The 128140-nt window shown below is 49.7% G+C and overlaps 9 protein-coding genes, 1 long non-coding RNA gene and 1 pseudogene across 39 annotated transcripts; 3 read left to right on the plus strand and 8 right to left on the minus strand.

Annotated features, from left to right (window-relative positions):
• Window positions 1-14927: 14927 nt before the first annotated feature.
• Window positions 14928-16456, minus strand: Rpp25l (ribonuclease P/MRP subunit p25 like). 3 transcript variants are annotated; one of them, XM_087547917.1, is made up of 2 exons: window positions 16187-16270; window positions 14928-15803 (listed from the first exon to the last, which is right to left on the minus strand). In XM_087547917.1, exon 2 carries the CDS (start codon window positions 15764-15766, stop codon window positions 15275-15277), a length of 492 nt encoding a protein of 163 aa, XP_087404043.1. In that variant the 5' UTR covers window positions 15767-15803; window positions 16187-16270; the 3' UTR covers window positions 14928-15274.
• A 1128-nt stretch (window positions 16457-17584) lies between these two features.
• On the minus strand, window positions 17585-25528 carry Dctn3 (dynactin subunit 3). Its single transcript, NM_001108659.1, has 7 exons — window positions 25410-25528; window positions 23779-23863; window positions 22832-22918; window positions 20300-20383; window positions 19343-19401; window positions 18197-18256; window positions 17585-18046 (listed from the first exon to the last, which is right to left on the minus strand). The coding sequence occupies exons 1-7, from the start codon at window positions 25503-25505 to the stop codon at window positions 17957-17959; spliced, it is 561 nt and encodes a 186-aa protein (NP_001102129.1). The 5' UTR covers window positions 25506-25528; the 3' UTR covers window positions 17585-17956.
• A 607-nt stretch (window positions 25529-26135) lies between these two features.
• Window positions 26136-33484, minus strand: Arid3c (AT-rich interaction domain 3C). Of its 2 annotated transcripts, NM_001173981.2 has the most exon segments (8): window positions 26136-26629; window positions 27011-27100; window positions 27312-27494; window positions 28023-28312; window positions 28427-28610; window positions 30314-30386; window positions 32061-32444; window positions 33318-33453. In NM_001173981.2, coding segments are annotated over 7 exon segments (1233 nt in total). In that variant the 5' UTR covers window positions 32373-32444; window positions 33318-33453; the 3' UTR covers window positions 26136-26528.
• A 7185-nt stretch (window positions 33485-40669) lies between these two features.
• Sigmar1 (sigma non-opioid intracellular receptor 1) lies at window positions 40670-43448 on the minus strand. Its single transcript, NM_030996.2, has 4 exons — window positions 43264-43448; window positions 42927-43127; window positions 42701-42793; window positions 40670-41745 (listed from the first exon to the last, which is right to left on the minus strand). The coding sequence occupies exons 1-4, from the start codon at window positions 43412-43414 to the stop codon at window positions 41519-41521; spliced, it is 672 nt and encodes a 223-aa protein (NP_112258.2). The 5' UTR covers window positions 43415-43448; the 3' UTR covers window positions 40670-41518.
• Window positions 43449-58309: 14861 nt separating this feature from the next.
• Galt (galactose-1-phosphate uridylyltransferase) lies at window positions 58310-61546 on the plus strand. 2 transcript variants are annotated; one of them, XM_087547920.1, is made up of 11 exons: window positions 58310-58479; window positions 58792-58961; window positions 59176-59254; window positions 59345-59393; window positions 59513-59642; window positions 59767-59823; window positions 59972-60094; window positions 60318-60450; window positions 60552-60635; window positions 60943-61097; window positions 61367-61546. In XM_087547920.1, the coding sequence occupies exons 5-11, from the start codon at window positions 59520-59522 to the stop codon at window positions 61445-61447; spliced, it is 756 nt and encodes a 251-aa protein (XP_087404046.1). In that variant the 5' UTR covers window positions 58310-58479; window positions 58792-58961; window positions 59176-59254; window positions 59345-59393; window positions 59513-59519; the 3' UTR covers window positions 61448-61546.
• A 1833-nt stretch (window positions 61547-63379) lies between these two features.
• Il11ra1 (interleukin 11 receptor subunit alpha 1) lies at window positions 63380-72677 on the plus strand. 2 transcript variants are annotated; one of them, NM_001434558.1, is made up of 13 exons: window positions 63380-63434; window positions 66798-66897; window positions 67033-67093; window positions 67917-68086; window positions 68177-68291; window positions 68454-68486; window positions 68566-68732; window positions 69272-69435; window positions 70630-70771; window positions 71109-71231; window positions 71342-71438; window positions 71663-71745; window positions 72278-72677. In NM_001434558.1, exons 2-13 carry the CDS (start codon window positions 66798-66800, stop codon window positions 72316-72318), a joined length of 1296 nt encoding a protein of 431 aa, NP_001421487.1. In that variant the 5' UTR covers window positions 63380-63434; the 3' UTR covers window positions 72319-72677. The 2 variants fall into 2 exon arrangements, with proteins under 2 accessions (NP_001421487.1, NP_620816.1); NM_139116.1 differs by lacking the exon at window positions 63380-63434 and adding an exon at window positions 65597-65652.
• Window positions 72673-79782, minus strand: Ccl27 (C-C motif chemokine ligand 27). Of its 20 annotated transcripts, none has more exons than XR_015619802.1 (8): window positions 79699-79782; window positions 78806-78929; window positions 78571-78609; window positions 76829-76896; window positions 76559-76618; window positions 74271-76444; window positions 73033-73165; window positions 72680-72857 (listed from the first exon to the last, which is right to left on the minus strand). XR_015619802.1 is itself a non-coding variant. In XM_087549671.1 (8 exons), exons 2-8 carry the CDS (start codon window positions 78806-78808, stop codon window positions 72701-72703), a joined length of 558 nt encoding a protein of 185 aa, XP_087405797.1. In that variant the 5' UTR covers window positions 78809-78929; window positions 79699-79765; the 3' UTR covers window positions 72680-72700.
• Window positions 76823-91145, plus strand: LOC102547621 (uncharacterized). Of its 5 annotated transcripts, none has more exons than XR_015620836.1 (4): window positions 76823-76979; window positions 81707-81819; window positions 90156-90250; window positions 90783-91145. It is a non-coding gene; the product is annotated as an uncharacterized LOC102547621 (long non-coding RNA). The 5 variants fall into 5 exon arrangements; XR_015620837.1 differs by lacking the exon at window positions 76823-76979 and adding an exon at window positions 77287-77350; XR_015620835.1 differs by lacking the exon at window positions 81707-81819.
• Window positions 91146-94693: 3548 nt separating this feature from the next.
• Ccl19 (C-C motif chemokine ligand 19) lies at window positions 94694-96640 on the minus strand. Its single transcript, NM_001108661.1, has 4 exons — window positions 96398-96640; window positions 95335-95467; window positions 95025-95118; window positions 94694-94938 (listed from the first exon to the last, which is right to left on the minus strand). Exons 1-4 carry the CDS (start codon window positions 96456-96458, stop codon window positions 94900-94902), a joined length of 327 nt encoding a protein of 108 aa, NP_001102131.1. The 5' UTR covers window positions 96459-96640; the 3' UTR covers window positions 94694-94899.
• Window positions 96641-98503: 1863 nt separating this feature from the next.
• On the minus strand, window positions 98504-98981 carry LOC689481 (similar to ribosomal protein S12; annotated as a pseudogene). Its single transcript, XR_015620840.1, has one exon. The product of XR_015620840.1 is annotated as a similar to ribosomal protein S12 (transcript).
• A 12865-nt stretch (window positions 98982-111846) lies between these two features.
• Ccl21 (C-C motif chemokine ligand 21) lies at window positions 111847-112951 on the minus strand. The gene is made up of 4 exons (NM_001008513.1): window positions 112837-112951; window positions 112628-112748; window positions 112355-112531; window positions 111847-112271 (listed from the first exon to the last, which is right to left on the minus strand). The coding sequence occupies exons 1-4, from the start codon at window positions 112901-112903 to the stop codon at window positions 112235-112237; spliced, it is 402 nt and encodes a 133-aa protein (NP_001008513.1). The 5' UTR covers window positions 112904-112951; the 3' UTR covers window positions 111847-112234.
• Window positions 112952-128140: the final 15189 nt, after the last annotated feature.

Genomic DNA, 128140 nt, shown 5'->3' on the forward strand with positions numbered 1-128140 from the left:
CCACTCAAACTGTGTCTCAGTCGAACCTGTTTTCACCATGTGCTTCACCTGTGACAATATGGAAGTCAATACCCCCCAGACTGGAAACCCCACAATAATAGAGATCCCAGTATTAGTAAATCTGAGAGACCTTGGGGCACTGGAGACGTTTTCCTGGACTTCAGGTGTCTTTGCTCATTTGCATTTGCGATGGTCGATATGGAACCCACTCGGGAAGTTCCAGGCAAGCGCTCTACCACTGAGCAAAGACGTATCACTAACTGTCCTGGGGTTTTATGGAGCACTGTAGCCAGGATTTCACTGTCCTGGCAGGGTGAACTAAACTGACACGCACCCACCCACCCCCAGAGTTAACTGTGCCATTCCGTGCCTGTAGGCTGCAATGACTCTTTCCCAGTTGTACTGATCTGTCCCCAGGAAGGAAGGCTACCTGTGTGGTCTCACCTTTCCAAATGCTCCTACAGAAAAGTCCCATTTCTAAGCAGAAGGTTCCAGGGCGAGGCAACCTCCTAGCTAATAGTTACACTCTCCCGCAGGCTGCCTTAGCAGCACCAAACACGGGGTCACATAAAGTCACACACCCTGTCTCACTGAATAAAGTGCTTATGTTCAGCCTCACTATGGTACATGAGGAGTCACGGGACCCTTGCTTAAGCCAGAAGCCTGCGCTCCGGGAAGAACGGAACCGAAGCTCTGATTCGCACATCTCTAGCACACACACAAGGCACGGCCATAGTGCAACGTGTGTCACACAGGCGCGCACACACACACAGTCACACACGCTCTCAATCACACTGGGGTTGGCGGGTCGGGGCGGGCTCTGGAAGGCAGTTACGTAAACGCCCTCGCAGCCCCCCCTCATCCCCCCCTTACCCCCCCTGCTTCCTCGCACAGTGCCAGCGCCCGGGGCGGCTTGGCCGGGGCCCGGGAACAGCTCGGCCTCGCGGAGGCTCCAGGCGCCGAGAAACCCGATCCCGACACAGCCCGGGGCCGAGCCAGGGAGGGGGGCCCAGAGCCCCCCCCAAGTCAGGGACCAGCCCAGCCACCCCCATAGGCGACTTACCCCCCCACACACACACACACCCTGAAACAGCTCCAGCACCATCTCGGGACAGCACCTGGGGCACATTCACAACAACCCCCTCCTTCTGGAATTCTATGGTGGAGACCACTGCCTCTGTGCCCTGACCCTCCCAATCCCTAGTACCAGAAAAGGGCAGGCATTCTCTGAAGGTGGAGGATTAGGGAGAGGTACAGTCTCACTAGGGGGCTAAGCATTCAAACTGAAATCCACCAGATTCACGCCCCACTGGGGCCCTTAAGTCCTCACTGATGAAGGGGCTTCCACTACCGCCCCAGGCTCACAACAGATTTTTTTTTTTCCTACCAGATTACCAATTCCAACATATCCTATCAAAATTCCAAGGTATTCAACAGGCCAAGGCCTCCTCCCCTCCCATCAGGAAGTTCTAACTCTAGTCTAATCGCAATCCCTCCTGCTTTGTTAAGAAGGAATTCTGAGGGCAGGTGAAAGTCTTGGGAATCAAATCCCTGGAAGGAGGAAGGATGAAGGCCCCTGAACCCCCTGAAAGTCAGAAATCCGAATGGAGGGCACAGACGTCTCCTCATTAGAACCCTTACCCGGCAGCCTGAGGCCCTATTTTTCACAACAGCTCTTGAGTGTCCAATTGGGTTGCCCAGACCCAAGAAGAAAGGGAATTTCCCCCTATGTTCTCTGCTAATGAACAAAACATTTCGTGTTGAAATTCTTCCTCTACCCCCAATCCAGAGTCTCTGCTTTTTCCCCACTAAATATGTCTGAGCTGGGGGACCACGCCAGGAGGGGTATCCGAATGAAGAAAGCTCCTGGAAAAGGCATAACTTACACTGGGGGCATCTTTGAAAATAAGGAATCAAAATGACTCCCCCTTTCTGCTTTTGGCTAAAATTACCACTCCTGTGGCTGCGTCCCAGAAAGGGTGGCCGGAGCTGTCCCGAGGCCCGGGACACGGCCCCCCTCCCCTGGGCAAGGAGCCTTCCTGAAGTTGTTTTCCTGGTCTCTTCCTCTTGGATGTTTTTTTGATTATTAATCACATTTTCCATTCACAGACTCGGTCCAGACCCCTTCCCCCCCGCCCGGGGTCAGGGCTGGACAGGGAGGAGAAGCGGGCTCCAGCAAGACAAGTTGGGGACAAGATAGTCAGTGACCCTGGCCTTGGCTGACCCGAGAGAGGCTGTAAGTGGAATGTCACAGGTCGCACCCTCTGCGTGCTGGCACATAGTAGGTGCCATCCTTAAGCAATACAAGGGAGATAAGTGAGTGAACAGGTGGCTAGTCCTCATAGCCTCCAGCTGGCACTGGGCGGCAGGGCCCACTACAGAGAGGGACTGATCCTGAAGACAGGCAGACTTTGCCAGGATCACTCAGCAAGTCGACGCTGCAGCCAGAGCAGCACACAGCAATGGGGATAGCCCCTCTCGTTCTTAAGAGTGTGCGTGTGTCCTACTGCATGCCAGGCGTCGTCCATCTTTAAGTGCAGCGGTGAGCCGGCAGACACTTCCTTCTGAAGGATATAGAAGGCCTAGATTCCATGCACGGTTCGCACACGAACAGCTCGGTACTACAGCTTAGAAAACAGCAGGGTCTACTAAGATGAACACACATAGATCCTAGGACCTGACACATAACGTGCACTGAAGAGCAGATCAGAAGTGCTTTGTTAATTATATCCTGAATTATATTCCTTTGCCTTATATGGTTAGTGTGATGTCTGATTTAATGGCTAATGTGATATCTAACAGATAAATAACCCAAACAGATAAGTAGTGACGTGGTCAAAGCAATGTAAAAGAGCCAACCCCAGCCGGGCATAACAGCATGGATAAACCTCAGACAAAATGCTGAGGGTGGAGGGGAGAGGGGAGGGGGAAGGAAGGGGAGGGGGGAGGGAGAGGGAGGGGAGGGGGAGGGGAGGGAAAGGGAGGAGGGGAGATGAGAAAAGGCTCAGAGGACACACCGATTTATTTCATGTCTAGGAAACTTTGGAACAAGTGAGACTGAAGTTGAACCTGTAATTTGAACTATATGCCCTTAAATTTTCCACACTTACTGTTTACTATTTGCCTCAAACTTGTTTTAAGTTCCCGCCCTCATGGGCTCGCATTCTAATCAAGAAAGATGGATATTTTAAAAAGAAAATGAAGATAATTGTACAGTTAGCCCGTGTAAAAGGCCCATATCTGACTGTGCAGTCTCCTCAGCCAAGAAGTGACATTGAAATGTCTCCTAAGAGAGGCTCAGACCAAGCCCCTTTCTTTCCTCTCGTGGTACCATATTCCTTTGCCTAATAGGGTTAGTGTGATGTCTAATTTAATGGCTAACATGACATCTATTGAATTGCCTAGCTAGTTGTGTGATGCCTCTAAGCTCTGTGAGGGTTTTCCTCTGGCCTCCACCACGAGGGGTCAGGTATAAAACAAGTGATTCTAACAGTTGAAATAGATTCTGTGTTTGTGTGTTATGCTGGAGGAGACGTTTACCACTCAGTTATACATCTCCCCCCTTTAGATAGGATTTCTCTGGCTGTCCTGGAAATTGTGGACCAGTCTAGCCTTGAACTCAGAGATCCCCTTGCCTCTGCGTCCTGGATGCTGGGATTAACAGTGTGTGGCACTTTGCCTGGCTTCTTTTTAATTTTCTATTTTGAGACAGGAGCTCACCAAATTGCCCAGGCTAGCTTTGAACTCACTCTTTAGTCCAGGCAAGCCTTGAACTTGAGACCTTCCTGTTCCTGATTTCCTAGTATCCAGGATCACCAACTGGACCCAGTTTAAACTAGATTTATCAATATTTACATATAGATCCTTTAAAATAGACCAAACCATGTACGTGGTGTGTGGTAAGTGGGACAAACCATAATCTGTGAGAAGTAAATCTAAGCTTCAAGGCATAGGCTGAGAAACCTTGGTAAAAGCATTTCAGCCTTTGATGATGCAGGGTTGGTAGTCTCAGTAAGGACTAAGCAGAAGCCTGGGAGGTAACTGAGGCAGCAGTGGCTCAGAAACAGCATCCTAAAATCCCTTTGGTTTTGGGCTGGAGAGATGGCTCAGTGGTTAAGAGGACCAACTGCTCTTCCAGAGGTCCCGAGTTCAAATCCCAGCAACCACATGGTGGCTCACAACCATCTGTAATGAGATCTGATGCCCTCTTCTGGTTTGTCTGAAGACAGGTACAGTGTACTTAGATAAATAAAATAATTTTAAAAAAATTCCTTTGGTTTCAAGGCCAGAACAAGTACACTGTAGTTGTCTTCAGACACACCAGAAGAGGGCATCAGATTCCATTACAGATGGTTGTGAGCCACCATGTGGTTGCTGGGAATTGAACTCAGGATCCCTGTAAGAGGAGACAGTGCTCTTAATCACCAAGCCATCTCACCAGACCAGTGAGATCTTTTTAAAAATAATTTATCTGTGTGTATGAGTGTGTGAGTGTGTGTGTATGTACCACAGGCATGCAGAAGCCTGTGGAGGTCAGAAGAAGGCATCGGATGCCCTAGAACTGGAGTTATATGATTGTGAGCCACCACGTGGGTGCTCAGAACCAAACCTGGGTCTTCTGCAAGAACAGTGTGGGCTCCTAACCACTGAGCCCTCTCTGCAGATCCTGTTAGCGAGCGGCTGCATAGGAGGTCAGATTTTTGTCCTGACCTGGACAAGGCCTTGGGGCTGAGAGGAAAGGACAGTGCCTCGGGGTTAAGGAGACCACTTGGATTCATTTTTCCACCTGCTTCCCCCTGGGGGGACCCCATGTCAGGTATACACAGAGGACTCTGAACACCTAATCCTGTGTCTGCTCTCCCAAGGATCTTCCCCATGCGACCCTGGGGAAGTCTGTTAAGTTTGGAGAGAAAAGTCGCAGGGAGCAGAGGGTCCAGATGGGAAGGAAGATGGAGAGAGCCAGGGAGGTCAAGGACATTTGGGATCAGGGGACTTTGTGTTTCTTAAAGAGAAAAACAGGGACACGACACGGACTTGCAAAATCACAGATGCAATTTTTCATTTTGCAAAAATTCGCATGAAACTAATTCACTACCCAGAAATTGCCTCTCCACCCCAGCGGGCTCTGACCCCCCTCCTGTTCTTCACAGTGGAGACATCTGTCCTCAAAGGATTGTCCCTTCCGGTGATTCCTAGCTGCTGATAATAGAGCCGATGTTTCCGAGAAAGCCTGAGGGTCCCCAAGGATGCTTCTCCCCCTTTACCTCCCATGGTTCCATTCCTGACGAGCCGAGCCTGTGACCACTTTGGGTAAGGAAGGACCGACTCCCTCACAAACTCAACTGTGGTGACTAGGAAGACTAAGACAATTTCAGAATCTGGAGACGTACTGCTAGAGACACCCAGTCCCGGGGAGTAGGCAGAGGCAGAAGAGGAATTCCAAGAGAGAAAATTGAGTTAAATTCAGTTCAACAGACATTTATTAGCGCCTACTGTGTGCCAGGCCCAGAGGGAACATTGTGTTCAAAAGCGCAGACGACTCCCAGGCTTTTGGCATGGGTGACTGGGAGATGACGGTACCATTCACAAAGCCCTGATATGTCCAGCTGAGGGGTCTGAGGAATGATGGGTAGGAAGGGACAAGGCTAGGGAGGATGGCAAGATTGGTTTAAGGGAGCAGGCGTGGAATGGGGTGAGAGAGGAGGGGAAGGAGGTGAGGACTGAAATAGAAACTGGGGATATTGGTTAAAAGATGGAGAAACAGAGACCGAGAGAGGTGGAGACGTGTGTGTGTGTGTGTGTGTGTGTGTGTGTGTGCGAGTGTGCATGTGTGTGTGTGCTAGTGCACGCACTGGGTAGGCTTGGTGGAACACACCTGCAGTCAGCTCTTGAAAGAAAAGAGTATCAGAAATTCAAAGCAAGCCTTAGCTATGCGGTTAGTCCCAAGGCTAGCCTGGACCACATGAGAGTCATCTCCAAACAAATGTATCTAAGTAGGTAATCACCAATGCTCCAGAGGCAGAGGCAGGAGGATTGCTGTGAGTTTTAGGCCGGCCCGGGCTACATAGTGAGATCTTACTTAAAAGCCTAAAACCAATTACATAACAACAACCCTCCTTCCCCCCCAAAAATATGGAAGATGCAGGACTCACAGATAAACGAGAGTCGTGGAAAAAAAAAATCTAGGATCAGGATTTGTTATGAGGCGTTAAAAAGAGCTTGGTGACACCAAGCCTTGGCTGTCAGTGGCAGGAGTTGGGTGGAGGCAGCAGGACCAAGGTAGACCCTGTGTAGGAGCTCAGAAGCAGCCGTGTACACAGCTTCTCTCAGCTTCCCACTATTTCTGGGATCCCTGTGTGGTCTGGGGGGGCCTCACACAGACATGTACAGGGGTGGAAGAGTATGCAAAAGGCTCCCTCCTGGCTGTAGTCTTCTGCCCCTGAGCCCCTAGTTTCTTGGTCTTCCCAAGAGGCTCCCGAACCTTCTTCAAGCTCAGGAGCCTGCAGGCAGTCCTGGGAGAACCCTAGGGACCTTTCGAGTAATTGAAACCAGGGCTAAGACATTAGAAACCATAACGCCAACTCCCGGACTCCCCCAGGATAGCTCCTGGTTTTCTTCTCACCCCAATCCCCCCTGTTGTTGACAGCCTGGCTCTCTCAGGCCCCCACCAGCTGGGCTGCTGACCCTCTTCTCCAAACTAACTAGAAGGGACCTCCAGCCAGAGACACCTAAGCCAGACCTTGGGGACCTCTTCTCTGTGCTTCAAGAACCTTGGTGTATACTCGGCTAACTTCCTTATTTTGAAGTGTCCCAGATTCTAGTCTTAATTGCTAGTTGCAAAGGTTATACTAGGAGGTTGAAGGGAGACAATAAGGGTTTTTCCACAGTGAAGGAGAAAAGGGGGGGAGGAGAGGTGGGTGGAGGCAGGACTGCCCTAAAACTAGCAGGTGCTCAATAAACACACGGAGAAGAAAGAATTCTCAAAGTGGGGATGGAGTGGGGATGGGGGTAGGGATGGTAGTGACCGCTCACCAGGAGGCTTTGGCTGGCTAATCAGAAGCAGCTTGGGAAAAGAAGGGTCAGCTAAGGAATTCCATGAGGTGGGAGCTTTCTCTCCCCACCCTGAGCTCTGATAACTCTCTCCAGTTTTCCTTTCCTTCCTCCATAGATGACAAGAAGACCTAGAAGTTGTTTTTCTTCTGTTAGTTTGATGGGAAGACCCTCCCCCTAACAGTTGCCTGAAGATTCCCAGATTTCCAGATTACCCAAGAGGGTTGGTACGGGAATCTATCTGTCCCCACCTCTGGCTCTGTGTCTGTCTCCTTGGCTCTCAGTCAGACTGAAGGATTCGAATACCTGCTTCGAAGCTTTCTGGATTTGAGGCCCCGGGCAAGTGAGTTAATGTCTCAATTACTTTATGCAAAATGAGTCTCAATTATCCCAGGAGTAAAATGGGAGCATAACAACACCATCTATTTCCTAAGACTGCTATAAAGATTAAGTTAAATGAGGCAATTCAGTGAAGCACTTAGCACTTAGCACTAGATTTGGCCGATACTAAAGCCTGTTCCCAAGCAGGTGCCCTCCCTGTCTCTGGGTCTCTTCTGTCAGGTCGTTCTCTCACTGTCTATATTAAATCTCGTCTCTGTCTCTGACCGTCTCTATCTCTCTATCTCTCTCCCCATCTGTTGCTTTTCCTATGTTTGGCTCTCCAGACCTGCGGCTTCACCCACAGGTGACTCTTTTCTATCCCTTGGCACGGCTGGGGAGGGGGAGGCTGGGGCAAGGGGGGAGACTTTTAAAACTTCAAACAGGATACCTGGTAGCAGGATCACGCCTGGGCCTGAACATGGGTGAATCACAGTTGGTGGTGGGAATACACGTCTATGGCCCTTCCCGACTGGGAAGGAAAGCTGGGGGCTTTGGCCCCACCACCTCTTGGAGGAGAGAAACTTGTCCTGACAGTTTCGGCCGCCCCCACACCTGGGTCCAGGCCAGATCCCCCACAACTAGTGCCTTCCTGGAGGTAAGGCAACCTGCCCAGAGCCGAAGACCAAAAGGGGGAAGCCCTCCACCTTCACACAGCGTGGCTTACCTCCACTCAAAACACTCTGCAATCTCCTACAACCCCTTCCAGATCCTTCCTTCCGCCTCCATCTTGCTCACCTTCGAGCCCATGACATTTGCACCTGCATTAAGTTTACTTTCCCAAACTGAGACGGTCAGAGAGAGAGGAAACCTTGAGGGCTTCTTCATCTGGCCGAAGACCGCCTGCTTAGGTTTGAGGCACAAAATATCCAGGTTTCATTTCTGTGTGATGTGAGGAGCTGTAAAGGTAGGGGGTGTAGAATAGGTGCTCATCAAACAGAGCCCAGCTGAGGGGGAGGGGGTCCCCGAATAAGGACCCGGATGGCAGAGGCAATAGCAGGAAGGAGTGTGGGTAGACCACCGAGCAGCTGCCTCGTAGCCTTGTGGCTCAGCAAGGAGTCTTTACTGGGGACCAGGATAGGTCTCAACTGGTCCCAAACACCCCCACACCTGGGCCTAAGCCAGACCCCTCACGTCAGCTTTTGGGCAGAGGGCCAGATGGGCAAATTAATTAAGGCTTTTCTCTCATTTTCCTATTCTGAACACATCATTGCCTCAAGGTGCCCGCCAGCTTCAAGGAGAGCTGGGAAGATAAACTCAGAGAGGCAGGAATACGGGACATAGTCCCACAGCAGACAGGGTCTGGGACCAAAGACCTGGCACCTGGCAGCCAGCCAAGACTTGTCATGGGAAGCTTGTGTCAATACTGTGACAGGGACCAGATTCAAAGCAGGATTTTATTGGGGGCGGGGGGGGGTGCTTAGGAACCCTTGAACACGTGGGCAGCCGGGACAGGGGTGGTGCATCGTATCAGGCAAGGACAGATGTGCAGCTTTGTGTCTTTCCCATCAGAGACAAGTCGTAGGACAGGAGGTTCAGAAAGACAGAACCAGAGTAACTGAGAAGAGACTAAAGATCTCAGAGATTCAGAAACAAAAACCAGAGACACGGACAGAGATGTGAGACGAAGTGACAGGGAGACGCAAGAGGGGAGTCCATGGGATTACAGACAAGGGGCAGGCTTCCAGCCATGAGATGTTTCTGTCAGAGACACAACAGCACAGAGAAACACAGGCAGAGAAACTCAGAGAGAGAGAGAGAGAGAGAGAGAGAGAGAGAGAGAGAGAGAGAGAGAGAGAGAGAAGAGACAGGAGTGGATGGAGATCCAAGCAGAGAGAAAAACAGAACGAAGCAAAGAAATAGATCAAAACGTCGTGACTGAGAAGAGCAGGTGGACCAGCCCAGTCTCCTGGTCTCAGTCTCTCCACCCAGGTCTCCCCAGGGTGTGCACCTCCTTGCTATTCACCTGTTTCCATAGCAACAGCGAGGGCAGCACCAAATTTGCATACACAGTCACATCCTTTCTATCTGCATAATTCAACAGGGTCTGTGCATATTCATGAGACTGAATGAAGGTGACTCCTCAATTCCTACCCAAAGTCTGACTCTGGTGCCCCCTACTTGCAGTATACGGCAATTACTCCAGCCGGAGCCTGAGCTCTGGCAGACAACATGCCTCCCCCTCCCACTCCCACTCCCACTCCCACTCCCACTCCCACTTCCAGCTGTGCCTTTTATTCTCCCACTTCCAGGCGTCTCTCTTAGGCATGTGACCCTCTTCGTGGTGGGATGGCCCTCTGGACATCAATATGCATGCACACGTAGGACTATCAGTGGACCCTGTCTGGTAGGAGGAGGTCGAAGGTGAGGGAGTGACTAACGCTCCAGCTCGGTTTATTGAAGGCCCCTTAGCCACATTGAGGACACACGAAGGGGTCTCCGAGAAATGCGTAACGCAGGATGAGCTGACAGTCGAGATATCTACTAGCCGAAAGGAATCTAGTTGCTTCCATGATCTCTCAATATAGACGCTGACCAAGACCCTGGTTCTAGCCAAAATAACCAGAAAAGCTAGGCTAGGGTTCAAAAGAACAGAGGGTACAGGGAGGGATACAGTGGGGCAGAGGGAGCCTGGGGTTAGGAACACTTTCAGCCCTTATGGGCTAGAAAAGATTCCCCTAGTGGTGATTTTGCCCTGCTGATCTCTTCCTGGCTTCCTCGCTGCTGTTTCAACCCTGTGCTCCCTCTCTCTACTCCGCAAGCTGTAGCACCCAGGGTCCTCACTCTAAATAGTCGGCCATTTTACCTTGTGCTCCTTCTCAGAGACTTCTGGAACCTCTCATCTCTCTCACGATAAAGTCCAAACTCCCTGACCAGGTACACGGTGTGACCCCAAGCCATCCCTGAGACTCACTCCTCAGAGGCCCTTCCTCGACCTTCAGTCACCAGACTCTGTTTATGTTGCTTGAGCCCACCTATGTCTCCGCTCATGATTTCCCTCCATCCGTGTCCTTCCCAGGTCTCTCCCGGCCAGTTAGTCTTTTAGCTTTACACACTCATTACCTCATTTTTTTCCTTGAGATTTTGCTTGTCTCCAAGTGCTTTATTTCCTTAGTCGGTGTACCTACTGCACCTATCACATTCCTGAAAAGTGAACTTCTGAAATCAAAGCTCACACGGGACTGGAGGCTCTAAGTACAGTGGCTAGGTTTGTCGCACCGCGTATCATCCTCAACTGCCTTCTGAACAGCCGAGATGTCACTCAGTCTATTGAGGACCAAATTTCCAGACTAGATCGTTTTCCTTCTATCTTGGGGCTTCTCACAAAATAGATTTTACAGAGCATAGATGGGCTATCTCTTTGTGAATGCTGCCACCCTGTGGTGTCAGACAGAAGTTCTCTGAGGTTAATACCAGTGTCTTATATAGGTTTAGTTTTTGTGTTTGGCTTTTTTTTTTTTTTTTTTTTTTTTTTTTTTTTTTTTTTGTGACACCGTCTCTGTGTTTCAGACTGGTTTGGGAATGGGCTAAGATGTATTTACATGATGGCAGCCTCCCACAGTATTAGGATTATAGATATAAATTTCCAGGTCTTGCTTCTGAATAGTCTTGAATTTGAAGGGACAAAGATTAGAGGAAGAAAATTGTAATGGGAGCAGTAAGGGCATCAGTGTGCTCAGAAGCCAGAGTCCAAGACCCAAGCTAAAGATGGAAAGAGAAAAGGGGACAGGCAAGCAAGAGGGTCCTTTTAGGCAATTCTGCGAACAAAGCTGCATCTTCTCCTCTAATCCAGAATGGAGGGTCAAGGGAACAAGGAATGAGAGTGGGATCTAAGTGTGTCCACACACTCAGAGGCTCAACAGTCATCCCTTCATGGGAACAATTATTACACACCTACTGTGTGCAAATCATGTTCAAGACTCTCAGGTCACTTCAGTGAAGAAAGCAGATATCTCTTGGTTTGGTACCCACATTCTCACCAGGAGACAATAAACTTTTTTTTTTTAAAGATGTATTTATTATGTATACAGCATTGCACCTGCATGTACACGTGCAGGCCAGAAGAGGGCACCAGATCTCATTACAGATGGTTGTGAGCCACCATGTGGTTGCTGGGAATTGAACTCATGACCTCTGGATGAGCAGACAGTGCTCTTAACCTCTGAGCCATCTCTCCAGCCCGACAATAAAAGTTTTATTTCATTTATATTTTATGTATGTGGATGTTTTGCTTGCATATATGTGGGCTACATGTATGCCTGATACCCCAGGAGGCCAGAAAGAGGGTGTGGGGTCCTCTAGGACTGGCGTAGCACATGGCTGTAAGCCACTATGTGCTTGCTTGGGATCAAACCTGGGTCCTCTTACCCATGAAGCCTCCTCTCCAGGTCCCCAAAATACTATCTTAAAGAAGCCAATTATACTCACAGGGTGAAAACACATGTCAAAAGGGGGCAGGACTGCGGTAAAAGCACTTGCTGCCAAGCTTGCTGCCGAAGTTCGATCCCCAGGTCCTGCTTCATAGACAGAGAGAACTGGTTCTTGCAAGCTGCCCTGTGACCTCCATCTGTTAGCTGTGGCACATGCATGCCCGCAGACCCACTAAATATACAAACATATACAGAAACACCTTTTTTTTAAGATTTATTCATTTATTATATATAAGTACACTGTAGCTGTCTTCAGATACACCAGAAGAGGGCATTGGATTTCTTTACAGATGGTTGTGAGCCACCATGTGGTTGCTGGGACTTGAACTCAGAACCTCTGGAAGAGTAGTCGGGTGCTCTTAACTGCTGAGCCATCTCTCCAGCCCCAGAAACACCTTTTGAACTGCTGGCCTCTGGAACTATCTGCTGTTGTAAGCTACTCCGTTCGTGACACTTTGTTCTAACAGCCCCATGAAGCTACTACACATCCGTATCGCTGTTGCTTTCTGTGTCACCCACCCCAGATAGCTCGTGAGGACTCACAGAACCCTGTAACTTTCCTTCTCGGTGTGGGCACCACCGCCCTACTCTTGTTACTGTTCAGTCTTCAGCTGCTCCTGTCTCAGTCTCAGAATGGAGACTACGGGAGCCCACCTTCTGCTAATGACATTCTAAGTTCACAGTCGTCAGCCTGCACTGGGCTTCCGGCTTCACGGTGCCAGAGCTTGTCACCTCTCTTAACTGCAACAACTGTCTCAGGGGTCCCAACTCCATCCCTTCGGTTTCTTCCTGCTTCATGGAATTCTGGATTCTCATAGCCACCTGCACCCCCACGCCAGCTGCACCCCCACACCACCTGTACCCCCACACCAGCTGCACCCCCACACCAGCTGCACCCCCACACCACCTGTACCCCCACACCAGCTGCACCCCCACACCACCTGTACCCCCACACCAGCTGCACCCCCACACCACCCGTACCCTTGCTTGTCCTCCTTTCTTCCCCTCCTGATACAGAAAGCCATCTTTGTTCCTACTTCAAAAATTCATTGTCTATGTGTAACTGTGAATGAAGGTCCGTTGTCTCTTTCCGTATTGGTTCTGGGATTGAGCTCGGGTTAAGCTTGGTGGCAAGTGTTTATCCTCTGAGCCATCTCACCAACCCACGCTCTGACTTAAAAATAAGTCGGTGTTTTGCTACATGTGTGTCTGCGAACCACATGTGTGCCTGGTGCCTGCCGAGGCCAGAAGAGGGTTGACCGAAGTTACAGTCCTGAGCTGCCAAGTGGGTCCTAGGAATCGAACAAGTGCTTTTCTCCCACTGCTCCTACTTCTTGAAAGGTCTCTCCACTCAGGTTCTCCTAACCTCGAGAAGACATTCTCAGTCCAAGGCTTCATCTGTGGGAGGTGTCAGAGCCAGGAAGACTCGCTAGGGACCACAGGTTAGGGAGAACCTGTATCCTAGACTCTGTCCTCTCGAGGGTTTCTGACACAGGTGTTTCCCTTCACATTCCCTCTCTAATCATTTTGGAAATCTCAGATGATTTTTAATTAGGCAACCCATCTGGGAGTCCCTTCCTGGTTTCTGAAGCTCGCAAAGACGTCCTACTGAATCACTGGTCGGGCATACGTTACCGTCTTTATTACACATGGTAACCTAGCCAAAGCAGTGATCGGGATGGGATGCAAGATCAAAACACGTCAATAATTTACAAGATAATGTGGCCAAACGTTCTGGAGACTTGGCACTGAGAACTGATGATGGCAAAATATACCCAAGATATTCAGGGAAGGGCATGGAGAGGCACATGTGACAGAGCAGTGACACAGCAGTAGGTAGAAGCTGAGGAGCTGAAGCCTTGAATTAGCTAAACAGAGCATGGAGGGAAGCCTTGAATTAGCTAAACAGAGCGTGGAGGTCAGGCGGTTGGTAGCGTAAGACACCACAGTAGTTTTACTGTCTCCAGCAGTGGTTAGATGTTTCAGGGCCCTCTGTATTTAAAGGGCCTGCTAAAGTAGCTTGTTTCACTTCTCCCAATCTGACTCTTCGCCACTTGTCCCTTCCTCAGAATTCTTCCTCTCACTGAGCGAAATGGCCTACATTGGAAAGCAAAGGACAGTGTTTAAAGTTAAGGCTATCTTGCCTAGCAAGCTCAAGGCCCTGCGTTCGGTCCTTAGCTCTGAAAAAAAAAAAAAAAAATAAAGTTAAGGCTACAGCCTGATAACCTTCCGGTCACATCCAAGTCACCCCATATCAAGTCCATTAGTCCCCCAACTTTTTCTTCCATCATCCCAATCTCTCCTCCCTGGTCTGAGAGAAGCACTACCTTCCACTCACTGGGTCCTACTATAGCCTGAATCCAGAAGAGCCCGGACCTTATTTGCTCCTAACTGGACATCCAGATTACTAGACACACTGGAGAAAACCTTGATTCGCAGCAAGCGGAGTTGATCGATTCCTGAGACTATGGCTGCTTCCAGTCCCAGTGTACTTCAGATGCCTGTGGGAAACCGGAATCAAAGGCCAAAGAGAGGGAGAAAAACAGCAATGGAGAAAAGGCAAGAATGCCATCTGAAGAAACATGTGGGAATGAGGTCTGCTCTCAGGGAAACAGCGCGTGTGTAAGCTTGAGCTTCCTTTTGTGTAGCACCGGGTGCTCAGGTGGAGGCTGAATGGCAGATGTGTGCACCTCGTTCTAAGCTTCACAGCTCTAACGAGGTAAGCACCTCACCCCCCCACTTTTTGGATGAGAGCGCTAAGACCCAGAGAAGGAACTTTTATCCAAAACCACAGAGCAGTAACTTGGGAGTAGGAGAACCAGGATCAAAACCCTGAACCGCCAAGGCTGAGTTCATGATCCCACTACACTAAAACATACGCATGCCACAGATGGGACAACTGGCTGAGTCCCAACCCAGCTTAAAGCAGGCGGCAAGAAGCCATCCAGGTTACTACTGCTAGAACTTTCATCGAGACCAGATCCGTCATCCACTGCCAGTCTCTCTGTATCCTTCCTGCTTCCAGCCTAGGAGCTCCTGGGATAAAGCCAAGCCCCACTCACACGCAGGCCAAACAAAGCGGCACAACCTTTATTTCCCTTCCCTAGTCAGAAAAGGCAAGTCAGACATACTATAGAGGCAGAGTAAGCTCTCCTCACGCAGTCTTTAACTCAGCACTGACCGGACCCACACCAGTGCTTTTTTTTTTTTTTTTTTTTTTTGGTTCTTTTTTTCGGAGCTGGGGACCGAACCCAGGGCCTTGCGCTCACACCAGTGCTTTTAACAGTTCCATCCCTCATTCCAGAGAGGAGGGGAAGTTCTTCTGTGGACTCTGCTGGCATGGTGAGCAATCACAAGCACTTCTTAGAGAAGGCACAGATACTCAGGTCTAGAGTACAGTCAGGTCCAGCAGATCGTCAGGACCGGGTGTCCCGAGCCCTCCTTCGGGGTCTGGGACCACAGCTGGAACTAGGTATGGAGCCCAGGCCAGGAGGTGCACCTGGGGGTTGGTAGCCACATTCACTGGGGTCCAAGGGGTCCCGACTAAGCAGTACCCACACTGCAGGCACATGGCGTCGGACTGTGAGGGGGTCCAGGCCCGTGTCCGGTGAAGTTGGGACCCAGCTGTCCTCAGTTTGCAGGAAGCGAAGCTTGGTGAGCTGGTGTAGGCCCGGAACCCGCCGTTTGACAATCTCTGCACAGCTGACGGCCTTTCCAGCGGCCCGGCCGGAGCCTGAGAACACCACGTGCCTTGTGCTTCCTCCTTCCAAACGAGCCAGTGCCAGCCCTAGTAGGTTTCGGATTTTGCTCCCATCTCGGACCCGCATTTCCAGCGTGTCGGGAGGTAGCTGGGGCATTGGTGATGAGGCTGGGAGCTCTACAGAGCCAGCCCTCCGGTAGTGCTCCATTCTGCTTTCGAGCCTTTGGTGACTCTCTGGATATACACTGCGGGAAAGAGTCAGATGAGTGGCAGGAACATGATCACATGGACCATCCTCCATCACTCCCTCCAGAATGTGGTCCTGTTCCTCACCACGGAGAGTGCTTTTACACCCTCACCCCAGCACTTCAAGGCTGGGGCCGAGAATTATCTACCCCTTTCTAAATACATCCACGAGTCTCTAACATTGACAAAAACAAATTCCCAAAAACTAGGCTCTCTGGGGTAGGGTTGTGCTTCATCATCTCAAGCTCTCCGGGGCTAGGTCCCAGACCCCAGGCCCACAACTCTCTAAGAACAGGCAGGTTCTCCTCACTGGGCTTCAAGGACCCTGGGGCACAGCCATGAACCCTCACAAAGTACTCCCCAAAGAAAGGATCGGTCTCACCTACGGTGTGTGGGGGGCAGAGAAGACCTCACTCCCAGATTAACTGAGTAGGCGAGCTTGAACCGGGCCACTCGGGAACTCGCGGGTGAGGACTCCCCGGAGAGCTGCTCGGGCCACTCGTGAGCGGTTGGCGGACTCCCCGATCGTGGGCCGCTGTCCCAGGCAGCAGGTATCCCCCTTTCCCTAACTCTGAGTCCCCACTCCCTGGGATTTGGCTCTTACCACCGTTGCCAGAAGACGCTCAACCCTCACCGGGTAGCCAAGATGGCGTGCAGACCGAGAGCGCGCGGAGCCGCGGAGCCGCGCACGCAGGGGGCGGGACCTGAGGGAAACCCGGGTTGCTGTTCGACTCAGAGGAGCTGATGCTGTCACCTGGGCGGCCTCGAGCGTCAGCGCAGTGGTCCGCGGTACACACCGGCACCTGCAGAAGGCCCACCTGAGAGAGCAACAGCTATCGGAGGAGTCCTGAAGAATGCAGATTTGTGCCTTTAAAGGATGGATGGCACAGCAGCGAAGGCGACGTCCGTGGTGGGTACAAGCAGGCAAGACCCTTAGTTACGGAGTTCTGAGCTTTGTTCTCATCCTGGGACACTGATCAACCCCGGCGGTTTTCAGTAAGGTCTAAGCCATAGCTTGTGCATAACTCATTGGCCACGGAGGATTGGTTTATAAGCATGGCGGATCCGGTAGTGGGGGCAACAGATACTGGTGACCCTGGGAAGGGGCTGTACTCAACATCATCATAGCGCTCCGGCCACGGGGGCGTGCGCACAGAGCCTAGTCCAGTATCCAGGGTAAAAATAGGCCCTCCGATATTTGTCCAATGAGGTGTTAACCACCGAAACAGCAAGAATTGAGAAGAGGTGGTAGAAACTTGATAGAAACTTGTATGAAGTTTTGGGGACGCGCGGGTGACTATTCGGGTAGAATAGTTTAGGATGACTGCCAGTTTCAGATCCGTTTGGATACGCTGCATTTTGGATGCCAGCAACTCTACAGGTTGGGCTGAAGCAACTCTACAGGCAGTTGAAGGAGCTAAGGCACTCCCTCAGACCACAAGAGGGCAGCATACACCGGGTGGAGCGCGGTACTGTTTCTCCCTGTTTTCTCATCAATGTACCCTGATTTTCCTCCTCTCAAGATCCTAAAATTTCTTACATCTTGGGCTCCTCCTCTGGCTACTGGTATTATGTAGACACAAGGCAGTGCAGCCTTGGCTCTGAACGTCCATTCCTGCTCCTCCAGGACCACCTGACATGCAGGCCTACCTGGTCTTCCCCAAACCCTGTGTAGAGATTAGCTGTCCCTGCCTATGCCCTCCTTACTTACCATAGGATGTGATATTTAGAGGGTAGTTGGCAAATATAAGATAAATAAATATACAATGCCCCGCTGTATAGTCAAATGATGAGAGAACTCTATCTCTCAGCAAACCAGATCAGGGGTATAGCTCCTGGTCCCATCCCATGGGGTTGGCAGCTCTCCTCTTCACCACCCAGATCCTCACAGCCAAGCCCATCCTGTATCAGCAAGCCAACACATTGCTTTAGTGGTCTCTATGGTTTATTGTCACTGAAATAAATACATTTGACAGGGAGTACAAATCATGACCCTAAGGTAAAGCTGACCTCTGACCTCAGAGCCCCCAGTTGAACACAGACAGGTAGTATTTGAATTCAGAGGCAAAGCTGTCTCTGCCTTATAAAGACAGGTTGGTGGAAGGCCCTGGAGCCTGCCTACCTCCCCTGGTGGGGACATGGGGAGCAGCTGTCATTCTGCTGCTGGCTTCACTTGCTTGGCAGCCTCTAGCTGGCAGAGTAGCTCGTCCCACTGCACAAACTGCTTGGAGAGAAGCATTGTCTAGTGACAAGTCAAGGTGACAACAGGAGTTTGAAGGAAGACTCGGAGACTTTGCATGTGCCCAGAGAGGGGAGGATGGAGAAGAGACTGGGATGAGAGAATAGTAGGGAAGAGAATACCCATTAAAGGAGCACGAAGCACAAAGGATACAGTCTTGTTATACTCCTCCAGGAGAGCCTTGGACTCCTCAGTGATCTCCACACACTGGTCCTGTAAAGTAAAGTATAGCTCTGGAGCTGAGGAAAGCCCCACGTCCCACCCAACTTCTGGCCTCATCCCTCCAAACCTAGAAAAGACGGTGCTTGAATAGCCTAGAGTAAAAGGAGCAAGCTACGAAGCAGGCACTTTCCACCCTAGACCAGTGCCTGAGGACTGACAGGTGGGGTTGCTTCCACACATTGACACCCCTCCCCTCCTGCCCCTTATGTTTCTTAAGGGTTTATTTATTTTTGTTTGATGTGTATGGGTATTTTGCCTGTATGTGGGCACACCGTGTATGTGCAGTACCCAAAGATGCCAGAAGAGGGCATCAGATCCTCTGGAATTAGAGTTCCAAAGGTTGGTTGGTGGTGGCCAGAAGAGCAGGTCACCTTAAGGACTGAGCCACCTCTCCTGCACCTCAGTTTCTATTTCTAAGGTCTCTGAACTTGAGAAAAGATATTTTACCCCCCAGTCAAAAACAGATGCCCAGGCATGATTGCCTATTTCCAACTTCCAACTTCAACCTTCTAGTACCTCAGAAAAGCTCTATTGTGGAAGGCAGTAGACCTGCATGTGGCCCTAGGCAAGCCCTTTCCCCTCCCTGGAGCATTTGGAAATAGAAGATATACCTCCACAGACAACATAAAGGCCTAGGTCTCTTGGTAGGTGACAGTGGGAGGTGGGGATATGTGTGAGAGTGGGTGGCAGGGGTGTGTGACAGTGGGTGGTGGGGGTGTGACACTGTGCAGTGGGTGTGTGTGTGTGACTGGGTAATGGGGATGTGACAGTGGCAGTGGGGGGTGACAGTGGGTGGGTGGGGTGTGTGACAGTGGGCAGTGGGGAATGTGAAGTGTGCAAGGGGGATGTGACAGTGGGCAGTGAGGGTGACAGTGGGTAGCAGGGGGTGTGACAGTGGGCAGTGAGGGTGACAGTGGGTAGCAGGGGGTGTGATAGTGTGCAAGGGGGATGTGACAGTGGGCAGTGAGGGTGACAGTGGGTAGCAGGGGGTGTGATAGTGGGCAGTGGGGAGGGGACACAGCTGACACGATGTCTCATCGTGTCTGCCTTCCCTTCCAGTCCTCTCATCTTCCATACCTGCTGTTGGATGTGGATCTGAGCCAAGCGCTGCAGGCGGGCAGCATGCTCAGGAACGGCTGTAAAACACAACGCACACCGCCTGATGATGCTGTGCCCTCCCCCAGGACTGCTCAATAGTCTATTAGGTCTTCCGCAGGATTAGAGTATTGAGTAGAGAAGCTAAACAAACGCCAGGCTTCATCGACCGACTGCTGTAGCTGGAGGGGGGCTCCCTACCTACCCCAGCCTGACTCCAAGACCCATGAGGTGGGGGTGGGGTGGGTAGAACAAGTGCCCCGAAGGCAGAACCTTAAAGTCCTCAGCGTTGCTGGCTACGAGCAGGGCCAAGTACAGACACTTTACTTACTACTGCCCCGCCCCTTTGCTGTCAGCCCGGCAGGGATGGCTTCCTAGACTAATGGATAGGAGCTCAGGTGGGCTGGAAATGAACACGGGGTCCCTACACTGGCCCCTTGGCCTCCCACACTGACAGCCTTGCCCGCCATGTTATGCCTGCAGCTTTAGGCTGTCAGATACTCAAGCAAGTGGCTGATGAGGGAAGGGAGGGGGAGCCTAGAGAAATACCTCTAGAGACAGACAAGATGGATATCTGGATTCAATTAAAGCCACTGCCTGCTTGTCAAGGCCCAGGCCAGGGACTCTTAGCAGTGCAGCAAGAAGAAGTCACACGCCTGGCAGGAGTTCTGACAATCAAATGTGAGCTCTGCAGCACCCAGAAGGCTAAGGGGCGGGGAGAACGCAGAAGGGTGTCTGGGGTTGGGGCTGCTGGGCTTGTGTCTTAGGCCAAGCTGCCAGAGGTCCCGGATCCAGGCTGACTTGGGAATTGTGACCATAGTGAGGTAGTTCCCACAGGGTAGGAGAACTATAACGAGCAGATCGAGCATTACTATAGGGAAGCCTTGGTCTCACCAACCACCTCCCCCCAGCATGAGTGGACTGCAACCCCACAGGTACCTTTGATAGAAGCGCTGTCCAGCATGGGCACCAAGGTGTTCACTTGTTCCAAGAGTGCCACCTGGGAGAGGATGAACTGTTCCTCTGAAGCACAAAGACAAGATGACAGCAGTGAAGCAGCCACGGACATTGCCACCACCTGTGTGTGGAGCTATGTACCGGCAGGTAGGAGGCTGAGCCCCAGAGCTGAGCAGCCCTATCCCACTGGTCCCCTTCCCTAGGTGTTCATTACCACCCTGCCCCACCTTTCCTGGATGCCTCTGTCTGACTCATCTCGGTCTCTGCAAATCCCCACCCTCAAGTTTTAACTCCAGACGCGCCTCTTCCACTCTCATCAATAACTTAGCAAGTGTTCCTAGTCCACAGGAGACAGAGAACTTCAGACTTGGCTTCCCTGAGCCAAGGGCCCCAGGAACAATCTGAGAGAGAAGACATGTGGCAGACTGTATCAGGCGGGTTCTACTCATTGGCTCTTGGAGGCACAGGTACAAGTGGCAGGGGAGCTGAGACAGGGTGGGAGAGGCCAGTGTAGACAGAAGCAGGAGTTCCAGTGTATTAAAATCCACAGAGGAGAAGGTGTTCAGGAACAAGGCTGTTGTGTGCAAACAAGTGGAGGAAGGGATACTTGCCAGTCAGAAAGAATTCACTGAGCTTGCAGGGAGGGGGGTGCAGGAGATGGAAAGGCTAAAGAGTTAGGATCTTGTCTTAGGAAGGAGAAGACACTGGGGCTTCTAGGTAGGTTAGGAGATGATGGAAATGCCCGTGAAGATGTGACACGCAGAAAGGAAGGGATGATTTGAGTATACGCTGTCTGTGTAAGTGGATGCATACCTCCTAAGGCAGAGCACAGGCAGGGATAGGGAGGCTGGAAGAGTCCTTCAACTTGGTGTCTTGAGCTATGGCCATGGATCTAGGAGCCCTGTGGGAATTCTGACAGCCCCTCTCAGCAGGAGCTGCCCCTCCTGCCCAGTCCTCAGGGTTACACAGTCATCATTCTCTCAGGTAGGTTACAATCTCAGGTCCCTAAAGCAAGGATAAACCCATAATTGTGTTCATGAGGTCAAAGACTCTGGTTCGCCACTGTATGCCTTGTGCCCAGGACAGAGCCTGGTTCACATTGTATGATCAATAAATGTTTCCTGTTTCCCTTTACATTTTTTTCTTTTCTTCTCCTTTTTTGAGACAGGATCATGTTATGTTGACCCAAGCTAGCCTTGAACTTGTAATCCTCTTCCTCAGTCTTCCAAGTTCTTAGGACTCTAGACACATGGCTACTGTGCCTAGCTTGGTCTCTACTGGATGAATGAATAGACTCAGGAGGTCAGAAAACTCTGCCCACAGAATGACAGACAGACTGGACTCTGCCTAGATTGCAGAAGTGCCAGCGGTTTCTCCCAGAAGATAAAGACTGAGCTTTCAGTGAGAGCCACCATCTTTATGATTTGCCACAATGGCAAACACAAAGGGGAAGAGGGAAGGAGTCTGCCGTATGTTCTCTATAGAAAGCAAGCAGAGGGGGTGGAGAGATGGCCTGTTCTCCTAGAGACCCCAGTTCAGTTTCTAGCACCCATCCTGGCTTGCAACTACTGTTAACCCCAGCTCCAGGGAGATATGATGACTCTGACCTCTGGGTACCAGTCGTGTGCATACCTTTCCTCAAACACACAGGTACACGTGGTTACACAATAATAAATCTTTTAAAAAGACAAAACAAAACAAAACAAAAATCAAAAAAACCTGCTGACAAATGTTTCCTTTGGCCACGTAATGTGAGTCTGTAAGGGTGACACTGTAGACATCAGGAGGGTAGGTGCTGTTCTGTTATGGCAGAATAGGGAGAGCCACGGTACCATTCCACATACTGCTGGCATGGTTGTGGACAGTTAAGGGCAAAGTTCCTGCCAAGAGAATCAATGTGTGACCAGCATACGTACTCTGAGAGCTGAGATGGCTGGAATGAGTGAAGGGGAAAGATCAAGAAAGAAGCCAGAGAGCTGCACCTGTGTGAGCGGAGGCACCAGGCTGCCCCACCCGGGGAGGCTCACTTCAGGGGAACTGAGTGGAGGAGGAGCCTGAGCGGCTAAAGCCTGTTCCCTATGAATGTACAAACGACACTCAGGGGAACTGAGACAGAGCACAGCCTTTAATGTACAAAAGATGCAGACCGTGAAAAACAAAGGCTGAGCCTCCTGCCAGCATTCTCCCTTCTCTCGAACGGCAATGTTCTTTGTGCCTGCTCCCTTCAGGAAGTTCCTCTGCCCAGTGAGCACTGGGGAAGATTCTAAAAGAAAATCCCAGGGATGGGCCTCTGACAGGACACTGAAGTCGCGTCCATATGACTGGCACCATGGTACGCAGCTGGCCCAGAGGTATAATATGCCCAGGGCTGACTACAAGACCCACCTTGGGCCTCAGTCCGGAGCCAGGCCAGAGTAAGAAGGTATAGCAAGATAGTGGAGGGAGGCCATCACGGTCCTGACTCCTCCACACCGGATATCGTCAGTGGCCATGCACACTTAGGTCTAGCATTACCTGCCAAGATGAACTGCAACTTCGAGGCCTCAGGTATAGCAATGCGATCAATGTACTCAGGATCCAGGTATTTGATCAGGTCTTCAACTACCAAAGTAGCATGACAGAAAAAAAAAAAAAAAGTCAGAAATGGAATCTCATTTTACAAAGGAAGTTTGGAGGCTGCCAAAATGGCCGGACAGGTAAAGTAATTGCCTCACAAGTCTGATGACCTGAGTTTGCTCCCTGGGACCCTACATGATATAAGGAAAACTGAGTCCCACAGGCTGTCCTCTAACCATACATACACAAACACATACATGCACACACGCTAAATAAGTGCTGTTAAATGGTGTTCAAGACCCTTGAATTATGAGCTGACCACACTGTACCGGATCAGCAGCGTCCACTGGGTCCCCTGCTCTACTCCTCAGATTATTCCGTTGTCGTCATCTGCTGGCTGATTTCATGCTTTGGGGTCTGGAACCCAAGTGCTGCCACCATTCTGCCCTGCCCCACTCCCAGCATTCCCACTAACCTGTGCTCATCGAGGTAGAAGGTACCTTTCTATTCAGTGCCATATGACAATCTAAGGTTTTGTCTAATTTCTAATTAGTTACTAGCTTCGATAATTTAAAATGTTGAGCTAAACTAACACTGGGGCTTGGAGTGATTCATTTCCTTCTCAAACTTGCCTAGAGAAATATCATACCCTGTTCCTCAAGGGGATACCCTATCCACCATGGGAAGCTTTGAAGAAAAAAAATTTCAGCCTACAACTCTGGACAATGGGCATAGGCTTGGGATTTAGCTACAGGAAAGCACGCCCAATTTACCACAGCAGCAGTAATACGCCTTCAATCTTCAAGGGGCTATTCGGCTGACATACTGGCTGAATGGAGGGGACAGGTTTCAAAGAGTGCAGACACGGGAGGCAGTGCAATCAGACACCTAAGAGAAATACTTACTCTTTTTGTAGAGAATCTTCACCCTCTCCCTCTTACTGGCAATGTTCCCTAAAGCCACCTGCACCTTGACTAGACCATCAGCTACCTGGAAGGAAGCAGAGGTTAATTCCAAGCTATACCACTTGGCTTAAGACTTAGAAGAACTCGGATGTGGTGGCACATGCCTTTAATCCCAGCACTCTGGAGGCTGGTGCAGGCAGATCTCTGTGATTCTGAGGCCATCCTGGTCTACATGACAAGTTCCAGGACAGCCCAGGCTACTTAATAAACACTGTCTCAAAAGAGAGAGAGAGAGAGAGAGAGAGAGAGAGAGAGAGAGAGAGAGAGAGAGGAGTGAGGGGGAAGAGAGAGAGAGAGAGAGAGAGAGAGAGAGAGAGGAGGGGAGAGAGAGAGAGATAGGAGGGGAGAGAGAGAGAGAGGTGAGGAGAGAGAGAGAGAACACAGAGAGAAAAAGTCCTGGAAATTTCTCTCTAGACTTTCAAGCCCTTGAAAGTCTCCCTTCTCTTATAAAAGGCACAGTCTCAACTTTAGGTACCCAAATACAGTGCAACCGCCATCGTAGAGAATGCAGAAGAAAATCAGCTTAGAGGCAGAGGCAGGATGCAGTTAAGAGTTAAGGGTTTGAGCTTGAGATGTCTAAGGCACATCCCAGTGGAGAAGACCACTATACAAAGACCAATCAGGTTCTCAGAAAGTCTGGAACAGCTACACACTGGAGACATAAGGACATGAAATGAGTAACTGAAATAATGGGAGTGAATGAGCCTAGGTACTCAGTACAATATTCTAACAGTCAACAGTCAGCTGGAGGGGTTGGCTGAGGAAATGAATGAGTTCACTCAAGGTTTTTGTAAAAAGTGAATACTAGTATTTAAGGGACTGATACATGAGAGAAGGCACACAAAGGGGGAGAATGGTTCCAAAAGTTGGTTCTCAAATTGGAACAGAATGTGCTGGTGACAGTTTTACAAAAAGTGTACAGACACATCATTACCTTCGATGCTCTTAGCTCCAAAACATTCCTAACACTACCCGGAAGCACTCCAGGAAAAGGTTTCCTCATCGTAAAAAGAGATTTTAGGGTACCTAAGTTTTTGTCAAAATTCAGACACAATGTTCGCCCACATCTGAACACCTAGGGCTCAATTACTAACCTTCCTTATCTGGGCCTGCTCAGACCTCACTGCTCGCCCCTTGGAGCCTTTATCCACCTGTGCTCTCCTCCTCTAGGGTTCCTGTCCCCGCGCAATTCATTTAGCAGTTAATTTTGCACGGCTCCAGAACGACACTCCACTGCGGGCTTCAGGTCTTACGGAAACTCCCATTAATCAGTTTTTTAAATGTGTCTAGTCTCCGAAGCACGCCTGTCAGCACAAGGGTGGAGTTTTAGTGAAAGTTGTCACCGAACCCATCTCAAAAAGGCTTAAGTATTCACCCCCATCCCAATCCCCTCGGGAACGGACCCCATGGGTCCGATTCGTATCAGGAGGTTCTAGATCTTTGTTCTTTCAAAGGCTGGGCTGAGGACGACCGGACATAAGTGGTAGTAGCATCAGACCCTACGGCAGGACGAGTGGCCCGCTCCTGTCCAGCCCTGTCCCGGAAACGGATCAATAGACCGAACCTCTCACCTTCCTAGAGCCTCGGGTCCCGCCCGGCCCGTACACCCAGCGCTCCAGCTCCTCCACTCGGGACTGTAGCCGCTGTACATCGGTCAGAGCCGCCATCGTTTCTGCACCCTGGCCGCAGCCGCTGAAGGGTGGGACGTCCGCCCAAATAAGAAGACTGACCAATCCGAGAGCACCGTCGCGCCTTGTAGGAAGTGACGTCATTGTTTAGTCTTTGGATGTCGGAAGTAACTGATGTCAAAGCAATCTGGTTACCTAGGTAACGTCCGGGAGCCTATCCTTATCCTGGTTCCCAGGACATAGTTAGTTGTCAAGACTTTTACTGTTCCAAGTCACCCATTCCCTGAGAGTGAGCGTATAAATAAACCCATCATAGGCTGCTTCCTGAGGGAGACACCATAAATTTTTGGAATCTTTCGAAGATCAAGTGAAGTGCACCTAAGCCTCTTACTGTCAGGACTTACACCCAAACAGTCTGATTTGAGACCGCACTCTGTGTGGCGGTACTAGGAGAGAAAAGAGAGACAGGAGTAAGCTTGAGGCCAGCCTGCTCTACACAGTGAACTCAAGACGAGTCAGGAAACAACGTAGAGAAAGCTTGCTTCCCTCCAAAAAAAAAATGCACTTCTATTCTCTCGGAGCTCTGCTCTTCTGCCTTCCACTTGGACAGCTTAATGTAGTCTGTGTATCCCTCACCTCCCAGACCCAAGCAAGAAGAGGAGGCCTGGGAGACAGAGGAAGTACAACTTTATTTTCCAGATGCAACCCAAGGGACATCTTCACATTCAAATCCAACCCTTTACCCGCTTTAAGAATTGACTCAAAGAGGTGGGGTACCAATGGTAACATTGACATGGGGGTCACATGAGGGGATGATGGGGGATGTTGGGGGGAAAGCTCTTTGGTAGATGCTGCTGGAACTAGCTAGGGAGACAGTGTTCTCCCTTCACAGTGAGGTAGATGGAAGGGAATAATAAATCCCTTTGGTGTAAGAGGTGGCATGCTGACATCTCCCAGGACTGGATCCCAGAGTGGGCATCACATCCGGAAAGAATCAATGTAGGAGGGTGCCTTCCCCCCCCTATGCAATGATATTTGGACTCTTAGTTCTCTTAGCTGCTTTCAGGGTAAGGTGCTGGAAGGGGGCCCTGTAGAGGGTGGGGGTGGAGGATTGGTCGGACCCAAGGAAGCTGGCACAGGCTGGCGTCGGGCAAAGAGGATACCTGATGAAGGGTTGGAGAGGTGTGAAAGGCAAAAATAAACAGGAGACTGTGGGACCCCCACGAACCACTAATGACAAGTCCCTCCCTCTGGTCCGTGGGAAGCTCCTATGGCAATGTGGATAGCTTGAAGTGGGTGAACAATACTGACACTCACAGATCCATGACAAAGCAGACATCCTATGGCAACCATGATGCACTGACCATGCTGGGACCCCATGCCACGTAGACATTCTCTTTAACCCGTTTTAGTGTAACAGTACTCTAAACCCCCATGCAACCTCAGATAGCCCTGAACCTCATGCTCATAGAGAAAATCTAAAATCCCCATGCCACAGTAAATCCCAACTTCATGCCAATATAGACAGCCTATAAGTCCCATACCAGTGTAGACAACCCCATTGATCTCTAGCGCCATGTTGATACTGCTGATGCCACTGCCTGCCAGATTGAGGGGCCCATCCAACCGCTCTTCTGTCCAGAGGAAGGCAGGGAAGTCACATTTTTGGAAATTGGATTTCACACTTAGACTCCCTCCTTATTCCTGCACTTGAACCCCATACCATAATTACATGGCCGTCTATAAAGGGATCTGTCTGTACCACCCCCAACGTCCATTGGGTGAAGAGTCTACCTTCCCTCAGCACACTAGCCCAAAGCCCTTCACTAACAAGCCCTTCCTCACCCCTTAGGGGAGCCTTGCCACGGGGCAGGAAACTGGGGGTTGCTCCCAATCGAGGTGGATCCATGGGGCCCATCAGCACAGCCCTCTTCTCTGGAGGCTCTTCTGGTGCCAGCTTCTCCCGTGCAGCCTCCAAGGCCAAGCCCACAGGTATCGCCAGACGAGGGGGTGGGATTCCACTCTCCTCTGGAAAAAAAAAAAAACAACAAAAACTCAGGCCACTCTGGTTCAACCAGTCCGTGTTTGCATTTGATTCTCCCCTAGGCCTGGACCAATAGAGGTCGTGCAGGCTGATAAACAAGGTTTAGTCTCTCCTCCCATCCAAAGACTCTGGCCTAGAGACTGAAGATGTGGAGAAAAAAGGGCCAGCATATAGGTCTGGGCTGGTTTAGGTCAGAGAATGTGCAAGCTTTCTTTGTTGTGAAATAAGTCACAGAAGTTGCAAACTACATCCAAATGGGATCCCTGTGTGGACCGATTTGGAATAAATCTGTTGTGGATGAAGGGCCTTCCCCTGGACTTGAGCTTCCACAGGCTTTCTTGACTTCAAGGCTCTGGATTACTAATTTAGGGATCCCAAAACCCCTGAGCCCCATAAGATCTTGCTGCTCTCATATTGCAATGCCACCCACACCTGAGTCCTACATTTTTATGTTCTCTGCACAGATCTCAAGATCTGTGCCATACCCCAAACTCTGCCCGCTCCCCTCGCACCTTTCTTTACTGGGCTGGGGCTCAGTTGAGCACAAGCATGCGCTGGTAAGCCAGAAGCAGAACCCTGGGTGGAACCGGGGCAATTCGGGGTCGTGGTCGGGGCGGGGCCATGACTCGAGGCGGGACCAGGAGCGCCCCGAGGTGTGGGTCCTGCTAAGTTGAAGAGCGGGACCGTGGTGTAGGCCTGGCGACGTCCCTCACGCCGGTTGCTGTCTATGGCAGCCTGGAGCTCCCCTGGCGAACTGAGTGCCCGCGTCTCGCACTCGTATGGGTACAAATACTTCATGTACCTAGGGGCGGACGGATGGGTGGGCGGGAGGCTGGACCCAGCGGATCGTCCCACCCTCTCCCCTCCCTTCACTCCCGCGCCCCACCCAGTCCCTCTGGTCCTCTGCTGTCCTCACTGGGTACGTAGTGTGAAGGCGGCAGAGGTGATGGTGGTGGGCAAACTGAGGCCGCGTGTGACTTCCCGCCACACTTTTCGGTTGATGACTTCCACCAGGCCTCCCTTGGCTGTCACCAAGCGAAACAACGCATACAGATCCAGGACCTGTTTGGCCATGATGGGCACCCGGTTCACTGGCGTCCCTGGTGTGAAGTAGGTAGAAAGTCAAAGTCAGGACAGTAAGATTAGGCTTCTGAGGACATCTTAGGTATGTCCTTGGGTAAGGACAGTTCTCAGGAGAGGACTGGAAAGGAAGGGTAGGATCACAGGCTGAGAACCCCCCTCCCAACCCCCTTCCCCCCATAGCAGGAAGGACAGGAGACTAAGAAATCAGTTTGGTTTTCCTGTAAAGGGCCAGAAGGTAAATATTTAGACTTTGTGGGCTAAAGGGTACCTGTTACAAACACCCAGCTTGCAACTGTATCCGAGAACAGTCTTAGATGATATCTAAGAGGATGGGCACGGCTATTCTCCAATGAAACTTTATTCACAGGCACTGAGATTAGAATCTCACAGCCTGGAAATGTTATGCCTGTTTTAACTCTGTTTTCCAAATATGTAAAAAGGAAAAGCCACTCTAATCTACCAGACAGGCAGATTCTCCTGAAAGCTTTAGTTTGCTGGGCTGACTGCAGAATGACTTCTGTATGTGCTGAAGAGCTATACCTCCCCGAAGCGGCAACCCCCACAGGCTGCAGGAAGCCAGGGTACAGCAGGTGCAGAAGAATCAGATCCTGCCTGGGCCAGCCAAGTCCTCAGCCTAGCCACCCCCGCCAGCCAGTCCTGACAAAGGGCCCTGTCGGAGCTGAGCGATGGGCCCCAGTTAATTCCTTACCGATCCCAGCCCCTTCTACCGGCGCCTTTGGACCCGAACAATTAGCTGCGGCCTGATTAATGGGGGGAAATTATCGGCCCCGCGAGACCTCCTCCCCCTGCAGCTGAACAGAGGGAGGCAGAGCTCGGGGTGTGGGCTGTGCCGTCAGTCCACACCACCCCATTACCAAGAGATAGAAGGTCCCCAGGAAGGTGCAGAGAAGGAACAGTGGGGTTACCATGACTAGATCTCCTTGGGGTGCAAGAAAACCTGGGGTCCTCACCCAAGGCTCTTGGGAAGGAAGGGACCAGAAAACATTGCTGAGCGTTGTGTTGGGGACTGGGGAGACTTGGGCCAGAAGCTGTCCTGGGAGGGGGGCAGTGCAGCCAGTTAATTAGCAGCTTATCAGCCTGTGCTCTGAGTGAGTTAATTAGCTTTGTAGAGAGAGATAATGAGTCAGTGTTCAGACCCATGAATCTGGGGAGGAGCGGAAGTGATGGACTGCGGCCCACCCTCATCCCCCCTGGACCCCTTCTGTATGCTTTCAACACTGAGATCTTTCTGGAGAGAAATCCCTTCTCCGCTACCCAATTCACATGGCCTCGGCCCATCCTTTAGGAAAGCCCTCCTTCAGTCTAACTCTATTCCCTCCTGCTGCAGGACAGGTAGGGAGTGCCCTGGGTTGCAAAAGGCAATGGAGGGGAGCCACAGCTGGAAGAAGGGTGCACTGTACACAACCAAGGCATTCCTGGGACCCTCTTATCCCAAGCCAGTCCTGACCAGTCCTCCCTCCCACTCTCCTAATTGATCTCACACTCATTAACCTGCCTGTGGGTCCACCACTAATTAATCCCTGGTGGAGAAGGGGGGCAGGGTCAGAGGTTAAAGATGCTATTGAGGGCCCAAAAGACAGGTGCCACCAACCTCAGGTCTCTGTGGGAGGACCTCACCTGGGGACTACATCCTGAGGTCTTCCTCCCTCAAAACCTAGTCAGAAATGTCTAGGTATTTTCCCCACACCGCTTCGCTTACCCCTCTTCTGCATGAAGCTAAACAGGTCATCCAGAAATTCCTTCCTCTTGGGGTCCGCGTCGAGTTCATACAGCTGGGGAAGGACCAAGGTTACTCTCCAGCTCCACTGCCCCCCTTACCCCTGGCACCCCAATTTGGGTGGTACTGAAGAGTATTTGGTGGAAGGATGACTGGAGTCTGAATGTAAATTCTCTGGCACCCGGCCCACCCCCAGGAGCAGGTGAGGTGCCTTTATCTACTCCGTCTACCTATCTAGCTACTGATGCTGCTAGGCTGCTCAGACCCGATGTGGTAAATATAGGGAGAGAAGAAGCAAGAAGGGTCCGTCCACAGCTCAGCCTGCTCTTCAGAACAGAGTCTTGACTGTCCCCAGGATGGACACTCAGAGCCACAGGAGGGAACGCAGCCTGGGGCTGTGCTCCACTCTGAGTAGACTGATGAGTACGTATTCATTCCCCTTAATCTAAGGGCTTCATGCAATTCATTTCCTTGTGGGCCAGGACACAAACTAAAGTGAGTTCAGGCAGGCAGGATGCTGGGGAACCCCTTATAGAAGCCATCTTGTCTGACCTCCTTCCAGAGGTGGTTACAGGGCCTTCTATAGACGCTATCACACAGGCACCCACATGAACCTGAGATGTCAGGACACTAGGAATCTGTTGGTCACCCCTCCCCCGACATTGCCTTCCAGGTCTAAAACGAACAGTTCCAGAATAATGGAGTCACTGACCCAGAATAACGGAGTCTCGGCCTCAGCTTGCTACGAGTCACACATATAAGCAACACTCCATCGCTCAATAAGAACCTTGTAAAATTATCCCATGAGCATCAAAACCCTGGAGACCCAGCTACACACACCTGACCCAGAGTTCTAACTCTCACGTAGGTACCTACGATGATACCCAATGTCAATCAAGCCCGGGACAGTGCCCTGGAAACACAGTCACTAGAGCTGAATCTCCAGAGTGACAAGGCCCTGAGTGACATCCACGGTCTTACACCAATGCTATAGAACACTTCTAGAAAAGACGCCAAACCAACACCCTATGTATGAGTAGTACCATTGGAATGACACAGCTGGAAATCACAGCCCTGAGTAACACCATGGTGACAGCCTGGTCTACTGTCCCTGGTCTGGAAGGGTTTGGATTAAGGGCCATGAACATAAAGACCCAGTTTGCATGAGACGGTGTGGGGTGGGGTGGGCACTCAGTTACACTGCAGCTGAAGTAGTCAGCACAAGCTAGGAACTAACACTCGTGAAATTTAGACCAGGGGAAAACACTGGATGGTGGAGTGGTGTGGTGTCAGGAAAGAGGATGGGCCTACCAGCCTGCAAAACGAGCAGCGACCTCTTTCCATTCCTCTGCCAAAGGCAATAGCCAGACTGAGACACTCCCTTTGGTACCTGTGACTTGATGGGGTAGTGTTGCTATGGGCTCCTTGGATTCTGGATCCCTTTCTCTCGAAGACCCTTACACCCATTCTAACTCACCAATGGCCTCCTATGGTGACCAATGGTCAGTTCCTACGTTTTGAGGATCTCGGTTACCTCTCAATGAATCCCCATGTACTTTCTACATATCTGGATGTCTCTGCTGACTCATCACTATTCATCTTCCCGTCTTCCTCTCTCTCTCTCTAGGTCTCTGTTTTTACATCCTGCAGAGGGGGGTAGGGATGTGCAGACTATTTTTTGCCAGAGGAAGGAGGGACAACCTGGCAGTGGTGGGGAGAGGGTTCCTACCTGCTTGAACTGTTCCTCATAGGTCCACTCATGTGGCTGGATTCCAGGGGACTGGCCGGATGGTGAATTGGGACATCGGGCTCCCGGATGGCTCTGCTCAGCTGTCTCCTCTTCCACTAAGGGTGTCTCTCCCTCCTCATCTTCTTCAGCACCCTCCTCTTCTTCAGCCCCAACCATCCCTAAGGCCCCCTCAGGAGCCTGTAGGGTCCGGGCGCCAAGCAGAGGAGGCTGTGGAAGCGGTAGGCGTGGAGGGGCCAAGGGCCCCACCCCTTGGGCCAGCCGTGCTGCCTGCTGCCTCTGCAGGGCCTCCATTACAGCTTCCAGGCGCAGTCCCCCTGCTGGGGGGGCTCCTGGTACCAGGCGGGGGCCCGAGGAAAGGGCCGTCTGTGGGGAAGGGAATCATGGGTGCAGGGCCTTGCTGCACCCACACCCTACAACACAAGGGGAGATGCTCATGGATTCGGGGACATACATGGAGTTATAAGGAAGGATTAATAGATCAAGTAAACAGAGACGGAGAGAGGGAGCAAAAGAGACAGAGACTATACAGAGGGGGTTAGGAATGGCCAGGGACTGAGGATAGGGAGAGACCAAGCAAACTGGAAAGAGTAACAGAAACCAAGGAAGAGTGAAGAGTGGTGCAGGGAGATATCACACACACACACACACACACACACACACACACACACACACACACACACACACGTACACACATACACACAGAGACAACGGGCAGGGAGACATAGAGACAGAGACTGGAAGAGAGTCAGGAGCGGGGACATAGAGACTGAGAAGGACCAGAATGGAGAGGGAGGAAAAGAGGGAGGGAGGGAGAGGGAGGGAGAGGAAGGAAAGGAGGGAGGGAGGGAGGGAGGGAGGGAGGGAGAGAGAGAGAGATAAAAAATATCTAGAGAGAGAGAGAGAGAGAGAGAGAGAGAGAGAGAGAGAGAGAGAGAAATACCTATGAGAGAGAGGGACAGACAGACACCTGCAAAGAGACAGCAAGAAGATGGGTTGAGAGAGACACGGGAAGACCGACGCAGCAGGAGTGAGAAAAGACTAGAAAGAGACAGAAAATAGAGGGCACTGGTGTAAAAATGGGGTAAAAACATAAAAGGAAAGAATCAGGAATCCAGGTGGTACAGAGAAGAGGTCAGCAGTGTCTGGGTCTGAGACAGGGACAGGACCAGACGGGCATGAGGTGGCGGGTCACTTAGCCCGGAACCCGGGGTCTGGGCGCCCTGCATCTACACTCACCTGCCTGGCACCGCCCGAAGCCCCGGGTGTCTCCACCGCGGTCCGTCTGCCCTGCCGCCTTTGGGGCGGCTCCGGTCTCAGCTGGGTTCCCTGCGCAGGGTCCCCGCTGTGCGCTCTTGCCGCCCTGCGCTCTTCTGACCGCGGTGCGCTCACTGGCGGTCGCTTAGCTGCCTGCGGTCCCGGGGGCGGGACCCGAGCCCTGCTGGGCGGGCGCGGGCGGGAGGGCGCAGCGGAAGAGGCCGGGGTGGGCTGGGCCCCTCTTAACCCCCAACAGGTGTCTCCCACCTTCCTTACAGCCAAAGTCGAGGGTGGGGGCGCCGGAGAGCTATGGGAAAATCACGCGTGGGAGAAAGAGGAGACCACAGCTAGTAAACTCCAGCCCGGGGCCCCACCCAGTCTTACAAGTCGTGTCCCCCAAACCCACACTCAGAGCCCGACGTTCACACATAAACACACCTTGTCACAAGTTCGGACCCAATCTTACACATTCCGTTTACAGGTCACTCAAGGAAGGGTCAAGGGCCTGAACAAGCTGTGGTCACAATGGAATCGCTCTGCAGGATGCCGGGATGGATGTGAACATCTAAGCAGAACAGAGCTGTGCCTTCATGCCCTGCCCACGTGCTATCTCCAACTGCAAATACCTGTCAGTTTGTGCACAGATATGCACATGCCAGTGACCCCGTATCTATGCACTTAATCCCCAGAGGTCTCTGAGTCTCCTTCAAGCACGCACATCAGGATATACACACCATATGAGAAATACAGACACACACATCTCTCATCTCTCTTTTTTAAAACCTCGTCTGACATTTGTCTTCTTAAGGATTTCCAAGTGTGTGTGGAAGATTGAAGTGTAGCAACTCCTGGCTTCTCGGTGTCTCTTTTGTTCTGGTGATCAGCAGTTTGCTCATTCTCCATCCATGAGCCCTGACTTCCAAATCTCTATGTCTGGATTCCTTGAGCCAACTGGGCCTATCCTACACCACCCATCCCCTGATGTTGTTTCTGTTTTGTGGGTCCTGATTGGCAGGCCACAGTTTCTCTCCTCTGAGCAGCCTGACTATTCCTCTCAGGTACCCCTATACATTCCAAGCCTCTTTTTGTGGTCACAAGACCTACTTGCCAGGGGCATGGGGACCACCATAAACTAGGTGAGTAGCAGGTGTTTGTGGGGTTGACATGTGTGTGGTTACAGCAAACCCATTACACCGAGTGGGACACATACGCCTCAGGGCAAACATCCCCCTGCATGGCGGGTGTCTGGGCATGGCCTTTGTCTCCTCCCTCATCCTCCTCTGGTTCCTTAGCTCCTCCTAGTCTTAGCTTGCCCTGGTCTAGACCACATGTTCTGGTGCCACCCCCGACCCACTGACTATTTCTTCCACCCCACTCTGAAGTCCAGCGTCTGCTGCTGCTGGACCAAGCACCTGTTCTCTGTGGCTATCCCTGGCTGGGCTGGGGCTCACCATTTATTCCATCGTCTGCTCTCAAGCCTTCCTCTTCCGTATCAGATCTCATAGCCAGTCACAACTCCCTCAATCCTTGATGATCCATTCATCTTCAATACTGAGACTCCCTCATTCCATACTCCCAGGTGTCACCCTCCCTGCAGAGCTCCTCCCTCCATGCTAGGACCACAGAGCAGTCCGTTGGTAGAATTAGTGCACATACAGGGGCAGCCGGTCATGTCCTGGGATGTTGTGGATGCCTGGAGGGTAAAGGGTAGAGGCGCATGTACAGAACCCTGGGGTCTAGCTTGCTCCTCTCTCTCCTAGCTGCCACTGACTGTTTAGAGGAACCTGGAGAGAATGATGTAAGATTTCTCCTGGAAAGTTGGTATACTGACTTGGGAAACTCTAGTTCTAAGAGATTCAAAATGACTTTTTGTGAGTCTTGATCGGGGGTAGGGCATGGAGACGGAATCCTTCCTTACCTCCAAATACTGGGAATCAAGCAAAATGAGCCCACCTTTGGGATCTGGGCCAGAAAAGGTCCAACTAGGAAGTGGTGAAGGAGAGACTAAGGAGGACTGGAAGCTGGTCTTAAAGGAAGTCTGACCCTTACCCTCCACATTCAGGCTTCCTATACCTCAAAACAAAATGGCCATGACCTCCAGAAACCGACACACATTTATTGAGTGGTTTATGGCAGACACTGTAGGGTACAGGGCAGAACAAAACAGTGTCACTGCTACATGGTATTATCCCAGGAGAGGAAACACATGCTGTGTCAGATAGAGGTATGTGTTGTGGGAAAGAAATGTAGTTGGAGCTGGGCCTCGTGGCACAGACCTGCAATCCCAGCTACTTGAGAGGCTGAGGTAGGAGGAACACCAAGCTAAAGGCCTGTCTAGGCAACAGAGGGTTCAAGGCCAGCCTGAGCAACTTGTCAAGATCTGCTTCGAGATAAAAAGGTAAAAAGACGACTGGAGGTGTAGCTCAGTGGTAACATACTAAAGTTCTAGGTTAAATCCCAGGTATCAGGAGGGGAAAAAAACTAGTGCTTGCATTTGGAGACTAGGAAGGGAAGGTGTTATCCATGTGCCCTGCAGGAAATTAGCATTCTCCCCAGTTTAGAAATGAAACAAGTGATTATTTTCTCATACTTTTGTGGACAGGAGTTCAAGCATGGTTCAGCTGGCAGAGTGTTGTAACTGGTTGCCTAGGAAGTTACTTTGTTACTTTATTCTATGTGTACGGGTGTTTTGCCTGCCTGGCGGTCTATGTACCACATGCATACCTAATATCTAGGAGGCCAGAGGGGACATCAGATCCTCTGAAACTGGAGTCACGGACAGTTGTGAGCTTCCATGGGGTGCTGGAAACGGAACCTGGGTCCTTGGAAAGAGCAGCCAGAGCCCTTAACTTTCCAGTCCTCTCTCTGGCTGCTGTGTGAGGTTCTTATTAGTTATTTTCTCGGCTACTGTGACAAATACCTGACAAAAGCTACTCAAGGGAAGGGTTTGCTTAGCTTTCCCTGAAAAGGTGCAGTCCATTATGGCAGGGAAGTGGTAGGGGCGAGGAGTGTGAGGCAGCCACTCACACTGTATCCTCAGTGAAGAACGGAGATGAGGAGTCAGAGAGATGGCTGAGCTGTTAGGAACACTGGCTATTCTTGCAGAGACTCTGTGGTGGATTCCCAGCATCCATATAGCAGCTAGAGGAACTAAGAATCACCATGGAAACATACCTCTGAGTGTACTAATGAGGGTTTAACCCATCATCAGAACATACAAGACCAACCCCGAATGTGGGCACCATTCCACCACCCCGGGACTGCAAACCAAGTGAAAAGGGAGAAATAAGCTGAATCCACATTCGTATCTGCTGCTGTTTCTTTTTAGATTCTAAATTTATTTTTACTTTATGTGTGTATGTATGTATGCTGTGATAATTTGAATATGCTTGACCCAAGGGGCGTGGCACTACTAGGAGGTGTGGCCTTATTGGAAGAAGTGTGACCTTGTTAGAGGATGCATGTCACTGTGGAGGCGGGGCTTTGAAGTCTGATATATATATATATATGTATATATATATACATACACATACATATACATACATATAAATGTGTGTATATATGTATATATGTGTATATATATGTATATATACATACACATACATATACATACATACATATATACACATATACATATGTATATGCTCAAGTCTGGACAGTATGAGTCAGAGCCTCCTCAGGACAGTCCCCTTCTGCTGCTTTCAGACTGAGATGCAGAGCTCCTGGCACCTCCAGCACCAAGTCTGCCTGCACACTGCCATGCTAATCATTAACTAAACCTCCGAAACCGTAACCCAGCCCCAGTTAAATGTATTCTTTGTAAGAGTTGCCTAGGTAATGGTGCCTTTTCACCACAAGAAAACCCCACATAGGGGTTGGGGATTTGGCTCAGTGGCAGAGCGCTTGCCTAGGAAGCGCAAGGCCCTGGGTTCGGTCCCCAGCTCCAAAAAAAAGAACCAAAAAAAAAAAAAAACCCCACATAAATGTACTGGATTCACACCTGGTACCCTCAGAGTCCAGGAGAGGGCATCAGGTCTCTTTGGAGCTGGAATAAACTACCTGGCGTGGGTGCTGAGGATACCTCGTGTCCTCTTCAAGAGCAGAAACACTCTTAATCATGAAGCCAGCTCTCCAGCCCCTAGGCTTTAGCTCTTGAAGGAGGAAGTGTCAAAAATTATTCTCAGAGGGAGAGAAACTGGGGAGATAGCATTAGAAGAGAGCTCGTTGCAGAAGCATGAGGACCCAAATTCGGTCCCCAGAACCCAAATTAAAAACAAAACAAAAACAGGAGTGCTGTTGGCACATTCCTGCAATCCCAACCTGATGGGCAGGGGGTGGGGAGTGGGGGGCAGACAGGAGGATCTCTGGGACTTTCTGGCCAATAAGTCTGGCTGAATTTGTGAGCTCCGGGTTCATTGGGAGGCCTTGCCTCAAAAAATAGAGACTGAAAAGCCACCCAAAGTAGATCTTTGTCTAAACACGCACACGCACACGCACACACACGCGCACACACACGCACACGCACACACACACATGCACACACACACACGCGGCGCGCAGATGTACACCCACACCTCCACCCATACTTATGAACATATACCCCTCTCCCACCGTGGAGATGGAGCTGGAGGTGCAACTCATGGTATAGAACTTGCCTAGTATACTCGAGTTCAACCTTCAGCACAGTATACAGGCACATGCACAGAAGTATTTGGAATCCACCACATGTTGCCATGTGCTAAAGGAAAGCCTCTCTAGGAGAAATGGAGGGAAGGATAGTCATGTGGCCATCTAAGAAAGAGCTTTGACATTATACTCACCAGTGCAGAGATCCTGAGGTGGAAGGGTGTTTGGTGGCCCTAGAGGCCATAGGGTGAGGATGAGCAGTTAGATGTTTGGTCACAGGTCACTTGGGCCTTGGAGTAGACCCGTGGAAATCCAGTGAAAACATTTAAAAATGAATGTCTGCGTCTAGGTTTTGCGGGCACCTCCACTAAAGAGGCAGGCGTGATCAACGGGTGACGGTGCCCTAAGCCAGACTGGTAACGATGGCGGTGGCAAAAGATGCTTAGAATCTACACAGTCGTATTGTTTCAAGACAGGGTCTTTCTACACCTCCCACCACAGCTCGGAACTCACTGTGTAGGCCACGCAAGACCTGGACCCACAATTCGGCTGGACTTCTGCATGACTCATGTGCCACCGTGCCCAGCGAAGTCTGGATACATTTTCAGGATAAAACTGAGGACTTGTGGATGGAGGATTGAATGTGAGACCGTTAGGTGTATAAGAATTTCAAAGTGTAGCCCAAGACACTAAAGACTGCGTGGTGATGGGGTCACGTAGCTTGGGAAATCAATCAGTTTGCTTTGGACATTTTAAGCTTGTTTAACCTATTAAGGATATTGAGGAGTATCCAAAGCTAAATCCTGGGGAAGAGAATTAGGTTACCTCACACATAGGAGTCAGGATACGTAGACGTAGCTCAGAGAACTTCCCGGAAGAAATGTAGGAACCAGAAGGGTCAAGGACACCAGGAGAACAGGGCCCACAGAGTCAACTAAGCGGGTTCATAGGGGCTCACAGAGATGGAAGTGACAATCACAGGACCCATACGGGTCTGTGTTAGGTCCTCTGCATATAAATCATGGCTGTGCAGCTTGATGTTCTTGTGCAACTCTTAACAGTGGGAGTTCAGGCTGGAGAGATGGCTCAGTGGTTAGGAGCACTGACTGCTCTTCCAGAGGTCCTGAGTTCAAATCCCAGCAACCACATGGTGGCTCAGAACCATCTGTAATGAGGTCTGATGCCCTCTTCTGGTGTGTCTGAAGACAGCTACAGTGTACTCATATATAAGTAAGAGAAAGAAAAAAGAAGGCTTGAAGCCCAAATTTGTTTTAGGAGATATCTGTATCAAAACAAAGTTGAGGGCCGCGGGACTAGATCAGATGTAGAACGTGTGCTTAGAGCGTACAAGTCGTCAGATTTGAGCCCCAGTACCAACAACGAAAGTTAAAAAACTATGACCACTGGCTTTAACAGCAGAGATGGGGGCAGGGAGGACAGTCCTTTATAAGACGGGCGATGGGACATTTGGGCATCCCTGATATACGTTGTCCCTAGACTAGAGGCAGAGCTGGGTACCATGAAGAGGTTGTCTATGAAGATCAAGAGGCTTCAGCTAGGGCTTGTCACAGCCAACTTGGTGAGGGCTTCAGATGGCCAATTAGCCCAGGTTTCAAATTGTTGATTCTCTTTGCTGTTTTTGACAATCTAGTCCAGGCTGGTCTATACTGACTATACTCACCTGGCTAGCATGGCACTGGCACAGATCCTTTCGCCTCTGACTCACAAATGCTGAGATCGTAGGCATGAGCCACTACACCTGGAGACCTTTAATGTCACTGTCAAATAAGGCCATGCATGTAGCCTTTTGGATCTGTGTTCTCTAGAATGTTTAACTATAGAACGGTGTTTCCTCCAATGTTAGTTTAACAACTCCAGGAAATAGGAGTGGTCTGGATCTCATTCAACCTAAGTAGGACCAGGATGAAGGTGGTGTGAGCTTGGGGACTAGCGGGGGCGGGGGGGAGCCGTGAGCAGGGTCCTCAGGAATGAGTGTACTTTTGGCTTTATCTGCCTTGTGCATCAGGCCTGGTCCTGCCCCTGGCAGGGGCTCCCCAGTAGTGCTGGGTCAAAGGCAAACCAGAGCAGAGGAACTCTTACTCCAGGTGGCAGTGTATGCCACACCCTGTGAGCCCATAAGAAAAGCTTGCTGAGAATGTGTTTCAGCTCAAATGTGGGAGCACAGCGCCACCCCATGGCCACGTGCAGTTAAATTCTCAGGACCACCCCTGGACTGAAATGGCCAAGTAGACACACAGGTCTCAATTTCTCCTATTCAAAAACATCTCTATAGATGCAGTCTGGCCTGCCAGGAGACTTAGAGGCCTTCTAGGGTTGTGGTTAGTTTACAGCGCTTGCCCAGAATGCACACTCTGACCTTAATTCTCAGCTCTAGGAAGTGGAGGCAGGAGGATTAGAAGTTCAAGGTGGATTTCAGTGGCACATAGTAAATTCTAGGTCAACCTTATATTGGGGGAAAAAAAAATCTGAGTGTGGTGGTGCCCGCCCTAGTCTCAATACTCAGAAGGCGGGCAGATCTGCGTCCAGCCAAGGTTTTAACACCGTCACCCCTAAAAGGCAGACTCCAAAGAAATTCCTAACCGCACTCCCTTCCATCTGAAGCTAGTCTAACAAACCGGATCGTACAGGCCTTCGGTGCCCCAGGAAGCAGCAGCTTTCCCGGATGTTTAGACACACAAGGAAATGGAACTGTTTGATCTGTTTTTATTAACAGAGAGAGACAGGAAGACAGAGAATGCAACAGAAATGTCTGGAGACCGACAAGGTGTGCACACATACACTAAAGGCTTCTTTTGGAATGGGGTGGCTTCTCGGAGCCAGGCTCACTTCCCCAGGTCCTCTCTTTGGGAACTGGCCCCAGGCATCAGCCAGCTTTCCCATTGTAACCCTGAGGGTCTCCATGGTGGAGAACCTCCCTTCCCTTCAGCTTCCTCTACATTCCTCTGCTTTCCCAGCTGGTCGCTGGGGGCATGGAGGACAAGCCACAGGGACACTTGCATAGCAGGGGACTGGAATGGAGATAAGGCATATGGTGAGGAAAGGGATGGAGGGAAGGGCATCACAGCTGCAGGCGAACGGGACCTCCGAAGGGCAGCTCCTCTTTTCCTTCACCAGAGATCACTACTGGAATGCGGCATCAGAGCGAGGCAGACTGTGTCATCTACCCCAATCCTCTATCTCAGAGCCCCGAATGCCAGCAGGAGGCTCTGGAAAAGCCTGAGTCAGGTGAGTCAAGCTCGTGGTATGTGTTCAAACATGACTGGGCGCCCCCCTGGAGTATACGTCGGGGACCCTCTCTGGATGGAGGTGAGTGCATGATCTTACAGTACATACAAGTCTTAGCATCTCTGCGTCTCATTGCTCCCCAAGAGCTGTGTCTGGATGTATGTGTATGTATGTCCTTCCTCACACAGCAGGAACTTAATTATCTGCATGGTATATGCTGCTGTCAGTGAACATGAGTCCCAGCGAGTAGAGAAATGGATGTGGTCCTGCCCGCTCCTGTCCACTCGCAGGTCTTCCTTCAGCCTGTCTGGTCAGGGGTCTTGGCCAAAGAGGTAGGTGGTGAGCTCAAGCCGGAGGCCCCGGGCATAGGCGCGAAGGGTATAGAAGAGGGTGAGGAAGTCCTGGGTGCTGAAAATAGTGTCACTAAGTGCAAATGCCAGGGTAGACGGAATAACACCCCGGCCATACTCCACCATCCACGTGTTTGGTCCCCACTCCACAGCTGTTGCCTCTCCAGGTCCATGGACAACCGTCTCTCCTGGGGGGACAGACAGGGTAAGAAGGATCAGGAGGAGCCCAGCTCTGCCCTGGCCTTCCATAGTGCCATTGCCTAGCCTATGGGCTATCTAGGTAGAGGTGGGGAATGAGAAGACAGTTTCAAGAACAGAAAAGCTCTACCCCACTAACCTAGTTGTTTGATCAAAGGGGAAAGAAAGACCAAATGCCTAAATATTTTATGGCATTACCTGGCCCATGAAAGGCTACCCAATCCAGCTACAGGCTAATGTATAGAATTCATGGCATCTGCATTTCCAAGCCTCAAGTGGAAATTTGATGTGGTTACAAGGCTTCCTAGGCTTTTTGAGAAACACGCCTGTTAAATCACAAAACTTGATGCTTAATCTTACACCAGCAAGTCCAAACTGTTTTTCTTTTAGATGGATCCAGAGGTCCATTAAAAACAACATCAGGAGCTTGCTAGCTAGATGGCTCAGTTCTTAAGAGCCCTGTCTCCTACTCCAGAGGACCTAGGTTCATTTCCCAGCACCCACATGATGGTTCCCAACAGTCTTAGGTATCAGATGCCTCCTTCTGACCTTAAAGGCACCAGGCACCGAAGTGGTGGGCGTGTGTAAGTGTGTAGGCAAAACACCCAGACGAATAAAAAACAAATAAAAAACCGGAAACGACAACAAAAATACAAAACCCCTCACTAGTTTAAAACACGATGGTAAACAAATGTCTATCTTAACTTTTGGATATGACGGTCTCCCAAACAATTGCTGGAATAATGGCTGGGTTAAACAGGCTGATAGAAAGCAGCTCTCTATGACCGGAAAATGCCCTGTTCCGTTTCCCTAACGAAACAACCTGTGGCTTACCAGGGAGAGAAGGAAGGAAATCACTGGTAGGCCTTCTAAACATGCCATAGCCAGGTCTTATGTCCTTCTCTAGCTAGAGGGCGCCCCCTTGGACAGAACTTCCACACTCACCTGGGTAATAGACCTCACTTTTTGTGGTGCCCTCTCTCCACTGGTGGAAAGTGCCAGAGATGATGGTATCTGAAATCTCAGCCCAGTATCGTCCTGATTGACAGGAAAATAGACACGGACCATCAGGGAATCCTTGTCATCACACGGCCCAGCCAAACCTCGGAATGGAGGGCACCAGCCCTCGAACAGTCCCAGCCTCCCAATCCGGCCCACCGCCAACACTGACCCGAATGGCCATGGGAGCCCAGGGCGGTGCCGAAGAGCAGCACGTACTCAGACAGCGAGGCGTGCAAAAGACACATGGCGCCCATCCAGCCGCCCGCGTTCACAAACACCCACTGCAGCTCCTCATCCGGCAGCACGTGGCCTGGGTGCAGCCTCCGCAGCTCCACGATCAGCCGAGAGAAGGCCAGCTCATGGTCCAGCCCTGATGCAAAAAGGAGAGGCGTAGGTAAGACCAGCCCGCTGTCCGAGTCTGGCAAGGAAGGCGCCCTCAGAAAGCGCAGCTCCGCTCGGTTCTACTCGGTGTCGGCCCACTCCGCTCCCCGCCCTCACCGGCTCACCTGCGTACTGTCGAGCAAGCTGAGCTATCTCTTCTCTCTGGAAGACGAAGCTCTGAGTACCCAGCCACAGCCAGACCGCCTGGATCAGCACCGCCACAATAGTCAGAAACAGGGTGATCCATGCCCACCGCCGGCCCACAGCCCACGGCATCCCAGCGGGCAGCCTGGTACCACCAACGTAAGACCGAACTAGGGCCACAGGCTGTGGATTCACAGCCGCTGCCTATGGTCGCCCCCCGTCACCGTGGTACGGCTCGCCCGGGCCAATCGGAACGTCTGGGTCACCTAGCACCGCCCTCTGGATTGAACCATTTTTCTAGAGGGGCGGGCATAAGGTTTGGTGGCGCGGTCCATAGGAGGGGGTGAGAGGCGGGGCTTCGCCTCTTGGCAGCCACCCTGAAGTGTTCAGTCCTGATGTCCTTAAGTAGGGAGACTCAATGGCCTGGCCCACCCGGGCTGGCGAGCCCGGAAGTAGAGCTTTCTAGGTCTCGTGATTGCTAGCACAGAAGCGCGTTGAAGATAGTGCCACTGGGAACCTTAGGGAAGGCCTTTCAGAAGCGGTGATATCTGAAGTGTCCATGAGAGAGGAGAGCAGATGGGAACCATTCCGAGATTCACAGAGCAGAGGCGGGAGAGATAGCATACATGCATGCATACATACATACATACATACATGCATACATGCATACATACACATGTATATATATGTGTGTGTACATATATATATACACACACATATATATAATATTTTAGATGTCTCACTATGTAGCTGACCTATAGACTAGGATGGCCATAAATTCACTGAGATACTTCTGCTTCTCCAATACTGGGATCAAAGGCATGGACCACCATGCTTGCTTAACATAGTGCTTTCTCTGATCCTACGGTTCATTCTATATTCTGAAACACAAAAATGAAAGACTTTGAAAATCAATAGATTTATCCACTGGGGAGCTATGGGATTAGATTTTGCCCCAGAATGGCTCTTGGCTACATAGAGGAGGGGAGTAAAATTGGACTAAGATTTAAGGAAGAGAGCCCATATGTGTCAGCATGTAAGAGTATGTATGGATAGCTTTATCTGTAACATAGAATAAAATTTTAAAAAGTATCTGCTTTATAGTCCATACCATAGTCCATATAGCTCACTATGATTAACATAAAATGAATTAGGATTTTAAAGTAAGTAGTGCCTGGCACATGGTCAGGATTCTGTATGTTAGTTAGGAAAAGACAACGTAAGACTGAGTGGTGGTACATGCGTGTAACTCTCGACGGTGGAAGTGAAGGCACAAGGATCGGTAGTAGTTCAAGGTCACCTTAGCTGCAGTCAGCATGGGTCACTGGAGACCATGTTTAAAGCAACGACAAGAAAAGCAGCCAAACCCATAAAGGAACTAGGAAAAAACTAGCCTTGAGCCCAGAAATGATGGAACAAAAGACCAATACAGTCAAATGTAAGCCAGGGATTCACCAAACTTGGGGGAGTGGTCATTAGGGTTTTCAGTAGGCGTTTTTTATGAGGCAGCAACACTTCCTTTTCTCTTGAGCGATCAAAGTACGTTCTACAGTCCCCTCTGCAGATAGGGCCATGTACCAGGTGATTTTATTCTGGACAATAAAATGGAAACAGAAATGCTGTATGACATTTTCAGGTCTGGTTTCTAGAAATATGTGAAATCTTGGGGCTGGAGAGATGCCCCCGTGTTCAAGGGCACTGGCTGCTCTCCCGCTCTTCTGGAGGACCCTGGTTTGATTCCTAGCATGCATATGATGGCTCACGACTGTTTGTAGCTTCTAAATTCCAGTGGGTTTGACTCTTTCTAGCCTCTGTGGGAACTGTACACACATGGTATACTGGCATACATTGCAGGCAAAACACCAACACACACATTTTTTTTAAAAGAAATTCTGTCCCCTCTCTTTTCACCTTTGCCAGTTACAGACAACTCATTGTTGTTTGACAAAATGTTTCCTGAGGAGACACAACACACATTAAATAGGGAACCCATGACAATCTAAAGTACGGATATCACCAAAATCCAATCAGTGAGTTTTTTTTTTTTTTTTTTTTTTTTTTTTTGGAGTGGGGGACCGAACCCAGGGCCTTGCGCTTGCTAGGCAAGCGCTCTACCACTGAGCTAAATCCTCAACCCCCAATCAGTGAGTTTTATTGGGGTTACTTGCTGGACTGTGAGTGAGGGGTTTCTTACAGGAATAGAAATCAGAGTCAAAGACAACTGCATCACCAAAGTCCAGTCCAGCATGGATGACTGCTTACAAAAGGTGGAAACTGGGAACACATTGCACAGCCTTAAGGTAGCTGTACAGATTGTAGAGTTTCCTATCCAAGAGACTCTAGTCTAAACCTCTTCCAAGCAGCGTGGCTAGTCTCTGTTTCGTCCACACAGATAGTCTGGTTTCAAGAGACTTGTTTTGCAGCTTGGCTTCACTTTGTCTGAAAAGGACTCTCAGCATTTATTGTTTACTATGGCAAGGAGGGACCTAGTAAATTTGGTCAATTTCAGGGATTTTCTGAAGCTGTGTGAATTGTTAACCTTCCTGCTCAAGGAGCTTCTTGCAGGATGGGGATATTTCTTTCTTCCTTCCTTTCTTTCTTTCTTTCTCTCTTTTTTTAAGATTTATTTATTTATCATATACAAGTACACTGTAGCTGTCTCCAAATACACCAGAAGAGGGCATCAGATCCCATTACAGATGGTTGTGAGCCACCATGTGGTTGCTGGGAATTGAACTCAGGACCTCTGGTAGAGCAGTCCGTGCCCTTAACCTCTGAGCCATCTCTCCAGCCCTGGATGTTTCAATCCTAGGAGGATAATGTGATAGCTCTTCTTGGTCATCAACTTGACTACATCTGAAACTAATTAAAACCCAAATGACTAGGCACACCTATGAGGGATTATTTTTTTCTTAATTAAATTATTTGATGTGAGAAGACCTACTTTTAATCCAGATCTATGAGGTAGTTTGCATTGTTAATTTGGATTACACCTTATGCTGGCAGCCTATATAAGGGTCATAGAAGTAGGAAGCTTGCCTTTCCTCTTGATGGCAAGTTCATTCCTTCACTGCTATTAGAGCCTGCTTCTTTGGGATTCCAACATATATTGAAGACAAGTTGATATATTCAGCGTCATGGACTGAATTCTTGAACCTTCCATTGGTAGGCAGCCATTGTTGGACTAGCTGGACCACAGCCTGTAAGCCATTCTAGTTAAGTCCTTGCTCTTTTGCCTTTCATTTGCCCACGTTGCAATATATTGTAAGGGAGAGAGCAAAGGCTAGGGAGATGGACTCTTGTGTCTTTGTTTGTTTTGAGTAAACTGGTGGAGGATGAAAGGTTGAGGAAACATGTTTTGAAACAGTCGCTGGCTTCTCTGTCATCCCTAAGTTGACAATTTTCTAAGATCACTGAGACACCTCTAATTCATTTCCCTTTCGTATTCCGTCATAAATAAAGTTTCTCATAAATAAATAATCCCATCCTCTCAGCCTCAACCACTTGCTGTGTAATACACAGTAACATGGCTCCAGTCTGTATGAGTTAGGAGGGTCTGTAATCTTAGTTGCTGTAACAACTATGCAAACAATGCAAACAATGCAAACAATGCCCAGCGGTCAGGGGGCCTTTCTGTAGCAGGCTTCTGCCCCTCGTTCCATGCAGAGACATTTTCTGAGACTTCCAGCTCTACAACTTCCCTCTCTGATCTTTCAGTCATCTCCTCAAACACAGTCCACTTAAAAAAAAAATCCTGTGGCTTTGAGTGACTCCAGGAGGGAACTAAGGAGATGGGAATGATAGTCTTCTTCTCCATAAGTCACAGCAGATGTCCTATATCTGGGATCTGGGAAGGAGAGCACCAGGTTGACCCTCTCTAGACCATTCTTCTCTTCTCCCGACAAAGGGATCTGGGAAGACACAGAGAAAGAAGAGATATCAGGAGTCGGCACGATGTAGGAGGGACATTGAGGCAGGGTGTTCCTGCAGAAATACAGTACCACAGTCTAGTCACTGAAAGGAATGCCTGCCCTGCTTTCCTGCCCTCATTCTCTGCTGTACTTTGAGCAGCCACTGGATTGCTAAAACTCGTAGTTCAGTTCCTGCTCTCTGCCCTCACCTAATGGCCTCTTCAGATTTCAGTCTGAGAATTCCAGGGCAGAGATCAATGGCCAATGACCCAATTTCTGTAGCTCAGCTGCCAGTGTGCCTGGCTCTGCTTAGCCTGCAAAGGTAGAATAGTGTTACCTACCTACGACACCAGTAGTTGGGACATGGAAGCAGGGAGAGAGAGGTCTAAACTTGTCCTTTCACATAGAGAGTTCAAGGCCAGTCGGGGAGATGTATGACCCTGTCTCAGAAAGAAAGAAAACAACAATACCAATAAAAGCTCCCTCCAAAATGAAAAACCCAACAACAACAACAACAACAACAACAACAACAACAACAACAACACCCCCACACACAAACTTCTTAAGAAATATCTCTGGGGGTCCTGGAAAGATGGCTTAGTGGTTAAGAGCATTTATTTATTTTTCTTGCAGAGGATCTGGGTTCAATTCTCACAACCATCAGTAACTCCAGTTCAAGGATGCACATACATAGATGCTAGAAACACACACACACACACACACACACACACACACACACACACACACAAGAAAATAAATAAATCATAAAAAGAGAAAATACACACGATGCCTTCCAGACAGAGGCTGAGGCTGAGGCTACTTTACCGTCTCAGGATCTCCACGTTTCCTTTCTTTCTTTCTTTCCTTCCTTCTTTCTTTCTTTCTTTCTTTCTTTCTTTCTTTCTTTCTTTCTTTCCTTCCTCCCTCCCTCCCTCCCTCCCTTCCTTCCTTCCTTCCTTCCTCCATTTATTTCCCCTTTTGTTTGAGACAGGGTCTTTTCTAAGAAGTTTTACTTGCCTAGTGTTGTGCTAAATGTTTAATATTAACTGGGGGTTTCTTTCCCCTTGGATCATTTAGTTCCCACATATGTTGCCTGTGCCCTGGACTACTCACTCACTGACCCTACCTGCTCTTGGGGGCTGGAAGTGAGGTGGGGCTTGAGGTGAGGTGGCACAGAGTTAATGACACAGACTCCGGGAGCAGGTGAGAAACACTGCTGCAAGCTCCTTTAATACTTTCCACCCATGCCCCATTGGTCCCAAGAAAGCATCCCTTCTAAACAGCAGTTCCTGACTGGATGATATCGTCTGCATCAGCAATCCTTGGTCTCTCAGGTAGTCCTCAATTAGGTCCTCCTGCAGGAGATGCCTTTGCGGCTGGACAACCCCTGCATTTACATAGAGGCAGCCCTGTGTTCCTGCTACATATCCACCCTTTTGCTTTTAGATTTTGACAGCCTAGTGGGAGCCAGGGTGCCATTGCCTTGACATTATTGACTGTACCTCAGAGGATCCCAGTATACTGGACTGTGCCTGTCTTAGGCTGTCCAGTCTTCCATGATCTTACCTGTCGTTGACTATCAGCCCTCAAAGAGCTATCACTCCGGAGGCACGTCACAGAAGTGGGAGATGAGGAACAGCCTATATGGTGGTCTCACAGATCTCTGCCATCCAGGCTTTGGTCACTTCCTTATGGGAACTGCAATTGGGATTTTCAAGAGCCATCAGCACCTGAAGAGTCACTTTATTTACAGAGCACTGCCTGGAGATATGCTGTGCAAGACACTTAAACAAAATAATTTTTAGTATAATTCTTCCCACCATAGCATAAGTGGCTATCCATGAGGGGTCAAACAGCCTCTTAAAATTGTCCCACACAGGGTTGGGGATTTAGCTCAGTGGTAGAGCGCTTACCTAGCAAGCGCAAGGCTCTGGGTTCGGTCCCCAGCTCCGAAAAAAAAAAGAAAAAAAATTGTCCCACACTTTTCGTAAGAATCCAGCATCTAGGGAGAGCACAGATACCCTGGTCGCATTGAGGTTGCCTTTGTTCTCCCTTAACAGCACAGGATAGTTAAGGAATTTGTCTGACCAGGTCCCTTTAAGATATTGAGCCAACTGTTGTCAGACATCAGTGGCATTATGTACCTGGTAAGGGGTTACACAGATTGAGTGAAACCTGAGGTAGCATGCCAATAGAGACATGTCCCTAACAAGGGCCAACTCTTCAGCCAGTAAGTCAGTCTGTTGTTGTAAAATGTAGATGGCTTGATAAAGGTGTGGATTTAACACCTCCTGCACCTGTAACACCTCAGCTGACTTAGAGACTGCAGCATTGACAGCTTCCACTGTAGTGGCTCTCTGGGTCAAGGCAACAGCAGCTGCTGTTGCCCGGGCAATATCTGCAACGATGGCCACACCGATGGCAGCCATAATATCAAAATCCCTTTCCCCAGTGTAGGGGTTGTAAGTGAGTCTGGGCCATCAGAGTGACATCGTGAAAGTGAGTGGTATTTAACACAGGCATCCAAATGGCGTCTGGTTCCCTCATCAAGATAGCCATTGTTGAATGCCCCATCCAGGAATACCAGTAGTCAGGAGACACTTTTCATTAAAGTAGTTAATCTGTCTCTGACAATGGAGATAATGGTGACCAGAAAGACATAGACTGGGGTGACTTTCCAGCCAACCTTGCTGCCAATGGTCACATACACAGGGATTGCCCCAGTCTGCATTTTCCCCAACTGGTTTAGGTGGAAATATGTCTCATTAAAGAGATGGCCACTGAGGGGCTGGAGAGATGGCTCAGTGGTTAAGAGCACTGACTGCTCTTCCAGAGGACCTGAGTTCAATTCCCATCAACCACATGGTGGCTCACAGTGATCTGTAATGGAATCCGATGCCCTCTTCTGGTGTGTCTGAAGACAGCTACAGTGTACTCATACACATAAAACAATCGAACAAACAAACAAACAAACAAACAAAAAGACAGTCACCTCTTAGGAGAGTAAGGGGGCATAAATCAAGACAAATAGAGGGACCACATAAATCCCAATTGCTCATAATGTGGTCATATCAGAATCTAATGGGGTCCCTGTTAACACAGGGAGTAATATTGGAAGCATCGTGTGAGGTGAACCTCCACGGGTCAAGTGTGAGATTAGATGACCATATCAGGTAGTACCCAGGAATTTTACACCTAGTGCAGGCTGGTAGTGCTCCCAAGGGATAGGAAGTCCCACAAAAGTGTGCATTTGAGGGACCCTTGGACAGCTCGAGGCAGGGGTGGATGTGATATGCTTGGGAGATCCTTTGGGGATTTGTAATCAGTAAGGGGAACGTGAAGTTTCATGACTAATATGGTGCCACATGGTAATGAAAGTCCCCTGTGGTCATACTGTGTAGCTGGATACAAGGGTGATGGAGGAGACATTGGTGGTAAATCAGACAACTTCCTCCGTGGGTCAGGTGCCTACGATTGTCCTGTAGTAGTGACTAAGGGCAAACCCAAACTCACATTGGAGGAGAAAAGAACTGGGTAGGTGGGGAAGTTAACTGCCACAGGCAAAAGAATGGGGGACAGGGCCACCAAATCCCAGAGCTCATTGGTCCTTCCAGGCTGAAGAAAAATTGGTAAACATACTATGTACACTACATCTCCACATTCTGGTCCTCTACTGGTCCCTTCATTGCTCCCTAGTCCATAGCCAGGCAAACATCTTTCGAGGGTACCCATATTGGTGCAGCTGCTTCCTAGGAGAAAACACAAGCATAACCTTGCCCCCTTGTCAGAAGCAGAGCAGGTGGCTGCCATTGGGAGGTTATTGGGTCCCTCCATCTAACCAATGGGAGGTGAGTGTCCCTCTGCAAAATGCCCAGTATTTGTAAGCAGGGCTCAGTCCTTTCTTATCAAAGGAGAGAAAGTTCACATGGAACAGGGCCTCCACCAAGGCTACATGTGACTCTCTTTTGGATTCTGGGGAGGTAATCCCTGGCAAGTGCTCCCTTCAAGGAGTGATTTGCTCTTTCTACGATTGCTTGACCTTGAGGATTATAGGGTATCCCAAAGGAGTAACTGCTCTTCCATGAGGATAGGAAGCTTTTGAGCTACTGAGATGAGTGTCTTAGTTAGGGTTTGACTGCTGTGAACAGACACCGTGACCAATACAACTCTTTATAAAAGAACAGCATTTAACTGGGGCTGGCTTATAGGTCAGAGGTTCAGTTCAGAATCATCAAGGCAGGAGCATGGCAGCATCCAGGAAGGCCTGGTGCAGGAGGAGCTGAGTTCTACATCTTCATCTGAAGGCTGCTAGAAGAATACTTGCTTCCAGGCAGCTGGGATGAGGGTCTTAAAGCCCACACCCACAGTGACACACCTACTCCAACAAGGTCACACTTCCTAATAGTGCTACTCTCTGGGCTGAGCATATACAAACCATCACAAAGAGTAAGCAGGTCCATCGTCAGTCTTTAGTGCCCTAGGCACTCCCATTACCAGCATTGCTGACTTCATGGCCTTAATAACATGGGAGGCCTTTTTTGCCTGTCATGGCCACCACTTATACAAAGGCCAGGCATGTATCCACCACCACATGTGCATACCTAAGATCACCAAAGGCTGGGTAGTGGGTGACATCCATTCTCCAGATTGCATTGAGGAGTAGACCTCTAAGGCCAATACCTGCTATGCCAAGGGGACCCAATGGTGCAAGAGGTGTGCACGTTGCATAGGACCTTGCAAGATGTTTACATTGTGACATAGGCAATTCAGGCAAGAGCTTATGTGAATCCTGAGGGGGAAGGTGAAATTGCTGGTGTGACATTCTGGCTTTTTCTAGCTACTCCATGTCTACAGCCATAATCAGGGCACCAGTTCTCTCATTTCCTTCTGCTAATAACTCTAGGAAATTTGGAATGTGATCTTGTGTGTGCGATGAACCACAGAATGTGCCCTGTTCTCAAGAGCCTTCTGGACAGGTCCCATGCAGACATGTCTAGGGATGTTTTAATATAGGAGAAGGCGAGGGTACGGACAGCTAAGTACTGCATATTGGCTATCTGAGAAAATATTAACTGGCTCCTGTTGGCAACACTCAAATAATTCACTCAGTTGCACTGAGTCAGGGTTAGGGAGAATGAGAATTGTCTCCACCCTGCTCCATGTCTTTGGTTTTATTGGCATCAGAAAAGGCCATGGTTGCCTTGGGAATGGGGTGAGAGCTGGGTATGCTGTGGGGTTTAACTGTACTTGGCAGCTGGGACAAAGCAGTAAGATGCTTGGTGTTTATCCAACGAGCCTGTGAACCCCACCACGACCATTTCTCGAAAGCTGATGGAATCTGCCCATAATGATTGCGAATACCATAACAAGAATAGTAGAATTATTTTGTCTGGTTTCCTGTTGTAAGTTCTCCTTGCTGAGCCTCTCGCCTTAAGGGCAAGGTGAAGAAGGCAATACCAAACTTTGAGGTAACCTTCAGTGAATCAGAGTGGGTCTGGTGCAAGCACACGAGGGCCCCATTCTGCCATAACACTCCTATGCCCTCAACGGACCACCAGAGTTGATACAGAAAGGACGCCATAACTTTCTGTAGTAGATTGCTAGTCTCAGGTGTTAGTTTAACCCTGGTAGAGGGGCTACTAGGCCCCTCCCCTCCAAGAGAGAAAAGAGGTGCCTCATCTCCTGGTCTAGAGCAGACAGGAAGGTTTGAACCAGTTAACAGTTCCACATAATCGCTGTAACTCCACGAGGGAGTAGGAGTCCTTCGCTACGATGGAGAAGGTCAAGGGCTTAATCTTGTCAGAAACAGAAAAACGCAGGAAGGAATATGGGGGAACTCTCTGAATCTTTTCGGAAGCAAAACGTTGAGTTGAGTTTTTCTAAGTTAACCAACAATTGAGAGGAGACCCTTTGGAGATCGGGCAGGCTAGCATAATATCATCCCTGTAATGGACTACAAGGCCAACCCTGGGGACTCCCTTTATGGTGTCACCCACATATAGCTGACAAATTGTAGGACAATTTTTCATGCCCCGAGGCAGGACTGTCCACTGATATCTTTTAGCTGGTTTAATCATATTAGGTTCCCACACTGTGAAGGCAAAACAGCGTCTATCCTGGGGAGCCAGAGGGATCTGGAAAAGGCAATCCTTAACGTCTATGATCCCTACATGGAACTTGGGCAGGATAGCACTAGGATGAGGCAGTCCCGCTTGAGTAGTCCCCATTTTTCCTTATGTTTATTAATGGCTCTCAGATCCTGCAGAAGCCCATATGTCCCTGACTTCTTTTTAGTGACAAAAATGGGAGCGTTATGTCTGCTGGTCCAGGGTTCCAAATGACACAAAGCTAATTGTTCCAAGACCAGACCCCTGAGAGCAGAAAGCTTAGGTTCCAATATGGGCCACTGGCCCACTCAGATATGGGCTTCAGATATCGAGGCCAACAGTATAGGGTCAGGTACCTTCATGTCAGTTGGTGCTGGGTGGGCAGTGACCATTAGAATTGGGGGTGATCTTCAACTTTGCAACCTGTGTGGTCTAGTGGGTCATGTTGCATACTGTCTAAATGTACAGTTATGATTGGGGAATGAGAAAACACAGGTAAAGTCTGAAAGACTCCTGGCTGAGCAGGGGTTCCTCTTCCTGGCAGGACTGAGGGGTGCCCTTTTGGAGTTTAAATTGTCTTCCTGGTTTTGAGAACAGCAATTCTTAGCCCAATGGAAACTTTTGTTAGAAGGAGGACATAGGATCTTGGGCCTAGCTGAGGGGCAGTCCTGCCAGAGATGACCAGGCTTGCCACAGTCCCAACAGGTGTGATCAGGGGGCCCTTCAGGGGAAGGGTGTGTCCTCTGTACAGGCTCCATGACCAAGGCATCAATGGAGGCAGTCAGGGCTGCAATGGGGCCGCACCAGGGTCCAAATCATGAGTGGCAACAACCCATTCATGGATATCATCATTCCTTATGGCTGCCACAGCATTGTGAGTGGGGGCGTTAAGGCCCTCCCATGCAAGTTTCTTGATGAACATATCTCTGGTTGGGCCAACATCAACCCCCTTTTCCACTGCCTCAGTCACATGGGACAGGAAGTCTGTGAAGGACTCCCCAAACTCCTGGACAAGATTGTAAAAGTAAGAAGGGTCCTGAGGGGTTCAAGCCTTAAGGGCTTTAAAGGCTAGATCAGCCACCTGGTTAAAGTAAGCATGCAGTCCGATAGTCACCTAAGTGACAGGGTTAATGTATGCCTGGTGGCCAGTTAGCATATCAAAGGTAACGTGAAGGTTATATTCCAGGTTAATCCTAGCCTGGATTCTCAGCCAAGACATGATACGCAGACCTCCAATTAAGAAACACAGTGGGATCGAGCACTGCCTTAAGGAGATTATAACATAGTAATAGGTCTAGAGGTGCATGGCTCATTGCTTCAATACCTGCTCAAAATAAGGGAATCTGGGCCAGGATTGTTGGCAGCTTTTCTGATTAGTGCTGAGTCTGCCCAAGGAGTTGGAATCCAGGGCTTAGTCCCTGCATCAGGGCCAAGACTGACAGGGAAAGCCTCACGATATACCTGAGGAGAATGAGGCCCTGGGAAAGGGGCAATCCAGCACACAGGACAGGCATTCCAGGAGTGACCACTGTAGAGAGACCGCTGGAAGGCAAAGTCCCCCTGAATCACACCAGGGGTAAGCTGGAGGTACCTCTGATGGGGCTGGAGCGGAAGGACTAGTGAGTGAGGGAACTTGGACAGCGGTGCTAGAGGCCATCCTGGAGCTTGATGGTTGGAGAGCTGAAGCACAGGCATCCTCATCCCCCCATTGCTAAAATCAACCTGGGGAAAGTGAGACGGGGTCAGAAATGGGAAGGCAAGCATTAGCCTGATGGGGGCAGTGTTTGTTACAGACAGCCAACGTCCTCTGGGGAGGAATTCTTAAGCCTGGCCATGATCGTAAGGAGGATGGGGACAAAGAGCAAGGGAGGGATAATCCTAGACTACTCCTCAAGCTCGTGAGGAAGGAAGAGAACACACATCCAGAGGTCAGGGTCCCACATGTTCTCTGGGGATATCCAGGGGGCCAATATAGCAGCCTCCTCCCAAGATTGGTCCAGGTCGTGAGTCTTAACCTTGAGACCACGAGTAACCAGAAAGGTTTTTCAGAGCCTTACTCTGGGGTTCCTTCCGGTGGAGGGGAGGGAACCCATGACAACAAGCACAAAGGAAACGAATGACAAACAGATATGACAAATATGACAGGAGAGTTACAGTGTACCAAGCAGGGACTCCCTCAGGTCCCTTACGTCTGGACAGTTCACCTGGGATGGTACCTGACCCCCAGTACCCACCGCCGGGGAAACCAGCCCCTCTGTCAGGTACCAGGATGAATCCAGACCAAGAGAGAAAATGATGGGACAAACACCAAGAAGACAGAAAAGAGGGCTGCTGTACACACACCACAGCATGCTCTCCAGGCACAAAAGAAAGCGAACAAATGGCTGCGGCAAGCTCACCCTCGAACTGAACCGAGACCAAAAGTGAGATCACTGGGATGGACAGACAGAAAAGACAAGTCAGAAATGAGGTCCAAGTGCTCACCATCCCGGGACCCACAACATAAAACACTAAGGGGCAAACTCATTGAAGAAGCAACCCAAGCAGGCACAGCATCATGAGGAGGAGGAGAGCAGATCAGGACAAACCTCGAACACAGTCCTTGCAGCAACAGGCAAAACCAAGGCCCCAGAAAAGGAGGTTCGCGAGCAGCCACCAAATGAGGAAGATGAAGTCATCCATCGACCATGCTGGGTTCCAGATGTTACCTGTGCCCTAGACCGCTCATAGTCCAACCCTACTTGCCCTTGGGGGTTGGAGGTGAGGTGGTGTAGTCAGTGACACAGATCCTGGAAGCAGGCGACAAATGCAGAGGCAAGCTCATCTGAGCACTGATGCAAGCTCCTTTAATACCCTCCACCCATGCCCCATTGGTCCCAAGAAAGCATCTCTTCTAAACACCATTTCTGATTGGCGCGTTGTCCTTGGTCTCTCAGGCGGCCCTCAGTTAGGTCCTCCTGCAGGAGATGGTTTTGCAGCTGTGTGGCCCTGGCATTTGCATAGAGGCAGCCCTACCCCTCCTGTGGATGGAAGTCCAAGGATCTAGCAGTTGCTCAGTCCCACAAGGCAAGCAGGTAAAGGAGAGAATCTTCCAATGTCCTTTTGTAGGTCTCCAGCAGAAGGTGTGGCCTGGATTAAAGGTGTGTACCACCACGCCTGGGTCTGGGACTTGTTTTGTCCCAGATGACTTTGAACTCCGAGATCTCCTTGCCTTAGTCTCCTGGGATTCATAGCCACTATGCCTCAAGATCTCCATGCCAAGATCCAGGTCAGAAGCTTGTATCTCCAAGCCTCAAGATCAGGATCACAGGTGAGCCCTCCGATTCTGGATTGCAGCTCATTCCAGATACAGTCAAGTTGACAACCAGGAATAGCCACTACATCTTCATATTTGTAATAAGCCTAAGGCAGCACTTAGAGCTGGGCAGATATCAACCCTCGGTGGCTATTTTGTCTAAACTCAGGGATCTGACTTGTTACTTCCATTTGGGCTGCTCTCACTCCAACTGGCCTGCCCTCATGGGCAGTTCTCACAATCTCTTACCCCATAGTGTCTTCCTCTCCCTCCACTCTCTCTCTCCCTGGTGGTCTCTGCCATAAAACCCCAAGCCGGGGAACCGAAGCCTGCCTAATCTTCTTCCCAACTATAGGCTGTAGGCATCTTTATTAACCAATCAGGGATAACCTGGGGGACAAAGTTACATAGCATCACTTGGTATATATACATTAGGCTCTCATTATCTGTGGGGGCAACCAGACCTGGGGAGCCAGTCTTTAACATTACAATACATAGCAACAGACCAAAGTCAATAGCCTAGCGCTCTCTCTCTCTCTCTCTTTTTTTTTTTTTTTCTTTTTTCTTTTTTTCGGAGCTGGGGACTGAACCCAGGGCCTTGCACTTGCTAGGCAAGCGCTCTACCACTGAGCTAAATCCCCAGCCCCTAGCCTAGCGCTCTCTACATAGCAAGGCTACTCATAGAGATACTGTCTCTGCCTTTCAAACACTCACGGCCTTTTGCTTGTTTTTGAGATTGGCTTCAGTATATTGGTCAGGATGGTCTAGAACTTGTGGGCTCAAATGATCTTCTGCTTCAGCTTCTGGAGTAGCTGAGACTCTAGGCAAACATGCCACTGTTCCTGGTGTGTGTGCACGTGCATGCACGCACGCACGCATGCACGCACATATTGCTTTCTTTTTGTTTACTTTATTTATCAATTGGGTCTTGCTATGGAGAACTGCGTAGGCCGAACTTGAACTTGTAAGTTTACTGCCTCTGTCTCTAGTGTATACCACCACACCCCACACTTACTCAGTTCTTTTTATCTAAGCTTATTTCTGCTGATGAGGATAAAGACATCGTTACAGCGAAGTACTCACATCTCCAGGCAACACGTGAAGGGCCAGGCTGCAGGCTTCATCTATAGTATGATCAACACCCCCACTCCCTCCCAGTCCCCAACTTGCATCTTAGCCACAGCTGCTCATACTGGATGGGGAGGGTGCTGGTGGGGTTGGGGGAGGACTCGACGAGGCTCCGCCTCTCTGAGGGACTATTGACAGTTAAAGGTTGCTGACAGGAGGAGTGTCCTTGAGTGGGGAGCTGATATGTTGCCCATGCTCCAGTAAATAGCTCTAAACTCATGAAAGCAACCATAACTATTTCAGTGGGTCACAAAAGACATAAATGTACGCGAAAGTAGGGGGGCTTACTGGGAACAAAAAGTTTTAGCGGGTAAGAAGGAGATAGTAACAAAGGAGGGTGACTGTGACCAAAAGCCATTATGTGCACGTATGGAAATTTCGCTTCCCCTCCCGTATATATTTGCTGAATCTGTGGCCGGACGAATGGATACAGCAACCACTTTTCACAGATGCTCTCCAGAGAAGTGCCTCCAATCCGGTGTGGAGGAGAACCATCAAAACATCCTGGGGAGGTGTGCGGCGGTCCCGAGCCCCGCCCTCAAGTGGCAGGCTGTCCCCCTCGTCACGTGTTGGCGGCTAGCCAATCATCCAGGGTGGGCGGGGGAAAACTATGGAATGGTGAGTTTATCCCCGTGCACTTTCTTGACGGACTTTAGGTTAATTCGTGTGACCTCATGTCGCAAAGCGGAGCCGATCCTGAGCAGCGCCAGCAGGCTTCAGAGGCGGACGCCATGGCAGCGACCTTCCGGGCGAGCGGTAATTACTGGGCGGCCTGGACCCGCTGCAGTGCGGAGCCGAGCCTTCCCGTTCCGTAGGAAGTTCTAGTCCCAGTATCAAGGTTGGCACTCCTCCCGGAGGCCTGGGTGGCGGGCGAGGGAAGGAAGGGCCTGCAGGCCTTGTGGCACCGAAAGCGTTTAACCCTTTAACTCCCCTCTGGCAGCCTTTAGCTTCTAGAAACACTGCGCGGACCTAGCGTCCCTGAACTTGGGCCTGCTAAGGCATTAGAGCCATTGGGGAAGAGGGAGACAGGGAATTTTGCTGACTGATCCTTGACTGACTGTCCCCCAGAACACCAGCATATTCGCTACAACCCGCTCCAGGATGAGTGGGTGTTAGTGTCAGCCCATCGCATGAAGCGGCCCTGGCAAGGACAAGTGGAGCCCCAGCTTCTGAAGACGGTCCCCCGCCATGACCCACTCAACCCTCTGTGTCCCGGGGCCACACGAGCTAATGGGGAGGTAAGCCCGAATACACAGCCACCAAGTGGAATAGGAGGAAATAGTTTTTCCTTATTACTGCTCTTCGCCCACAAGAGGGAGCAGTGCACCCCCTTTTGAGTCAGTTCCCAGCAAGCAATTTTGATCCTTAGAAAGGGCCTTTCGCCCCCCCCCCGCAGCCTGTGTACCCCTTGAATTGGGTCAGATGGTTGTATTTCTAGCCTATTCTTGTCAGTAGGTGAATCCCCCCTATGATGGCACCTTCTTATTTGACAATGACTTCCCGGCTCTGCAGCCCGATGCTCCGGATCCAGGTACCCTCAATTTAACCACTGTTGGGGAGAAGGGAGACTGGATCTGACCGGGGAACCTGTGTTGCAGAGTGTAATACTTCTTTATTCCAGGACCCAGTGACCACCCTCTCTTCCGAGTGGAGGCCGCCAGAGGAGTTTGGTAACTATGGGTTTCCCCGCTTATAACCTCCAGCCAGGGCTGAAGACTAAGACCTGGGCTTGGGCCCTGCCCTTAGCACCCAACCCCTATCCCTTTGTCATTCTTCCCTCACCACCTAGTAAGGTCATGTGCTTCCACCCCTGGTCGGATGTGACGCTGCCACTCATGTCTGTCCCTGAGATCCGAGCTGTCATCGATGCATGGGCCTCAGTCACAGAGGAACTGGGCGCCCAGTACCCTTGGGTGCAGGTCTGTGAGGGGGAGGTGTAACTTTGGTCTGGGGGAGTAGCAGTATTGCTTCCACAGGGTATGGCGAGGAGGGGTTGGCTTGATGACTGTGTGACTGCTGAGTCCTTCTCCTTTTACCCAATAGATCTTTGAAAACAAAGGAGCCATGATGGGTTGCTCTAACCCCCATCCCCACTGCCAGGCAAGTATGTGGCAGGCTGTAATGGCTTTCTTGGCTGAGTGCACTGACTGCGGACAGGGGATAGGGCAAAAGAAATACATTGATAATTTGGAGGCTTAGAGCTAGTGGACTCGCCTGCTGTTTCTTCTTTGTCCTCGCCCCTTGACAGGTTTGGGCTAGCAATTTCCTGCCAGATATTGCCCAGCGTGAAGAGCGATCCCAGCAGACTTATCACAACCAGCATGGAAAGCCTTTATTATTGGAATATGGCCACCAAGAGCTCCTCAGGAAGGTGGGAGAGAGCTAGGCCCTGTGTCCGCAGGGAGTCCCTGGCCCTTTACCCTCCCAGGGAGACCTTCGGGAAAGGGGGATAGGACATCAGCAGCCATCTAAAGGAATCCATTGGTGACTTAGAGTAGGGTGCTAGCACAAGTGGAGAGACTCGAATTCTTTTGCTTGCCTGCCACTCACCCCCTTCCCCCGTCACACACTTCACTTCCATTCTGTGTGTCCAGGAACGTCTGGTCCTAACCAGTGAGTACTGGATAGTTCTGGTCCCCTTCTGGGCAGTGTGGCCTTTCCAGACATTACTGCTGCCCCGACGGCACGTGCAGCGGCTACCTGAGCTGACCCCTGCTGAGCGTGATGGTGAGTCTCCCGGGTAGGACCGGGGGACTGGGTGCTGAGTAGAATAGCCCTGACGGGACCAGCATCTATTCCCCGGGGTGAAAATCGGGCTCTGATTCCAGATCTAGCCTCCACCATGAAGAAGCTCTTGACCAAGTATGACAACCTGTTTGAGACGTCCTTTCCTTACTCCATGGGCTGGCACGGTAAAGCTTTTGGTGTTGGAGTAGTTCCAACAGTATTTCTGGGCTCCTAGATTCTGGCTTAGGGAACTACAATCCCTACGAGGTCTCAAAGCACTTGTTGGCTTTAAAACAACAGTCCAGAGCAGGGGTGCTGGGGCTCAGAGAGGAGAGACCTGGTGACACTGTTACTGATTGCTCTCTAATGCTTGAGCTCCCTGGTGGGAAATACCAGGAGATGTAATAATCGGGCACCTGGCCTAGTTTAGGGGAGGGGCTAGACTGAAGGCTGGCAAAGAGCCTCCCATATCGTCTGTCTTCTTCTTGTCAGGGGCTCCCATGGGATTAAAGACTGGAGCCACCTGTGACCACTGGCAGCTCCATGCTCACTATTACCCCCCACTCCTGCGATCGGCTACTGTTCGGAAATTCATGGTTGGCTATGAAATGCTTGCCCAGGCCCAGCGTGACCTCACTCCCGAACAGGTCAGGCTCCGCCCTGGGTCGTCACATCCTCTCCCCTCATTTCCTCACGGGATCTCAGGATCTTGGCAGTCACCACCCCAACCAGCCTCATAAAAATCTTCACATTCCTAGAACTCAGTCCCTGCTCAGCTCCACCCCCTGGTGACTCCAGCTATCCCGAACTACTCTTCCCATCCCATAAGCCCTCCTCAGTATTTCTCGGGCCCTGAACTCCTCATGCAATTCCAAGTGACTCTTTCTCTCCCCAATTGCTTCTTGTCCCCTTACAGGCTGCAGAAAGATTAAGGGTGCTCCCTGAGGTACACTATTGCCTGACGCAGAAAGACAAGGAAACAGCAGCCACCGCTTGACTGTGACCACAGCAGGGCATTGAATCTTTGTACCCGACAGACCTGGGACCTGGAGTTCGGGCAGATGTGACATCAATAAAACTGTGTCTCATGTTCTAACCTTGTTTTCTGACACCAGAGGAGTGTGGACTTTTACATTCTGGAGTCTGGGTAAAGGCTAAGTGTGATTCCAAACACTCTTTGCCTACAGATTTTCAAAAGTTCGATGCACGAATTCCCTTCACCAGGCCGGACATGATGGTGCATGCCTGTGAATCCACACATGGGAGACTGGATTAGGATTGTGGATTTGAGGCCAGCTCGGGTTACTTAGCAAGACCTAGTCTCTGAAACCAAAGCCAAGCTGGACTTCGTGTTGCAGGTCTGTCATCCTGGCTACCCAGTAGGCTGAGGCAGGAGGATTGCAAATTCAGGGTTAGCTCGGGTAGCTTGGTGAGACAGAGAAATAGGTCAGTGACAGAGTGTTTGACACATGTGAGACCCTGTAGTCAGCCCTAGGTATAGAGAAGAAATTCTACCTCTGCTCTCGAAACAATATTCCATATTGTTTCTAATCCCCTTCGCTTGTGATACGGACAGCATGCTAATTTCGGAGACCATTTTAAAGTCTTGTGTTCCTAGCTTGGCAGAGTCTTCCAAAAGGCCAGAGTCCTTTGTATCACTGAGCCCGTTGTCAGCTCACCAGGCCTGAGCCTCAGAGTTTGCTGGGGAGAGGGTGAGCACAAGCCTAGTCCCAGTGGTCACCCCAGACACTGGGCTGCTGGCCAGAACCCTGGTTTTGCGAGTGGCCACAGCTAGATGCTGCTCCAGACCACAGGGGCTAAAGGGGCGGGTTGGGAGCGTGCATGTGGCTTTGTGCTCTTGGCTTCCTCGATCTCTATGTGCAGCGGATGTCGCTTCAGTACTGTACCTATGCTGCCAGGAATGCATGGGGCACAAAACAGTGCTGAGCATGCCGAGGACAGCCAGAGATAGCCCCAGGGCCTAGAATGATCTTGAGTCAACCTCCTCTCTGGATCTGTTTTTCCTTCCATAGTGGAGGAACTACGGGGCATTTGACATTTGAGAGCAAATACCACGAGGTGTTCTTCAAATTCTAAAGCGAATGTAAGAGCTGTGACAGACGCAGGGATGGCTAGACTGCCTTTCATCCATTCTTTTCCAGGGGAACCAAGTCTTAGGGCCCAGAAGTCACACCCAGCCTGGACAAGTGACTGGCCCTGGTGGAGACAACCCTGGCTTTCTCTCCCTGCCATCCACCCTGGGGCCATTCTTCTTGAGACCTTGGAGGGGTGGAAGGGGGGATGGGTGCCTGGTATTGGGCATGTTGTTGCCTGGGGCTGGAAAATCAGACAAAGTAGGCACTTCCCTTGCTGGCTAGGTAGGTGGTTGGTTTCTTTAGGGCAAACACAAAAACACACTCCCTAACCTTGCCAAAGGTTTGGAAATGCCTGGGAAGTTTTAAAAACGGTACAGCGAGATGCAACGAGAAAGATTCTGATTTCAGTGGCACGGGGATTACGCGTGTTTTAAACGTGTAAGAGAACTAGACCAACCACTGCCCCCTATCTTATCTGGAGTCAGGGGCACCTTCATGGAATGCAGTCAGCTGCCCAGTTGGTTCAGTAGAAAACCTGAGGCTGTGTGGACGGCAGGGAGAGGAAGGGCCTGGCCACTTTAAGACCTGCTGTTCCTGGGAGAACAGGCCTTCAGGAGAGGTCTGAGGAATGCAGTTTCAGGTTTTGTCCTCGCAATCCTACTCTGGCACCCTCCTCTAAGTTCCAGACGGGACAGGAAGTGTCCAGAGGCGGTGGAAGTGATTGGCAGTTGGAGGCTCCAATGGGCCAAGAGCCCCCGCTGCTTCACCTCTCTCCTTCCATTGGCGCTGGGAGGAGCCGCCCCCCACTGCCGGAGCTCAGCACTGCAGGGAGTAGAGGCCGGGGCAGAGGGTGAGGGCGGAGGGCGCTAGCGGCGGCTGCCGCAGAAGGTGAGGCCTGCTGGGACCCGGGTGTTGACTCCCAAGTCCTGCCAAGAGGGGGCGGGGCAGGGTGGTGTTGATCTGAAGGGCAGGGAGTGACTGATGGACTGTGAGTGTGTGTGTGGCGATGTCAGAGTGTGTAGTTCTGAAGCTGGTGTCATCTGGTGTGTCTGTCAGCTAATTGCGATTTCGTTTGAGAGTGTGATTCCAACTGGGTACAGCAGCTGGGGGAACGTGTCTGTCAGTGGGCAGGTTTTCTTTTAGGTGTTTGTGAGAAGAGCTGTGACCACAGCAGGGAATGTGTTTTGGGAAGCTTCTGTGGGGTCTAGATGTTGTCTGCCGGTGGGGGGCTTTTGCATACTGATGTGTGACTTCAGTAGAAGAACAAGGCTTGTGACTGTGATGTGTCCTGTGTCCTAGCCTAGACTGTGTGGGAGTGAAGTTGTGTTCGTATATTCGGGAACTACTTAAGTTGTCGAGGGAGACTGACTTTTCTATCCAGCCTGCAGCCATAGACAGATCCACACCCCCCCCAACCCCCAAGGCATACTGCTTTCCTTCTTCCTCTGCTCAAGAGTTGATGGGGGCTGAGAATGTTCAGTGATAGAGCACTTGTCTGGGGTGAGCCAGGGCCTGGGTTACATCTCCAGGGCTGAGACAGTAAGTCCCATCACTGGTCCACTGTTCTTATTTAAGACAGGGCCACATGTATCCTAAGCCTCTGGATTCCTGGGGTTACAGATGTGGCACATCTGTTTTTATATGGTGCTGGGCATCAAACCTAGGGCTCTGTGCATGTCAGGCAAGCTCTACCAACTGATCTGTAGCCCAAGGTCCCTGATCTAGTGTTTCTGTTTTTGTGCCTGATTCTGTTTCTTTACATTTCTTTCTCTGTCCCCACGATTATCTTTTTATGTCTCTTCACAACTTCCCCCCCTGAGGTGTCTCATGTTTCTACTTTTCTTTTTTTTCTTTTTTCTTTTTTTCTTTTCTTTTTTTTTTTTCGGAGCTAGGCAAGCGCTCTACCACTGAGCTAAATCCCCAACCCCTACTTTTCTTTTTTTTTATTATTATTTATTTAATGCATATGAGTCTCAGACACACCAGAATAGCACATCATATCCCAGTACAGATGGTTGTGAGCCACTGTGTGGGCTGCTGAGAATTGAACTCAGGACCTCTGGAACCTCTTAACCTCTGAGCCATCTCTCCAGCCCATGTTTCTACTTTTCTAGTTCTGTCTATAGGCCGTCCGTCCCTTAGTGTCCCTCTATTTGAGTTCCCAGTTTACTGTTTCTGGTCACACAAGGACTTGTAGCCTTGACAGGACTCTGATCTGTCTTTACTAAGAGCTCCTGTGAGCTCCTGATGGTTAGGAGGTGCTTTTGGGGCGTATAAGGTAACCCCTCTCTCCTCGACACACACACATGCATACATACATAAAGCATGCATCTCTGTGTCAGTGGGACCTCTAGTAGGCTAAGCTGTTTAAATGTATCTGAATGTATGTATCCGTGTGTGACTGTATCTGAGGACATGAGTCTGAGGGTAACTGTGTGTCTTGTATATCTGGCATCAAGGGATCAAAGGCATTTCCTGGTGCTGAGGCCCAACCGGTGAAGGGGGAAAATAGAAGTGACTGGAACTTCCAGGGAAGGGGGAAACTGGTCTCTGGCCTTTCCTTATATTCATTCTCCAGTGTGACGCCTGTTTTCTCCTGGAAACAGCCAGCTGTGCCCCAAGGAAACATTGTTGGAGAGTGGAAAGAACAGGAAGGCGTGTGTCTGTGTGTTAATTTTTTTTTTATTATGTCCACATGTGTTCAAGTGAATATCTTCGCGTTAGTTAATTACCTAGTGAGTCCCCGAGTAAATAGGCTTTGGTGGCTTTGTGAAAACAAAGGAAATCTAGAGACGGACGGGAGACATAAGCAGAAGCTGTCCTCCTCCTCTCCTTCTTGCTGGTCCTGGCTGTGTCTCTGGCTTCCTTTCCAGCCTGAGGGGGGAGGCCTCTTTCCTTCCCAGGCCCTAGGGTGGGAGGGAATGAAAGGGAAGAGGAAGGAGTGGAGGAGGGGGCCTGCTCAGCGCTAAGGCCCAGAAGGGGGCGGGGCTGGACATGGGAAGGAGGGGATGGTTCTGGGGTCCCAGGACTCAGTAGAGCTGGAGGCAGTTCTCCTGTAGGAGGGAGTCTTGGAGGCCATGAGCACTCAGTCACTGTGATTTTCAAGGTAGGGTGGGGCTGGGACCCTGGGGTGGGGGCAGTAAGACAGGCAGGGTCTCATCTGCCCTTCTCTGGAGAGGTCTTGTGGCACTTTGATAAGGGCTTGCCATCTACCCCTTCTTATTCCCTTCAATCTGCTGCTGCTCCTCTCCAGCCCAGAGTCCCCCTCAGCACCCCACTCCTTCCCTGTATGCACATGTCTCAAACTTTGAGTCCCTGCTGCTCCAATCCAGACCTCTTGCATATGGGCCCCAACTTCGTTGCCTTTGCTCCTGAACACTTTTCCTTCCCCCTACTTGGTGCTGTGGCCCCCACATCAGGCGCCTGCTCCTGTAGGCTCCCAGCTCCCCTCCCTTCTCAGCCACCCTGTCTCCATCTGCTGGCTCCTCGCCCGCTCCCAGCCTCTGGCAGGAGCCAGGGCATCTGGATCCGCTTAATTCTACAGCCCTAGCCTGCACCCTAGCTCCATCCAGCCTCACAGGCTTGAGAGCAACAAGACTTCAAGCCAGGCCCATCTGAGTAGCCCAAGTACTAGAGCAAGAAGCCAGGCCTAGGCCAGAGGCTTAACAGCCAGAGCAGGGCTAGGCCTCAGGCTGGGATTATGGAGGGGGCATTTGGACCCATCATGCCAGCTCCCTATCGAGGGTGAGGGGGTTTGCTGTATGTGGCCCAGAGGCAATAATTAGCCTTGGTCAGGTTGGGGGTGAATGCCAGAATTCCCAGCAGCTGAATCGTACGGGTTAATGGGAGTGGCTGAGTCAGTGCCAATCTTTGGTGCCAGAGGTGGGTGCCAAGGATAGTGTGTTGTGTTGAGGCAGGGGGTGGGGGTTGGGGGGGATGCTAGCACAGTCTGTTGCCTCTGGCTTTTGTTCTGGGCCCTAGGCCCAGGACTGGGTTGAACGTGTGTGTGTGTGTGTGTGTGTGTGTGTGTGTGTGTGTGTGTGTGTGTGTTTTCACAAACACAAGGACAAATACATACAGCATTGGGTATATGGTGGGAAAGGGGAGTCCAGGTTAGATTACCCGGTCATTTCCAATAGCTTCACTTCTCTTGATGCTTCAGTTTTCCTTAAGGAAGGCCCAGCTTTGGTGAGGATGCGCCGGGCTTTAGCTCATGGATGATGAAGTCCTAAGCGTCCTCTTTCTCCACAGATGAGCAGCAGCCGCTCAGGGCTGACCAGGGTCCTGGTGGCCGTGGCTACAGCCCTGGTGTCTTCCTCCACCCCCTGCCCCCAAGCTTGGGGTCCTCCAGGTAAGAAAATGCCTCTCTGGCTCCCAAGTATAACTTTGTGCTTTGACACAGTGACCCCACCCAGGGCTCAGCAGCCTACTCCTCCAGCTGTCATTCCATAAATGGGTATAAAAAAGTAATAACTGCCTTCTACAGGGGTCCAGTATGGGCAGCCTGGCAGGCCCGTGATGCTGTGCTGCCCCGGAGTGAATGCTGGGTAAGTGTTCACCTGTCTGTCAGTCACAGCCCTTTCTTTCCTGACCCTGCTCAGACCTTATGTTCCCTCCTGTGCTCTCTTCTTCTGGCCCTAATTCCTTGCTTGTGTGCCCTAACCTTCCAAATGTACTCATTCAATAGAAAATGCAGCCGGTGTTGGGGATGTTGCTTGGTGTCAGGCATATGCAAAGCCTTGGGTTTGATGCCTAGTAAAACCGTCCATCGGCCAACTAGCCAGTGTGTTCAAGTACCTGCTAAGCGCCTGGTCTGTTGTAGGCTCCCAGATACAGCAAGATGTGTGTCTTCAAGAGCTTTCCCCATAGAGGGGGGAAGATAGGCAGCAAACACACAAGAAACTTGGTCAAAAAGGGGCAGCGGTGCGCAGGTTAGAGCAGACACACTCCTGACGAGGCAGCAGCTGGCGAAGACTCCCGAAGTGGGAATGACCTCAGTGCTAAGGAGAGGAGAGAATGTGGCCTGTAGGGAAGGAAGGTTGGGATGACAAAGGAAAAGAAGGTAACAGTAGACCACAAAGACTGTGTAGAGTGGAGGGAATTTGGGCTTGAGTTTAGTCTCCCTTCTTTCTCGTCTTTATTTTATTTATGCATTTATTTTGGTACCTGGAAATGGCCTGGAACTCTCTGTAGCTCCAACTGGCCCCAAACTCATGAACCTCCTGCTTCGGCCTCCGAGTTGATGCTCACACACAACCACGCCAGGCACGGAATCGTGGTTTGATTGCAAGTGTGCTTAGACGCTCTCAGAGAAGAGCTGGGTAGCCAGACCTAGTCTCTCTCTGCTTCATCTCCTCATCTCTCCTCCAGGACTCCGGTGTCCTGGTTTCGGGATGGGGACTCGAGGCTGCTCCAGGGACCTGACTCTGGACTAGGACACAGACTGGTCTTGGCCCAGGTGGACAGCCGTGACGAGGGCACTTACGTCTGTCGGACGCTGGATGGTGTATTTGGGGGCATGGTGACCCTGAAGCTGGGCTGTGAGTTAGGAAAGGTGGCAGTGAGGGGCCATGGGAGTCCCCCCTGGGATGGAGCTAGGAACGGTCTCCAGCTGTGCCCTCTGTCCCCAGCCCCCCCAGCTCGGCCGGAGGTCTCCTGCCAAGCAGTAGACTATGAAAACTTTTCTTGTACTTGGAGTCCAGGCCGGGTCAGCGGTTTGCCCACCCGCTACCTTACTTCCTACAGGTATGTGTGGGTGTGTCTGGTATGTGTGCCTATGGAATTGGGGTTGCTGGCATGATATGGTATGGGAGATAGGGAGGGGAGGTTCTGACAAATTTCCAGAGAAGATAAGGGCCCTCTTTTCCCCCTGACCTCAGATGGTAACTTTTTTTTTTTTTTAACCAGGAAGAAGACCCTGCCAGGAGCTGAGAGTCAGAGGTAGGACAGGAGAGAGAGAGACTGGGGTCTCTAACTTGTGACCTATTTCCAAAACTCAAGACGACAACCTCCTTTCTAGGGAGAGTCCGTCTACCGGGCCTTGGCCATGCCCACAAGACCCCCTGGAGGCTTCCCGATGTGTGGTCCACGGGGCAGAGTTCTGGAGTGAATACCGGATCAATGTGACTGAGGTGAACCCACTGGGCGCCAGCACGTGCCTACTGGATGTGAGATTACAGAGGATCTGTGAGTACCCAGGCTCCTTCCAGATCCATCACAGAGGCTCCACACAGACTCACACTCCGCTTGCCCCAGCTTCCAACTGGCCTTCTCTTTTCATAGAGACCAAGTAGTCACACCTGGGGTCCATGCGTACTCTAGGGACTCCCGTCTTTCCCGGCGCCTAGTTGACTCCTTCTGGACCCTCTGCCCAAGGCAGCCTGAATTCATGCTCTCCCTGCCTAGGGGAAAGGCTTGGTCCTTTTCTTTTTCTTGATCTGAGTTCGGGAGGGGAGAAGGCAGTAAACTTAGGCTGGAATTTGGGCCAATGAGTCTTCTGTGGATGAAAAGATAAATCTTATCACTCAAAGTTATCAAAATTCTGGTTTCACATTGCTGCCTATCTTATAATAATGACAGATAGGTCCTGAGGCTCAATGACTAATGGAATTTGACATTTCCCTTCCTTCCTGGGATGTTTCTGACTACAGCACCTTTACACACACACTGTGGGGAGGGATGAGTACCCGTCACTTACCCTGAACTTTGTGTCTGGCTACCCCTAGTACGTCCTGATCCACCCCAAGGGCTGCGGGTGGAATCAGTACCTGGCTACCCGAGACGCCTGCATGCCAGCTGGACATACCCTGCCTCCTGGCGTCGCCAGCCCCACTTCCTGCTCAAGTTCCGGTTGCAATACCGTCCAGCACAGCATCCAGCCTGGTCCACGGTGAGGTCTGCAGTGTGCCTCAGTCTTGATCTTCCTGTGCTGTCTCTGGTTTTGAAAGCCCAAATAGTCTGTATTGCCTCTAGGCACTGGCAGGTCTCAGAAGACCTAGTTCCCCCTCTACATAAGTGTTCCCAAGGTGTTGAACTGGGTGCTGGAGTTGTAGCCGTAGGACTCCTGTCCCGGGTAACTAACCATAATGCACGCTTGTTTGTGGACGGCGGAAATGGCTTTTTAAAAACATCACTTCTAGGGGTTGGGGAAATGGCTTAGTCAACAAGCACTGCATAAACACTAGGACCCGAGTTTGAATCCTCAGAATCCACATGAAGCCAGGTGAGAGAGCGTAGTTTGTAACCTGAGTGCTCCAATAGCAAGAGGGGGGGTAGACACAGGAGAATACCTAGAAGTTCATGGGCTAGCAGGCTTCTATGCAGCTGAGAGCAACAAAGAACTTGTTTCAAACAACGCAGAAGGCAGAAAGACTTACTCCTGAGTTTGTCCTCTGACCACCACACGTGTGCTGTGGCACACACACACGCACACACACACACACACACACACACACCTACCACACATACACATCCCACCACCCACAACCCCCCCACACAGTAGAGAGAGAGAGAGAGAGAGAGAGAGAGAGAGAGAGAGAGAGAATGAATAACTTTTAGGAAAGGGGGTACCTTTTACCCAGAGGACCCTGCTCATCGTATACATACTCCTACTCCTGTATCCAGGTGAAAGTAGTTGATCTTCACATCCACGTATGTCAAAGATGGGTTAGCATCCGTCCTGGGAGGCTACCCCTTTAGTTCATAATCCACATTCAGAGCCATCTGCCTGCAGGGCACCCCGATGCACATTTGACATGTTTTCTCCGTTAGGTATAGTCACTCTGTTTTACAGATGAGGAAGCTCTGAGACATAGAAGGGCCCACAGTCCACTTAGCAAATAACCTAAAGTTTGAGCACAGACAGACCGACACCACAGGCCCTCTAGTAACCTCTACATACTTCCAGTTTCCAAATCCCAGACATAGATTTTATCCCACCAGCCACCCGACATGGGGCCTAGACCCTCCCCACCAGGTTGATAGGGATGGCAGCAAGGGCGAGGGCTACTCGTCTGTGGTGGGGGTGTGCACGTTCCCCACTTCCAGCTCCGACCACACCCTGAGGAGCCGTCTTTACCTCCAGGTGGAGCCCATTGGCTTGGAGGAGTTGATAACAGATGCCGTGGCTGGGCTGCCCCATGCGGTACGAGTCAGCGCCAGGGACTTTCTGGATGCTGGCACCTGGAGTGCTTGGAGCCCAGAGGCCTGGGGTACTCCTAGCACCGGTGAGAGACAGAAACAAAAAGGGTGGGGCCCTCATCCCAGAGCAACCATCTGCTAGACAGTTCTACACCTCCCCTCAGGAGGGTCTTTCAGCACTGCTGTGCTGTCCTATGCGATGGCCTTGCCGGCCTGCAGCCCCACCCTGACTTTACTCCCTGTTTCCACCTCTGCACATACAGACCACATGTCTGCAAGTCGACAAGCCAGATCCCCGGAAGCTGGCCACACCCTTTGAAACTGCCGCCTAGACCCCTACCTCAGACTTAGGTTCTAGCCCTGCCCCTGCCTTAGAAAGGCAGAAGCTTCTATGCACACCTCTCGGGTTTCATCTTTCTTCAGGTCCCCTGCGGGATGAGGTACCTGATGGGAGCCGGGGACACGAACAGAAGCTAGAGGCAGCAGCTCAGGAGGACAGCCCCGCTCCTCCAAGCCCTTCCTTGCAGCCAGACCCAAGGCCACTTGGTACGTTTGATGGGTTGACAAAGCGTGTGGAAGGCGAGAGTCCTAGACAGAAGGTGGCACCAAGAATGGCTAGCATTGCTCTCCCAGTGACATGTGGCCTTTTCCTTCAGATCACAGGGACCCCTTGGAGCAAGTGGCTGTGTTAGCATCTCTGGGAATCTTCTCTTTCCTTGGCCTGGCTGTTGGAGCCCTGGCTCTGGGGCTCTGGTGAGTGAGTTCCACAGGTTCCTTAGCCGTAATGCCCAACAGCTGCTTTGGTGCCCCGGGGACCACGTCCATTCCCACCCTCTGCTGATTGTCTGCTGGACCTGCCTGGTATTTGGAACCACTTCTCCCTGCCCGACTGTCCTGTCACGATTCCTCATCCTTTGCTAATAAATCCTCTTGGAGGAGAGAGGTACCAGGGAGACAGCTGCCCTTTTATGTTTCAGGCTGAGGCTGAGGCGGAGTGGGAAGGACGGGCCTCAAAAGCCTGGCTTCTTGGCACCAATGATCCCAGGGGACAAGCTTCCAGGCGAGTAGCACTTGGTAATCTCAGGGCTTGATTGAGTGTCTGGCTTAAGAACCAGATGCCCTGTTAATCTGTGGGCCCCGGGAATCACTGGAGTTGAGTAGGCGAGGGGCGAGCAGGCAGACTTTCATTCCCCAGTGCCTCCCACACACCCACTTAGATGTCTTGGCTCCATGCTTGCTGCTGTCCGATTTGAAAAGTTAAATCTTATTCCTGTTGTGTGTTGTGAGTGTGCATGGTATGTGCATGCAGGCACACGTGTCACAGCATGCGTTTGGAGCCTTAACATGGGTTCCGGGGACTGAACACAGGTCATTAGGCTTGCTTGCTTGGCACATGGCTCCAAGCATCTTGCCACCCCTACCCTTGGCCCAGAGCTATATTTACTTCCTTATCTTTAGGGTGTTAGGGCTCCCTAAGAAAGGGGGGCTCCTCTGTTCCACCTTAGAGTGTTTGGCTTGTGATGTCCCCCTTTCATTCTCACAATGTCTGGATCCAGTCCTCCGGTCTCCTGATATGCTCCCTGTTCTTCTAGGAATCCCAAACCTGCAGAGGACCCCAGAGAACTTCAGCTGATCTCATCTGCAACCCTGTCAGACTGGGGTGGTTAAATGGACAGGCAGGAGGAGGCAGGACAGCGGATCCCTATGGATGGAGGTCTCAGTTCGAAGTCTGGAGCACTTTTCTTTGACACCTGAACTCCAAACTTGCTGCCAGCTGCTCACTCTCTGGACCTCTGATGCCGTCCTTGAGGTGGAAGTCCGCCTGAGGAGCGTGTATCGAAGTCTGTGTCCCTGTGACTGTGTGTGTGTGTGATGGGGAGAGCACGTTCTCCGTATGTGTGTGTATAGATGATTGGAGAGTGTGTGTGTGGTCTTGGGCTTGGCTCTCCTGGGGAGCATGGAGCGTGAAATAAAGAGGCGGACGTTTTTGGAGATTATCGTCTAATGTTGCTTTATTACTTTTGCTTTTGGGGGCTCGGGCACATTTTCTTTTGTAGTACCGGATTTAAACTGGGTAGGGTCCCCTGGAGCCTTTTCCCATGGCGTTCTAACCACCGAGCCAGGCTACGGTTCTGGGGATGAACACAGACACTGCGCCGAGTCAGGTGAAGCCTGGGAAGGGAAAAGTTCAGAGCTAGGCTCATATCTGGGGGATGAGCTTAGGTGGGGGGTTCAGGAGTTGGGGGCAAAAGCCAGTTAGAATTAGTAACAGGGCTAGGGTCAGGATGAACCTCGGGTTCAGACTGAGGGCAGAGTTAGGGGTAGGAAGGTGGGGGGCAGAGCTCACACAACAGCTTGGAGGTGGCAGTCCCCGTCAGCCTCCTGCAGCTCCACACGGACGATCCTCCTCAGTAGTCTGGTTGGGAGTGGTTGCCTATAGAGCTGAGTACAGCAGCTAGTGCTGGAGGGCAGTGGCAAGGCTGGAGAGCAATAGAGCCACACTTCAGAGAGGTCTAGACCCACAAGCTGCTCTACTTAGATAGCTAGAGGTCGAACTTTCTGGGCTCTGTTCCCTCTAGTCCACTCACTCAGCATTCCACACCCTCTGGAGAACTTACCTGCTTCAGGAACTGGGCTCAGAAGCAACAGTATCAGCGGGAGGCTGCCCGTCAGGGAGAGCCCCTCCATGCTGCTCAGCCTGGAGGTTCCTTCCTTTCTTTCTCTGGCTCCCCTAGCTTTTATCTAGCTGTCTTTGCCTCGGGCTCGAGGTGAGTCAGACACAGGCGGTGATGCCTGGCTTATCTTGTGATACTGAGTCCTAATCTTGGCCTGTTTCTGTGACCCTATCCCCTTCCCGAACTGCGGTTTCTCTACAGGTTTCTAAGCCCTGAACAGAGAAGATGGGAGAGGGCTAGGGAATGGTGTAGGGGTCTGATGTTACAGAAGCTTAGGACAGCCATGACCCACTGTGGCATCTCCTAATAGCCACTTACACTCATACCCATAGCCACACATTCACAGTCATACATTGGTCATGTAACCTCAGAAAGTCACGCCCATGAATGTGTGCCCACAGACAAAAGTTACACAGATCCAGTTATACCCAAAAGCCCCACTGTGATCCATTTGCCTTCCACAATTGTCCTGCTGACCCATATTAGTACACACGTATTTCTGATGGAAGTTTGTGTGTGGGTAGGAACAGAAGGCAGGCCAGCACTAACCTGCCTTTATCTCCTCCTCCCTACACCCTGCCCCAGCCTGCATTTTTTTAATCAGGAGAAATTGATGGGACTGGGACCCTAAAACAGACTTTTTGGCTAATGGGGAGATGTTTACCATGAAGGAGGGAAACTGAGGCAGACGAGGAAGAGAAAAGTTCTTTGGTGCCAGATTGCTGGTGTTAAAACAGGTGGGGGTATGGTGGCACATGTCTAATCTATCACCAGCACTCCACAGGCAGAGGCTAGCCTGGTCTACACAGTGAGTTCTGGCCTAGCCTGAGCTACATGGTGAGATCCTCCCTCAACAAACAAACCAATTAACAAAACTCCCAGAAGACAAAGCCCATCTCCCAAATCTCACCTTCTTGCTTCTCCTTAGTCTTGTTCCACGGATGCCAGCCTGTCAGCGGGAGCCTGGGGGGTTCCAGACTTAGTCTCTGGCTTGTTGGAGGCATCGGACTCAAGAACAAAGTTAGGTCGTCTCTTTTGATTCAAATTCTATCATCTTTCCATTCTGGGCTTGAAGGAACACACCCTTCCCAACCCAGGTTCAGAAATACCCATTTTCCCAAACTCAAAGCACCCGTACCCTGTCCTGTGCGCCCTTCCATCAGAAATATGGGTGTCCTAACATGGTTCAGTGGGATGACTGTGGAAAGGCAAATGTAACACAGTGGCACTCTGGGGCATAACTGGACCTGAATGCAAGGTTCCTACTCTTCTGAGTCGATGCTTTCTGGGAAGCTGTAAACCACCTAGGGTGTGGCGTGTTTATTGGACTAATGCCCTACACTCCTAATCTGGGGATTTCAATTTTCAAGTTCTGCTCTGGGTTTAAAATATAAACTGAATCATAACACCGAGAATCCATCCCTTATCTGGATACTGAATTTCCTGCTCCGAGGCCAGTCACCCTCTGTGGAGTAGAGATCTTAGGACAGGATTTCCATGCCTCTGAGCACCTAAGCCTTGCTTCCTCCTGACCAGGATGCGACCCAGAGGCCCCTTCTGGAAACTTTCTCAGAGGTCTTATGTGGACCCAGGGTCAGTCAAAGCATTTGAAGGGGTCTTTGATGTAGACATTGGGAGGGAACGGCTAAAAGTTTGCGCTCATGAAGGTAACCCACAAGGCAGAGGCCACTTATCCTGAGGTTTTGATACCAGAAACTTCAGGGCATCTCTTGCTCCCGGTCTAGGTCTTTGTCCCGGGGCTTGGGTGTTCCACCAAAACAGAAATTCTAAGGAAGTGCCCCTCGCCTGCCCCACCCTCCCCATTCCATCATCCTATCTATGCGCTCTCTGCTGGTTGCTTGCCATTTGTGAGCTCTCTGGACTTGTCAATCCAGAGATCTTTGGAAGGCAGAAACATTTTCCTGGCTGTGCACCCTTCTCTCCTGATTTTGGCTTCTCCAAAGGTATAGAGGCCAAGTCTTCTTTCCCGGTACAGTGAGCTATGGCAGGGGCAGTGCCAGCCTAAAAGTCAGCTTTGGGCTTAGCCAGGATCCAGGCTGTCTCCATAGCGTGATCCTCAAGTGCCTGTTCTGGAGTGGGAGTCAGTGTCTATGTGGCGGTGCAGAGGAGAGTCTGTCAGCCACTATAAGGGTTAACTCCCAGAGTGATCTGGGTGGGCAAGGTAAACATGGGGGGGGGGCAGGATTCTTAGCAAACTGCAAGTTCTCCCTGATGACAAGGACTTTTAAAACTGTGATGGCCAGGGTGCCAAGCCCGAGAACCTGAGTCCCATCCCTGGAACCCATACGGTAGAAAAAGAGAACTGACCCTCACAAGCTGTCCCTTTGACCTCCGCATGCACATGCACTGTTATGGGCACACACACATTACAGACATACATGATAAAAATTAAATACAAACACACACACAAATTTGGGATCAGACTGGGGGAGCCAGTTTGGGGTTTGGACTATAGGAAGGAACTTGGATCCTCAACCCTTGTCACTCTCCTGGGGTACACTGCTGGAGGCAGCTTCTAGGAACTGGTCCTTCCTCTCACTGACAGTTGACTCTACAACTTTGGCTAAAATGTTTTAGACCCACTCCCAAGAAAAGATTCTTCAGACATCTGGCAAAGTCACGGCTAGAGGAAGATGGTAATAGCTGAAGTTGTGGGAATACTGGGAAGTGGTGGACAGATGTGGCCTACACTCTCAGTGTGGGTGCTTTTGGGGAGGGCGTGGCAGGGAGCCAGTCACTGATAGTAATTGGCAGCTTGACCTTTAGGGACATTGGAGGCTTAGACATGCAAGGGCTTCCTACCAGGGAGGGATGCCCTGTGGGCTAAGAAACAGCAGGTGTGGAGTGGGATTCCCAGCACCAGTGGCGGCTGCGGCGGTAAAGTCAGGAAGGCAGTGGGCGTGACTTTAAATCTTTAATGCACCGGCTGTCTGTGCAGCAGCGGTGGGGGTGCGACAGAGGAGACCGCGACCTGAGCGCTGGGGAGCAGGCCTCAGGCCGCTCGACAAACAGCTCATTAGGCCCCGCAGAGGCTCCAGCTTCTGCTCCCGGGGGTGCGCCGAGCTGTAGGGCGACCCGACAATGACATGAGGCGGGGCAGGGGCGCCTGGACTCCCCCACATCCGTCCACCGACACTGAACCTCGTTCATGCCCCCACGAGATCGCAGCCCCCTCACCTCCGCTCCCTGCGCCACATTCGCAGCCAAGGAAAAAAGTAGAAGCAGCCCCAGTAGATCCTGCAAAGACAAGGCAGAGCCAGACCGGGGGGGGCGGGGCTGACCCACAGACCCCACCTCTGGAACCTAGCCCTCAAGAAAGCCCCGCCCCCAAGGGCTGGACAGCAGCAGCCCACGCCCCTCGAGGGCCCGCTCCGCCCGCCCCGGGACGTTCACCTTCCCCCACCCCCGGTCTCATATCCCTCCTCCGCATCTCCCGCCTCCACTCACTCCTCCTCCGCTTCCAGCGCCACCTCGTATCTCCTCAATCGCGACATGTCTCGAGCTCCGAACGGTTCCTGGGGAGCAGCATGATAGGAACACTTATTCCCAGTTGCAAGTTCCCTTTTCCATCATTCCCAGGACAAGTCTGAATACTCAGGTACACTGAGGCAGGTGGCCCTCCCGGAAGCCAATGGTCACATCGGGACAGGATGGGATGGATGATATGGAAATCACTACAAGTTAAAGCGTTAGGAGGATGGCTATCTAGGGACCGGAACGTGGAGTCACCAAGGAGAGGGGTCTAGCGGCAGTATAGCTGGGACGTTTAGGCCCTGAATGGAGATTTTTAAGGGGCTGGAGTCACCTGAAGGGGGGCTCAGGGGTCGGTACAGCCTAAACTCCCCGCCCTCCCTGGCTCCGCCCCGGAAACGGACCGTTAACAATTACATCACAGGGATACCTTCACACTCTAGGGGTGGGGCCTGCGTATCACCCGGAAGGGGAGGAACCAGGTTTCCGTCAGAGGAGGTGGGATCAAAATATTACGTTAAGAAGTGGTTTTGTATTTTTTGTTGCTTAAGGGGTGTAGTCGGTGTTTATTAAGATGTTGGACACGCAGGACCCTCCTTTCTGAGGTGGAGTCAGATTTTAGAGTTACACAGGTTGGTAGACTGTGACCTTGTCTCAAGACAGCAGTAAAAAGTGTTTTGGGATTCTCCTCATAGTGCCTCTCTCCCCTGCGCCCCCACTTTCCTGACTTTTACCTTGTTAATTGTTTTTCTTGTTTGCTCAATCCTTGAATGACCTCAGACCAGAAGGAATAGGCCACCAGTGAGAACACAGCCTAGAGCAGGCTAAGTTATGGAAATATTTCTTAGCTCAGTGGCCTTGGCCAAATCATAATTTTTTTCACATCCAATTACTATGGAATGTCTAGGAAATGCCATGCCCACCTTCTTTATATCAGATTTTTAACTCGTTGATCAGTGTCTTTGGAACCCTTCTTGTAATGGACATCTAGAGCGGAACAGTTGTTGAAGACCGTCCCCTTAAATCTATGAAGCCTGAGGCTAACTTTGGGGTGCAGCTGTCAGAAATGAATGCAATAAGAGCTGCTAACAATATTTTTCATTGGGTGGATTCCCCACTGTCTTCCTGCTTGGAGGGGGAGGGTCCTTTTTAAACTTCTTGGTAGCAGCAATAGTCCTTGCTTGGTTTCTGTTCTGACAACCACAACAGTCAAGAGTTTGGATAAGAGGTATGTTGGGAAAGACACCTTAGCCTTTTGTAGAGGGCCAGAATTTGGTTCCCAGCACCCAAGTCGGGTGGCTCACAATCACCTGTAACTGTGGCCTCCAGGAGGAGCTGATGCCTCTGGTCTCCAAGGGCACTAGCCCTCATGTGCATGGACCTCATAATTAAAAATAAAATCTTTAGCCTCTTCTTGAGGGTGGGCATCAGGGTAAGGAATAACCTCCAGCTGCCTTCTCTTTCCTGTCGTGATGGACAGACTGTGACTTGAGCCAAAATAAACCCTTTCTCCCTTAAGTTACGTTTGTCAGAGGATTTTATGACAGCAACAGAAAAGAAACAAAGGCACCCCTCTTCTTCCCTATGGTTCTGAGATGTGTGAGGGCTGGAGGAGGAGGGAAGATACAGCCCCTCATACTCTGGGAGCACAGTCATAGGGCGTGGCAAGGCTTGAGGAAGTCACTTCAGATCCCCCACTAGGGTGTGCTCAGACTCACTGCAGGGCCTGCGCAGCCATCCTCTGAACTCCACTCCTCCTGTGGATTAGCAAAGGCAAAAGAAAGCTCTTTAAAATTCAGATCTCATCCCTAAGTCTTGCATTTCTGGTTGCTAAGATTTTGCCCTTTTGGCCTGGCCATTCCCACCCTTCTCCTATATTGGACCCATTTTTCTATGTTCCCCAGCTCCCAGGAATATCGAACGATGAGAATAGTCCCAAGCACCCCTTCCTACCATGCTCTCCCTTTCTTGAGGGTTGAGGGGTTTTTGAGGAGAGATGTTGGTCAGTTCACAGAGAATTTAGGGAAGTAGGGATGAGAGACATGGGAAGCAGGTCCAGGATGCAACTTGTCTGAGTCTACTGAGAAAAATTGTATAAAAATTACACAAGTCGATTCATTACTCAGAAATAGGTAGGAAGGGATAGTGGAAGCCTGGGTTTGCTGTGAGCCAGGTCCCCAAAGGATGCCCTTGTCCAGGACATAAGGTGCCTTGTCCTGTACAGCACTTATATGGCAGATGAGGGACCCAAGAAGGGAAGCCACTCTGAATTTTATACTGAGGTGATGAGATCTTCCATGCCGTAGCATGGAAGGCCTTCCTGTTTCTGGGGGTGACTGTTTCCAGTCTGCTTGTCTCAAGGTATCTCAGTCCTAGCATGCGCTGTGGCTGGCTGTGCTTGGGAACAAGTGAGAGGGTGTGAGTGAGAATCAACCCAAGGGCATTGAGAACAAGACGCAGGGAACCCTGGGGGGGGGTCCGGGGGAGTCTCCTAAGAAGACTACTGTGGGACTCTAGGCCTACTGTGGGACACTAGACCTACTGTGGGACAATCCAAAGGCACATGGAGAACAAGACTGGAGAAAGCGCAGGTGGGGGTAGTCTCTTAGGAAGACTACTGTGGGACACTAGACCTACTGTGGGATGCTAGGCCTACTGTGGGATGCCAAGTTATTTGTTTACTTCTCAGCCTTGGGTGACTTAACTGTGGTCCTCATTTTTCAGATCCTTTCTTCCCACTGAGCACCTTTCTTCCCTCTTCTATTGTTCCCTTCACCTTTCTAAAGGTGATCAGTTATGGCGTTAATATTTGTTGATCCTTAAATACCAGGTGCCATACTCAATACCTTGTCTCATGACAGCTCTATGAAGTAGATTTCTTGAGGGCTGTTTCTGTTCGTGCTGGCCACTTTTCTTTCTCCTCTATTTATTTTTACTATTACTACATTATGATGACGATGATGATGGCAGTGGTGGTAGTGATGGTGATGATGGTGGTGGTGGTGATGATTAAAGACAGGGACTGTCTGTGTAGCCCTGACTGTCCTGGAACTTGCTATGAAGACCAGGCTGGCTTTGAACTCACAGAGATTTTCCTGCCTTTGCCTTCCTGTGCCTCTGTGCCTGGTTCTGACTTACTATTTTTGAGACCAGATTTTGCTATGTGTTTCAGGCTGGCTTTGGACTTAGGGCACTCTTTGCACCCCGTTCTCTCCAGTGCAGCATTACAGGAGTTTGCCACTTTCTATGGTAGTGGTGGTGGGGTTACCAGCCACACTGCTGTGATCCCAGTGTGCCAGTCCTTGAACACCACCTCGGTAGATTAAAGGCCCAGGCATTTAACATAAGCACAGCTAACCAGAGCTTCTCATGAGATTTGACGTTTGGATGCTAGATCTGTTACCATGAGAATTTAGACTGGACAAAGCACAGAAAATAGACTGGGTGCTGAGTTATAAACAGGACGTCTGCATCAGGCCTTTCCTCCCTGCTGTGGGTCAGGGAACATGGTAGACGAGGAGTGGAAAGCTTGGAAGAGCTGGAGGAAGGGGAGGCATGCTGTGGAATGCAGTTTCCTGACCACTAGTGACACGTCTAGCCTGCTCATGAATGCACAGAAGCTATGGTTACCTACATACGACCGACACAGGACAGCTAGCTGAAACTCTGTCATAGATGGGGTGGATGATCTCTAGGCCCACCCCTTACTGAGGAGCTCTTGCAGTTGATGGCTGTAAGGACAGCGGGGTGGGGGGGGTGGATCATTCTTTTTGGAGAATGTGGCTACCGGCCGCTCGTGCTTCAGTGGAGGCCCCACACCCATGTACATATAGGCAGCACTAACCGGACTGAGTGGGTTATCAAAAAAAAAAAAAAAAAAAAAAAGGGCTGGAGAGATGGCTCAGCAGTTAAGAGCACTGGCTGCTCTTCCAGAGATCCTGAGTTCAATTCCCAGCAACCACATGGTGGCTGGATATGATATGGAGGGATATGATGCCCTCTTCTGGTGTGTCTAAAAAGCTACAGTGTACTCATATAAATAAAGTAAATTTAAGAAAAATAAAAAATAAAGTTGGGAGGGAGACGTGTTGCTGGAAGAATGTGGGGGAGTTGGAAGAAGGAAATGGGGTTAGATATGACCGTATTTCATTATATGCCTGTATGGAAGTCTCAAAAATAAAGAGAAATAAAAAACGGGGGCTAGGGAGATGACTCCAGTGTACGGCTCTTGCAGAGGACCTGAGTTTGGTCCCTGCATCCATGTCTGACGGGGCTCACAGCTGCCTGCAGCTCTAGCTCTAAGTGATCCACCCATCACCTCTGACCTCTGAGGACACCAGAACACGTGTGTCCAGAACCCCCTGTACACACAACTAGAAATAATAAAAATAGATCTGAAACAACTCCTAGGTGTCTAGTGGCCATGTTTGCTGCTACTAGGAGATCAGGAAATAACAAGAACATCCTACCATAAGAATAAGACCCCATACTCAGAAGGTATTAAGCAAGGAATGACGCTAGGATCAGAGATGAGAACTTGAATCCTTATATTACTGATGGTCAGTCAGGGTCTGGGCTGGGTCCCTCCAGGTCCTTGGCTTCATTATCCAAAGAATCGCACGTGGACACTCACCCAGATTTGTACAAGTAATGAGTACTCAGAACAGATCAGAAGAGACGACCCAAATACACTGTAAGGGGGCCACCAGTCACACACATGAGTGAAGATCCAAAAGGCCCCACTTTTTCCTCTCTCGTATATTGCATTCTGGACAGTTTCAACCCCCTCCCTTCATCTGGTCTCTCCCCTCATCCCCCTAACCCCCAGATTCACCCTACTTTGTCTCTCCTCAGGAAAGAGCAGACCTCCCAGAGACGTCCACCAAACGAGGCATAACACGCTCCAATAAGACCAGGCGCACACATTCCGTCAAGGCAGGACGAGACAGAGCGAAAGGGTCCCACCAGTAAGAAAAAGAGTCAGGAGTTGTTAGAATGGGGTAGCTTGGTGTTCTTGAAGGGTCCAGTTCTTATTTGCGGCTTCTTTTTATGGGGTTAAAGAGGAGTGGTTTCATCACAAGTGCTGCAGTGGGGTGGTCTTCTGTCCTGACTGATAGATTAGGCTATATTATCATTTTCCTTATATACCTGACCCTTCCCATAATGCCCTGACTTTAATCATGTGCACATCCCACGGCACACAGGAAGAAGATGGTAAATAGGGCATTCCCCCTCAGAGCTCACTTGAAGACATATACTCCCCAGACTGACTCAGACTAGATCAACCTTTCTGTCTTTAAACAGGACACACTGGGGATACAGTTGAACAGATAGGAACCATCTAAATTTGACTATCCCCAGGAGCTGAGACGTCTGTTGTTCAGAGAGGGAGGTGTACCCGTGGAGCTCTGAGGGTGTCCTGCAGTTGCTAAATGCATTGTTTGGAGAGGGCCCTATGTGAACAGTACCCACTGGTAAAGGAACTAAGCTGCCAGGTGTGTTAAAGCAAGAGGGAGGGGGCTGAGTAATCCAAATCAAATCCCATTACTAAATGATTTCCCATGTTTGCCTGGCTCGCCTGGATTCAGTCAGGGTTGGAGACCAAATGGTTCCTAAGATTTATTTTTAAAAAAATTGGTGTGTGTGTGTGTGTGTGTGTGTGTGTGTGTGTGTGTGTGTGTGTCCGGCCCAGATACTATATCAGGTCCCCCGGAGGTGTAGTTATAAGCGGTTGTGAGTCACTTGACCTGGATGCTAAAATTGAACTCGGATCCTCTGCAAAAGCAGTACGTGCTCTTAACCACAGAGCCAGCTTTCCAGTTCTGAAGGCAACCTTTTGATCCTCCTGCCTCTGCTTCCTGAGTGCTTGAAACTGTCCATCACCGGGCCTTTGACTCATGTCTGTCATTTTAAATGTTACTACGCCAGTGCTTGCCTAGTATGCACGGAGTCCTGCTTTCAGTTTCCACCACCACACAAATCAGGCACCATAGGTTGTAGAACCATGTACTTGGGAGGTAGAGAAGCAGGAGAATCAGGAGCTCAGTTTCATTCTCAAATACGTAGTGAGTTCTAGGTTTGTGTGGCCTATCTCGAAAACCTGTCTCAAAAACCAAACGATAAAGACAACAACAATAACCAACGGGGAAAAACCCTGCCCCAGTTAACTTTTTTAGAGTGTTTTGTGTCATGTATACATGCATACCATATGCATGCTGTACCCATGGAGGACCGGAAAAGGGTATGGGAACCCTAAGAAATGGAGTTACAGATGGTTGTGAGCCACCATGCGGATGCTGGGTCACAAACCAGGGTCCTCTGCAGGAGGAGTAAGTGCTTTAACTTCTGAGCCATCCATTTCGATTCTTATCTGCACTGTTCCAAACCCAAAAGCAAGCTAGCACTGAGCAAAACAAAGGGCTTCCCAGTCAACCGGCTCCATTAGACTGCCCATTTTGATTACGGCAGTATATCACTGTGCTTTCCAAGCGGAGCCTCAAAATATTTCTCCAAATATTCCTCCTAGGAAAAAGAGAATTGTCCTTGTGTGGCTATGTGTGCAATTGTACATGTCTGTGACTACACATTTCTACATCTCAGGCATTTCCTTGAATGAATACATATGTATGTACATGTATACAGCATATACATATATATTATTTCCACACTGTAAATGTGTACCTATGTACATATGGAACATATTAGGATACTCGGAAGGTGTCAACACTGTTTATCTGGGTGGAAGTGGGAGTTGGTTTTCTGGAAGCTTTTCTTCCTTCCTTCTTTCTCTCTCCTCCCTCAGGGTTGTGCTATCCCGACACTCATTATGTAGTCCTGAGCAGTTTCTAACAATTCTAACTCTCCTGACTTAGAAGTTTCCTGCCTTACCCTCCGAAACATGGGGATTGCAGACGTGGGCTCTTTTTTTCTATAGTTTACTACAACTTGAATGTGATAGAGATCACTATAATTAATCTCACACATGTTGACGCTGTGCCTTGATCATGTCCACCCCCACTTCTCTGTGAGGTTACCTTCTGTCCTCTGCTCTCTTCCTTACACCTTCCCAGTCCCTAAATAACCTTTTTCTTTTTTTTCCTTTTTCTTTTCTTCGGAGCTGGGGACCGAACCCAGGGCCTTGCGCTTGCTAGGCAAGCGCTCTACCACTGAGCTAAATCCCCAACCCCACTAAATAACCTTCTTAATTGCCTCCCATTCTCCTTTCCCCATCCCTAGTGACCATCACTGCAAGGATTTTCTTTTAAAGATTTATTTAGTATATACAGCATTCTGCCTGCACATACGCCTCCATGCCAGAAGAGGGCATCAGATCCCATTACAGATGGTTATGAGTCACCCATGTTGTTGCTGGGAATTGAACTCAGGACCTCTTGAAGAACAGCCAGTGCTCTTAACTTCTGAGCCATCTCTCCTGCCCAAGAATTTTGTTTGTTTGTTTTTTTTTAGATAAATGTCTCACTCTGTAGCCCAGCTGGTCTGTAACTCATTATGTAGGGCAGGTTAGCCTCAAAGTTACAATTCTCCTGTCTCGGCTCCTAAGTGCTGCTATTACAGACATGTGCCTATTCTGTACTTTTACACGATTCCAGTTTTCATAACTGAGAAAAACTGGTAGTGTTTTCCCATGCCTGGCTTGTGTCTCTTGAATAAAATCTGAGGACACTCTTTTTCAATTTGTTCTTTTGCGGAACCCAGTTTCACAGGACCTGCAGGGGACATCCTATGCCTAGGAAAAGGAAGACACAGGGCTGGCTTAAGATCTCAGCTTTGAGGCCTGCACAGGGAGTCAAGGGACTAAGCTTAAATGAGGTGTGAGGCTCCTGGCCCGTGGAGCATTGGGCTCTGGCTGTCGGAGGATGTAATATTCCAGAAAGGACTGAAATGAACAGGAAAGCAAGTGACTCAGCTTCTGAAAGTCCCCGACCCTGGGGAGGGGTCCATTTCACTCCCCATGCTTCTCCAAATCTGATCATGCCCAGAGGGTCTTGGATCAGACCCAGGGGCAGAGCTTGGCTCTAAAGGTCCTGAGTGGGTGGAACATTGCTGGAGTTCCAGGAGCGCTGGGACACGAGGAAGGGGGAAACCTTGAGCAATAGCACAGCCCCCCTTCCCTGTCTCCATCCCTCTGGAACCTGAAGTCCTGTCATGGCCAGAGTTTGTTTCCTAATTTCTTCTTCCTTCTGAATTTGTTATCTAAGCTACTCAGACCCCCTGAGGTGCTTGGGATTGGTATGAGCTTGGTTGGGATAAATTCAGAAAACGGAGCCCCTGGGAACAAAGCAGAAAGGACCGGTGCAGCTAGCAAGGTGTTGTTCTGAGAGAGGCAGGGGAAGCCATGATGGAGGGAGCTTTGAAAATGAGTGAGTGGAGCTCCGGAAAGACAGACGGTCTAGGGAGGTTGAGCAGCAAGCACAAAGACTCAGAGACACAAAGGAATTGTAGTTCTCCCAACATGGGTAAGTATCGGGAGGGGCGGTGGGGGGAGAGGCTGCCGGGGGAGAGGCTGCGGGAGAAGGGGGCTGAGGGAGCTATTTCTGGTCACATTCCTGAGGGTGAAGCTAGGGGATGGCTGATCCAACTCCAGTGTGCAGCCTGGATGCTAGGCTCAAAATCAAGTGCCTGGACTACTGGGCTTTTAAAGGAGCAGTGGGTTCAGTGCAGCAACTGCCCTGCAAAGGGGGCGGGAGAGGGGAGGGGAGGGGAGGAGGAGGGGCTGGAAGGAGGAGGAGCTGGAGGCAGGGATGAGCTCAGTACCGGGGCTGGAGAGGCTGCGCAGACCCCCCCCCCCCCCCCCCCCCCCCCGGAGACAAGTTAAGAGTAAGAAACCCATGTCTTCAGCCAACTGCAGAGGAAGAGACAGGTGGATGTACCGGGAGGAAATAGAGATCCACTTTTGGCTTCCAGGTTGTGGAGCCAACTGCCTATTTGGGTTTTCATCTTGGCATTCTGACAGAAGTCTAATTCCAAAACCAACGTCTACACTCCCAACTTCCCTCCCAGCTTGTCTCCTCCCCCAGTCACCCATCTCGGAACATGTCACCACCCTCCCTCTGGCCTGAAGCCTGCTGTCATCCTGGGTTTTCTTGGTTTCATAGATAGAACCTCTCCACTCAGTCTGCTCCATTTCACGCGGATGACTAGAACCCTACTCCTTTCCAGCAGCTTCCTCCCGGGTTAGGACAGGATCAGCTCCTTCCCGGGCATGACTCCGATTTCTTCACTTGTTTCCGTGTTATCCATTTTCCAGGCCAACAAGAGAGTCGTTTAAAACTTTACTCCTTGGCTGAAATCTTTTATAGTACTTAAAATCAAATCCCACCTCCTTCCACAGCCTGCAAAGCCATGGATCACGAGCCTCAGGCCTTCTAGGCCCACCTCATTTTATACCCTCTCTCCTGGTTTCCTAGACCCCAGTCAAAGCAGTCTCTTCTCTCTCTTGTCTGCCTTTTCCTTTAGGTGTTAGCTAAAAGTCTCCTCAAGGAGGGGTCCCATGAGGCATTTTATTTTGATAATAATAGTGAAATTGGTGACAATGCCCCGGTCTTGAACTCAGAAGTGCTTGCTCCAAGTGTCTGTGCCGCACAATAAACGGTTAATGGAGGAAGAGAATAACACATACCAAATAAACCCTAGGATAGCTATGAACTCATGACTGCAGACAGCTTTTCTTTTTAAAGAGACAGGGTTTCAGTATGTAGCTCTGGCTGACTTGGAACTTGCTCTGTAGATCAGTCTGTCCCTGAACTCCCAGACATCTTCCTCATGGGTGCCTGGATTAAAGGTGTGTGCCACCTCATCCTGCCCGACCGTAGCTTTCTGCATTGAGTTTCCCCCTCCGTCTGAGCTCGCTGGCTTCCCTGCCTCTTTTACCCTTCTTTGTTCCACTCTTGATTGTAGCTCATCATGGCCGAAGTTATTCCTCCCACCAAGATTCTGATTTACTTCTTTTCCTGGGAGTTGCGCTCTTGAAGTCATGTGACCCACTTCTGAGAAAACAAACACGAACAGAAGGGGCACATGTCACTTGCGATTGCCGTCTTCCTCGCCCTTCTGGACAGATCACAGGACGGGTGTGGAGATTATGGGGAGGGGGTGTGTGTGTGCTGAGAGATCAAAGCCACTTGGAATGCTGTGCTGTCACATGCAGCGCAGATGTGCGAAGTGCTTGCCTGGACCCGGAGAGGCTCAGTGTTTGTGTGGGAACAGAATTTTGTTGTGTCAAAGTGCTCGGGCTCTGGTGTCACTTGTGAGCACAGTGTAAATCTGTCTTGCCAATCAGAACCAGGCCGGTGGTTACAGAACAGAGAGATAAGATCACAAGAAAGTATGAGGAGGAGGGAATGCCACCCTGAGACCTTGAATTGGATATTGTCGTAGACCGAATCATGCCCACTCGAATTCATATGATGGAGTCTTATTCGCGGTGTAACCATATCGAAAGACATATTTTAACCACTTTCATTCAAGAGGTGGAGACAGGAGGATTAAGAGTTCAAGGCCATCCTCAGCTGTATTGTGAGTTTGGGGCGATCCTGGGCAAATGAGACCCTGTCTCAAAGACAAAAAGAGGGTAAATGATGCTTTAACACAATGGGAGTGTGGCCCTATAAGAAAGTATTTTCTCTCTCTTACACACACACACACACACACACACACACACACACACACACACACACAAAGTGCCAAGGTGGTCAGAAAAAGAGCCCTCACCAGAAGCTGACTGTATTAGTACCCTGATATAGATGTTGGATTTTCAGACTCTAGGATTGTGAAAAAAATAAATTTCTATTGTTTAAGCTGCCTTGTCTCTGGTGTGTGTGTGTGTGTGTGTGTGTGTGTGTGTGTGTGTGTGTGTGTGTATTAATGATAACCTGAGCTTAACAGATGTGCTGGGTGTTAAGGTTTTGAGTTGTCAGTCTTGGGGACGGTCGTTTTGGGTTATGCGAGCAAAGGTGATGCTGTGTTAAATGTTTAAGTCAAGGGATGGGGAAGATAGGGTCGTGTATCCATGTTGGATAGCCGACTGCTGAGGCATTTCTCTGTCTCACTGCCAACAGACAGTGATGCTTGAGTTTGAGGAATGTCCTGCTTTGTTAGCCTTGGTTACTGCTACAGCTTGTTTTGCACCATAGAACCCAAAGGTTCCTGCACTTGTTTCTCCAGCTCCTTCTGCAACGAGACGCAGACATAGCACAGGCTTTGCTAATCGGAAGTACCTTTCAAGGCCCATGAATAGGAAGCCAGACTCAGTGAAAAGGAGCAGGGCTATCAGAGACTCTGTTTTGGAAGGGGCAGAAGTGGTGACAGAAATAATGTCCACCTTACAGGGCAATCAAAGCTGTTATTACAGAGTTGACAGATGGTAGGTTGGCTATCTGTACCAGTGGAGGATCTCTCAATCATCTATCAACCTATTATCTATTGATCATCTATCTATCTATCTATCTATCTATCTATCTATCTATCTATCTATCAATCAATCTATCTAATCTGTTATCTATCCAACTCTGGGGATAAGTGTGTGTACTACCTCTAAGCTATTGCCCTGGTCCACCTATTTGAAAACACCACACCAAACTAACAGAGTGACTTCCTATCTTGAAAAAATATGCTTTCAGAACACCTTGAAGGTTGAATTTGAGTTTGGACTCTTTGCATCTTGGAAGTCCCACTATGAAATGGGTGTCAATTCACTCTCTGTGGCTAATAACACACTGTCACATGCTGGTTACATTGTGAAGAAAGGAAGTTTTTTTGTGGCTTATGGTTCTTGTCCCAGGCTAAGGGTCCACATCCGGTGATGGCTTTCTTATTACAAAAGTCCCATGGTGATAGCAAGGTATCACATAATAACAGACACAGATCCCTCTGGTCTCTCAGCCTCCTACAAAGCCACTAGAATTCCATCATGGGGCCTAACCTTGATGACTTTACCCAACCCTAATCACTTCACACGGACTTCTCCTCTTAACGTTGTGATTTGGTGGTTTCGGCCTTCTCATCTGTCCAGGAGGGTCATATTTCTACATGAGTTTCATGGGAAACCATACTGGAGCCATAGAGAGCAAGGGAAGGGCAGTTCCCACCCGAACCTTGTTCTTTTCCTCTTCCTACTCGAATTCCTATCGTAATCTGTTAAAGGGTCTCATAACCCTGAGGGCAAACATTCCAGTCCCGTACTTAAGTGCAAGTTCCATATTCCTTACATATATCTACCTCTCGGCCACCCTCTGGACCTAATATGTCATCAGTGACCTGCTCCGTCCTGGGAAGAACAACAGAAGAGGCCCATGTGGATAGTCCCGGAAGCTCCTTCCTGCGGGCGAGAATTCACTGGATTTTAGTTCTTTGAATGTAGATCAAGAATAAGACAAATGGGATGTGTGTGACCATCCATGCTCACCCCAGGGACTCTTTATCTTTTGTCTAAAACTATTCCTGGAGCCCAGTCAAGGCACCATGCTGTCCCAGAGAGCTGCCTGTGCTTGTCCTAGCTGTCATGCATGACTGGAGAGTGCTCCTCCTGTGCTCTCATCTTCCCGGGGCCTTCCCATCCCCACTTCTGTCAGTGAGCATCAGTGGCCTGCATGTAAGAGTCCTAATGATACATTCACTTGCCTTCTAAGAGCAGGATGCTCTCCATGAAGCCTGAGACTATATCCATCTAGTGTGTTATTGGGTTGCCAGCAATCAGAACAGAGCTTGGCATATGGTGGGTTGCAGCCAGTGGCAAAGCACTACTAAAATGAAGAGGTTTGGTGGGACCCTCTGTGATGACAGCTTTGAGACTCCTGGAGGCCCTACTTAATGGAGAGTCATACCCTGACCCACAGCACTTCCACACTGGGAAGCATCATGTATGTGGGCTCTAACGTGGTGGCCTTGGAGTGGAACAGAATTTCTGTCCCTCCTTGTCCCTGACTTGTGTGCTCCTGATGCTGAGAGGATTTCTGAGGGAAGTGGTGGCCTGGTGACAATGACAAGAATGTGATGTTAATGGTGGTGCTGTCATGGATGAGGGTACAATAGGAGCCGGGACTTCTTGTCAAGGGCGAGTGTCCTTACACTGCTGATCTTTACGGTACTGGGATCCTGACAAGAGAGGCCGACTTCCTTTTGGGAAGGATGCTTGAAATGACTGCCTGATGGGCCTGAGGTGATAGTGTTGGGGGTGATGATGAAAACAGGCTCAGACTTCCAGGTATGGAGAGTCTGAGATCCAAAGCACTGGGGTCTAAGTGACTTACAACTAACTCTACCATCACTGAATCTTGTCTTAAAGGTATCCCATGGCAACCAGGTTGGAGGCCAGGATGGCTCATGTTTTCTTCCCACTGGAGCCAAAGCAAAGAGTCCAAGGTCCTAGGCACAGAAATGGTAAGGTCTCCCTGGTACTCAGAGGCAATTCCTGCATACCACCCTCTGCCTGCCTGCTTGAAACTGTTCTTCAGGAAGTAGAAGTGGTCCTCGTAGGACCATGTCATCCAGGATAAATGGATAAATGCTTTAGCCTTCAGACCAGGTCCTGGCAGGTTAGCACTGAGGTTAGCACCCCTGTTCTACCAGTGGGCTGCCCTGCCCCTTAGAAACCACACACACAGAACCCCCTAGTCCTCTGGCTCCCTAATCCCGCTCTTCCATTCCCCTCTGCCTTTAGCCTCACCAGGTCCTGGCCTTGGGAATAAGGGGAAGGCAAACACTGCCTTCTAGTCCCACATTCCATTGTGCTGACGTTAGGAAAGCTGAGGCCCGGGCAGATTTCCTCTTTGAAGCCCTGGAGAATCTCACTACCCTTCGTCTTTGGCTGGACAGTGTCAAGAGGCTGGATGCTCTCCAGGGGCCATTTCTATTTCTGAGTTCAAGCACTGCCTGGGTCTTTCAGACTCACTTCTTGTTTCTCCCACTTCAGGTCTTCCCACCACAACTAGACATCAATCACAGCCCTCTGGCCCTCAGTTCAAGTACTACTGAACAGGCCCACGTGGGCTTCAGCCCTGGCTCGCTGCTTCCGGCTTTTGTGGATTTGAGAGGTCGCGCCCCTTCACCATCCCATAATTTCCTTATAAGTAAAATGGCAGGAATGATACCTACCTCATGGGTTATTTGAGGACGCAATGATATAACGCAGATGAAGGCCTGGACTTGGAGACTGTTATATGCTCACCGCGTGAAAGTAGTGGTTAGACCTTCAGATCTGGCCCCACCCTACTGTTCTCTGTTTTCGTCTTGGGATGGACCAACTCATAAATGCAGTAGACCTGCCCCACTAGAACCCTACGTCTGACATTTTCTTAGCTGTCTAGCTTGGGCAACTTAGCTCCCTTCTGTGCCTCATTTTTCCGGCCTATGGCACGAGATTGGTCATAGTGCTTTCAGCAGTGCCCAGCACCTAGGAAGCTCCCACAGAGGATTAGCTATTACTACGGAACCGCGTTCATCCACATAGACAAAGTCCGGGGAAGAGGGCATCCCAGGAGGTTGGTGTCTACAGAAACGCCTGTTTTTGGAGAAAACTCCCCAGTTGGAAATCTTGCTCCTTTATGAGACTATTTCCAAGATGTTCTGCTGATTCTGAATTTCCCGGAGGGTAGAAGGGGGTGGCATGGGGTGGGGGCTTGCCGAGAACTTGAAATCGGATTATCAAAACCTTATGGGGTTGACTCTAGCCAAACACTCAATTCCACAACAGAGGCAGCCGCAAATGCCTTGAGAACTGGATGTGTGCTCGGTGTTCCGTGTTCCGTGTGCTGTGTGCTGTGTGCTGTGTGCTGTGTGCTGTGTGCTGTGTGCTGTGTGCTGTGTGCTGTGTGCTGTGTGCTGTGTGCCGGGTGTTCTTTGTATCTATGTGTGTGCATGCACATGCGTTAGGAAAGGACTATTCTCGATTTGTTTTTGGTTTTTTGTTTCTTAACTAAAATGTTGGGATTTATTCTGTGCCAGCCAAGTAAAGAGATGCTGATAGTGGAGATGGATAAGGCCCGATCTCGCCCCCTGAGAATTCTCAGCAGACATTAATGGCAAGAAAATTTGTCGGAAAAGGCTGGAGCTCCCTGAGCAGGGATAGTAGGGGGAAATTAGCTTCAGGGACCATGAGTCTTTAGGGCAGTAGATCAACCCATGTTATGCCTTGAGCCTGTAGTTGGTTCTGTGTGCCCAGGAAGGAAGGGTCCGTGTGGAGGTGTACAACAGGTCTCCTATTCTGTCTTGGGAGCTAGGAGTCCATGCTACCTGTCAGAGAACTAGAATCTTTGCCATTGTCAGAGACAGGCAAGCAGAACTTGGGAATCAGTGGAGTTGTAATCCTTGTTCTAGAGAGACTGGAGACAGACGGACCCACTGTGCTGAGAGTGTTTGAGCAGGAAGAGTCAAGCCCCCAATTGCTGGAGAGATGAGAGAGTAAGATCCAGTGCTAAAGGAGAGGTCATTGCAGCTCAGGCGTAGGAACCAGAAGAAGCTAAGGTGGAGGCTAAGGAGCAGGGAGGGCCGTTGCATTCCTGTTTCTAATGGGGTGTTCACTCCCTACACTTCTAACTTCCTAGTCAAGCAGGAGACTGCATGAGGTAAGACGTGCCACTGGCTCCTAGATTTTCTTTCTTCCTTAGCATTGGCTTTCCCTTTGCTTCCAGACAATGGCCCCTGGAGAGCTAAGAAGTGGGAGCGTTTCTGGATATGTTGGATGTTGGGGGAGCCTGTACAAGGCTGGAGGCTTAATCTGAGATCTGAAGAACCAGGAGTTAAGTCTTTGGAAAAACTCAAAACTCCATCCTTTCCTGCTATCAGACACACGGCACAGAAATTCTGGGCTGGAGAATGTTGAAGGAACTTGCCCAGAGTCCCTCAGTGATAGGGTAGAGACTGGGTTGTGACACAGGTCCAGACACTGAGATCCAGTCTTGCCATGGAGATAATAATGTCCCAGGGCCTCTTGTCCTGGTAGCGCCTTGGGCAGGGCCCCCATGCTCGCCTCTTCTATTCTTTATATTTCTCTGAGGCTGGAGGCACCAGAGGGAGGGTTTATGTCTGCTTTGAAAGCAAGCTGACTTCTTGGTTCCCCTGGGACATGAGCAAGATCTGAGGCAACATCTTCTGCCTCATATGTCTCTATCTTTCGTCTGTGGGAGGCAGAGTTGTCCACGGCTGACTGACTTTACAGAAGGATTAATGGATTGGTTTAGGGGAAGTGGGCATGGGGGTGGTAGATGGATGGAGTCAGCCGGGTAAGTGCATTCGTGGATGGGTGGATGGTGGGTGATTTCCCACAAGAGGTAGAAACAATTTTCTAGCCATAGCAACTGTTCTGGGAAACCATCCTTATCCGTCCCACCCTCTGTGACTCTGAGACTTGAGATACTTGAGGCTTTGGACACCTGTCTGTGGGAGAAGAGGAAGAGGCCACCCCCCACTCCCACCCCCACCCCTGTAGCTCTAGGCTCTATGCCCCTTCTCTTCAGCCCATTGTAACTCCCTCCTGCCACCTCTCCACTGACACTCGAGCTCTCAGACACCTGGATGTTTGAACACCTGTCTGGGACAGCAAAGGCAGGGAGACCTGAGAGCTGGAGAGGGATGGGGGAACACAATACCTTTACAACTTCCTTTTAAAGACTTGCCCAGACAAGGGAAAGAGAACCTGACCGTCTACTGACCTTAACGACTCAGACTTGCCATTCCCACTAGACAGGACCTCGGAGGTCACACCTAGGAAGCTTCCCAAGCACAGAGCATGCCTTGGGCTGTTCCAAGAGACATGGGGCTTTGTCCTCCAGGCCCAGGAGACTCATTCCCTAAGACTCAGTGTTGCCTATAGTCCCAGAGCCTGTGTGTACTGAAGGCATTTCCAAGATGAGCCGTGCAAGCCTCCCTGACTGGTCCTTCTTCTACCCTCTGGGCCTGTTTTCCTTCCCTGATCCATGGCTCCCATCAGTTTCTTATTAGGTCTGGCAGTAGGATTGCTCTGATGGGGCTGAACCCTGCTCAGACTATCTAAGATGGGAAACTGGTCTAGAGGTCAGATTTAAAATGAACGGAATAGAAGATGGCTATCCCCACGGCTGCTGATCCCCTCACATATTTGTTCATTCTCTAAGCAAATATTTATTGACTCCCTATTGTGCCAGGTGATCTGTTGGAAACCAACACAGATATGACCCTTGTTCGGGGAGAAGGACAAACTAAAAAAATAGGTTAACGCTCTGTGTGTGTGTGTGCGTGTGTGCATGCGTGAGTGCGTGTCCACACAGTAGGTGGGTGGTGTGTAGGAGAGGAAAGGGTACAGAGCCATGGGAATCTGGGAGGAAGCAAAGCTACCTAACCCAGTCTGAGTCAGGGATGATTTCCTGGAGGAGGGAACATGCAGACCCGGAAGGGAAGCCAGTAGGGCAGAGGACGGAGAAGAGTGTTAGAGGGAGTAACTTGGGGATGAGGGTGGGGTGGGCTGGGGCGTGGGGGAGGTGATTGAGAATTTCTCCTAGAGAGTGGAGCCATGCCTTCTGCCCACCCTCTTATCCTCACCGAAGCTCCCCTACTCCTCATCCCCGAGACACCTGGATGCTTAAATGCCTCACAGAAGGTCTGAGGCGTCTTGTGAACTTTGCAAACTGATACGAGCTTTGTGTGGCTGAACAGAGTGTAAGGCACATGGGGAGACCTGAGCTAGGTCCTTAATTGCGGGGCTGGCTCTGGGAGCATCGGGGGGTTCGGAGGAGTCTGGGGAACAGCTTGCTCAGAACTCAGGGTGGGAATATATCCTGCCATTCCTCCTCCTCCTTTCTTATTCCTGTCCTCCTGGGTCGAGAGAGAACAGACAGCCGGCAGACAGATCCACAGTACCAAGCTTTATTGGAAGCACTGCAGTCTGGCCGTGGAGAGGCGATGTTCTAGCCACACAAACTGTCATGCTCACACTCACGTTCACACCGACTCTCTAGGCACAGACTGGGCTAGGTCAGGTCTCGGGCAGATCGGGAGGCTTGGTCCTCTCTTCTGGTCCTTGGTTTCCTGGGCCAGAGTGAGTCACATCTCTTCACTCAAGACACAGGGCCCCTTTTGGTGCTGCCGCCTTTGCTCTAAGGAAAAGGAGGAGAGGCAGGGTCATGGGCTGGAATCTCAGGGTTTGGAGGGTGGAAACGGGGCTGAGGAGGATCAGGCTTGCCTTGGAGGAAGACTTCTTCAGTCTTCGGATGATGCGTTCTACCCAGGGCTGGTCTAGAGGTGCACAGAGCTGGTAGCCCCTTAGTGTGGTGAACCTGTAGCCAGAAGTCAGAGACAATAAAGCCCTAGAACCCAGTTTCCTAGAAGGCTCTAGGGTAAGGAGCAGAGGCTTGGAGACTATGTGTAGGGACCCGTGTCAGGGGCTTCCATGAAAAGTGGGCTTGGCCATGAGCCCAAGGTTAAAGCCATGATGGTATGAGCAAGGGCTCATGAGGGGATAGGACCAGACATTCCTCCCATAAGCAACTCACACAACAGCAGGCACCCTGCAGCCATCTTGGATAAGAAGGTAGCGGAAGGCTTTCACGATGTTACCAGGGATGGGGCGCTGGGTCACAGACAGGCAGCAGTCTTCCGCATCGTTAGCACCCCCCAGAGCTGGGGCTGAGAAGGAAGAGAAGGAAGGGGAGAGGACACGGAGACCGTGAGGAAGGGAGGCCACAGCCCTAAGTGGCTTTAACAGCGTCTCTCTCGGTGTGATTGCTGGACCCGACATTCAGCCTTGTGTACTACTGCGGCTCTACTGGCTGGTGAACACACTGCACCCTTCTAAGCCATTTCTTTATGGACCCCAGATGCCGCTCTGGCCATACCCCCTTCCCCAGGTTTTCTCGGTTTTAGCAAATGGAGAGCTAATGGCGGTCAGGGTGCTGAGACTCCTCCGCGCATACAAACTACTACGTAGACAGCATATGGCCGCCGTACCTGGAGCCCCAGCTGCCGGGAGGGAAGCTGAGCCGGAAGATCGCTTGAGCCCAGGAGATCGAGGCTAGCCTGGGCAACATCGACAGACCCTTTCTCAAAAAACCAAACCAAACCAACAAACAAGGCCCCTAAAAAGCGACACCCAGAAGGGGAACACATTGCTAAGCATGTCTTCAGTTCTCTTGTTCTCTCAGACTGAATCAAAGACACGGCAAAGCTCTCACCCCCACAACCCCAGTGGCGGGATTGAAACCGGGGTTTCACACAGGCAAGGCAAACATTCCACCCACTTAATTGTATTATAGCCTTAGGTCCCTCGGGGAAGTTATACCGTTCCTTCCTTCTGCTGCCTGGAAGCTGAGGCATCAGGACATGGAACCCACAGAGAGGGGAACAGCCATAAGCCCCAGGATGTACCAGAGCTGAGTCACATTGGAATTCAGGGATACAGGCACACTCACTGACCGGCACGCACAGACGACATAGGGAGCCCCTAGATCCACTGACTCTGGACTTGCAGGGTCTTTCATGACCACTGTAACAGTCCAAGATCTAGACATCGTCCACAGGTCACTGTGGCCCCCACCTTAGTTACCTCCCAAGCCTTACCTGAGAAGGTCCAGAGAACCAGCAGGCTGAAGGCCAGTAGTGGGGTCACACGGGATGCCATGGCAGGTGCTCTGAGGCAGGCCACAGAGAATGAATGAGCCTGAGAGACTGCGCGTGCACCAATCTGAGAGGCCAAGGCTCCGGCGGGTTCACAGGGGGAGTGATGGAAAGTACTCGGCGTCCTAGTGTGGAGCGAAGGGGTTCAGGAGCCAGAGCAAGTGAGCCCGAGTGAACCCGTGCGAGCCTGTGCAAGGCTGCCACCAGCTCCAATTTATGCCTTGAGCTTTCACTTTCTGTCCAAAAAATTCCCCTTCAATGGCCTATTCTGGGTCTTCCCCTTTATCCCCCTCTGCCCCCCTTTTTTTCTGGCAAAACATGACCTTGGCTTCCTTCTTCCCCCCACTAGGAGTCTTCACCCTCTGCTTTCTTTGGCTTTAGCTCTGAGAACTGCAACAGTTTTGGGAAAAAAATAAATCTTTGTCCTGTCAGTTCCAGGGAGGGCTCGAGTTGTCCTCTGGATGGTGGCATTAGCCGGGATAGAGTTAGAGCCCAGTGGGCTTCTCTACACCCTCACTACTTTCTTCTTTCTGATGAGGACAGTTTTGAAGCCAGCTCCATGGTACTGTGAGAGCCTGGATGGCCTCTCCTCATCACAGTGTCTTCCAACCATCTGGGGACCAGTCCCTCTCTTGGAACAGGCAGAGCCGGGAGGGAAGGTTCCTAAGGAGAGGGTCCAGGGCCCCTAGCCCACAACTCAGGTACCTGTGAGTCAGCCACCTGGATCTGCAGGCGTTGCTCATTTTCTCAAAGTCAATGCCTAGGTCAGAGGAGCAGCTGGAGGGAGCATGGGCTGGAACAGTCCCTCCATTTTTCCCTTCTCCCAGTCCTGGGAACCCAGAGGGGATTTCTGAGGAGAGGGGCTGGCCAGCTTCTTCTGAGACAAATCCCTCCATTTCAAGGAATTAACAGTTGGGGAAGGAATAAGTGATTTCCCATCCCTGTGAGAAAGACCAGAAGAGAAGACTCCGAAAGAACAGCTAAAATATGGGGTAACCACCCAGACCTCTGTACGCACACTCGGGGTCCTCCGTATGTGTGTGTTGGATGGAAACACCCATGTTTGTGTGCACACCATGCAGAGGCCAGAGGTTGATATCAGGTGCCTCTTCCATGACTCCACACCTTAGTTTTGGAGACAGGGTCTCTCACTGAACCTGGAGCTCACTGATTTGCCAATACCAGCTGTGACCAGCTGTGAGCTTCAGTCTCCCCTTTGTCTCTGCTTCCCCAAGCTCCAAGATTACAGGTGTGTGCTACTGTGTGCCTACTTTTTAAGGTGGCTTCTGGGGATCCAAATTCAGACCCTCTTGCTTCATACCAAGCCCTTCACTGTCAGAGCCGTCTCTCAAGCCATTGACTCCCTTTTCTCACCAGGGGAGAAACTTTAAAACAGCTTAAAAATCACACTTATTTTTTGCGTGCTTGGGAGGGTGTGGGCGCATATCACAGTACAGGACTGGAGGTCAGAGGTTAACTCTGAGGGTGCTGGTTCTCTTTCACCACTGTTGGAGATCCCAAGAGTCAAACTCAAGTCACCATGTGTGATGGTTTGTATATGCTCGACATAGGGAGTGGTACTATTAGGACATGTGGCCTTGTTGGAGTAGGTGTGGCCTGTTGGCATGGGTGTGTCACTGTGGGCGTGGGCTTTAATACCCTCATCCTAGCTGCTGGAAGCCAGCTTCTGCTAGCAGACTTCAGAACAAAACGTGGAACTCTCAGGCTGGACACTGCCATGCTTCCTGCCTTGATGATAATGGACTGAACCTCTGAACCTGTAAGCCAGCCCCAATTAAATGTCATACTTATAAGAGTTACCTTGGTCATGATTTTGGTTCACAGCAGTAAAATCCTAACTAAGACACCAGACTTGACAGTGAGTGTCTTTACCCCCTAAGTCAACCCTATAGTTCTCACATTTATCAATTTCCATGTATTAATGACAACAATAACAATAGCATTCTGACTGTCTGTCTTCTGTGCTCTGGATCAATTCCTCTGCTAACCATACCTTGCATAACATTCCCAGGCATCCTATGACACGTACTTGTTGTATTGTGATCATGTTTTTTTGTTTTTTTTTTTTGAGCCAAAATTTTATTTATTCATTTCTTGCATTTGAAGTACTCCTTGATGACATCCTTGGCCTGAGATTCTTTGCCATAGTCCTTAACCACAACGCAACTGCAACCAACTACTTTCCGTGGTTTCCCCTCTCGATCGATTTTACAGAGGCCTACCCATTCCCCTAGTTTCTTGTTGTCATCAACTTTTATGAGGTTGACCTGGTGCTCAGCACAGAGTGCCTCCACCAGCTTGACATACATGGGCTCATCATAGTTGGATGCAAGCACACAGAGATGGGCTTGGCGCTTGTCTAAGGCTTTGGCAGCTTCCCATATGCCACGTGCTAGGCCATCGTGGATGAGGGCGGTCTTCAGCACCTCTTGTAGAGCAGTGTTGGCGTCCATTACACCTCCAGCAGCTATGCCTTCCTCGGCCATGGCGGTGGATTACGGGTGACTCCGAATCTTGAACGCACCCGAGCTTCCGCCTCCGCGGAACTTGGCGGCGGCAGGGGAAAAAGCGTGATCATGTTTTTTTTTTTTTTGGTTCTTTTCGGAGCTGGGGACCGAACCCAGGGCCTTGCGCTTCCTAGGTAAGCGCTCTACCACTGAGCTAAATCCCCAGCCCCGTGATCATGTTTTAAACATACAGACAATGAGGCCCAGAGAACACAATTGCACAGCTAGTACCACCCGCCCACCATGCCTGTGCCAACTATTTACTGGGCATGGCACGCAGCACGGAGTACATAGCACATGGCAGAGGTGAGAATCAGCACCACCCACCTACTCTGTGGCCAGGAAAGTAATGAACCTCACTGTAGTCAGACCTGGTGGTACCACATTATTCCACCAAAGCTTTTTAATCCATATTTCATTACCTCTCAAATGAATGTTTTATTAAAATCCTTTTATTATTTTTTAATTGTTTGAGACATGGTCTCTCTATGTAGTCCTCACTATTCTGGAACACCCTATGTAGATCAGGCTGGCTGTGATCTCAGTGTACACAGCCACGTGTAGCTTTGTGAGCCGTCATTTGAAATATAAACTTGGGACTGGAGAGATGGCTCTGTGGTTAAGAGCATGTATTGTTCTTGATGAGGACCTGAATTTTATTCTCTGTACCCACATCATGACAACCTGTAACTCCAGCTCCAGAGGATCTCATCCCCTCTGCAGACCTCTGCAGACACATACACACAAGGAAATAGTAACAAAATAGTTTTTAGAATTGTTCTTTCTGGTGCCCCCTCCCCACCAGCAAATAGTTACTAAAACCCTTGAACTCTCAGTAGTAATGAGAGTCTTTTATATTGAGGAGAAGGGATAAAAAAGTTGGGAATGCCAGCCTCTTTCACCCAAGAGAGACCAGAGGCAGGGTAAGTTGATAAACCTATAGCAAGAACGTCATCAGTTATGGCCACATAGTGGAACTTCAAAAGGACCAAAGTAGGTTTTCATAGGAAGTTAGGGTTCCTGGTAAGGAAGCAGAGGCTCTGTGCTCCTTCTCACATACCTGTGAAGGTCTCTTTCAAGACCCTCTCTGTAGCCCTTTATGGTGGTTTGAATAGGAATGACCCTCATAGGCTCATGTATTTGAATGCTTAGTCAACAGGGAGTGGCACTACTTGAGAAGGATCGGGAGGTGTGGTCTTGTTGGAAACAAGTGTGTCACTGGGAGTAGGCTTTGAGGCTTCACAAGCCCAAGCCAGGCCTGATGCCGCAGTTTCTCTCTGCTTATATAGATCAGGATAGAGCTCCCAACTTCTGTTCTAGTGCCTGCCTGCCCACGGCCATGCTCCCCACCTTGATGATTATGGATCAAACCTCTGAAACTTTAATCAATCACCCAGTTAAATGCTTCCTTTTGTAAGAGTTGCCTTGGTCATGGTGTCCCTTCACAGCCTTAGAACAGTAACTAAGACATCTTTGTAATATCCTTTATCATGAACAGTAAGTGTGTTTTCCTAAGTTTTATGAATTGTTCTAGCAAATTAATTCAGCCATATGAGAGGCAGGATGGAAAGACAGAGAAAACTAAGGGGATGTAAAGCAGGGAAATGAGCCCTTTACCCCACAATCTAGCTTGCCTGTCCTGCTGGCTGAATGAAGAAACTTCAGCATAACCGCTAAAGCAAAGAGGTAGTGTTGCCCTAATGAGGGCCCGAGAGAGGGGCTCAAAGCAACAAATGAACTTGCTCAGAATGCTTGTAACCCTGAGTTCTAATATCAGTATTATTCTCTCACCCCTCCCCCAAGTACAACATCGAAACACATCTGATAGAATCACCTGACATTTGCATTTACACAGGGAAGTTCTTCAAGAGAATAAATATGCACATACAATTGACTTAAATTTTAAGCTTTGCTTAATTTTTGAACACTGTTGTAAATTACATCTCTTTTAAGAATGTGATTTAGGACCACACAGGATCACATTGGAACACACACACACACACACACACACACACACACACACACACACAGCATGCACACACATATGCTCAGGCACACACGTATTGGAGAGACGCCTAAGAGTGACACCACGTGGGTCCCTTGGGATGTGTTCTGTCCTTTTCTATTATTACTCTGATGATAAGAGAAACAGGAAGCTTGTCATGAAAATGAGTAACTCCTGCTTCATGTCTCCACAACTAATTCTGTCTTGGCCAGAAGGCAGAAATGTCCTTAGTTCTGTCGTGAGTTCTGTCTTAGCCAGGGGCCTATATGACAGAAAGGTTTAGGTGTTGTTTTGTGCTATGGTTTCTTATTATTCTTCTTTTCCTTTTACATAGTAATCTAATGGGTATAGGCTCCTGGATTCTGTTCATGATCAGAGCTGTCATTGGCTTTGAAGCTGTCTCCAAAACTCCAGTGCAGTCACGAGGATGCAGAGGCATACGGTCATCAACCATCAGTCCAGGTAGACCAGCTGGACCAACCAACTCGCTTTCCTATGCCTCAACTTAGTAGAGTCTTATTAACCTTTAGACAAAGGCCCTCCGTGGTGACCCTCCAGCTGCATGGGAGTGCCACTTGTTTTCCTCCCCCAAGCCCTTCTCCTCCCTTCTAAAAACTCACCATTTGTTTCCCATGGAATCTCTTCTCCAGTTCTTGAGACAAAGGAAGGATCTAGGTGCTTCAGTGGCTAGTGATCGCCAGGGACTCTAGTCTCCAGAGTCATGCTCAACCTAGGCGAGAAAGCTCTTATCACATGCAAGGAACCCATGCCTTTTCCATTTTGGTCCTTTGCCTAAGTACTTAATAACCTCCAATTTTGCTAAGCTCCAATTTTGCATCACTTGGTCATCTTGGAATTCCTTGCAGTACACTCAAACATCAGTTTTGCCTGAGTGGAGGCCCCCGTGGGGAAGGGAACTCTTCAGTCCAGGAGGGGCTTATGTTGAGCTGTGGCCTCCTGCCGCCCCTGACATCACCACCTGTGGCCTCTTAGTTGAAGGCACCATTGTCCCAACAGCCATAGGGCTCAGTCCCCAAATGTTGCTACCAGGTTCAGATGCTTGTCACAGGCTTGGGTTGTGGCTTGTGCTTCTGACCAATGGTCTATATATGCAGGGGTTCCCATGACCCTTTAGCACTGACACTAACAATCTGGGGTGGGAAGAGTCTCCATTTTGGTAATCAGAGGTCACCCAAGCCCTGAGTAGTGAGTGGAGAGTGGGAAGTGTTTGACTTTCCTATCCTTATAGCACACCACCCATTTTCCGTCGGAATCTCCAGGGATACTGTAAACTTTACAGAAGAGACTGTAGAAAGTAGATCCCCAGAATGGGTCCCAATCCTGGGATTGGTTGCTTGTACATATCAGTATGTAGATAATTTTTCTGTGTGGGGAGAGGAGACCCAGGAAATGGGGAGGATATACAAGTGTCGCAGTCCCTTAGAACATCACCAGTGACACACAGGACTTGACACCAGGATCTCTGTTTGAAACCATCCCTTCTCCCCGGTCTGGTCCTTGCACTCTCTCTGGAAGGACCAGGAGACACAGACAGAGCATAGTGGATTGGCAGAGGTGCCAAGTAGAGTAGACGCCCCATGGGGAGCAGGCAGTGGGCAGAGACCATTGCTCCTATCTATGTTGTAGGCAGGTCTTACGCTATTTTCTTTTTTCTTTTTCTTTTTTTTTCCTTTTCTTTTTTTTTTTTTGGAGCTGGGGACCAAACCCAGGGCCTTGCGCTTGCTAGGCAAGCACTCTACCGCTGAGCTAAATCCGCAACCCCACTTTCTTTTAAATTCTTCTTCTTCTTCTTCTTCTTCTTCTTCTTCTTCTTCTTCTTCTTCTTCTTCTTCTTCTTCTTCTTCTTCTTCTTCTTCTTCCTCCTCCTCCTCCTCCTCCTCCTCCTCCTCCTCCCCCTCTTCCTCCCCCTCCTCCTCCTCTTCCTCCTCTTCTTCTTCTTCTAAAGATTTATTTATTATATATAAGTACACTGTAGTTGTCTTCAGAAACCAGAAGAGGGCATCAGATCGCATTACAGATGATTGTGAGCCACCATGTTGTTGCTGGGATTTGAACTCAGGACCTCTGGAAGAGCAGTCAGTGCTCTTAACCGCTGAGCCACCTCTCCAGCCCCCTTATGCTATTTTCTAAGGCCTCTGTAATAAACCAGCCTTCCTAAGAGACTTGGTCCTATCCTTGTGACTGAAAGACCTGATTTACCAGAAAGCCTCTTACCACCTTTCTCAAAAGATTTAGGGTTTCTAGAGCCTGGTTTGGACTGATAATCTTATAGTCATCTCGGGATGTCACCTCTCTTCCCAGGGACAGAAATATGACTTCGTCTAGTTCTTCTCACTGACACTTAATGTCCTGCTATCTTGGTCCTTGGTTTCATGGACTTCTGCCTCTGAAAGGAGGAGCAGCCTGCATGGGGCTGGAGGAGTGGCTTCCTGGTTAAGAGTGATGCTACTGTTGCAGAGGACCTGGGTTTGGTTCCCTGTACCCACATGGGGAGGCCACAACCACCCGTAACCTAAGCTCTGGCCTCTGAAGCACCTGCACACACACACACACACACACACACACACTCACACTCACACTCACACACATACACTCACACACACTCACACTCACACACACTCACACTCACACACACTCACACACACTCATACACACTCACACCCACACACACTCACACACACTCTCTCACACACTCACACACACACACTCACACACTCACACTCACATACACTCATACACACTCACACTCACACACACTCACACTCACACACTCACACACACTCTCACACTCTCACACTCACACACTCACACTCACACACACTCACACTCACACACTCACACTCACACACTCTCACACTCTCACACTCACACACTCACACTCACACTCACACACACTCACACACACTCTCACACACTCACACTCACACACACATACTCTCACACACACACTCACACACTCACACTCACACACACACACTCTCTCTCTCTCTCTCTCTCACACACACACACACACACACACACACACACACACACACACACACTCTTACATAAAAACAAACAAACAAGCAAAAAGCAAAGCACAGCCCAAACAAATCAAGTCAAGCCAAACAGCTCTTTGCCCCAGGGCCTTGGTAGGAAACTCAGACTGTCGTTCCCCAGTGACAATGTGACCTGAGGGTGTTGTCTATACCACAGCACCACCCCTAGCTGGATGTGTACACAACACTCACGTGTAAGAGAACAGACCTTAGACGATGTTTCAGAAGTCAAGGGGGAAGCACAGGAAGGTGGCTTAGCCTTTAGCCTGTTAGGTTTTCCGTCTTTCTCTGACCACAAGCTTCATGGAGACATTCTCTAGAGTTGAAAAAGAGGGAGAACAGGAATGGTCTTCATTTTCAGACGGGCCTCTAAGATATACCAGCGCCAGAAGGAAATGGCGGCCTCCAGGATGATGAAGACGTGGAATCCTTTCAAACGGGCACATTTTTCAGGCAGTTCCTTTGGTGTCTACTTTGTCTAGCAGAGAAGCTACGCTAGTTTATGTGCAATGGCTGCCTGCCCTCACCTGTAAAAGGTGCAGCCATAGTGCCTCCTTACGAAGCCTTTTTGAGTATGCCTTTGCCGCCTGCGGAGGTCCTAGTCACACAATAGTATAGTGCAAAGCCCATGTGGACTTTTATTACTCCATTACCATCTATCTTGAGTGCCTGTTGGGAATGATCCCAAGAATCGGCAGGGAAGAGCGCAACAATGGAGAACCAGTACACAGGGATTTGTATCACATTCACACAGAGAGTAATATCGAGTCCTCCTCTATGCCTGGCTGTCCCCAGCACTGGGGAACAAAGCAGAAACCTTCCTGTTGTTGCAGAGTTTCTAGTCCAGTGAAGGAGACAGACAAAAAGATCTATAGTCAGATGGCAACAACTGCCACGAAGAAAAATAGAGAAGTCAAGAGTGGGTGACTGGAGGGATGGCCCAGCAGTTAAGAGCCCAACACACACGTCAGGTGGCTTACAACTAACTGCCTCTAACTTCAGCTCCAGGGGATCTGACTCCCCCTGCTGGCTTCCCTAGGTAACTTCACATGCATGCACATACACATACATACATGCAAAGAATATTTTTAAAAAGAAGGCAAGAGGCTAGGTGTGGTGGTACATGACTTTAATCCGAGCAGGAAGAGCCAGGGTTACCTAGTTCCAGGGCAGCCAGGGCTGCATGGTGGGACCCTGCCCCTCCCATACCACACCCCCAAATGGCAAAAGTGGTAGGAGTACTGGGTCTGTGTTATTTTAAATCAGGCAGTTAAAGGAGCCTTTAATGATACAACACCAGAGTTGACATGAAGAAACAAAGAGAGAGCCACACAGAGATTTGGGAAAAGCATTCTTGGTAGAGAAAATGAGATTCAAAGGCCATGAAGGAAGAGCGTGAGGATGAGCCTAGAGGCCAAAAGAGCAGAGCATAGGGGACAGACAATAAAGGGTGACACTGCACGGCTGTCAGCCATCGAAGGTTTCTACCTCACTGAGTGACTCGAGGAGTCATCGGCGGGACGAGCAGAATTCTGACATGGTCTGACTTAATGTTTAAAAGATTCCACATAGCTGTTAAACGTAGACTAAGCCAAAGTAGTGTGAGTTGTGACCGGAGGCTATTGCAATAATTCAGGGGACACAGGTGGTGTTGGGAGCCTCTGAGACGAGCTCAGATCTGGAAAGAATGTAGAACCAGCAGACTGGGGTTCAGCAGAGGATGTGAGAGAAAGCAGAGGCAAGAAGAAACCAGCGGACGGGATAGTTATCAAGATGTGGACGACTGCAAAGAAGTGGGTCTGTGGGGGACCAGGAGCTGGGTTCCGATTGGTTACATTGAAGCTGCACATTGGATACTTACATGGAAATGTGAAGTAGTAGTTGGCGTGCTGTCTGGAGTTCAGGGGGAAGATGCTATCTGAAGACACATATTTGGAAGCATACCCGTGGTATTTAAGGCCTGAAGACAATGAGATCACCGAGGGAGGGAGCGTAGGTAGAGGAGGTCCCAAGTTCCAAGTCTCGAGGCTTGCCAGCATTAAAAGACCAGGGGTGGGGGAAGCTGGTGAGATGATTCAGTTGGGAAAGTGCTTGCTGTACAAGCATGAAGACATATGTTTGCACCCCCAGCGCCCACACAAAAACCAGGTAGGGTAGTACAGTGCTGTGGTCCCAGCCTTGGGAGGGCAGAGGCAGGTGAATGCTTTGAGTTTGCTGGCCAGCTTGTCTAGCTTAGCCAGTGAATTTCAGGGTTAGTGGGAGCCCCTGTTTCAGAAAATAAGATGGTAACTTAGGGGTTACGAGTGTTCGCTGCTGTTGTAGATGACTGGAGTTCAGTTCTCAGCACTCATATTAGTGGGCTCACAACTGTCCGCACCTCCAGATCTAGGGTATGTGACACCTCTTCTAGTGCCCCCCCCTCTCTCTCTCTCTCTCTCACACACACACACACACACACACACACACACACACACACACACACAATTTTAAAGTAATATAAGGTGGCGAGTGACTGAAGAAGATACCCAGTATTGAGACACACATGTGCCAATGCACGGGTACAGTTGGAGAGGAGAGGAGTAGTCAGGGAAGGAGAGGGTAAGTGGGGGTTGAAGGAAACTGCCCACTGTTATGTCAGAGAGGGAAAAGACACAGGCGCTGTGACGGTTCATCTTGACTGGATGTGGAATCTACTTTGAGATAAGCCTCTGTGTATACCTAGGAGGGATTTTCTTGGTTAGATTTATAAAACGGAAAAGACCCACTCTAGTGGGCAGGACAGCTTCCTTCGTTGGTGGGTCAGGTCCGAGGAGCATCCTGGGAAAAGCTTTTGTTACATGCGCACCCGGCTGCAAGGAGTCCATCTGTCTCGATATTTTCCCGCGTCCAGAGAACTCAGCGTCTTCAGCCTTCCTCCAATATGGCAGACTCTAGGAATTCCCCAGCCTTTCACTGCCCAGCAGAGGCCGCAGAAACGCCCAACCTGGTCAACTGAGCAGTCGGCTGGTTCTCAGTCTCTCCAGTGTGAAGACAGCATTGTTGCCCCCCCTCCCCCATGAGCTTATGCAAGCCGATCTAATGATTCCTCTTCTAATATGTATTAGCTGGTTTCAGTCATCCATACCCAGCCATTGGTTTAGAATTCATTTAGAGTAGGGATGAGGACTGGGAGGTAGGGGTGGGATGGAGGCCTGCAGATCACAGAGGTAAGCTTGACTATATTTGTGGAGTCCGTGGACTCACTCACTCAGTTCAGCCTCGACTAAGCCAAGTTGCCTTTGTGAGGCTCAGGATGAATCCTGGGAAAATTGCCCCAGGTTAGGATACCCCAGCTGGGTTTAGCTCAGCTCGGCTTCCTACTCACCAAGGAACCTGCGTTGTCTTCATGCCTCCTAGTCTGACCAAATCCTTGTACCACAGCAGGGAGAATTGGAGGAGGGGGCCTTTGCATTGGGGATAAGGAACTCTCCACTCTTAACTTGAGTCGGGGAAGTCAATAAAGTTTGTTGTGGAACTAAGGGTGCAAGGGGGTGAACGGGAGAGGACCCTGGCTGAATGTTTGAGTGAGTGCGTGTCCTGGAGTTGTGACAGTGTGTGCTGTTAGCGTGTGCGTGGGTTGGTTTAAGTGTTGTGGTGGCTGATGTAACCAGTGTCTATGCCCAGGCCTGCAGGGGGCGCGCCGAGCCTGGAAAGTATGGCTTTACACTCCTAGGTCCCGGCAGATCAGCTCTGAGGCTGCGCGGGCGTTAGCATCTCGAATCGCCAAGTCTCCAACGTCTGTCGCTTCCCAGCTTCTCGCCAAGGGCTCGCCGAATGCCGGGGAATGGGTGAGGGTGAGGCAGGGGATGGGACTCGCATTCTATCGTGGGCTCCTATCCTAGTACCAGATCACCCATCCAGGCCTTCGAGGTCTACGTGTAATTCAACTAGGCGGGAGGATGGCAGTGAATAGAAGGCGTTTACCTCCACGGTCCCCACCCAAACACCCCTGATGTACCGGAATCCATGGCACCAAATTTTGACGACACGAAATAAATGTTTGACTTAAAGGCTGAAGGACGTTCACATCGCCTCCAGCGTCCTAAATTACTTAGCAGCCGAACCCACTCTGAGCAAAGGTTTTTTTTCTCCAGTGGTTTCCCGAGAGACTAAATGTCTGATGAAAAGCTTGAATTCGACGAGCGGAAAAGAAATTTGTTCTAGTCTTAAGTGGAACAGATAGATGACAAATATCTTTTCTAACACGATACACGTCAAATATAACAAATTAGTTCCACAAAGAGAAGCGCGCAAGCCAGGGCTGTTTGGTCTTTAGCCGACTAGGACCGCGGCGATGATGCTGCCCCCTGGTGGCGGAGCCAATGGAGTGTCTCCGTGGCAGAGTGTCCAGACAGAAACCGATCACTGTGTGATTTTGAACCAGAGTTTCAAAAGAGGTGTGGCTGCTTAGTCTCTTAATATTGAATTTGAGTTTCGTTATTACGCTATTATCACATCCAATGTATCTAAGCAAATATTCACAGTATCAACAGAGTTCTGGGGCGTTTCAGTTTGCCAGTAGTTCCTAGTACCCACGTAACAAAGATGGGCACCTCATGTGTATCTGTGACCCCAGTTCTAAGGGAGAGAGAGGGAGACAGGAAACACACTAAATAAGTATAAACAAACAAACAAACCAGCAAACCAACAAATAAGGTACTTTAGTACTTCAGAGTTAAAAAGAAAACACAAGATTCCAAAGAGTACAGTGTTTTCATGCTGAGAGGACAATTCTGTAAAGCTTAGAGAATATTTAGCAATTGCTTTCCCCTTTTACGTTTTCTGTTGCCCATTGGCACAATATTCAGCAAAGTAAATACTGTCGTTGTATATAGGAAGAAGCCATGAGAAATCCTTCGGATTTATAATTTCCTTTCACGGTTTGTGAATACATCTTTACTGAAGTGTTTCCTTTTCTAACCAATAGTTTAGTGTTGCCTGTAAATGTAACTTTTAATCTCCCGGTAATAACTGTCCTCTCTGAGGCTTACTGCTTCCCTCTGCTAACCTAGGCCTAGTCCTGGAAGCACCTAGTATCTATACAGTCTAGTCTATGCCTGAAAGACTTTTAGCCTCTGAGACTTACTGCTGAATAAGCTCTCCCTTTCTTAGTTCTGTCTGAACTCTGGCTGGCTGGTTCAGTGCAGCTGTTCTGGTTCAAACTCCTCTCCAAGCTGACTGGTTCAATCTGGCTTCCCTCTCAGTCTCTCCTGAATTACTCTGCTTGGCCTCAAACTAACTCTAGTAACCTGTTCTAATCTTCTGACTCTTTCTTTTTAAAGATTTATTTATTTTATACTATAGCTGTCTTCAGACACACCAGAAGAGGGCATCGGATCCCATTACAGATGGTTGTGAGCCACTATGTGGTTGCTGGGAATTGAACTCAGGACCTCTGGAAGAGCAGTCAGTGATCTTAACCACTGAGCCATCTCTCCAGCCCCAAATTTAAAACTTAGGTAAAAGAAAAACAAAAGCCAGAAGTGGGGCTGCAAGAGTATTGCACTAGAGCACTTGGCTAGCGTGTCTGAGGTCCTCGTTCAATCCCCAAACAGACTAAAAAGACAAAGAAAAGGGGAAACTGAGTGACAGAGGAGGGGTAAGGAGTATGCACTCGTCACTCCATGTTCCTCAGTGAGCGGATGTCTGCACAATCCTAGTAAGGCAAACAGAGCATGGTGTGATACAGGGATTGTGGGCATTGCATGCAGAAGGCAGTGGAGTGGCAGAAATTGGTGAGGGAGCTAAATCTTCACTTTTTATAGCAAGAAGTCTATTGATGACACTCAGCAAACATCGACCAATAGTAGCACCTATTTGGACATGTGAAGCAGACTCCTAGAAGAAATGTCTGAAGAGTTAAAAGTTGTGGGGGAATGACACTGTTAGAACAAGATCCTGGCACTTTCTTGTAAGAAAAAAAACATTAAAAACATTTTTTAAAGCTACGAGTATGAGAGTATGTTTGTGTGATTGAAAAAAATATTTTATGAGAATAAGGGAGAACCGGATAAAATTGTGGAAGAAATAGAGAAGTGGCCCCTCGCTCCCTGAAGAAAAAAGGACAGAGGGTTGCATGTTAACTGAGAGCAGAGCTTGAGGCAAGCACCAGTCACATAGCCATGGCGAATCATCAGTGAGCGTCTCTTTTCTTCTCCTTTCTTTCTTTGTTACTGGATATTAAGTCCAGAGCCTCTCACATTCTAAACAAGTGTTCTACAACTCAGCTATACTGCCAGCCACGTTTTCTACTTAAAAGAATTCTTTGAAAAAGTTGGGCAGTGTTCCTAGGCTAACCTTGAAGTTATCTTTCAGTCAGGCAGACTTAACTGTGCATCATCCTCCTGTCTCAGCTTCCCTGGATTACAGTCCTGGACCAACAGGCCTGGCCAGGTGTTGCCTCTGCCTAATTCTCCTTTCCCTTAAGAGCGGACATGAGTTTGGGCAGTGCTGAGAGTAAAGGGTTCTAGATACGAAAGGCTCCTTTACCTTTTGTAAATGTCTGACTCTAAATAAACCCGGGGAAGAGGGAGTAACCTCTTCAGATTGTGGAGGCTACTGTCTTGCAGGTCCAGCCACAGTGGACACTGGGCTCTAATTCCTGGCAACTAGGGAAGTGATAGGCAGATGGCTTCAGGGGTGTGGGGAGGCACTCAGGTCAAAGTGTCAGAATTCCCACATCTCAAACGTGGCATATATCTGAAGAGGCATAACTGTGGGGACCACAGCGGGCAGAGTGTTCCTTGGCTGTGTCCCCAAATGGCATGGCTGTGTGGTTTGATGGGTGCAGGTAGGAGGTCTCATCTGGGGTTCAGTGTTCTAGGAACTCTACACAGCCTTTGACTGAGGGATCGATTCCCTTACGAATAAGAATCTGATGCCAAGTTTTATGCTAGCATTCTGGTATAGGGGCTTGGGGTAGGAATCACACTAATTAAAGAGACATTTTGTAATGTACTTTAAAATGTATGGCATCTTATGATATGATGTGTACACCTGAGTTTGTAGGCTAAGGTCACCCCCGATTGCACAGACTAGTAGGGTCCCTTGTCCTCACCAGCCCCACGAGGAGTGAGGGGCTATGCAGATGCTTCGATGACTTTGTAAGTGGTAAGGGCTGAGTCACCTTGGGCTCTGTGGAAACTATGTGCTATAGCCACCATTAGCTCCCTGGGTCCCTGCCTTTCTCATCCATCCTCCAGGATCTGTTCCCTGCCTTCCCACATTGTCACAGCTCAGCAGAGGTTTTCTTTGCCCCTGCCTGGGGATAAGTGGGTCTCCTCTCTAAGAAGATATAGAGGGAAGCCTGGCTGGAATCTCCTCGAAGGGAAGATGGATTTACGTTTGAGTCTTGAGCTTTCAAAGACTAGAGGAGAGGGTTGAGGAGATGACTCAGGGGATAAGAGCACTTGCTGTGAAATCAAAAGGACCTGGGTTCAAATCCCCAAACACCCACATAAAAGCTAAGCATGGCTGCATGTTCCCGCAACCCTAGGATTACAGAGTATAGACAGGTGGATCCTAGCGGCTTGCTGGTTACCCAGCTTATCAAAATGTGAACCCCAGCTTCAAACGGAGGAATGTCTTAAAATAAAGTTGAGAGCTATAGAGGAAGACACCTGATGTCCTCTGGCCTCTTCATGTTCCCCCACAAATGTGAATATAACACACACAAGTACACACATATGCACACATGCACACACAAACAAACACAAACACACACATGCACAAACATACACCCCAATGACGGAGGAATTCGGGTTGAGGCTGGACCAGCTTTTTATTCAGTTAGGTATATATCATAGGTGCAAGGAAAAAGGAAGGGTGCCATGGAGAGCAAGTGCAGGTCTTGGGACCTGAGTGACCTCCTAGAGGGGACAGTCCTGCTGTCTCCTTCTTCCTTCCCTGGGAGACACTCTTTCTTCTGACTCCCTAGGTCTATCCCAGGGAAGGCCGCTCCGCCATAGAAGAAAGGGACGGCCATGCAGATGTGATGGTTGAAGCAGACAAGGGTGTGACAAGGCCAGCATGAGGTGACTGCTCTGGGGCCCCTGAGTCTTTCTGCTCTCTAGCTCCCTCTTTGCCTGTGAGTTGGACTGTGAAGCACTCAGGTTGAAGTTCACGGAGGACTTCCTGGACTCCAGGCATGTCACTGGGATACCCTCTTGGAGTCTGTCTGTTCAGTCCTGGGAGGGCGGAAGAGAAGTGTGAGAGGCAGGTGGAGGGAGACGCCTCTTTGCTCCCCTTCCCATCCCTTCAGCAGCCTCACCCCTTGCAGCCTTTGGAGCCCCTTCCTTTCTTCCCAGACTTAGAGGTTCCTCGATTCTTCCTGCAGTTTTGTTTCCCTGGGGCTGGAGGCTGGTCCAGACGTCGCATCAGCTTCTGCACCCAGGCTTCCTCAGGGTTTGCGCATAGCTCAGGCTGAGATTGCTTCCGGGGTGCGAACCTGAGGGTTGGAGGGTAGCAAGCTTTCTCAGTCTGGCCCACTTGACACCTTCCCAACTCAACCTCCAGCCTGTACCCACCCCTTTGGTGCACTCACAGGATTGCTGGGATGGGGCAACCTAGGCTCGGTTCTTGCTTCCTGTAGCCTCGGACAATGTTGTAGGGAATCTTCTTCTGGCTGTACCTAAGACAGCAGTCCTGACCCCCTCCGTCACTGCCTGCAAGGTAGGTGCACAGACCCAGCGGAGGCTTATAAGGTGTCTCTATGGCCCCCTTCCCCAACTAAAGCCTTTCCCTCCTTGGTACCTTGGGTCCACGGGACGCAGAGAACCAGGACCAAGCTAAGGAGGCTCAGAGCCAGCATCTGAGCCATGGCTGTGGTTGAGTTGAGGATGAGACCAGAGCTGTAGGTGAGATGGACAGCCGCAAGTCGGGGTCTGTGTGTGGGCTGCGACTGGCTTGCTGCCTATTTATGCAGTCTGAGACTTTCGCTTCCCTCGCTCCCCCTCCTTTTCCTGTGAGTTGGATCGGATGGCATTACTGTGAGCTTCTCTAGCATACAGTCAGCTCCTAGCTGTTTGTCTCTTTGTCTCTCCCTGGTCCTTCCAGCCCCTGTCCCCAAAGCACATTTGCTTCCTCCCTGTCCTTCAGGTCCCACACATCTCCTCTCTTTTCAGCAAGAAATCATCCAGGTAACAGTTAAGAATGCTCTATATGCCTTACAATAGGCCTTAGTTTAGATACACGATGTGCAAAGGCATCCTCTCTTTCTATGGGGTCCCTGATGGTAGTGCACAAAATTTAAAAGTTTTGTGGAGTCTAACTTTCCCCCTCTTCCTCTATTAGCTGCGATGTTATTACCACAACATCACACTGAGAAGATCATTAACAGATCCCAGCCCATGGAAGTTTCCTCTGCTTTTGTTTTGTTTTGTTTTGTTTTATGTGTATTTCTGTGGGGCTATGGTGGAAAGTGAGGGTGCAGGGAACTGAACTCAGGTCCTCTGTAAGAGCAGCACCTTTTCTTAAGTGCTGAGTTATCCTTCCATCCCCTCCCCTGTTTTATTTATTGTTATTTCTTCTAGCTTTTGAGATTATAACATAATTGCACAACTGCCCCCTTCCTAGTCCTCCCGAGGGATTCTAATAGATATTGTACTGGGTCTGAGGACCACTTATGCTGTTGTTGCTATCTTTGTAAAATTCAAAAAATTCAATCCATGAATAAGGATAGCTTTTTATTGACTCAGGTCTGCTTTAATTAGACTGTTTTGTATTTTTTCAAAGTGTAAGTCTTATACCTACTGGATTAAGTTTATCTGTAAGTATTCTGTTTGACGCTGCTATAGATGTAATTGTTTTCTTGATTTCCTCTTGGAATTTTGTTGTTTCTTGTTATTACTTTTTTGAGACATGATCTCTCTCTGTAGCCCTGGCTGTTCTGGGATTCACTTTGTAGACCAGGCTGGCCTTGAACTCACAGAGATCCACCTGCCTCTACCTCTGAGTGCTGGGATTATTAATTGCTACTGCATAAATGTCCAACTGATTTTTTTGTGTTTTGTTTTTGTGTATTTTCAAGCTTTGCTAAATTAATGTATTAAACGTGTGTGTGTGTGTGTGTGTGTGTGTGTTAGTTCTCTCTCTCTCTCTCTCTCTCTCTCTCTCTCTCTCTCTCTCTCTCTCTGTCTGTCTCCGATAGCTTGTATTATTGGGTAAGCATGGGCATCTTGCATATTCCTGATCCGAAGAGAGTTCAGACTTTCCTTATTGACAGATACTTGTGGAATTCTCATAATCCTTTATTATGTTGGGGATGTTTCTTTCCATTTTCAGTTAATGGAGTGTTATTTTCTACTCCTGAAAGGACACTGGATTCATCTTTTTTTATCATCTTTTTTTAGTGGTAAGATCATATGGCTTCCCCTTCATGTTAATGTGACCTTTTATTTTGAACCATTGTTGTAACCTGAGAGCAAGTCCCACTTGGTCATAGTCTATAATACTTTACCGTGCTGCTGGATTTGTTTTTAAAGTGTTTTGTGGAGGACTTTTGTGTTTTCGCTCACAAGGGATGGGGGTTGGTCTGTTGTTTTCCCGTAGCCTCTGGATCAGGTAATGCTGACCTTGGAGAATGTGTTAGGGACTGCCAGCTCTTCAGATTTTCCAAAACTTTGAGAACAGTTGATGTTAAAAGTGTTGTAAATGTTCAAAGGATTCACACTTGCTGTTGGACCTGGTATTTTCTTAGTTTTGATATTTTACAATTATTATTCCTTATTCAATATTCTTACTTTGTGTGAATCCATGCAGAAGGGATAGCTCTTCTCTAGTTGGTTTTGGTAGTTTTTGTGAGTTTATCCATTTTACCTAGGTTGGAACAGAGTCTTACATAGCACCCTCTTTTTTTTTTTGTTTGTTTTTTGTTTTTGTTTTTGTCTTTCTTTTGAGACAGGGTTTCTCTGTGCACCCCTGGCTGTCCTAGAACTTGCTCTGTAGAGCAGGCTGCCTGGAACTCAGAGACCCACCTCTCTCTGCCTCCCAAGTGCTGGGATTAAAAGCAAGCACCAACACACCCAGCTTAGGGCTACTTTTTATTTACGTCAAATTATAGTGATGTCCCTACTTTCACTTCTGACTTCAATGATTTGATCTTTTAAATTAAAAAAATATTTTACTTCATGTGCATGGATATTTTTTCCTACATGTATCTGTGCACATGTGTGCAGTGCTCTTGGGGGGATCAGAAGAGGGTGTCAGATCCCTCGGAACTCGAGTTACAGATGGTTGTAAGTTGCCATGTGGGTTTTTTTTAAAGATTTATTCATTTATTATATATAAGTACGCTGTAGCTGTTCAGGCACAATAGAAGAGGGCATCAGATCTCATTACAGATGGTTGTAAGCCATCATGTGGTTGCTGGGATTTGAACTCAGGACCTTTGGAAGATCAGTCAGTGCTTTTTTTTTTTTTTTTAGATTCAATTGATAAGATATAATTGCCCACTTAAACATTCAAAGCCTGGTACCATCCATCCCTTAGGAACATTAATAACAACCTGTAAATACACAGAGCGGAATCTTAACGTCAGCCTCCATTGTCCTGCCATGGCTCCCCCCACCCCATCTCCCCAGTCAGTGCTCTTAACCACTGAGCCATCTCTCCAGCCCCCAACTGTGTGGGTTTTGATAATTGAGACTGGATCCTGTGGAAGAACAGACAGAGCTTTAAATCACTGAGCTGTCTCCTAGCCCTTGACATTTGTTAATTTATATATATGTATATATATGTGTGTGTGTGTATATACATATATACATATATAAAAATATAACAAGATCCGCCAACCTCTGCCTTCTAATTATCTTTATTTTCCTTTATTGTCTTTTGATTCTTTCTTTTCTTTTTTTAAAAGATTTATTTATTTATTATATATAAGTACACTGTAGCTGTCTTCAGACACACCAGAAGAGGGCATCGGATCTCTTTACAGATGGTTGTGAGCCACCATGTGGTTGCTGGGAATTGAACTCATGACCTCTGGAAGAGCAGTCGGATGCTCTTAACCTCTGAGCCATCTCTCCAGCCCTTGTCTTTTGATTCTTTATGTATTTCTGCTTTCGCCTGTGTCATTTCCTTCTGTGTACGGATTCTTTAGTTTGCTCCTCTTCTTTTGTCCTCTTAAGGACCTTGCAGTCTGTCCTGACAGCTCAGACAGACCACTCTGTCCCATCCTTACGTCCTCACGCCCTCCCGTCCTCCCGTCCTCCCGTCCTCCCGTCCTCCCGTCCTCCCGTCCTCCCGTCCTCCCGTCCTCCCGTCCTCCCGTCCTCCCGTCCTCCCGTCCTCACATCCTGACATCCTGACATCCTTACGTCCTCACGCCCTCTCGTCCTCCCGTCCTCCAGTCCTCACGCCCTCCCGTCCTCCCGTCCTCCCGTCCTCCCGTCCTCCCGTCCTCACGCCCTCCCGTCCTCCCGTCCTCCAGTCCTCACGCCCTCCCGTCCTCCCGTCCTCCCGTCCTCCCGTCCTCCCGTCCTCCCGTCCTCCCATCCTCCCATCCTCCCGTCCTCACGTCCTCCCGTCCTCACATCCTGACATCCTTACGTCCTCACGCCCTCACGCCCTCACGCCCTCCCGTCCTCCCGTCCTCACGCCCTCCCGTCCTCCCGTCCTCCCGTCCTCCCGTCCTCCCGTCCTCACGCCCTCCCGTCCTCCTGTCCTCCCGTCCTCACGCCCTCCCGTCCTCCCGTCCTCCAGTCCTCACGCCCTCCCGTCCTCCCGTCCTCCCGTCCTCCCGTCCTCCCGTCCTCCCGTCCTCCCGTCCTCCCGTCCTCCCGTCCTCCCGTCCTCACGTCCTCCCGTCCTCACATCCTGACATCCTTACATCCTCACGCCCTCACGCCCTCCCGTCCTCCCGCCCTCCCGTCCTCCCGTCCTCCCGTCCTCCCGTCCTCCCGTCCTCACATCCTTTAGCTGCTATCTCACTGCAGAGCTTGGTCTCAGCCTCCTTTTGTGGTTCAGACTGGCCTTGAACTCAGATGGTCCTGATTCTGCCTCCTACATGGTACATTTAGGCTGTGAAGTGCTGCTTCGGCCTGTCCTCAGCAGTCTCATCCACTGCTTTCTAGACTTCCTATCCCCAAGGATGTATGGTTCCCAGGTTTCCTTCACGTCTTTGCCCAGGGTTCCCTTCAGCCATCTGAAGATAGTTAAATCACTGTAAACAATGTAAACTCTGGTGATGTGCCGGATGTCTGGGCCTTCTCAGTGATGGCTCTCTTCTCAGTGTTTGTCTGTCTGTTTGTTTTTTCCTGTGAGTGACTAGAAATATTTTGAATATTTGTAGCTTCCCGATAACTACTGGAGACTCAGACCATTACAGTGTGGGATCTTTGGACACTAATTCTTGTGCTTCTCCGAGGCTGATGACACGGTTAGCTTCAAACTTAGATGTAACCTGCCTCTGCCTCCCGAGTGCTGAGTGTAAAGGAGTGTGCCACCATGCTCGGCTGAAGGCCCTTATTGAGGACTGTGCCATCTACTTGTGACTTTTCCAAAGCGATTTTGCTAAGTGTACTGTCTTTGCTGTGCAGGGTAATATTCAGCGGTTCCTTTTTTGGGGGAGGAGATGCACTGGAGATGGGTACCGTTGGGTAGTTTACAGGGAAGGACTGATTATGAGATCTGGGAGAATAACCATGCCCTTGGATCTGAGGTTTTCCGACAGGTTGAGGCATGGAGTGTCTGTGCTAGCAAGAAGCCGGTATTCCTGGAAGATGAATGGGGGAAAAGTAAGAGATAAGATGTCATGAATCAGAGGACACACGCCTTTAACCCCAGCGCTCGGGTGGCAGAGGCAATCGGATCTCTGTGAGTTTGAGGCCAGCCTGGTCTACAAAGTGAGTTCTAGGACAGCTAGGACTACATAGTGAGACCTTGTCTCAAACAAAACAAAACAAAACAAAACATAACAAAACAAAACAAAACGTCTTAGATCTTTTACCTAGATCTTGGCACCAGAAAAATTTAAATTTCCATCTATTCGTCTCCTCCATGAAGGTGACAAAGTAGGAGTAGCTGTGGTTGTTCTTCCTTCCTTCCTCCCTCCCTCCCTCCCTCCCTCCCTCCCTCCCTCTCTTTCTTTCTTTCTTTCTTTCTTTCTTTCTTTCTTTCTTTCTTTCTTTCTTCTTTCTTTCTCTTTCTTCCTTTCTTTCTCTTCTTTTTGAGGCAGTGTCTCACAATGCAGGTCAGCCTGGTCTGTAACTCACTCTGTAGACCAGGCTTGCCTCAACCTCACAGAGATCTGTCTCTGTGTGTGCATATGGGCACCTAGGTGGCCAGGGGTGATGCTCTGGAGCTGGGGTTAGTTATAGGCAGTTGTAAGCCACCCAGAACTGGTGCCAGGAACTGAACTCCGGTCTCTAAGAGAGCAGAAAGCTCTCATGCTGAGCTCTCATTAGCATCTCTGATGATTAATTTAATTGTCAACCTGCCTGGATCTGGAATTAAATGATAAACCTCTGGTCACACCTATGGGGGGGGGCGGGATATCTAGAATAAGGTTAGCCTCTGAGAATATCTATGAAGACTTTTGCTTTATTTTTTAATTAACTCTCTCTCTCTCTCTCTCTCTCTCTCTCTCTCTGTGTGTGTGTGTGTGTGTGTGTGTGTGTGTGTGTGTGTGTGAGAGAGAGAGAGAGAGAGAGAGAGAGAGAGAGAGAGAGGAAGTATGCATGCATGTGAGCTTGCATGTGCCACAGCTCAAGTATGAAGGTCAGAGGACAACCCTGGGGTGAGAGTTCTTGCCCTCCACCTCATTTAGGCAAAGGTTTCTGTTTCTGCCTCCATTTTTTACTATGGGAATGGTGCTGGGTCTACAGATGCATGCAGCTTCACCTGCCCTTTTCTCATGGGCTCTAGAATTGAACTCAGACCATCAGGCTTTCAAGACAAAAGTTTTTACTCATTAAGCCGTTTCTCCAGCCCTGGGGCTTTCCTGACTGCAGTGGGTAGACACATCCTAAACCTGGGTCGCTCCTTTCAGTAACTGTCAGCTTTAAGAAGGTCAGAGGGACAACAAAGTTTTATATTTTGCCTGTTTGCCTCGAGTCTTGCTGGTGAGCTTATCTACTCTGAGGCTGCCACTGTTCTACTTCTGCAGACTCAAGTTCGACAGGAGACTAAGGTTCCTGGTCTGTGCTAGGAAGAGTTTTCAGGATCTAGGAATGTGGGCAATGATGGCACCTGATGGGGGGACCACAACTGAGAGCATGAATAAAGGCCAGCAGGATCTTGGGTGAGAGAGAAGCACCTCAGTATTTTAGCAGCTGAATCCACACAGTTCCCTTTTTACTCTTCATCCCCTCTCCCCACCTTTATTTTCTGTGCTAGGCTGGAAAGTAACCTTCCTCCAGAGAGGCAACGGGGACAACATTTCCTCTGTCCACCTTTGTTCCCTCCCACGAGCTCTTTGCCCATCTGGCGTGTGGGATGGGAGCAGAACCAGCCCAGGTGGCTCTTTCAACGACACCCGTCAAACGCTCGAAATTACCTGGACAACCTGGTAAAAATACAGATTACTTGGCTGTGTTCTCAGAGTCTATTTAAGTTGATCTGGGATAATGACAGAGTCTTTATTTTTAACAAGCTTTCCAGGGGATTCTTAGTGCAGCCAGTTTGGGAAAGAGTCGAATTCAGGGTGACTGTCATCTACACACCTTGCTCTAGGCCCTGCTAGCTTCCTTTTTAGAAAACTCAGAGGCAAGTTACTGTATTAGGCTTCTCTAGGGGAGCCAAACAGAGAGAAGATACATATTCAAAAGGATGTTTATTAGTCTGGCTCATACAGTACCATCCGGGATGCTCAACAATGGCTGCCTTCTCGCTGGAGAAGCTGAGAGCCTGGCAGCTGCTGTCCACAAGGCTGAATAGCTTAGCATGCCAGTCTGGCACTGACGGCCTAGAAGAGTCCCTGAGAGCTTATGGTCTTAAAGTTGGAAGCAGGAAGAATCAGGGTTCTAATATCAGCAAGGAAATGCAATGAGAGCAACAGAGTATCTCTTTGAGTGTCCACTTAAAAGTGTTCCCTTCCCTAAGGTGAAAGTTTTGACTCCTCAGGTAACCTGGTTACTGTTTGACAACCCCACAGAGGCCCAGAAGCGAAGGATTCCTACGTCGGTGCCTGGGCATAAGGATTTCGGCAGGCACCGTACTGACGCCAACGCTAACAAGACAGTGGACACACAGACTGACAGACTCCCTGGCGAGTGGGAGAGGAGCCGCGTGTATTGCCGCTTCTCTCAGCCTCACTTTCAGCAGGTCCACTACCTGTCTGGGACTGGTACCTGGGGCCACTCTGGGGCAGACGTGTTAGGTGTTGCAAGAGTCTGGAAATCCCCGTATCAGAATAGCTGCATTCGCTTTAGCTCTGTGCCTGCCTGCTCCTGTCTACTTGGGGGCTCCAGGGCTGCAGATGCTCCCTCTAAGTTTGGCAGACAACAGCCAAGAGGAGGGTATGGTGGGAATTTCAGCTCAAGGGTTGGGCTAATCCTGGAAGAGGCTTTGGGGTGGGTCAGGACCCGTGGATCTGCATATTCAACCAGGGTCAAAAGGCCTGGGTGCTTTGGTGCTCCTGGGTTCCCAGCAGAGCACTGAGTGAGCCATCCAGGAATATGGTGCCTTCTGGACAAAAATGATGGTGCCTGTGCCAGCAGGAGTCGTTGAGTCCCTGAAGCGGTGAACGTTGTGTACCTAGTATAGAGGTGTATGTTACTCGGTGTGCAACTATTCAGGGTTGGGTTTGGAATTGGTGGATGCCCAGAATGGTGTTGATCTGGGTACAGATTAGAATAGGGTTATGGCCTGCACGGGGAAGGATCCTGCTGATGTTAATGTGGGGTTTGGAACTGGGCTGCGATCCTTGCCGATAACGGCTGATACATCTTGGATTGGTCTTTTGAAGACAGAATGGAGTCAGACACTGAATTTGGGTTTGAGGTTAAGGTTGGCCAAGGAATTTGCATTGTATGTTGGAGGTTGGTTCTGAACTTCTAAGACAATCCAGGGAGAGATGTACGGTTGGTTCTGTGCCATGTGTAAGTTCTGCTCTGATATGGGAGGGTTTGCTGGCTGCTATGTAGGTTCTCTGTGTGAGGCTGTAAGTCTCCTAGAGCTATCCGAGGAAGGCAGGTGGCCTTCCAGGTCCCAGGAAGAAGCAACACCAAAGCCTGTGTTAGGCTCCTCTGACCATTCAAACGTCTTGTTGATATTTACCACACCACCTTTCTCTCTCTGGACACGAGACTGGGGTTTGGTTTAGGGGTAGGGCTGTAGGGCTAGGATTGCAGTGGGGATTGCAGCTAACATGAAAGTTTGCCGTAGAGATATAAAAGGGAGCATGCCTGTGCTGGGACCCCTTCCTAAGGGTGTTTCCCTAAGAGTGGCCTGGATCAGGCACGTCTGCCTGATTTGCTCTTCCATTGCTGTGTCAGACTTCAGGGGAATCAGTAGTCTGCGGGCATGGAACCCTGGGTAAACTGAGGCTTTTCATGGTGATGCAGACTGAGTAGTAGATGGGATTCTAAAGAGGGTTGTGATCTCAGATCCTGACTTTGGTAAGTCTGTCCATGTGAACAGTTTCTGGCGTTCACCTATCTTTGACATCATTAACTGCTTATCACTCTCAAGTATTGGGGTCATCGCTGTTCTGACATTTTTTTCCTATCATACTCAAGATCAAATCAAAGGCCTTCATATGTGAGGTTAGAGCTCTGCCAATAGGCAAGACCCTCCTTTGTTGAATATTTAAGACCAAATGTCAAGTTGTTGAGACTAGGACATACACAGGAATCCAAGGCTATCCCATTAAGAACAGGCAATAGGATAGAAGTTACAAACCAGATTTAAAGGTGGGAGAAGAGTCAGTATGGTGTTAAGCCTTTAATTCTAGTTCTCCGTGGGTAGAGGCAGGTAGATCTCTGTGAGTTAGAGGTTGACCTGGTCTACAGAGTTAGTTCCAAGTCAGCTAGGGCTTCAACATGAGACCTGGCCTCAGGAGAGAAGAAGGAGGGGTCAGAAGAGAACTAGAGGCTCTGGGAGAGAGGTGCGTAAAGGATGGATTTGGACAGCATTTGTATCTATGGATCTGTGTGACTGTCTATATAGTTTTGAATGTAAGCCTTTCTGTCTGTCTGCAGGACTGTCTTGCCTGTGTTTGCTCCATGTCAGACTTGGGGTGTTTATGAGTCTATGTAGTAGGTGCATTTTCTAGACAAGATTTTTCACGGTCTGATTCAGTTTTGAGTGGCATGGTTGAATTTGTCATATGAACCTGTGTGGTTGGGTCTCTGTTTCCACGTGAGTTTGCTTCAACCTCTCCTTTTGACACCCCACCCCCCCACTCCCCCTGACACACCCCAGCTGCCAGCACGATTTACCGCAAATAATGGCTTCCCTTCCCGCTGTCTGGATTCCCACGGGTCAGGCTGCCTGCCCAGGCCCCTGGCCCTCTGGCCTCTGAATCGGGCCTGACCTTGGAAGTGCTACACTCTGGAAATCCCCCATGCTCCTTGCCTGGGTAGGGGCTGAGAGAAGATGTGTGGAGAGGGAGAAGGCAAGAAGGGCAGCAGTTGGCAGCGCCCACCCTCCTGGAAAGAAGATCTTTCCTGATTCTTTCCCAGGCTTCCTCTTCTCCCCATGCCCTCTTCCCAACCATGTGCTCAGGGTCCTGACTTCAGCCTCTGGGTATGAGACCAAAGCCCGGTGCTATCAGGTGTAGTTCTGCCCCGTATCCCGGCTGTGTACGCTGTAAGAACTCTTCTTGTCCACACAGACCTCAGCGTGGTCTTCCCTACTTTCCTCTCTTTGCAGTGGACAAAGGAACCGTTTTTGTTCTTTGCCTGTTGGGCCTGGCTCCAGAGTCCTGCTGGAGATTAGGCCCTAGGGGGTCAGCATAGTAGCAGGGACCGGAGCACAGCAGCCACTCAGTAGCAGTGTGCTCTGATTGTAGCCACGCCCACTGTTTCCCATAACTCCTCCAAGACCCATCCAAGGTCTGCACTTATCTGCTCCCCCTGCCAACCTCGTGTCTCTTTTAAATTTATTTTATATGTCATTGAGCGCAATTTGTGCAGCCCATAAACTAAGGATCATGGAGCAGTCCGCTGGAATTTAGTTGACTTACCAAGGGCCATACCCTTAAATAAAACTCACTCTCCCCTTCCTAGCAGCCATCAATTGTCAATAACTCTTCAGCTAGGAGTTGGGCCTCATGTCTTCCAGGCTATTTTGAAATGTTCTTCTTGAGAGCCAAAAGGGAATGTTCTGGAAGGTCAGTTCCATTTATCACGTCAGAAGGTGCTAGAGTGACCTTCATATTTCTAATCAAGCGCTGACCTATTACTGGCATCTACCACTAAATCTAAGGCTGTAGAGTCTTGAATTTGTGCCTGGGTGAGGCTTTTGCTTCTTCAGTTTCCCTCCCTCAAGTCTAAGGAAAGGGAATGAGTGGGATTGTGCTAGGGATTGTGGGAGGGGATGGGAAGGCTCCGTCCTTGTCCTCCATCAGCGTCCTGCTGAGTCATGGCCTCTGCCTCTGTCCTCTAGCTCACTTCTCTGCAGAGAACTCAGGCTCCCGAAAGTCTCTGTTGCAGTTCATCTCCCCAGACCTTTGCTTAGGAGGTTGGTCAGCAGCTTGAGCCCATGGTGGATTATGACAGGCAGGAGCCTGCGGGGAGCCATCGGAAGGACCTGCTCCACCCTAAACCAGGATGTGTGCATGGTAACCCACCTTCCTACCTCAGGCCACCATGACATTTGAGTCAATTCCCTTTATTGCCCCTGTCCCCAGACGTCTCCATGTGTGGCCCTCTGCCCAGCTCCCACCAGGCAGAGAGGATGTGACTGTCACAAGACCTCCTTTTCATTTTGGGGATGCTTCAGGAAAATACCCGGGAGAATGTTGGTTCAGCAGGCCTGGTCTTGTGCTCTCTGCCCTCTGGACCAACTAGGACCTGGGCTTCCTTCCTTTGTGCAGGATCATCTACCATTCAAAGTAGGGACGTGTCCATGTTTTTGCCATGTGGTCTTTCTGCTGTGGACATGCTAAACCAAACGGTCATGTTCTGCTGGATTTGGTAAACTTTGTGTCTGCTTCTTATTGGTTTGATGAGTTGGCTACTGAAGAAAAGTGTTCTTAGGACCAAGAATATTCTCTTATCCCTGACACCATATCATTATCAAGCCCAGCATTTCCCATCTCTGTTCTGGGTCTCTCTGTGTCATGTTGGAAGGACGAAGCAGCATCAGCAGTGGCGGCAGCAGCACATTCTGAGGGCTCTTCGGTGGCCACTAAGCGTTGATAAGAATACTTTGTGGACCCAAAGACAGAAAGTCTCTCCCTTAATTAGAGCACAACTGATGGCCTTGGGGGGTGAATGAGAATCTAGCGAGGGACAGCCATTCAGCGTGACCTCGTTTCCCTACTTCCTGGGTCTCTCCCCAGAGAGCACTGCTCCCTGGTCCTCGGTTGAGCACTCCACCCCGGCTCTGAGCACTCAGTACTAATTGATGGAGAAACTTTCTTCTTCTGACCCCCGAGAAACTCCCATTAAGTCTGTGTTCTCTCTGTGGGAGCAAAGCCTGTCCTTTCTCTTTTCTCTCTTTCTTCCCCTCTGGCCACTTTGTACCCTCTCTCTTTTTCAGAAAAGCTCTTGCTATTAGCCCCGGTTGCCCTTGAACTCACCATCTTCCTTTCTCAGCCCCGAATACTGGACCTTTTAGGCATGGCCCTCCACTTTTTTTCTTTCTCTTGAAACCGTTCTATTTTGTCTGTGTGGTTCATTCACGCAACCCTGTTCTTCTTAAGGCTGTGAATAATCTTTCTGCAGCTAAATCGGATGTCTGAATAATCTTTCTGCAGCTAAATCAGATGTCTGTGCCTTACATGGCAGACAGGTGCTCCTCACGCAATTCATCACTTTATTCTCAAAAATCTTCCATCGTCTCAGTTCCACAGTGACACAGTCTTCTGTTGCTTTTGCTTCTGCAGGGGCTACTACGTTTCAATGTCTTCTGCTTATTGGCTTTTCCTCTTGTTTCAGATCTATACCCCACCCACTTCTAGGACCTGCCACAGCTTAGGCAAGCACTCTACTGTTGCACTGTACCCCCAATCCTCCAATTTCTTGAAGTAAAAGTACCTCAAGGCCCAGTCCTTATATGTCTCCATTTTTACTCACTCCCTAGATGGCCTTACCGGGAATCACTGTTTGTTACTGAGAATACAGCACACTGCCTAGGTGACCTAGCTGAAGTTCTACCTGTCTTACCCAGTCCCAGTTTTGTCTTTGAGAAATAAGGTGGGACATGATTGTGTTCCCACTGGAAGGTGACTTCTTGTGAATATAAAGCTATCAAAGAAGGAGTGTGTGTGTGTGTGTGTGTGCACGTGTGTGTATGTATGTGTGTATGTATATGTGTGTATGTGTGTGTATGCACGTGTGTGTATGTGTGTGCACATATGTGTATGTATGTGTGTATATGTGTGTGTATGTATGTGTGTGTGCACGTGTGTGTATATGTGTGTGTGCATTTGTGTGTGTATGTGTGTGTATATGTGTGTATGTGTGTGTGCATGTGTGTGTATGTGTGTGCATGTGTGTGTATGTGTGTGTATGTATGTGTGTGTATGTGCACATGTGTGTGTATGTGTGTGTGCACGTGTGTGTGTGCACATGGAGGTGGGTGGGTTGCCTTCTGCTGTTGTTTCTGATGCTCACTGTAAGGCGGGAATGCTTCACTGAGATGATGTATTAGACTGCCTAATGGCGGGGAGGCCGAGAGATACCTTTGTTGTGAGATCACCCCGGCAGGTTGCAGGAAATCTAAATTGTAAACCTGAGGCTTCTGGTGTTGAACTCCCTGGAATCTTTCTGGCACCAGATGAGGACCTTCCTGGATTTTTTTCTGGCATCAGAACCAGGATTTGATAGCCTATACATCCTGTTACCGTGTTTATCCATACAGCCTAACCTTGGTGTTTTTTTTCATCTAAGTGGTTTTCTTCTTCTTTCCTTTCTTGTACTATGGATGACCATGTCTTGGATTCTAGGGCTCGTCAATCCAAGAAATGAGGAGACAGAAGCACGTTGGTTAGTGGGCCTCTGAGAGGTACAAGCCCGTGGCTGATATTCGGGTTGGAGAAGTTGTTTTTTGGGGGAGGTCTTGTTGCTTTGCCACATCTGACCTACTAGGCTGTCACATCTGTGTGATGTTCCCTCTGCCTCCACCTGACAGAATAGGGAGGAAAGCTGCAGAACACCCAGCCAGGCACCGCCAGGCAGGTGGGAAAGTACTCTGCCTCCGCCTGGAAAAGCTGATGCTGACTAGAAATGAGTCACCCTAAACATTTACATCTACCTAGACAGGTCTCTAAAGTATGTCTACCTGCTGTTTTAGCTAGCCACTTAAGGACTGACAGTAAGGGGGCTGGAGAGATGGCTCAGTGGTTAAGAGCACTGGCTGCTCTTCCAGAGGACCCCGGGTTCAACTCCCAGCACCCACATGGCAGGTCACAACTGTCTATGACTCCAGTTGCAGGAGATCTGACACTCTCACACTAATGTACATAATATAAAATAAATATTAAAAAAGAAAAACTCACAGTAAAAGACATTGCCCTTTGCCTGTTTATTACCTCTTAAGTCAGGGTCAACACCCGCTTATAAGCTGTAAAACACTCCCACTTGCTGACCTGTTAATTTCCACTGGGCTTTATCCAAGACTTTCTAAATGATGTTTAGGATAAGCTCTGTGTCTTTAAGTAAATTTCTACTAAATCATATTACATTTAGAAATGCAGACTTAACCACTGAGTGTGGTGGTTTAATGATTTTAATCCCAGTACTGGGGAGGCAAAGCCAGGAGAAACTCTGTGATTTTGAGGCCAGCCTATTCTACCTGGTGAGTTCCAAGACAGCCAGAGCTGTCAATAAAACCCCAGAGAGAAAGAGAGAGAGAGAGAGAGAGAGAGAGAGAGAGAGAGAGAGAGACAGAGAGACAGAGAGACAGAGAGACAGAGAGAGAGAGACAGAGAGAGAGAGAGACAGAGACAGAGACAGAGACAGAGAGAGAGACGGAGAGAGAGAGAGACAGAGAGAGAGAGACAGAGAGAGAGATGAAAATAGACAAAATGCTATGTATAATGAAAGCAATTCAGACTATGGGCTTTTATGAATAGCGGAATACATACATGTTCTGTGTTATGCCTACATATATGCTTATGTTTTTATATTTGCATTGTACTAATTGTTTTATAGATCAGTGAGTGTCCCTGTAAGTTAAAACAATTAAATTAGCCTTAAATGAGGCCCGGAGAGATGGCTCAGTGGTTAAGGGAGCTGGCTGTTCTAGAGGACCTGGGTTCAGTTCCCAGCACCCACACAGCAGCTTACACCGTGCTGTGACTCCAGTTCCAGGAGATCTGAAGCCCAATGTGGGAACCAGATCCTCCTATGGTACATATACCTATACATAGGCAAACATGCATACATGTGAAATTTTAAGTTAAAAAAATGTGCCCTAAATACTATTGGTTCATATGATTTTGGTAAATCTTTGACACTATATTAATTTAAATTTATTGGTGAGATATAAATTAAGTGTCTTGGAAATTAAAATGTCTCCACCCCAGCTGCTAAGCCAATAAAGATATCTATTTTCTTTACTGGGTCTCAAAAGAATGCTTATTTGTTTTAAATGATCACTTTTCTAGCTCTGGCTAAATAAACTTATTATTTTAGGTTATCAATAATACTATATTTTATATTTCTTATCCAGTATCTAGATATGCATGTACATTTACACGCATCACATGCTATGTATCTGACCTTCATCTAAATGTCATACAAAAGTCCGAAAAGAAGGTTAGGCTCTTTCAAGGAAGTCATAAGTGCTGTATGTCATATAGCATGGATGGCGTTTAGAGCTGAGACAAAGTCATCAATAAAACTCTTGGCATTTCTGCTGTGTGTGTTTGGTACCATTCAGAGACAAAACACATTTGCTAGAAGGTCCTGCTTTAATCTGGTTAAAACCTGATTTTCTTTTCATC

This window comes from Rattus norvegicus, chromosome 5 (genome assembly GCF_021556685.1).
Source record: "Rattus norvegicus strain SHRSP/BbbUtx chromosome 5, alternate assembly SHRSP_T2T, whole genome shotgun sequence".
Classification (NCBI taxonomy): domain Eukaryota; kingdom Metazoa; phylum Chordata; class Mammalia; order Rodentia; family Muridae; genus Rattus; species Rattus norvegicus.

Coding starts and splice junctions, on each gene's coding strand:
- Rpp25l (XM_087547917.1), bottom strand. CDS start 15,766: ATGGAGCACTACCGGAGGGCTGGCTCTGTAGAGCTCCCAGCCTCATCA.
- Dctn3 (NM_001108659.1), bottom strand. CDS start 25,505: ATGGCGGCTCTGACCGATGTACAGCGGCTACAGTCCCGAGTGGAGGAG. Junction 23,864..25,409: donor GGACCCGAGGCTCTAGGAAG/GTGAGAGGTTCG, acceptor GCTTCCTTCCAG/GTAGCTGATGGTCTAGTCAA. Junction 19,402..20,299: donor GGACAGCGCTTCTATCAAAG/GTACCTGTGGGG, acceptor TGTGTTTTACAG/CCGTTCCTGAGCATGCTGCC.
- Arid3c (XM_087550828.1), bottom strand. CDS start 32,372: ATGGAGGCCCTGCAGAGGCAGCAGGCAGCACGGCTGGCCCAAGGGGTG. Junction 30,387..32,060: donor ATGAGGAACAGTTCAAGCAG/GTAGGAACCCTC, acceptor GTCCTTCCCCAG/CTGTATGAACTCGACGCGGA. Junction 26,630..27,311: donor TGGCAAGGCTCCCCTAAGGG/GTGAGGAAGGGC, acceptor ACCCTTCATCAG/GTATCCTCTTTGCCCGACGC.
- Sigmar1 (NM_030996.2), bottom strand. CDS start 43,414: ATGCCGTGGGCTGTGGGCCGGCGGTGGGCATGGATCACCCTGTTTCTG. Junction 43,128..43,263: donor GCTTGCTCGACAGTACGCAG/GTGAGCCGGTGA, acceptor TTTTTGCATCAG/GGCTGGACCATGAGCTGGCC. Junction 41,746..42,700: donor AAGTGAGGTCTATTACCCAG/GTGAGTGTGGAA, acceptor CTGTCCCCCCAG/GAGAGACGGTTGTCCATGGA.
- Galt (XM_087547920.1), top strand. CDS start 59,520: ATGTGCTTCCACCCCTGGTCGGATGTGACGCTGCCACTCATGTCTGTC. Junction 59,643..59,766: donor CCCAGTACCCTTGGGTGCAG/GTCTGTGAGGGG, acceptor TTTACCCAATAG/ATCTTTGAAAACAAAGGAGC. Junction 59,824..59,971: donor ACCCCCATCCCCACTGCCAG/GCAAGTATGTGG, acceptor GCCCCTTGACAG/GTTTGGGCTAGCAATTTCCT.
- Il11ra1 (NM_001434558.1), top strand. CDS start 66,798: ATGAGCAGCAGCCGCTCAGGGCTGACCAGGGTCCTGGTGGCCGTGGCT. Junction 68,087..68,176: donor GGTGACCCTGAAGCTGGGCT/GTGAGTTAGGAA, acceptor CTCTGTCCCCAG/CCCCCCCAGCTCGGCCGGAG. Junction 71,232..71,341: donor GCCAGACCCAAGGCCACTTG/GTACGTTTGATG, acceptor CTTTTCCTTCAG/ATCACAGGGACCCCTTGGAG.
- Ccl27 (XM_087549671.1), bottom strand. Junction 76,619..76,828: donor GCGCTGGAAGCGGAGGAGGA/GTGAGTGGAGGC, acceptor TTGTCTTTGCAG/GATCTACTGGGGCTGCTTCT. Junction 73,166..74,270: donor GACTAAGGAGAAGCAAGAAG/GTGAGATTTGGG, acceptor ATTGCTCTCCAG/CCTTGCCACTGCCCTCCAGC.
- Ccl19 (NM_001108661.1), bottom strand. CDS start 96,458: ATGGCATCCCGTGTGACCCCACTACTGGCCTTCAGCCTGCTGGTTCTC. Junction 95,468..96,397: donor GGTTCTCTGGACCTTCTCAG/GTAAGGCTTGGG, acceptor CTTCCTTCTCAG/CCCCAGCTCTGGGGGGTGCT. Junction 95,119..95,334: donor TGCAGGGTGCCTGCTGTTGT/GTGAGTTGCTTA, acceptor TTCTGGCTACAG/GTTCACCACACTAAGGGGCT.
- Ccl21 (NM_001008513.1), bottom strand. CDS start 112,903: ATGGCTCAGATGCTGGCTCTGAGCCTCCTTAGCTTGGTCCTGGTTCTC. Junction 112,532..112,627: donor TGCCCCATCCCAGCAATCCT/GTGAGTGCACCA, acceptor TCCAACCCTCAG/GTTCGCACCCCGGAAGCAAT. Junction 112,272..112,354: donor GGCTCCAAAGGCTGCAAGGG/GTGAGGCTGCTG, acceptor CCGCCCTCCCAG/GACTGAACAGACAGACTCCA.